The 144,179-nt window shown below is 40.3% G+C and overlaps 1 protein-coding gene across 1 annotated transcript; it reads right to left on the bottom strand.

Annotated features, from left to right (window-relative positions):
* Nucleotides 1-37,644: 37,644 nt before the first annotated feature.
* On the bottom strand, nucleotides 37,645-39,714 carry LOC126161934 (piggyBac transposable element-derived protein 4-like). The gene is made up of 2 exons (XM_049918111.1): nucleotides 39,616-39,714; nucleotides 37,645-39,335 (listed from the first exon to the last, which is right to left on the bottom strand). The coding sequence occupies exon 2, from the start codon at nucleotides 38,918-38,920 to the stop codon at nucleotides 38,180-38,182; it is 741 nt and encodes a 246-aa protein (XP_049774068.1). The 5' UTR covers nucleotides 38,921-39,335; nucleotides 39,616-39,714; the 3' UTR covers nucleotides 37,645-38,179.
* Between the last annotated feature and the right edge of the window lie 104,465 nt (nucleotides 39,715-144,179).

Genomic DNA, 144,179 nt, shown 5'->3' on the forward strand with positions numbered 1-144,179 from the left:
TGTTACTGAGTTAAATACCTTCCAGAAATCAAGAAATACTGCTCTACCTGACTGCCTTGATACAAAGCTTTCATTGTCTCACGTGAGAAAACTAACAGTTTGGTTTCACATTATGGATGTTACCAGAACTCATGCAAGTTGAGATGGAGGGGGTCATTCTGTTTGAGATACCTCTTTCTCTTTGAGCTCAGAATATGTTCTAAGATTCTACAACAAATCGACATCAAGGATATGGGACAATAGTTTTGTGGATCACTTCTACTACCCTTCTTGTAGACAAATGTGACTTATACTATTTTCCAAGAACTGGGCACAATTTTTTGTTTGAGAGATTTAAAACAGATTATAGTTAAAAGAGGGGCTAACTCAGCTGCTAATTCAGTAAAGAATATGACAGGGATTCCATCAGGTTCTGTAGCTTTGTTCTATTTTAATGATGTCATCTGTTTCTTATCATCACTAATACTTATTTCACTCATCTTTGTACTTACGTAACCATTGTTGCCACATCCATGTCATGGTCACTGATACCAGTTTCGATGTGGACATTCTCAATGAGGTCAGGTGCATTTGTTATCATTTTATCCAATATATTTCCATCATGAGTGGGGTTCCTAGCCAACTGTTCTAGTTGGTTTCCAGAGAAGGCAGTTAGTAATGTTCCACATGATGTCTTATCATGCTTACCACTAACAAAACTGTAATTTTCCCAACTGATTGTTGGCTGATTAAAGTCTCCATTGATGATAACAGTATGATTGCAGGAGGGAGGACTTATGTATAAGTAAACTGAGTCTTTCTCTAAAGTTTTCAGTTACATCAGATGAATCTGATGGGTGACAGAAGGATCCAATTATTATTTCTTGTTGGATTTGAGTTTTTTGTCTACTGTGATAAATTACATTGTTCATTAAGAAAATTAACTACTCTAAATGAGTTTTTCTTGGCACTAAAATCTGTTTCACAAATAGGACATGAAACAGTAGCAGAGTCTAGCAAGTACTGTAAGTACTAATATGACATAAGCAGTGCAGATATAGGCTTAAGTGGTTATGGCAATGAACTATAGCTCACTGACATATACTATATTCAAAGCAATACAATATGTATTTATTTATTTATATTATATTTATTTAGGTTTTTTGTGTCAAGCCACCAATATGAAGGCTTCTGCAAACATCAAGTACAGTTACAAACATAAACTGCACTTAGATCTTAGCCTTACAGGTAGTAATCAAACAGTAAATTGATGCTTGTCAAAATACATCTTACACATATTAATACAGCCAATTATTTTTTATACATTATTTCACAGCTCTTAAACTAAACCATTTAAAATTCACTGAGTGAATTTAACTTTTCTGTTAAGAATTCTTTTAGTTTTGATTTGAATTGCTTTTTATTACTGTTTTTCATGGACTCTGGCAATTTATTACACCAAATCAGTCCATTAGTATATGGACTCTGGTCCGTCATTTTTAATCTTGTTCTCCGTCGGTAGTAATTCTCTTGGAACCTGGTGTTGTGGTCATGTATATCACTACATTTAGTTATTCCAGTTTTCTATGAGACAAAAAAGTAATTAATTTATAAAGATACAAAGAGTATATGGTGAAGTAGTTGTGTTGTCTGAAAACATCATGGCAAGAGTCTTTATAGCCTAGTCCACGTATAGTCCATAACCATCTTTTTTGTAACAATAGTACCCTGTTAAGGTGAATGTCTGCAGCACAACCCCATATTTCTATACAGTACCTCAGATTGGGATATCTATGCTGCATACCTCATTTATGCATGAGTGATGTGAGCTGCCAGTTGTAAATATTAGCATCTGGGATTTATTTACATTGATCTTTAATCCTTGTGCATGAAAATAAGAACTTAATTCTAGTATCCCATTACTTGCTGAAAATTTCAGTTCCTTGTAATCTTCACCATGAAATAAAACTGAGGTGTCATCAGCATAATTTACAATGTGTGAGTTAACGGGGTGTACAACATCATTAATATATGCTAAAAATGGGAAAGGTCCAAGAATTGAGCCTTGAGGGAGTCCCTGTGTCAGTGTTCCACTTGTGGATTTAAAAGTTAAGATCTTATTGTAAGTTTGATGTATAGGTTTGGTACACTGTTTCTGATTCACCAGATTGGTGGATAGAAGTTTCATTGATGCATCACTGATATTGTACACCTTCAGTTTTTTTAAGAGAACCTCATGGTTTACTGAGTCAAAAGCTTTGATCAGGTCAGGGAATATTCCAGCTATGTGCATACCCCATTCAGTATTGCTATATACTTCATGGAAGAAACTGGTGACAGCAGTGACCATACTTAGGCCTTTTCTAAACCCATGCTGCGTATAAATTTGAATTCCACCAAACATAGCTGTTAGTTTCCATAGCACTGTAATTGAGATTGTGATGCCCTTTGTAATCCAATCACGGCTCATGTCACATGATCTTGCCAGCTGATGACTGCACATATTTGGAGCATAGGACAGGTGACGTTGTCAACCAATAGTGATATCATTTAAGTAGAGCAAACACACAAATAGGAAATGTTAACCATTTAAATTCATGTACATATTGTAGCTACAAGAAAAGCTAAGCTTTCACATATAATATTTATCTCAAAAATTAATAAGCTGCAATGAAAGCTAAGCTGTCACACGTAATATTGGTCTTTTTTTGAGCGTGTTACACTTTAAGATATATCACACAATTGTGCCAGCAAAATTTAAAATAATGACATAAGTGTCTAGTCTTCTGGGCTCGAAACTCTTATAAGTGACTGGTCCTCAAAGTGTTAAGTTTTAAATGAGAGTCAAACACTCTGTTATTTAAGAAATTCATTGCACATTCTCACATGTCACATAATTCATCTTGGGTAAAAGGAAATTTACTTTTAAAGTACTTAACGTTTTTCAAATCACCATTCACAATATTTTCCCAAGACCTGTTAGAAATAGGTTCGTTTTGGTAGCCACCACAGAGCACCAGAAAATAGGCATTAGTGGCATGTGCAGCTACGATGGCATAGAAAGCCTGTATGTTCATATGTATTAAGCATCAAGAGATCTTACATTACTTCATAAAAGAAACAGGACATCAGAGGATATTCCAAGAGCATCGGAATTTCATAAACCATATTAAAATGTATAATTTGGTTTGTAGTGCACATTTGTATGTCCAAATTCACAATGAAACAGGCCCCAACCTCATATTAAGTTTTACAGGGTGGTTTCCAGGATGCAAATTTCTTAAGAGTACCATAACTGTACTAGCTCACGTTGCATCTAGCTTCAAGTTGCCAGAAGCGGGAGAAGGTACTGCTCACATGCAACTGAACTGTGCATGCACATGAGCCTGCTGGCAACTGCTCAAACTAAACTAAACTAATGTAAACGGTTGTGACATTATGATCATTGGAAGTAGTTCGTTGTTATGAAGTATTGCATAGTCTTTGTCCTAAGACCTTTGACGCATTTTGCTGTTGGCAGATGCTTGAATGTGCACAGTGTTTCATTGTTGTAAATGGCACATTTCCTTTGCAACTAAAGCTATATTTTGTTTTTGCTTCCTCTCATTTATGTTTTATTGTAGCAGTATTATTTTGCAGCAGCATGATACTGTAATATTATTTGTTAGAGTCCCAGTTTTTACCAGTCAAAATTACAGAAATTTAACTGAAAACTAAAACAACAAAAAATTCCTGGAATTCCAAAAAATTTGAGGGTTTTTCCTGGTTTTCTCCCAAATGAAAAAATTCATGGGTTTTTCCTGGATTTCCTGGTTGTCCCAGGGTGTACACACCCTGAAGAATGAATCTATGTAATCAACAAAATGATTAAATTAAGGTGCTTGTTGTTCACATCTGAATCAAATTGATGCTTCATGCAAATAAATACAATACTAAACTTTTACTTGAGCTGAAGATGAAGGCTCTGGTTAACTTCTGTGGCTATAGGCATCATACATACTCTTGAAGTATAAGTGCTCTGAAAATTACCTTCTTGGTGCCAGATTTCTTACAATTCAGAGCCAACCAATAAATGTCATGAATCCAGTCAACTTCCACATCTGAGGCATTATCTGTCAATCTAGCTGCTTCTCTTGCTTCCTTCAGAATATGTGATTTGAACAGTTTGAATGCTAACCACCGCCTTTCTATGCCACAAAGATTCCTCATTGTTTTGCCTTCAAATCCCCTTTTCTATTCCCACCTATCGTTTTTTGTAGGATAGAGACATCCCACAATGTTTTTAAATTTGTGCAAACCTATATGCCCTATGCTTGATACAGTTCTACAAATACTATTTTGACATATAACCATTTTAACAGAGTACAGCTTTGAAAAATATATGCACAGATTAATTCTTGTCAGATAACTATACAGGAAATATGAACAAATATTTACATATGAGCTAAACCAAAGAACATAGTGACACAGATATCACATTTTGCATAAGAACACAGAAGTTACATGAAACAGGTACAACTGACATTGAACATAAGTGTTACAAAGAGGTCAACAGTATGATGGGTTGAAATGGAAGCTAACTCAACCATAAACTCTATGTGCAACTTGACAGGGATCCCATGGGTCCTGAAGTCTTGTTTAGTTTCAGCAGTTTGTCAATGTCACAACATCACACATACCTGATGTGGCATGAGAAATAAACTGGGTTAATGTGTCCATATCTTCTGATTCTGTATCTTCTGATTCCATCACATGGTAATTTGACATGAAATATACTTAAACATTTAGCACTGAAGAGTAAACACACACAAAAATATATACTATTCAGGAATAGTTGTGCTGGAAGAATTGTAAAAGTGAAAAACTGGAATGAGATGAAAGAGGTATATTGACACTTACAAGGTCAGAGACAGACAAGGAGATGGAAAGTGCTTATTAAGTGCATTATCTATCAAGTGATACTCAGAATGAATTTATTTCTAGTTGTTCCCATCATGTCAGGAGTCCACCTTGCTGTGGCCACTCGCTTCATACACTGAAGTGCCTAATACATTGGCATCCCACTTCACGTTGTAATATACCTAATATACAAAGACTTAATGAAAACTTTGATTCCCTGGCATCGTGTAGTACAATACCTTACTTTAAAATGATTGGTATTGTGGTGATTTGTGAATTTCATAAAAATTACACTAAATTGGAGACTAATTAGCAGACACTATTACAAAATAAAACAAACGACGATGTGTTTTACAAACTGTGGCATTCATTGTAGTAATGGGAAAGACTGGAATTAGTGAAAATGGTAGGAATAAAATATATGGTATTAAACACCAACTGTAATTATTTAGATAATTGGACTTTTATGAATGTAGTTTACTCATTCAAGAAGTTACTCTGTCACTTGCAAATGAAGGCACATATTGAAGACATAAATTTAGGATGAAAGGTGTAAAGACCATTCCGTCTTAATGACTTTATTAATTAAACTCGTATTGTTGTAACCAGATATATGCCTAATTATAAAATTCTAGGGATCTGTTACAAATTCTGTCAATCAAAACCTGTTTCATTTTACCCTCTTAGCTTCAATTATTGTTAGGAATGTGAGTCATTGTATAATTAGTGTGTATTAATTAATTTTGTGAAGTTCACTATTGTACACATATTTAGATGGAATTTTCACATTTAAAAATATTTTTACATTATAAATTTCACATATTATTCAATTCTGTAATTTTAGACGTATTATTCTGTGAAATAGCTTTGGAACTTTTAATTGTAAATACACTACTGGCCATTAAAATTGCTACACCAAGAAGAAATGCAGATGATAAACGGGTATTCATTGGACAAACATATTATACTAGAACTGACATGTGATTACATTTTCACGAAATTTGGGAGTATAGATCCTGAGAAATCAGTACCCAAAACAACCACCCCTGGCTGTAATAACGGCCTTGATATGCCTGGGCATTGAGTCAAACAGAGCTTGGATGGCGTGTACAGGTACAGCTGTCCATGCAGCTTCAACAAGATACCACAGTTCATCAAGAGTAGTGACTGGCGTATTGTGACGAGCTAGTTGCTCGGCCACCATTGACCAGACGTTTTCAATTGCTGAGAGATCTGGAGAATGTGCTGGCCAGGGCAGCAGTCGAACGGTTTCTGTATCCAGAAAGGCCCGTACAGGACCTGCAACATGCGGTTGCGCATTATCCTGTTGAAATGTAGGGTTTCGCAGAGATCGAATGAAGGGTAGAGCCACGGGTCATAACACATCTGAAATGTAACGTCCACTGTTCAAAGTGCCGTCAATATGAACAAGAGGTGACCGAGACGAGTAACCAATGGCACCCCATACCATCACGCCAGGTGATACGCCAGTATATCAATGATGAATACACGCTTCCAATGTGCGTTCACCGTGATGTCACCAAACATGGATGCGACCATCATGATGCTGTAAACAGAACCTGGATTCGTCCAAAAAAATGACGTTTTGCCATTCGTGCACCCAGTTTCGTCGTTGAGTACACCATCGCAGGCGCTCCTGTCTGTGATGCAGCGTCAAGGGTAACCGCAACCACGGTCTCTGAGCTGATAGTCCATGCTGCTGCAAATGTCGTCGAAATGTTCGTGCAGATGGTTGTTGTCTTGCAAACGACCACATCTGTTGACTCAGGGATCAAGACGTGGCTGCACAATCCGTTACAGCCATGCACATAAGATGCCTGTCATCTCGACTGCTAGTGATACGAGGCCATTGGGATCCATCACGGCATTCCATATTACCCTCCTGAACCAACCGATTCTATATTCTGCTAACAGTCATTTGATCTCGACCAAAGCGAGCAGCAATGTTGCGATACGATAAACCGCAATCGTGATAGGCTACAATCCGACCTTTATCAAAGTCGGAAACGTGGTGGTACACATTTCTCCTCCTTACACGAGGCATGATAACAACGTTTCATCAGGCAACGCTGGTCAACTGCTGTTTGTGTATGAGAAATCGGTTGAAAACTTTGCTCATGTCAGCACATTGTAGGTGTCGCCACCGGCGCCAAACTTGTGTGAATGCACCGAAAAGCTAATCATTTGCATATCACAGCATCTTCTCCCTGTCGGTTAAATTTCGCGTCTGTAGCACGTAATCTTCGTGGTGTAGCAATTTTAATGGCCAGCAGTGTATGATTAAAAATATGTTGTAATTATTAAGTAATAATGGTCCAAGTGACCATCCAACATTTAGAATATATAAATAGGGAATCAGCAAGGCTGCTGCAATGGCCAGTTTGAGCTGATATCTTGAAGTGTAATCTGTGTTAGTTACTTGAATATTATTTCACTAAGATTTAATGTTGTGAAAAAGCATGTTTCTTGATTTGTGAACCAGCCAGTTGTTTTATGAAGACGTACTGTACAACTTGGCCTCTTTGCAATGTGTCATGATGGATTTGATCAGCTGTTACAAACGGAAGAATAAATGTTTAAAAACTGGAACCAATCACTTTCACTGTAAACCACACACTTCATGAAGATCCAGGCAATGTATGAATACTTCACTTATGTGCAGAAAAATTTTGTTTTAACCTACTTATGATTCTAGATAACATCAGATGACATGCACTTTTGGTAAGTCAGTGCATCTGTCTTCAAAGTTTTGAGGATTATCTTACCAACAAGTAGATAATAATTAAGTAGAAGTGTTAAAACATCCAACCAACATGGGATGCCTGCATCACAGTGCATATATTCACCAGGCAAACCTACATCACCTCTGTTGTCAACATGAATATTTACGGTGGCCACAACACAGCACAACACCAGGTCTCCATCAACAGCTGCCAGGGACTGCTATCTGTTCATGGAGCCTGCAGAACAGCTTCACCTGAAGTCACAGCAAGCCCTGGAACTACTTTGATACACCAGGCACGTGATCACAAATAGTTCCAGCAGATACATCTGCCAAATAGGCTTTATAGGGTGGCATTTTGCCAGCAAAGGGCAGTTCAAAGCACCACATGGAAGTATACAGAGCTGCCACCCCAGCAGCCATGGCTAGACCCCTCTTCTAGCTGACTGATCTCTTGCAGTTGGAACTGGTATAGTCGACGAACATCTTGTCATTGTAGAATTGTTGTATTGTGATCTCTCCCCATGAAGAGTAAGATATTTTCTATTACTATTTGTTATTTTATATTTGTGATGTTCCACAGTTGGGATCAAGTCTGTTGTTCTTTTGAAGATTGTATTATTGTTTTGTTTTGGTGAATCCAATAAATTGTTTTCAGACTTATGTTTTCTGCATTTCAACTTTGCTAGTGCAGATACTTCACACCTTGTAACAGAGAGAAAACAATTAGTATTATTCAGTTATTTTTGATGCAAAATCCTGATTCAAATCAAGTTAAAGAGATAACATTCATCTTGCATTATGTTTACTTCAATATGGAAATTAATAATTTCTTTAGCAGAATCAAAATATGCAAAATTATCTCTGCATGCTTGTCACAGCCTTGTGTGGAGTATATGTAGCTGAGAGTTGTCATGAAGTAGATACTTTTTTTGGGAGTGATTCAGCTTCCTTACAACATGTTCAGTTGTGTCCACAACAAGTGGAAATTCTGAAAGGGTGTATCAGCAGTTCTTTACATGCCATGTCTAAAACTCACCGGGTTGCTCAGGCTGACACTATAAGGCCAATTGCAGCTCACATGGAAAAGATTACCATTGCCATAAAACCTCTCAGTAAGTTAAAATTGCTGACTGAAACATGTTTTATGGTTTGGAACATTTTGGATTATATGAGAACTGTCAAGAATTTAATCATGGCATCAATTTGATGAAAATTGTCGGTACCAATTGACTACAGAAGAAAATTACTACAAACTCAAAATACTACTACTGATGTTGAGGTAAGACACTTTACATAAAATATCTTCACATAAATTGGGAGACCGTTCTTCCAGAATCTAAAGTTGCTGCTAGTGCAATTAATATCAATCCCGAATTTCCAGAGGTGCATACTAAATATTTATGAAATTTCATAACAAAACCAGGAATGAAGTGACATATTCAGGCCATTTATTCAAGATAAATATTTGTTGTCTCACTTGAAAGCCTTATATGAAACAGTGAAGACTGTAGATGAAAGATTTTATGGAAATACTCAAAAATGACTTACGATCAGATCACTGAGGCATGCAAGTTGTTTATTGATGAATACCATAATGATACCACAACAGATTTAGAAGAGGAAATTAAATATTTTAAAACAATTTAAACTTCATATTTTGAACACATTACTTTGGAAACATTAGACCTACTGAATAAGATGCACAAGCTTAAAATTTAAAGATTATATCTTTATGTATGTGTAGCTTCACATATTTTTTACACTCGTCTAGTAATTGCAGCTGAAGCCAAGAGGTCATTAAGCATTCTGACATGTGTTAAAAACCATCTCATACCAACTATACATCAACACAGTCCCACAGACTTGATGTCCTTGGCAACTGAATGTAATTTGGTTAGGCAACTAGACTTTGAAGCTGTGATTCAAACATTTGCTGAACAAAACACTTGCAAAGCACTATTGATGGTGCTATAAGCAAACAGGTTATAATATGCTATCCCCTGCATGACAGATTGTGGTTAAAATGCAAGCATGCTGATTTCAGGTTAATGAAATGTATGGGAAAGCCAGGCACCGAGTGGGGACAGAACACTCCATATCATACCATTACTGTCACCATGACTTTCATCAATGTACAAATCAGTACAATATTTATCTGTTGGTTAAAAGTGAAGTGAAAATAAATTACGTCAATTTAAAAAATAAAATTAAATGGAGCATATGTCCCTTTTATAACAGTTCATTATTGAGTGGATCTGAAGTCAAAATTGTAAGTTTGTCGCTCATTTCAGTTTTCTCTCTTGTTGTGTAGGTCTTGGATGAGCTAGCAATCAGTTCCTTAACTATCATGTTCTTGAGTTCCTGAAAATGTCTCCATTACTACTTTACAAACCAATATTTATTACTCTTCATTCATAGAGCAGAGATGATGAGTCACCGATAGGCACAGACAAAAAACACTACCAGAAAAAAAGCTTTTGGCAAACAAGGCTTTCATCAGAAATAGGCAAAACACACACACACGCACACACACACACACACACACACACACACACACACATGACTACAGCCTTTGGATGCAGACTGAGAGCAGCAGTGCATGATGGGCTAGATTGGTAAAGACCATGACTAATTAAGGCTGAGCCCAGGAGGGTCACCATAACATAGAAAATAATACACAAAGAGTTCTCCGCTGTGAATTCAGAAAAGGTGGTGTTGGTGGGAAGACTGTGAAGCAGTCACTGAAATGAAGAACATTGTGTTGGATGGTGTATTCATCAACAGGATGGTCCAGCTGTTTCTTGGTCAGTTTTTTGGTAGCCATTCATGTGGACAGACAACTTGTTGGTTCTCATACCCACAGAGAATGCTGCACAGTGGTTGAAGCTTAGCTTGTAGATCACATGACTGGATTCACATGTTACCCTGCCTTTGATTGGATAGACGATGCTTGTGACCAAACTGGAGTACATGGTGGTGGGAGGATGTACAAGACAGGGCTTTAATCTAGGTCTGTTACAGGGATATGAGCCATGAAACAAGGTGTTGGGAACATGAGATATGTAGGGATACACAAGCATATTGTGTACATTCAGTCATTTCGATCGGGAGAATGAGAGAATGTCAAGTCCAACATAATTAAATTTGGGAGCAGCACTGAAGGTGAGGACTCTGGATAGAACTGAAACTTCCATGGTGCTGCAGATTTTTGTAGAAAGGTTAACAACGGTGTTCCAGTATTGTTTCAGCACTGGATTTAGTGGAGTGTTGGCAGAGAGTTTTGGGGAATACTGCAAGTTGGAAAGATAAGATAGCCATGGTCAGGGTGCTATAGGGGTTGCCAAGGAGGAACAATGTGGGTAGCATAGGGGTTGGATAGTGATGCCCCAAGGCAGCAGTAGGATATCAGCAGCTCGTATAACTTATGGAGATGGTATCTGAAATGCCCTCCAGGTGCTGGAGAGCAAGGAATTCAGTTTCAGAGATGTGACATATGTATCAGGGATGGCACAATTGGAGTACCTTGCAGGGGGAGCAAAAGTATTTCTAGGATGCCTGTGCCATGGAGATGTGTTTTTGCAATACAAGGTTTGTGAGACAGGGACTGGCAGAATCCGAAAATGTGAAGATCATTGTGAAAGGCAGTTGAGATCCAGAGAAAGGAATTTTTATGGTTGGACTCTTGAGTGGGTTTGGGTAGGGATTACATGGTTTGATCTAAACTTGTAAATACTTTGACATGCCCTCTATCCTTGTAAAAAGAGATCTATGGATGAATAAAGCTACTACTACAACTACTAGGCAGCATTTAAAGGACAGGATGTGGGAATGGGTTTTATCCAAGGGAAGGGATACTTTTCCGAACTGATCAGAAAGACGGAGCAGGGGTCCATTACAGCAGAGATGGTGATGGAGAAATGGTAAATGAGATAGGAAATGGGTGCATGAAGGCATCAGATAGTTGTGAAGGGAGCTGGATAACAGAAAAAGATGCATAAAAATGCATACAAACATGCAAAAATAAGTAAAATACGTACAAAATGTAAATAAATGCAAAAAATATGCACAAATATGAGAAAATATATAAAAAATGCACAAATACATAAAAAAATACAAAAATGTGGGAAAAATTGACAGAATGAATGAGGTATGGGAATATGCATGTGTTGGCTACCTGCTTTACCCACAACAGAGTCTATGTGATTGTTCCACTTCAAGTCCCTACTAAGTGTTATGTCCAAGTATTTGAATGAGTTTACAGATTCCAACTGTGACTCATTGATATTGTATTCTTAGGCTACTACATTGATTTCATTTTGTGAAGTGCACAATTTTACATTTTTGAACATTTAAAGCAAGTTGCCAAGCACTGCACCACTTTGAAATTTTATCAAGTTCTGACTGAATATTTGCACTGCTTCATTCAGGCAGTACTTCACTGTAGGTAACTGCTTCATTGAGGTTACCATTAATATTGTCCAAAAGATCATTAATGTGTAACATGAACATCAAGGGACCTAACATACTTGTCTGGGATACATCCAAAATTATGTGGGGAGATTGAGACAAAGAGAATCACTGACCTGAGTTGTGGAGTAGGGGTGTGGAGCTTCTGCACCCTGGACACCAGGTCACACCAGGTGACATTAGATGGTGGACACTTTCTATATTGATTGTATAATAAAATTTTCCTCAAGACATCTGAGTATCATCTTGATATATGACAATAATGAAATCTGAAGAAATGAATTAAAATTTGTGCCACGGCTTGGACTTAAACCCTGGTTCAAGTCCCAGCTGTGGCATAAATTTTAATTCATTTCTTCAGAGTCCATCACTTCCTGTATTGTTGTGAAGTTTAATAAATGTTTATGTAGACCTATTGGTGTTTGCATGTTACTTACATGTCACCTACTATGATATTACATGTCACCTACTACGATACTGAGCTATACTTCTACATTGGTGACCCCAACAACAGTGGATTCCACATTATTCCTGAAATATTATTGTGTACAATGCTATTGCACATTAACAATGGTCATTAAATTTGCTCCATTCACTGTTCCTTGCACATCTACAGCTACAAATTTACTGACACAGACTGCATTGCAGTGCTCCCATTGCCTTCACCAACATACTGTGTGGGATATGGAGCGACAAGTGTGCACAACTGTTGACTCACAAAATAGAGTTACTGTGACTCAACAATGGCCACCATCATAGGCTTTATTAGCTTTGTTAGTGAATTTGCATTCCAACCCCATGCCAACTTGTTTGTGTTTGGTTATTACACAATCAGATATGACCTTGTGTCCACCGCACCTGATTTGCTGACACTCAATTCGATCAACTCGTATGCACAACTTTTGTGCAATGTCAATGCCATGTTCCCAACTCCAACCATGCCATGATCAACAGACCCAGCAATGGTCAAGCCTTTCCATTCAGCTCAGACAATGCAACCATTATTGGTATTCATAAGATAGTGTAGACCTGACCACAACCAAACTCTCATCTTTCTCACCTGACCATTCAAAGTTTGTAATGTTAATCTGTGATCTCGCAGAACATGCAGAACTACTTACTGCTACTCAGTAAGTATGGCTCAGCAAAAAGAGTATTACTGCAATTGCTCACACTCCTGAACAACAGGTATGGCAAGTCATTTAGGATGAGTAGCTCACCAAGGGAACCCCTTGAAAATTATGGTGTCATCTATATTCACTAGTGGACCTCACACTAATGCCAGACGCAACCCTTTGGACGTTATGGATTTTCAAACTCCTGTGTCAGCTGCAGCTTGCAATGACTGCCCACAAGGTGGAACCTCTATATAGGAAGTTGGGTCTAGCAGATAGATTATATCCAGTGATTCAACACAGACAGAACATCAGTTTGGGTACCTCTGCCTCCTCCACTCAATCAGCCAGCACACACTCAAAATAACTGTGAAATTATCTGACTTCGTGTGAATTTGACCAAAGCAAACCACTGACTGAAGATGGCACTGCAATGACTGCCATGAACACTGCTCCAGCTAATCTTGTTTCCTCTTACCCACAACACGCTGGTATCATGTACAATACAGCACATTAGGACACAATTTCTGCCAGCATTGTTCATACCCAAATAACAACTGGGGCTGCATTAGGCACACCGTCCCACACCACAACTCCAAGTCACCTCTTTTTTACCACAATGACTTTGCACGAGGGGTACCTGTACATTTGAGACCACCCCACCTACCTCTACTTCCTCACTGACACAAGGGTCAGATGTACGCACAATGGCTCACCTACTTTTTGAACCACACACTGCAAACCTAAGACTGCAACTGCATGCAGCTAACAATGCAGGCATATATGTATAAGCATGTGCGATATGGCAGTGCAATTTCTCTAATGAGTTATGTTGCATATGGGCCTCCTACATCTTCAAACCAGTGATAGGAGTAGACTTCCTCCTCAAGTTGAATCTCTCACCTGATCTCTACCATGGTGCCTTATACCACATATCTCACAGCATCTCATCCCAGGGCTTTTTGCTTTGATGTCATCATGGCCCACGAATCACAGTTTGTCTTCACTGTGTAAGGTAACGGGCAATAATATGACCAAACAGCAGCTTTGCTGCCAATGGAAATATCAGCTATGGAAAATATGGATGGAATGTGAAAAGCACAAAGACAAGTCAATATATCTATAGTCTCACCTTTCCCTGATAAAGAGAAGGCAGCATTCAGCAGTTTCAGATGGTTTAAATTACTTGGTTATATAATTGCATATAATTACAGTACACGACTTTGCACCTAAGTAAATAATGTAGGGTGTGCTTGTAATGAGTCCTTGGATTTGCTGGATACATAATCATTAAAATAGAAATCATGTGAAAATGAGCTCTTCCAAGTAGTTTGTAATCTAAATTTAAAGCACAGCAGCAGAAATAATATGTTGGGCTGGTGTACTTCAATCAAAATGTTTCATAGCAGAATTAAGTTATAAAGATGTTTAGAACAACTGCAAAGTAAGTCATTATTTTATTAATATAATAGAGGGAAACATTCCACGTGGGAAAAATATATATAAAAACAAAGATGATGAGATTTACCAAACAAAAGTGCTGGCAGGTCAATAGACACACAAACAAACACAAACATACACACAAAATTCAAGCTTTCGCAACAAACGGTTGCTTCATCAGGAAAGAGGGAAGGAGAGGGAAAGACAAAAGGATGTGGGTTTTAAGGGAGAGGGTAAGGAGTCATTCCAATCCCGGGAGCAGAAAGACTTACCTTAGGGGGAAAAAAGGACAGGTATACACTCGCACACACACACATATCCATCCGCACATACACAGACACAAGCAGACATTTGTAAAGGCAAAGAATTTAGGCAGAGATGTCAGTCGAGGCGGAAGTACAGAGGCAAAGATGTTGTTGAAAGACAGGTGAGGTATGAGCGGCGGCAAATTGAAATTAGCGGAGATTGAGGCCTGGAGGATAGCGAGAAGAGAGGATATGCTGAAGGGCAAGTTCCCGTCCCCAGAGTTCTGACAGGTTGGTGTTAGTGGGAAGTATCCAGATAACCTGGATGGTGTAACACTGTGCCAAGATGTGCTGGCCGTGCACCAAGGCATGTTTAGCCACAGGGTGATCCTCATTACCAACAAACACTGTCTGCCTGTGTCCATTCATGCGAATGGACAGTTTGTTGCTGGTCATTCCCACATAGAAGGCTTCACAGTGTAGGCAGGTCAGTTGGTAAATCACGTGGGTGCTTTCACACGTGGTTCTGCCTTTGATCGTGTACACCTGACGCAGTCCCTCAGCCACATACTCCTGACGATCAAGTACCACGGTCGTGGAACCCTTGTCCGCCGGAAGAATGACGATGGATCGGTCAGCCTTCAGATCACGGATAGCCTGGGCTTCAGCAGTGGTGACGTTGGGAGTAGGATTAAGGTTTTTTAAGAAGGATTGAGAGGCAAGGCTGGAAGTCAGAAATTCCTGGAAGGTTTGGAGAGGGTGATTTTGAGGAAGAGAAGGAGGGTCCCGCTGTGACGGAGGACGGAACTGTTCCAGGCAGGGTTCAATATGGTTCCACGACCGTGGTACTTGATCGTCGGGAGTATGTGGCTGAGGGACTGCGTCAGCTTTCAGACAACACTACTTACAAAGTTTGCCGAGGTAATCCCACTCCTGATGTCCAGGTGGAGCTTCAAGGAATTCTCAGAACCTTAGGCCCCCTACAAAACCTTTCACCTGACTCCATCAACCTCCCGACCCCTACCTTCTACCTTCATCCTAAAATTCACAAACCCAGTCATCCCGGCCGTCCCATTGTAGCTGGTTACCAAGCCCCCACAGAACGCATCTCTGCCTACGTAGATCAACACCTTCAACCCATTACATGCAGTCTCCCATCCTTCATCAAAGACACCAACCACTTTCTCGAATGCCTGGAATCCCTACCCAGTCTGTTACCCCCGGAAACCATCCTTGTAGCCGGCCGTGGTGGCCAAGCGGTTAAAGGCGCTACAGTCTGGAACCGCGCGGCCGCTACGGTTGCAGGTTCAAATCCTGCCTCTGGCATGGATGTGTGTGATGTCCTTAGGTTAGTTAGGATTAAGTAGTTCTAAGTTCTACGGGACTGATGACCTTAGAAGTTAAGTCCCATAGTGCTCAGAACCATTTGAACCATTTTTTGAAACCATCCTTGTAACCATTGATGCCACTTCCTTATACACAAATATTCCGCATATCCAGGGCCTCGCTGCGATGGAGCACTTCCTTTCACGCCAATCACCTGCCACCCTACCTAAAACCTCTTTCCTCATTACCTTCAACCTGACCCACAACTTCTTCACTTTCGAAGGCCAGACATACCAACAATTAAAGGGAACAGCCATGGGTACCAGGATGGCCCCCTCGTACGCCAACCTATTCATGGGTCACTTAGAGGAAGCCTTCTTGGTTACCCAGGCCTGCCAACCCAAAGTTTGGTACAGATTTATTGATGACATTTTCATGATCTGGACTCACAGTGAAGAAGAACTCCAGAATTTCCTCTCCAACCTCAACTCCTTTGGTTCCATCAGATTCACCTGGTCCTACTCCAAATCCCATGCCACTTTCCTTGATGTTGACCTCCACCTGTCCAATGGCCAGCTTCACACGTCCGTCCACATCAAACCCACCAACAAGCAACAGTACCTCCATTATGACAGCTGCCACCCATTCCACATCAAACGGTCCCTTCCCTACAGCCTAGGTCTTCGTGGCAAATGAATCTGCTCCAGTCCGGTATCCTTGAACCATTACACCAACAACCTGAAAACAGCTTTCGCATCCCGCAACTACCCTCCCAACCTGGTACAGAAGCAAATAACCAGAGCCACTTCCTCATCTCCTCAAACCCAGAACATCCCACAGAAGAACCCCAAAAGTGCCCCACTTGTGACAGGATACTTTCCGGGACTGGATCAGATTCTGAATGTGGCTCTACAGCAGGGATACGACTTCCTCAAATCCTGCCCTGAAATGAGATCCATCCTTCATGAAATCCTCCCCACTCCATCAAGAGTGTCTTTCCGCCGTCCACCTAACCTTCGTAACCTCTTAGTTCATCCCTATGAAATCCCCAAACCACCTTCCCTACCCTCTGGCTCCTACCCTTGTAACCGCCCCCGGTGTAAAACCTGTCCCATACACCCTCCCACCACCACCTACTCCAGGCCTGTAACCCGGAAGGTGTACACGATCAAAGGCAGAGCCACGTGTGAAAGCACCCACGTGATTTACCAACTGACCTGCCTACACTGTGAAGCCTTCTATGTGGGAATGACCAGCAACAAACTGTCCATTCGCATGAATGGACACAGGCAGACAGTGTTTGTTGGTAATGAGGATCACCCTGTGGCTAAACATGCCTTGGTGCACAGCCAGCACATCTTGGCACAGTGTTACACCATCCAGGTTATCTGGATATTTCCCACTAACACCAACCTGTCAGAACTCCGGAGATGGGAACTTGCCCTTCAGCATATCCTCTCTTCTCGCTATCCGCCAGGCCTCAATCTCCGCCAATTTCAATTTGCCACCGCTCATACCTCACCTCTCTTTCAACAACATCTTTGCCTCTGTACTTCCGCCTCGACTGACATCTCTGCCCAAACTCTTTGCCTTTACAAATGTCTGCTTGTGTCTGTGTATGTGCGGATGGATATGTGTGTGTGTGCAAGTGTATACCTGTCCTTTTTTCCCCCTAAGGTAAGTCTTTCTGCTCCCGGGATTGGAACGACTCCTTATCCTCTCCCTTAAAACCCACATCCTTTCGTCTTTCCCTCTCCTTCCCTCTTTCCTGACGAAGCAACCGTTTGTTGTGAAAGCTTGAATTTTGTGTGTATGTTTGTGTTTGTTTGTGTGTCTATTGACCTGCCAGCGCTTTCGTTTGGTAAGTCTCATCATCTTTGTCATTATTTTATTATGAAGACACCATTCAGTTTTGATCTTTGTAGTGCCAGACAAGTATTTGTATGTCTTATATTTTACGCAAAGACCTCATTAAATGAAGGGAGAGGGTGAAACTGTGCCAAAACATGGGGTTATTCCTAATTATGTAAATCTGATGGAATGTCAGAAATTAGTTCTGATTTTAATTTTTCATGCTTACAAATAAGATTATATACTTGTTTTGTGATTTGATGAGCATTGTAGTTCCGTTGCATAGTGTTTTCTTTTTCTTTTTTTTTTTATTGCAACAAATTTTTAAATTATGTGGTGATAAATGTGTGTAAAATTATATAATGTATTTAGGTTTAAGTATTTAAATCTTATAAAAATTGTAAACGAATTGTGGCCATGTTTAGGAATTATTTTGATTAATGTATTGTCACGTGACCTGACTCAGGACTGGGGATATGAGCGGGAAAATGGGGTCTTTGGTCATTGTACGTTGTGGTGGTAAGTTCGGAGTGGCAAAGTGCCATGAGTGTAAGCATGGACACCAGTGTATGTGAATAAACTGTGAAGAAACAACATGAAAGTGTGTAGGTGTTAGACAATAAACCATGTATACAATTATTATTTATCCAGATCAGATTTATTTGTGAACTTTAATATGGATGGCCACAAAGTCAGAAGTGTTATTTTTTAAAATAAATGTTTCAATCTGATCTTGTATAGTGTACCTTATTTTGTGCAAGGTTGTGGTATAGACAATTGTGTATTCAATTCACTGCTGTTCAGAGGCTAGCCAATATACGACTCAGTATCAGGGGCGCAAATGCAATTGTTCACTACCAACCCCCTTTGCAGATTAGAGACGAGTAAAATAGGTAGTGAATGAGCCTGAGTACAGTTGCATCTGAAGAGCCACGCCACAGCTCATGGCCCATAATACAAGCAATCAACACAGTTCAAGAATTGTCCACATGTTGAATCACAATAATTCTCTGACAACAATGACCTGCACCAGTGGATATATGAAAGGTCTCTTGTAATCATGTGAGCAAATTGAATGTCTGTTACACAACATTGTGGCAGCAGCGCATGTGGACACAACTTTGCAAGAACATGACCAAGGTGATTGCTTCCAGCTCCTTTGTGTCATTCATGTGCTGATGACAGTGGATTTGTACTGGTGTCATCACTACTCACATTCACAGATGAACAAACAATCAGTCTTCCCACTAACAGCATGACCAACTTGTCAGTCACAAATATGCACTCCAACCACACCCTGGCCACTGATAATTCAGTACTGCTGTCAACAGTGGAACAGCCACCACCAGCCACTCCCACACCCCACTATGGACGGCCACATTGCCTTCCTCCACAGATTGCACCATACTTGATGTACATCATCACAGCAAACACCACCGATCAACACCTCATGTGCCTCACAGACGATGGATTTCCACCAACCACATTCTGGGTGGTTGGGGGGAGAGGGGGAGAGGGGGGGAGGGGGGAAGTGAGACAAAGAATCCCTGACCAGCCCTTCAGACTGGCTGTGTGGAGCCTCTGCACAATGCATGTCTGTCCACGCCAATCGATGTTACTTGGTGGATATCTCCAGTATTGCCAGAACTTTAATAAATATTGATTTAGATCTATCAGTGTTTGCACATTACTTATGTGTCACCTATTTTACTGTATGGAGGCACACTGATCAGCCAGAACATTATGACCACCTACGTAATACATGGTATGTCCACCTTTGCCACAGATAACAACAGCGACACAAGACATGGAAGCAATGAGGCTTGGTAGACCACTGGAGAGAGTTGGCACCACATCTGCACACACGTCACCTAATTCCCATAAAATCTGGGGAGGGGGCATGACCTCTGATGTCACATTCAATCACATCCAAGATCTGTTCGATTGGATTCAGATCTGGCAAGTTAGAGGCCAGCTCATAAACTGAAAGTCGCCACTGTGTTCCTTGAACCAGTCCATCACACTCCAGGTCTTGTGGCACATTTTCTTGCTGAAAAATGCCACTGCCGTCATTAAACATGATTGTCATGAAAGGGTGTAATCGGTCTGCGACCACTGTAAAATAGTCCTTGGCCATCATGGTGCCTTACATGAGTTCCACTGAATACAATGGATTCATGTCCTCCCATCAGCATGATGAAGACGGTATCATGATTCATCAGACCATGTAATGCTCTGCCACTGTGCCAACATCCAATGCTGATGGTCATGTGCACATTTCAGTCATAGTTGCTGATGTAATTTTAACATTGACATATGCATGGGTTGTTGGCTACAGAGTACCATTTTTAGGCGTATTTGGTGCACTGTGTGTTCAGACACATTTTTACTCTGCCCAGCATTCAAGTCTGTTGTTAATGTCACCACAGTTCATTACCTGTCCTGTTTTACCTGTATGCCCAGCCTATGATGTCCGATATCTGTAATGAGGGGTGGCCACCCAATCACACTAATTCTGGTCTAGTGTCACCTTCGTTTCACCACATGTTGAAGACACTCACCACAGCACTGCTTGAACATCTGACAAGTTGTGCAGTTTCTGAAATGCTTGTGCCAAGCCTCCGGGCCATCACAAATTACCCTCTGTCAAATTCATATCGCACACCTTCCCAATTCTACACATGGGCAGCATGCTCAGTGATACTACAGGCACTGTGCCTGTGTCTGACTAGTAGACATTCCTCACCAGGTGATGCTGCTATTGACTGCATAGGTTTATATCAATAGTAGGTCAGTGGTCATAATGTTCTGGCTGATCAGTGTAGTTACTTCTGCATCTGTCAATGATTCTCCATCCAAGATAACATGCTGCATTCTCTGCTCAAAGAAATCCTCAATCCAACCATAAATTTTTCATGATACCCCATATGATCATACTTTTGATAACAAACATAGATGTAGTACTGAGTCAAATAATTTCCAGAAATCGAGAACTAAGGCATCTATCTGACTGCCTTTATCTATGGAGTTTCAGGATGTGATGTGAGAAAAGTGTGAGTTGGGTTCCACATGGAGAGGTCTCCATCTATAAATCTATAAACTCAGCCAGAGTAATCCCATCCCAGAAATCCAACAGAACCCCCAATCCCTGATTAAAGCCTCTCTCTTCAATCCATTTCCCTCCTCACCCCTATGACACCCCACACATCCATCCCACATAATCCAAACTCCACAAACACAATAATCCTGGTTAATGTGCCCCAACAGAAAGAATTGCAGCCTCATTGACCAAAACCTTCAACAAATTGTCTGAAATGTAGCTTGCTATGTGAAAGATACAACAATTTCCTTTACTGACTCTTCACCACCCCACCCTTTATCTCATGGATCCCTACTTATCACTCTTGACAGCCCAACCTTATACACCAACATCCTTCATGCTATTTAACACTACCTCTCCCAACAACATCCTTCAGATTCAAAACCCACTCCCCCACCCCCGCTCCAGGGCCTTACAGCTCTTTCCTGAGTCCATGTATGTCACAGGTGGGACCCAGTGCTACTGCGGCCCTTTCTTCCTTCCCAGGCAGCAGTCCCTTCCCCATGTCCCCCTCCTTGGCCTTGTTCCTTTCCTTTGCCTGTCTCTTCCCCTCTCTGAGTGTCTTTGCATATTTTTACCCAGCTATATTCTTGATTTCTGCAACCTTTTACTGCTTTGTTCCTTTTGCTTTTTGTTTTCCACCTTTCCTTTCTGGTGACTTCTGCCCCCCTTTGAGTATTGATCTCCTCTTCTAAATTTTGTCTCTGTAGTGTCACTCAACTGGGGAAGAACACCTTACTTAGCTTCTTTGGCCTTTGGTCTTACTCCCTCTTTCATCTTTTCCTAAATGCTGTTGTCCTTTAATGCTATGTAGCCAGCATGGTAGCCAGTATGTGTGATGGAGTCTTTATGTACCCTTTTTGCTGGGCCCCCTGACAACACATGGATCACACTTTTGATACTCGAGCTGGCTGGTCCCCATGTATGCCTAGGCACAGTTGCCTGCCATTCTGGAGCATTGGAACTCATGGAAATGGGTGCCATGTGAGACAGCCCTAGCTGTGGTTGGGTGGCACCCACAGGGAAAGTCCCTGATTGAAGAGGGTGGAATCAAGGCAGACCTTTGAGTATGAAATGTATTAAGCTCCAAAAACTGGGCATTCTTCTATGACTCTCTTTAATTGGGAATGGATCCTTTAATTCTGCTTATGAACCTGTAGCCTTCCTTTCCTTGGCTACCCCCTGAGAGGAAGGCCAGGCTTGCTGGCTTAAGGTGAAACCCTCTTCCCATGACCTGGTCTGCATCAGGACTGACAGGGACACTTTCACCACCAACAAGCCTTTATTTTCCATGGAATCTATTGAAGGCAAATTTGATGAAGCAGGCTTTGTTGGATATCGTAAGTTTCACTATTGATCAAAACTTCTTCTTCCATCTAATCAGTGGCTCTTTGTGCCTGTGACCATCTTGGTGACATCCTAGTGTCCTTTACTCCTGACCAGTCTTTGAATCTGGTTCTGGGTGTCTTTTTTCATAAAGACATAATTCTTCAAACTGATGAGGAACTTTGTGTCAGTCTTGAATGGCAAGGTGTTAATCTTGTTCAGCACATTCAGAAAAGATGTAAGGAGAGTTGCACCAACATCAGTACCTTTATTCTGACATCTGTGAAGATACCTTCCCAGAGAAGGTCAATGTTTTGGTTTCAGTGTGATTTTAAGCTGTATGACCTGCCATCAAAGAGGTGTTTTCAATGTTTGCTTTTTGGGCTCATGTTTTTGCACTGTACAGTGGACCCTCCATGCAGTGAATGTGGACACCCACTCCACAAGGGAAGATCCTATGTTTCGACACCTATGTGCACTAACTGTCATGACCATCATTCTCCATGCTTGCCAGAGTGCCTGGTTTATAAGCAGGAAAAGAAGGTACAGGAATATATGTCTTCTGATTGTTTATCCTACACTGAGACTCATCAAAAATATGACCATCTTCACCCTGTGTCTTTGACGTCAAACTTTACCTCTGTTATGTCCTTTCCCCTCCTTCCTATCCCATCCCCATCCCATTTTCCTCTCCCTCTCCCATGAGGTTCCCACACCCTCCCCTTTGGGTGGTGCTCCCCCTATCTGGCTGGAGAAGTGTACCCCTTCTTTGGCAACTGCCAGTGATGGGGCTCTCTACCTGGACTTCTCCAACCTGGCATCACCCAGAGAGGAAGCTTGCTGACCCACAGTCCACGCACCCTCAGTTTTAGATCTCACTGCAGCCTGCTCTCTCTCTCTCTCCACATCCTGCCCTCCCTGACCAACAAAGAGAAGAAGAAGAAAGAAACGTCCCCGGTGCCAAGTGCCACTTTGCAAACTGAGTCTGACCTCCCATTTACGAATGTTGCTCCATCCGTGTTGGCGACAGATGGTGATAGAGCAGTGTGATATGCTTCAGTCCATTCACCATCCATTTGGATCTTGTTCTGTGCTAATTCAATGGAATTGTAACAGATACTCTCATCACCTTTCTGAGTTGTGATTCCTCATTTCCTTTTACTTTGTAGCCTGTGTTGTTCTACAGGAATGAGACTGCACTGATGGCCATCACTGACTCTTTGTGGATTCCATGCTATCAGAATTGGGTCGGCCCTCTGAGGGCTTTCAGTGTTAACTTAAAACTGGTCTGTACAGACATTGTTAGTACACGGATCCCCCTCTTACTGCATTGGAAGCAGTTGCCAGCTGTGTTCACTTAGATTCTAAAATCACAGTTTGGAAGCTCTATCTCCCTAGCTCCCTCCTAAATGGCCACTTAGGCCTGCTGCCCCTGCTGCCCCAGCTGCCTCCCCTCCCCCTTCCTCCATGTGGATTGCAATGTCCATCACCCTTGTGGGGCAGTGATTTTTTGTCTCGTTAGGGTCTCCTCATACATCAGTTTCTTGTGGATCATGACTTGTGTCGTCTTAATGATGGTGCTCCTACGCATTTTAGTGCTATTTATGGCATTTTCTTTGCCACAGATCTTTTCCTCGCTTACCCTCCACTTCTCCCTTCATTACACTGGTCACCACATAATGAAATCTGCAAGAGAGAGCACTTCCTGTTGATTTCCTATTCCCTTTCTGCCCCGAGGTGGCCAAGCCACTCTGCTGGGCTTTCATCTCACTAATTGGCTTCTATATACCTCTCAGGTCATCTTTATCTCCTCTTTGTCAGGTTATGTTGATGAACTTATCCATGACGTGTCCATTACGACTATTCACTTGACAAACCACTTTTGCTGCTGGCTGGTCCTGCAGTGGAGCACAACCATCGTCATCACCATCTGTGATCACCGTAGTGCCTTGCAATACCTTAAGTGGCACCTGTTCTCTATCGGCCTTTTTACCTTTAACTGCTTAAGAACCAAAGTCTGTCACTTAATGAAACAAAGCAAGTAAATGTGTTGGGAACGCATTGTCCCCACCCTAGGTTCTTCTGTCCATTTGCCACAGGTGTGGACTATGTTACACATCCACAAGGTTACCAGTGTCCATATTCCATGCTGGGCCTTGCCCTTGTGAGGAAGCAAGCTGGGATATTTTTACTTCCTCTCTTGTTTTGCCATCTTCCTCCTTAAAATTCATTTTTTCATGTCTAACTAATTAAATTTTAATGTTAAAACAGTGTCTGTTCCATACATACCTTGTTATTCTTCAAGAACTGTGTGGTTAGGTTTTTTGTGCTCATAGATGTTCAATAGTCAACTATTGAAGCAGTATATGGATGTTCGCCTGCAAACTATTAAGGAGGCTTATTGAAAGTTAAACCAATAGTGCACTGGCCATGTTTAACATGTATATGGGCGGGAGGGGGGGGGGGTGAACAGTGAAAGTAAACAACTGTGAGAAGCAAATGTGCACCTGTCCTGTTGCCCTTATCCTCCAGAAACAGTGGGCTGAAACTTCCCACTTTCAGTTTACACCTTGTCAGGTGGAATTTTACAATGAATATTTTATTGAATGGGAACCACTTCTGGCCCTTCCCATGATTTATTTCCTAGTCCCAGTTCAATTCATAACCTATGGCTCTGAAACTTCAATCCTCCACAATAACAATATCTCCTCTGGATGTTTAATCAAAGCATTTCCCCCACTCAATGGTAGGATAGTATTGTGGTTCTGTAAGGAACCATTGTTCCTCAATTTACTGGCTGATCTGTCTGACCAATGCCCCCCAAGTTACTCAATGTATGGCAGCTCATCAGCTCTGTTGGGTCCTTCAGTCTCAGGACCTTTCGTCTCATTACTAGTGCAGCTTTTCAGAGAGACAGTCTCTGACTGATCATCTCTTTCAGTCGGAAACTGCTGTTCAGCAGGTCTTCTCCCAGCACTGCCATCTTGTCCCCATTTTCTTTGATCTTCATAAGGCATACAACATGGCTTTGTGCCATCATATCTTTCTTACACTCCATGAGTCGAGTCTTTAGGGTCCCTTTCAATTTTTATTCAACAGTTCCTGTCCCACCAGCTGTTCCAAGTTCTGGTTGGCACCATTCTCAGCTCTTTGTGGGTTTAGGAGAACAGTATTCCATAGGGTTTTATATTAGAAAGACTAACAAACACCTGTCCACCAAGATGAATGGCCATTGCCAAATTGTGGCTCAGAGAAAAGTGGACCACTTTGTGGTACAACATTCAGTTGAACATAACATGCTTCATTTCAATGGCTGCTTCATAAGCTGAGCAACCTGGATCCTGCCCTCCACTGCCAGCTTTTCTGAACTGCAAAGACAGGAGTTATCTTTAAAACACATTCTCCACTCCTAAAATTATCTCAGCCTCATCCTATGGTACACCCCCACCCCCCTCCGCCGCATCACAATGCTGCACCTGGCAGTTGCGTTCTGGCTGGAAATAGTGGTCATGTGCACATGAGGTGTGATTGCTTTTGTGAACATGTGTGTGTTTTCTTTCCTGAAGAAAGCATTGACTGAAAACTCAATGTATAACAGTCTTTTCACTGTGTCTGTCTGCAACACCATGTGTCATCTTACAGCAAGTACAAATCTATCCTTTTCATAATATTGTCATCATTAAAATCTGGACTTTCCACTGCTTTATTTTTGACTAACAGCTTTTCTTCCACCACAAAGCCTAGTGATGTTTTTCTTTGTTACTATTCTCTAAAGCATTACCCTGATCAGTGCTCATTCTCTCTCTTCTTTCCTGTGGTTTTCATCATCTTCCAAACCACAAACACTCTGACATCTAAGTCACACTGTATCAACAGTCTCAGCTGTGTACAACACATACCTATGCAACCACATGGATTGTCAGGGCAGCATCTCAGGCCCCAAATTCATCCTGTTGATGATTATAATTATAGCTACTGATCAGATTTTTTCCCTCATTTGTGTGTATTTTTGCATGTTATTTTCCACATCTACCTGTGCCACATGAACTTGTGAATGTGAACCTAACCAATCCCCTTCTTCCCCTCTCTCTCTTATCTTATCCCAATAAGTACATATTCCCATACGTCATCCAATCCATCCTTTTTTTCCATGTTTTTCTGCATTTTCTACATGTTTTGACATCTTTGTGTGCGTTTTTATGTATTCTTGGGCACTTTGATGTCCTTGTGTACATTCATATTTTTGGGTGTCTGTATGTATTTTTTTCTGTTATCCAGCTTCCCTCACCACCACCTAATGCCTTCATTTTCTCATTTCCTTCATCATTTCCCATTTCCTCAACACCATTCCCACCAGAACAGACCCTGTCCATCTTACTGTGTCAGTTCAGCAAATTGTCACTTTCCCTGGCTAAATCCCTGTCCCACACCCTGTTCCTAAAATGCTGCCTAAACCATGGCATCCTCCCAAAATAACATAACCACAAAAATTCCTTTCTCAGGATCCCATGCCTCCTTTTACAGTTACCTACACATTTTCAGCTTCCACCAGTCAATGTTCCTCACAAACCTGGTACTCTAAAAATACATCTTGATGGCACAGGCACCCCAGAACCACCTCTGCTCCCTCTATAAGATACTGCTACTGTGTAGTCCCTACTACATACATCACATCTCTGAAATTGAATCCCCTTCTCTCCAACACATGGAAGAGAATTCCAGACACCATCTCCATAAGTTACACAATCTGCTGACAACCTACTGCTGTGTTGAAACACCACTATCCAACTCCTATCCTACACACATTGTGCCTCCATGTCAAACCCTCACAGTACTCTGATTCTGCCTAGCTGATCTTTTCAGCTTGCATCGCCCAAAAGTCCCTACAAACACCTCTCTAAATCCAGGGCCAAAACAATAGCAAAACACTGTTGTTAACCCTTCCACCAAAATCCTCAGCTCCACAGAAGTTTCAATCCTATCCAAAGTCCTCAGCTTCAGCCCTATAACGAAATTTTCCCATGTTGGACTTGTCAAAGACCTACTCTATCCCTGTAATGGAAACAAAGCCAACCTAATCCCCACAATGAACCCTGCCTCTTCCAGTTACTGCCACCATAGATCTATGACCCTCTCCCTTCCTCCCACTTAACAACCCTCTTGCCCCTTTCTAGAAATTCTTTATTCTCCAACTTGACCTCACATCCTCCCTCAGGTCCCTTCTTAAGAAGAAAGAACAGCCATACATGGTCTCAAAACAGATTCTAACCTAATAATCCTACTTGGACACAAAGGTATCACCAGTGTTATTATGAATCACAATGCCTACCTGGTGGAAGACTGCTGCCAGTTGTCTGACTCCTCCACCTATACACCTTGTCACTGAAAGAATTTCGGCCTTCACTGGCCAACACCTCTAACCTACTGCCTGAAATTTAGCCTCCTACATCAAAGTTACAAACCATTTCATACACCATCTCTCCACTGATCCACCTCTTTACCTTCTGTATCCCTAGTCATCACTGTTGATGCCCCTTCCCTACACAATAGATCCCTCAAGCCCATTGTCTTGCCACTACCTATCCCAATGTCCTTCAGACTCCAAACCCCCTAACTCCTTCCTCATACACCCTACTAACTTTATCCTAGCACACAACTACTTCTCCTTTGAAGGGAAAATATACAAACAAATTCACAGCACAACCATGGGGACCTGCTTGGCACCCTGCATGCCAGCCTGTTTATGGGACATCTAGAGGAAAACTTCATAGTGTCCCATAACCCCAAAACCATGGTCTGGTTCTTGATCACTGATGATATCTTCATGATCTGGAGTCAGTGCCAAGACACCCTGCCCTCATTCCAACACAATCTTAACCCTCTGTCTCCCATCCACTTCACCTGGTCCTCCTGAACCTAGTGTGTCACCTTCCTGGACATTGACCTGCTCCTCTCTGATAGGTCCATCCACACCTCTGTCCACATTAAATCCACCAACATTACCTGCATTTTGACTGCTACCATCCCTTAGGCATCAAAAATCCGTCTCATACAACCTGGTCACCCATGAATGATTTATCTGCATTGGCAAGAACTCCCTTGCTTAGTATACTGAGGGTCTCACAAAGTTACAACATTACAACCATACAACTAAAGAACTTTGTCAGTGACAGCCAACACAGTGTTTACTGTTGCTCTTAATATCCAGTGATTTATCTATGATGAACAAAAGATTTTTGAATCAAGTAATTGTAAATGTATAGCGCTCTCATTTTCTCAAAATATGTACTCACCCTGACAAGACCCTGCACAATCAGCTTTTCCAGCAATGGAACATATCGATGGGGCTTCTTGTTGCACATTTTTCTCATTTTGTAGCGACATCCATTGATAACATCCCAGACACACTCTTCTCTAGCCTTTAGATATTCTAAGCGCCATTTAGCTTTAGTAACCGCCTGAAAACTGTTAAGTATTCATAAGTCAGGATACATAAACAGTACAATTCCACAGGAAACTGTCAGATTTTAGAGATAGGTGTGACTGACTCTATATCACAATCAACTGAAAGGTGTGCTTGAAAAAATACATATGTATGTTGAAACTACTTGAGACATATTAAGTCCATGTCTTCTTTATTCCTTATTACCTTGCATTCCTTCTTTAGAGAGAACAGTTCTGCACAGTCAAAGCATTCCATTCTCCTTCTTATTATATTACTATTTGTCCCTAGCACACAAATAGTTACATCTGTTTTCGACACAAAAGCACAACAGCACATTTCCAGATTTCCTAAAAGGATTTGAGTCAGGACCACTTCTATGCTTTTTTGAAATTTGTGACTGCATTGAGGACTTTTTGGTAGAGAGGATGCAGCATGTTGTCTAGGATGGAGAGTCACCATCAGATGTAGAAGCAACTTTGGATCTGCTCCAGGGAAGCATGTTGGGACCGCTGCTGTTCATGTTGCATATTAATGACCTTGCAGACAATATTAATAGTACCCTCAGAATTTTTTCAGATGAATATAGTTATCCATAATGAAGTACTGTTTGAGAGAATCTGTATAAATATTTGGTTAGATCTTGTAAAAATTTCTACATCTACATCTATACTCTGTGAACCACCATGAACTGCAAGGTGGAGGGTATATCCCATTGTACTAGTTATTAGGGTTTTTTCCCATTCCATTCACATATGCAGCATGGGAAGAACGACTGTTTGATTGACTGTGCATGCTGTAATTTTTGTAATCTTATCCTCAAATCCCTGTTTGAGCCACAAGGAAGGGACTGTAGAATGTTCCTAGAGTCATCATTTAAAACCAGTTCTTGTAATTTTGTTAAGAGACTTTCTTGGGGTAGTTTATATCTATCTTCAAGAGTCTTCCAGTTTGGTTCCTTCAATATCTGTGTCACTCTCCAATGGATTAAACAAACCTGTGACCATTCATGCTGCCTTTCTCTGCATATGTTCAACATTCCCTGTCAGTCGTATCTGGTATGGGTCCCACATTCTAGGGCAATATTCTAGAACCATTCTCACAAGTCATTTGTAAACAATCTCCTTTGTAGACTGGTTGCACTTCTCCAGTATTCTACTAATAAACCAAAGTCTACCAACTACTTTACCAACAAATGAACCTATGTTATCATTCCGTTTCATATCCCATGAAAGTATTACACTCAAGTATTTGTTTGAGATGGCTGATTCCAGCAGTGCCTCATTGATATTAGACTCAAAGGATATTACGTTTTTTGGTTTGTGAAGTGCAAAATTTTACATTTCTGAACATTTAGAGCAAGTTGTCAATCTCTGTACAACTTGGAAATCTTATCAATATCTGACTGAATATTTATGCACCTACTTTTGGATAGTACTTCATTATATATAAATGCCTCATCACCAAAAAGTGTGTCGTTACTATTAACATTGTCTGCAATGTCATTAATTTACAATATGAAATGCAAGGATCCAAACACACTTCCCCAGGCACACCTGAAGTTGCTTCTACATCTGATGATGACTCTCCTTCCAAGATAACCTGCTGCATCCTCCCTACCAAAAAGGCCTCAGTCCAGTCACAAATTTTACTTGATGCCCCATATGACCATACTTTTCACAAGTAGTGTAGGTGTGGTACTAAGTAAAATGATTTTCAGAAATCAAAAAATACTGCATCTATCTCACTGCCTTGATCCAAAGCTTTCAGTATGTAATGTCAGAAAAGTGAGAGTCTGATGATGACTCTCCTTCCAAGATAACCTGCTGCATCCTCCCTACCAAAAAGGCCTCAGTCCAGTCACAAATTTTACTTGATGCCCTATATGACTGTACTTTTCACAAGTAGTGTAGGTGTGGTACTAAGTAAAATGATTTTCAGAAATCAAAAAATACTGCATCTATCTCACTGCCTTGATCCAAAGCTTTCAGTATGTAATGTCAGAAAAGTGAGAGCTAGGTTTCACATTATGTTCCTTCTTCCTAGAACTGGACTCAGGATCTATCATAGATTACATTTAGAAAAGGGGTTAACTCAACCACAAATTCAGTATAGTATCTGACAGGAATTCCATCGGGCCATGGATCTTGGTTCAATTTTAATGATTTCTGATGTTTCTCAGCACCACTGACACTAATACTTATGTCACTTATCTTTTCAGTGGTACAAGGATCAAACTGTGGCAATTCTCCTAGATTTTCCTTTGTAAAGGAACATTAAAAATCAGAGTTAAGCATTTCAGTTTTTGCTTTGCTACCCTCAATCTCAGTTCCTGTCTCATTTGCTAGGGTCTGGGCACTACTTTGGTGCCACTAACAGCCTTTACATATGGCCAGAATTTCTTTGGGTTTTGTGAAATATCATTTGACAATATTCTGCTGTGATAGTCATGGAACACTTCACACACTGCTCTCCTGAGAGCCAACTGCATTTCATTCAGCATCACTCTATCTATAGCCCTACCCTTTGTTTTACACCTATTATGTGGTGACCTCTGTTTCTGTAGAAGTCTCTTTACAGTGACTGTATATCATGGAGGGTCCCTCTCATTATAAACTGTTCTACTGAGTACATATCTAATCCAGTGCATGACACTCATTTTTTTATCTACTTTATTAAACATATATATCTTTCTGGTTGTTTTTGTTGTCCCTTGTACTATATATATCTTTCTGGATGTTTTAGTTGTCCCTTGTACTTTGGTAACAATTGTTGCCACATCCACGCCATGGTCACTGTTACCAGTTTTGATGTGGACATCTTCAAGGAAGCCAGGTCTATTTGTTACCATTATCTTAAATATATTTTCATCATGAGTGGAGTTCCTAACTATTTGTTCTAGGTAGTTTTCAGAGAAGACTTTAAGCAATTAATTGTTGGATGATTTAAGTCTCCACTGATGATTATAGTATGACTGAGAGACTTTTAAGTGGGCTGAGGTTGTCTCTAAAGTTTTTGGTTTCATCAGGAGATTAATCTGGTGGGTGACAGAAGGATCCAATTTTCATATTATGCCCACCCCTTATACTGTGTCTTGCCCAAAATATCTCACATGCAGCTTCTATTTTTATCTCAGTGGTTTTGAGTTTCTTGTCTACTGTGACAAATGCACCACCTCCATATTCCATTTGACTATCCTTTCAGTATACATTTAAATTTTCCCCAAAAATCACAATGCTATCAGTTTCAGGTTTCAACCACGTTTTGGTACCTCGTGTTATGTGAACTTCACTGCTTTTCAGGAGAATTTGAAACTCTGGCACTTTGTTTTAAATGATTTGCCAGTTAACCATTAAGATTTTAATACTCCCACCTGTGGTAGGCATTTCTTTTGATCTTACACTGATACTTCTTGGTTTTCTACATCTATCATTCCGGGTCATCTAATCTAGAAAACCCCGTGTTAACCCCACACACTATCATCTACTTGAGTAGCAGCTTCTGATATGTAGTGCTCACCTGACCCATTTAGAGGGACCCTTCAGTTCTCAACCCTATGGCGCAATCCAGGAAGTTGTAGCCTAGCTTTGTCACAGAACCTTCAAAGTCTGTGGCTCAATCCTTCTGTTCAACTTGTAACCAAAGGGTCATAATCAGTTACCAGGGTCAATGCAGCAAATTGTGAGTATCATTGAAACTCGAACACAAGGCTGGTCTTCTCAATCTTCTCTGCCTATCGCTGGAAAGACCATAGTATGACATCGGAGTCCATATGACAGGCATCATTTCTTCCAACTTTTGCCACAATCTGCAGCTGGTTGCTTTCTGATTCCTCAGTGGATGCTGGAATAACCTCTTCACTGTGTTGAATGAAGTTCCCAGGCATACACACTGAATGGGCCAAGTGTCCTTTTCTGCCCCTTACTACCATTTCCCTAAGGGGTACCATCATTCACTGTACATTTGAACTATTAATGATTAATAGACCCCTAGCCTTTTGAGTTTGCCTCCTCTTGAGACTGAACAAAACAGATTTCTCCAAAACATGTGAAGTGTCTTACTGGCTCAGTTTCAGGTTCAGCGAAAGATAGCCTATCAAACTTGGTGGCTAGGGGAATTGTTACAACACCCTGAATCCTTCCTGGTCCCCATCTGCCCTGTACGGAATGCCTAGATCTACCACTGACATGTCACTCACAGTCAAGTGGACAGGTAATGACAGATCCTGTACTTTCTGCAGAGGGGACAGAATTCACAGGTAAGGATAATACTTGAGGTACTGCTCGTACCAGTATCGTAGGTACACAATTCTCGGGACCTCTTCCAACATACCAATTTGCAGCAGCTGCCAATCATTTGACTTTAGTCAGGGCAATTTCCAGCTGCTTATGAATGTCAACCAACTCATCCTGTATTCAAGAACAGCATTCAGAGTGGGGCTGCATTTTAGTCAGTGCAATGTATTACAGGGCAGTGAACAAATAACTTTAAATTAAGCCCGATGGTTATCTTTTAATCATATATATAAGACAAGAAATAAAATAATTTTATGCTACCCACCCACCAGTTGAAATTATATGTACAGACTCCATAGTATATGAGAATGACAATATACAACAAATTAATGTGCAAAAACATATTTAAGCCGAAGCCAGAAATTTTAAAAATGATGCTACCAGAGATTCTGTGGGAGAAATGCTCCCATTCAATCGTAGAATTCATAGTGGATGAAATGATATTTTGAGCAAGGAGTAATTAAGTATTAGATTTTATTGTAAGTCTGTATAACAAAATTGTATTATTATTATGATGCTGTCTATTACCATCAGCTGCTCTTTATTTATGGTGAAATTTACCACAGTTTGACATGTCTCCTGTACCTGAATCAAATGATTTAGATTATGTACATGATGAGACAAATAAACTACAATTCACAAAGTTCTTGAAACTTATAAGTAGGCTTTGGCATTGTATCAGTGGTGCTGTAAGCACTCTCCTTTGCAGACTGATTGCATTTCCCCATTATTCTACCAATAAACCAAAGTATGCCTACATGCTTTACACTATCCCATGTGGACACCAACAAACCATGATCCCTTCCAGAATTCAACACCAAGATTCAGCTTGTAATTTCAGAAATAGAGAGGCAAGTACATAAAAAAGTTGAATAGAGTTTAATCAAAAGAATGAGAGTACACCTGCAGAGTAATGGAGGACATTTGAGTAATATGTCTCATACATAATCACAGAGAACATACACTGCAACAATATGCAAATTACTTAATTTGTTCAATATCTTTGTATGTCATTATGCACTCAAAAACCTGCATTTTGTATGGAAAACAATTGGCAGTTTCAATACTTTTCAAAAAATGGATTTCTGAGACTTAGCAATGACTTGTTGTTGATTTTTTAGATGTCCTTTTTTTAAACAAGTCAGGCTCAAAGCTCATCAGAGACAGGCAATTCACTCTTATTGGACCCATAATTGCCCTTCCTTGGTTCCTAATTACTTTTAATCCTGAAAAAGGCATTTGACACAGCATTTTGCAACCATAATAGTGAAAAAAATTCAGCACATCTTCCCATGGAAAAATAAGATCCAAATGAATTATTAACTACTGTAACTACAATTCACAAATGTTATGATGACATTTGGAAATTGTTTCAGTTAAATCTATTTTCAAATATTAATGGAGTAGATCAGCTCCTCTTTAAAATTATTTTTAATATCTTTGGGGTAGCTATTAATCACTTGATAACAATGGAAACAATAAATTATTGATAAAATTATTTAATTGTATAGATAAAAAATCTACTCACCTAGCAGTGAGTGCACTCACCTTTTATGTGTGCGTTCTGCTTGCCAAGCTTTCAGAGCCGGTGGCTCTTTCTTCAGGCAGAAGGGGTTCAAGGGGCAGGAAGAAGGGTGAAAGAAAAGGACTGGAGAGATCAAGGAAAATGGGTGGATTTTGGGAAAGTCACCCAGAACTGCAGGTCAAGGATGAGAAGGAAAGACTGATTGTTGGGGACTGCATCGGACGAGATTGAAAACCTGAGAGCTTAAACATGGAAGACAGGGTAATATGCAAGACAGAGATTACTACTACAACATTGTGCACAAGTTAATAAGAGTGTAAAGCTAGGTGCATTGTGTGTAACAGAGGTGGGAGCATGTGGTGAAAAATAGACGGGAAAGACAATGAAAGATGTAGAAAACTAAAACAGAGTGAAGCAAAGAGCAGTTAAGTGAAGAAATGCTGACACAGAAGAAATTAACATAAATAAATGCCAGATGGGTGGCGAGTACCAAGGACATGTTATAGTGTTAGTTTCCACCTGCAGAGTTCTGAGAAACTGGTGTCTGAGGGAAGAATCCAGATGGCACATGTGGTGAAACAGGCACTGAGGTCACGAATGTGATGTTGTAGAGCATGCTCTGCAACAGGATATTGCGAGTTGCCAGCATACACCCTCTGCCTATGCCCACTGATCCTAACTGATAATTTGGTAGTAGTCATGCCGATGTTGAAGGCTGAACAGTCTTTACGTAATAAGTGGTATATGACGTGTCATTTCGCAGGTGGCTCTCCCTTTGATTGTATATGTTTTGCCAGTTATAAGGCTATTATAGGTGGTGGTAGGAGAGTCCATAGGGAAAGTCTTGCAGTGAGGAGAGTCACAGGGGTAGGAGCCATAGGGTAGGGAGATGGGTGCAGAAGGAGCATATGGTCTGACAAGAATATTGCAGAGATTGGGAGGATGATGGAAAGCTATACTAGGAGTGGTGGACAAAATTTCAGACATAATGTATCTCCTTTCAGGGCATGATTTTAGGAAGTCATGGCCCTGTTGAAATAGTTGATTAACACATTCCAGACCAGGATAATACTGAGTCACCAATGGTGTGCTCCAAAGCAGTTTTGCGGAGGGATCACCAGTACCAGGATTGAATGTGATGGCAAGGAAATCTGCTTTTTAACTAGGCTGGTGGGGTAACTATGTGCAGTGAAGGCTGAGGTGAGAATAATGGTATATTACTGTAATGAGTCTGCATCCGAACAAATACATTTGCCTCGGATGCCAAGGCTGTATGGGAGGGAATGTTTGACATGGAAAGGATGGAAACTGTCAAAATGTAAGTACTGTTGTTTGTTGGCAAGTTTAATGTGGATGGAAGTGTGTAGCTCCTACCCCTATGCACCCTCCTCCCACCACCTAGAATAGCCCAGTAACTGGCAAAACATATACTATCAAAGGGAGAGCCACCTGCGAAATGACAAGTCATGTGCCAGCTATTCTGTAAAAACTGTTCAGCCTTCTACATCGGCATGACTACCACCAAATTATCAATTAGAATCAATAGGCACAGACAGAGGGTGTATACTGGCTACTCACAATATCCTGTCGCAGAGAATGCTCTACAGCATGACATTCGTGACCACAGTGCCTGCTTCACCACATGCATCATCTGGATTCTTCCCCCAGACACCAGTTTCCCACAACTCCACAAGTGGGAACTAGTGCTACAACACGTCCTTGGTTCTCACCACCAACCTGGCAGGAATTTATGTTAATTTCTTGCATCTCAGCTTTTCTTCACTGTAACTACTGTTTACTTCACTCGTTTTAGTTTTCTACATCTTTCATTGTCTTTTCCATCTATTTTTCACTGCCCCCCTCCCACCTCTGTTAAGTACAATGCACTTAGATTTTCACTCTTATTAACACGAGCAAGATGTTTTAGTAGTAATCTCTGTCTCGCATATTACGTTTAAGCTCTCAGGTTTTCAAATCTTGTCCGATGCAGCCCCCAACAATCCGTTTTTTTTTCTCATCCCATACGGTAAGTCTCCCCTGCTCCCCTGACCTGTAATTCTGGGTGACTTAACCAAAATCTACCCCTTTTACTAGACCTCTCCAGTCCTTTTGCTTCACCCTTCTTCCTTCCCCTTCAACCCTTCTGCCTGAAGGAGCCACTGGCTCCAAAAGCCTGCCAATCACAACAGTCTTTTATGTGTGTGTTCTGCCGCTGCTTGGTGAGTAGATCTTTTATCTATTAATCAATTTAGATGTATCAATTCTGGCTTTGATGTCTTTTTCATTGGCTGATGAAAGTGGTAGTGGATTTTAAAGAAATCCAAAAGCACCCTTCAGTTTTGTGTATACTATGTGTCTTTTTGCTGAAGGAGAAATGTGACTGTCAATAATTACATGAAAAGTTTTAACTTTTAATTTTTCAGGTGGCCTCATATATACAGCAGCACTATTATTTTCACCCTTTTGTGGTTTTTACTCATTTTTTAGAATTTTATTCAGCTGTTACAGAGTCTTATTTGGGTCAGAATTACAAATATGGCTTTGAATAATTTTTGACTTGAACCATTTTCTCAACAACAAAAAAGTGGGACCCATACGTCCCACTGATCATTTCTGGAACCGATTTTCCTCACAATGAAGTTACTACAAATTAGTATAAAATTTATGAACAAGGCTTATTTGCACCAGTATTTAACATTAATGTATTGGAAACTAAATGTAACTCATTTTTGCCAATATACAAACATGTGGTATACTTTATTATTTCCAACAAAAAATACATTTTGCTACTTAGTGAATATTACTTACATTGCGTGAAATTTTGGAAAGCAAGGTGAAATACAAAGTGGCACATTACAGGACAAACAAACATATTTTGTTTGTTTTTTCTGCAAAACCTACACCGCCTCCTGGTCTTTTGCTCCTTGGGAAAATGAGACCTGACATTCATAAGCCTTACTTCCTGTGGCCCTTTAGTGACACCTCTTTCGCTAGAACAGAAAGCAGGTGATGGGCCCTTCTTCATTTTTGATGAAAATCCATTTATCAATTGCCTTGCTAGTCTCATTCTAAATGACAGCTGGTTTGCGTTTCGTCTTGACAGTTGAAATAGTACATAAGAGTTGACGATGGCTAAGTCAACAAAAAACTAAAATAGTCGGTGCCACCATTTTACTGATCGCCTGCCAACTATATACCTTTCTCGTAGCTGGTCAAAATGATCTACTCCACCCATAGTACTATTATAAACATGTACTACTTCAGGACATGAAATCCTGATTGTGGATCCATCTTTCAATTTTCTTTTGATGAATACAACATCTTTAGGATTATGTGCAGTGGAAAGGAGGCAGACTGCTTTGCTATCTTGCCACTTAACAGCAGCAACACCAGATTTCACAGCAAATGTGAACTCTCCATGGATTAGACTTTGTAATTTACTTGCCAAAAATTGAGGTAGGCCTTTTCTGTTTCCTCTGATGGTACCACAGCTATAAAGACCCGTTTTCTCAGTTGCTTCATTAGTCTAAATGTTGAAAATAAATGATCAAAAACCACAGTTCTATTAGAATTAAAAAATGGTTTACAGAGTTCCAGCACTACTCTTTCACACATTTGGCAATCTTTGAATTCCCCTCTACTGGCAGCAGATTTACCTGTGTAGACATCAAAATTTGAAATAAAACCTGTGTTTACATCAGCAAGGCACCAAATTTTATAACCTCTTTTTACAGGTTTCATGGGCATGTACTGTTTCAGGCTTGTTCTTCCTTTGAATGCAACCACTGACTCATCAACTGCAAGTGAAGTAGATGGGTGATATACTTTCAAACAGTTTTTGTTTAGGGCTGAGATAAGTGGTCTGATTTTGTACAACTTGTCATAACCAGGATCATTTGTTGCTGGCTGAAACAAATTATCATTGCAGTGAAGGTTCTCCATTATTTTCTTATAGCGAGCAAGTGTCATAACATTCGATACTGCATTTACATTTAGATATGGGTCTGAGCTCCAGTAAATGGCTGCTTCAGGTAACTGATGAATACCCATTACTATGATCATACCCAGAAAAGCTTTTAGTTCCTGAACTGTGAGTTCCCTCCACTGTGCACTGTTCTTCAGTTTGGCATACAAATTTGTTTGAAAGCAGATCTGTTGCATCATCGAATCGTCAAATAATTTTTCAAAATACACAAGTTCATTGGCTGCCAAAGCAAAGTTTGCTGTTGGTTTTGGGTCGAACACTGCAGGGTAAATTTAATTCTTCAAAGTGAGTTACATCATCATCCCAGTGACAATCTGTAAATTCACCAGTTTCATCATCTTGCTCAAAATTCACTCCACTTCCACTCACAACACTGATGTCTTCATCTATCAACGAATCTAGTTGCACATTGTTGTTGGCAATCTGTTCCATATAATTGTGTGTCCATATTTCTAATGGTGTGCTTGGAGTAGACAAATGATCATGAGATGAAAAAACCTCCTCTAGATCATCATCATCAGCTTCAATGTCCGATTCTTCTGGATTATCTGGCAGTGAAAATAAAAAATCCAGGATCTCGTTGTCTCGCAGCTTCTGCAGAAACTAACAATAATATGTCTTAGTTCTAGGCCACATACCGTACTTTTACTAGCACAAAATGTTACAGAAAAGAGCTGTTTCTCTGAAATATAAGTCGTACAACATCCTAACATAAAGGAACTATAGGGTCACACAATGGTTACTGGGACACATGTGTCCCACTAATTGTAACTACACTAAAAAATATTTTAGAAGTAAGATACGTTTTAGAAAGAGTAGTTGTCATTTGTAAATATCTAAGAAATTGAAAATAGCAAAAATACTTCCTTCGGACATTTTTAGTAGTCAGAATACGCTGAAAACTGTCTCGAGACACAAGAAATTGAAGTTTTGGCACGCTAACTCACGCGACAACGCATTGCAACAGTCACAGCCTTCTATAGACTAAGAATTTCAGTGCCTCGATTTTTTTCCGAGTTCAGAAGAGCTGCCAACAGATGGCAGGACTGAGCAGAAATATGCAACTCACTTCCCAGTGTTTTAAATAAGGCCCAAAATTAGTGGGACATATGCGTCCCAGCAACCACGAAAGAGTTAAGTAATCTCTTGAAAAATCCTATAAATTTTGATTTCATTACGTTTGCCATGAAATCCACTCAAAATTGTAATGGCATTCAACATTGTCTTTCACTTTATTCTCAAATTAGCACACTTGGTCTCTTAGCTATGATGTATCAATGCAAACATTCATACAGTGCACATGCAGGTTTTGCATCTTGGTTGGATGACTGGCCTGGAACATTTGTTTTACCACAGCACCAACATAATTTCCATTCACAGTACTTTCATAGCATATAATCATCATGTAACATGTTGTCTAGTCTCTGGCTCGAAACTAGTATCGATTGAAATTTATTTTACAATGTCCATTATGTGATGATATCCCTACTTGTATTGTATCGTAGTGTATTTTTATTGATCCAGGCAATCATAATATTGTACAGCTGTACATATGATATTGGATAGGTCAAAAGAGCTATTTACAAGTAATTTTTACAAATTGATTTTTACATTATTTTGTAGCAAGGAAACTATCTATCTTAAACAAAACAGTTAATACAAATCATAGAATTGTAAGGTTGTACATACGATATTGGACAGGTCAAGGGAACATATTTGCAAGTAATATTTAATAAATTTATTTTACATTATTTTGCAATGAGGAAGTTAGCTATCTTTAACAAAACAGTAAATACAAATGTTGTATAGTAAAATACAAACAGCCAATACAAATGTAATAGTAAAGTAGTCCAGTGTATCTCATAGACATGCACAGTATATAATAATCCAGTATATTTCATAGACATGCACAGTATATAATTTTTAGACCTAATTGAACATTTATCACATTGTTTACATTTTCAACCCCTTTCAAAAAATGATCAACTGCATAAAAACAATGGTCCAAGAGAAATTTTTTTAACTTATGTGAGAAGGCTCTTGGGTTCTTTGTTGCTTTTATAACACTTTTTTGGTAGCAGGTAGTGCTGGACTGAATCATATGTAGGTCAGATTGCTGCCTTGTTGCATAGTTATGAATATCTCCATTGAATTTTAGTGTGCAGTCACTGTTTAACAGGTATGACTTGACAAATGAGACGATATTATAAATGTAAGCAGAGGGCAGTGTCATAATGCCATTTGTTTTGAAATGTTGTCTCCATGATTCGTTATGTCTTAGATTACATATTATGCGTATTGCCTGTTTTTGCATTTTGAAAATATATCTACCTCCAGGTGAGTTCCCCCAAATTATGATTCCATGCTGTAATGTAGAATGGAAGTAATCATAATATACATGTATGAGAACAGATTTTGTGAGTGATTTTTTGAGTATGCTTGTAACCTCCCCCTCACTTGCCGACCTTAATGACAGTGAAAAATGAAACCGCGTGTACCTAATGGGAGTTTTGGAAAAGCAATCGTCACCGAAGTTAACCTGTCGGTAAAGAGGGAGGAAAGGGTTACATCTAAATGAAAGGAAATGTGCTAATGAAACTGGTGGAAATTAATTTTGAAAAGGGGTAAAGTTAATAAAGAAAGTAAATGTGCAGCCGTTACGTTAACAATTAACTAGCGGTAATTAGGTATTTGAGATTTGGGGGAAATCACGGTCGCCAGTCCTAAGGACAATTACTATAGTAACTGAAAAAGAAAGGTTATTACACATATAATTAGCACTAGAAGCGTGGCAACTGAAGGTTGACACGTGTAGTGTGAAAACTGAAAGTTTGTCAGAAGTAATAAATTTCGCTACACCCTGACTTAATTTAGCAAAAGGATTAATAAAACCGGAAAATCGAAAGTTAATTTAGTGACTGAAGTTAATAGTGAGCTTTCTTTCTGAAGCACATCGAAATTCAGTAAAATACGGTTAGTCTTGGACTACCTCAACAATCATTTCAAAAACTACTTGAATCTACGCAATTTAGAAATAAGAGATTTAACTTTGAACTTGAATTAAATGATTCTGAACAATTAACAATAGTAAAATTTAGTACGTACCAAGCTGAGCTGCAGTCACAGGTAAGCTAAAATATGGTAACAAAACTTGCACTCTTAATTTGTGCTTGTGTAATCTGAATATTGTAGCCAGCTAACTGAACTTTGAAATTAAAGCAGTGAAATAGAATTAGCTATATTACTTTAGTGCTGGCGTTTAAATTTCAACGACACTTGGGTTCATTTCGGAAAAGGAAGGGACCCTGCTTGGTAATGCAATTGGGACAATGAGCAACAAAGGTTCATGCTAAGTTGCTGTAATTATAGTTACGAAAATGGTACAGTATGAAAGCTGAGGTCTGCCATACAGTTCTAAAACTTTACTTGCTTCCAGTCTTCCTTGTTGGTGGATTGAAGTTTTGAAGCCGTCGATCGAGGAGGTGGCGACAGTCACTCATTGTCGGCCGTCGCTGTTGCAGAAGCTGGATGTTGGCGAAACAAGCTCTTGATGTGCGCTAGTTAATGCTTCCCGTCCGCGACACCATGTCAGAAACTATCATCGCAAGTCGAGCGCAATTACATGCTGCCAAACCCCGAAAGCGCGGCAACTCGCGGGAGCGTCACACAACACACCTGCTCCACTCGCTACTCCCGCCACACTCCTTCTGCTCAGCCCGCGCTCCACGCGGCAGAGTTAACACTACCAAAGATCCTACACACTTTGATTCTTCACACGACCTATCGCCGTAATCGTTCGATAGCAGTTTTCCCTAGGCAAGACCCAGCGTAAAAATACAAATGATATTTACGAAACAAACCAATTATACATCGACATAAATGCATAAATATACAAATAGTAAAACAATTACAATATACAAAGAGACAGAAATGTCATATCTTGAGGTAACAAAGCAAGGAAAAAAATAGTACAATAGATGGAAATAGGAGGATATGCATTTCCGGCGTTACACGTGCCCCACATTGTCTGAGGATGTTCGTGTAACGTAAACAGACTCAGAAAATGTCCCAAAAAAGAAACAGCGGAAATGCATATGCTCAAAACATCAAAAAAAATTTAGCATTCGTCTAATTAACCATAACCCAATTTTTTTAGACAATAATAATTGAGTGGAGACACTCCTAATCTTATTCCACTCTGTCATCTTGCACAAAATAAAACAGGTTGACAACATATCAAAATTCATAGAAAACATAGAAAATGGTTTAACTATTCCAAAATCATTAAAATTCGTAACACTATAAGAAATGGAATACTATTTGCAAAATTGATCAGAGTACATGGTCATAAAAAACAGGTATATCAAAATACGCAAACTAATAATTAATTACATAGAATACACAATTTTATGTAACCTTTTCATAATTAATATTCTCGTCATGTCCAATTAACGCTAAACAAGAAAATAATATACAGCAGATAAAATAAAACATAAATATTGACAGTAGAATTCTTTCAGCTGTCCAGGAAGAAAAACAGTTCCGCCTTCCGTACCCGCAAGTACAGAGAATGCCGACAGCGGCACAAGAGCCGACAGCGGCTTCGCCTTGCAAGTATTGTTGCGCCCGCCTGTGCGGCACGCTTGATCTCACTCGCCTGCGTAACGGCATTTCCAGAACGTCCGTTTCACTGAATTCTTTCGGAAAAACTCACTCCCGAGTAATCTCAAGGAGTCCATAAACACTATCACAGTGGATAACTCAACACTGTCCATCATCACACGCATGTACTAGCCTGAAACTTAAAACAGCGTCTAAGTACATCGGCAATGACTAATAAAAACACACTTTCATGAAATATTACAGAAAGTTACAAAATCATATTTACATTCCTTAATCTACTGTGACTCAGCTGAAAACTTAAACTAGCAGCTTGGATTTTTCAGATGATTACTAATCAGTTACTCTTAAATCATTTAGTCAAAATTAATTACTTATTAATTACAACTTCTTTAATGACCTCTAGGTCAGGCAAAAGCATCGTAACATGGCACATCCTTAAATCTTACACTCTATATTTACATACTGTACAAATTACCCATTGTGTGGTATTAATCGATCCTAGGTTGGTACAATTTCAAGTCTACAATATTCCGTATACCTAACCGTTTTCCAGAGCTCGGATACTCTAAGCAATAAGCATTTGTGTGAGGTATACCAATGACTTTATATGGTCCATTATAAACAAACTTAAATTTAGAGATTTCATTGTCTATCTCGCTCGATTTCTCATGAGCTTTTACAAGTACTAAGTCTCCGATTGCAAACTTAGCCAAACGCGCTTTAGCGTCATGACGACGTAAGCGAGCATCGGCTTTTAGCTTCATTACTTCTCGCAAACGATCTTTTTTCACACCAATACTAATGTCAATCCGTGGAGGGAATTTGATTATCTCTTCCAATTCACTTTCTACACTTTTGTCACTGCCGAAATTCCTCACGTTACGGCAGTTCAAATTCATTCCTACGTAGCGTTTTGTATCATCTGGAAGCTTCTTGTAGAGTTCCCAGACTATTTCGGATTCCGTGCGGCGATCACGCAAATATTCCAACTTGCGGATCCAGCCCTCACAAAACTCCTTCATCGAGCCGCGCGAATTCGCATCGAAAGGCCTCGATACGACAAATTCGCGCCAGACACTTTGCTGTTTTTGCTCTGACCAGTATTCAGCCAGAAACAAATTTTTAAACTCGTCAAAAGTCAGGGTCGTAATGTTGAGGTTTAAGCCCCAACGCTTGGCATCACCAGCCACCACACCAATAACCGCATTAATTTTTCTCTCATTAGTCCATGATCTGGGTAAAACTCTTTCAAAATTTTTAATGAAATCCGTCGCGTGTATACCGCCTTTTTTCAAGGGGTCGAACAGCTACTCTTTCGTCAACAATTCCGAACTATGTGCACAGATTGGCACATAGCTCTGTTTTTCGTCAAGTTTCTTTTCTAATTCCGACACTCTCGTAATTACTTGGCAAGTGGTTGTCGCAAGCGTTTCCACTTCCCTCTTTTTCTCTTCGCAGGTATTAGCCTGCTCCCTCACTTTAGTGTCTACTTCGGACACTAAAGCCTTTAAAGTTTCCACCTTCTGTTGATCCTCTTTTTTCACTAATTGAATTTGTTCCGTCACCTTATTCTCGATGATCGGAGCAACTGCTTCTCCTACACTTTTCTCGATTCTGCTAATTTCGGAATCAAAACGAGTATTTATGCTCGCAATTTCCGCCTGAACGCCTATCATTTCCTGTTTAAGATTACCGATTTCGGTATTAATTACAACAATATCTTCTTTGATTTTATCAACTTTTGTATTAACAACTCCAACATTGTTGTTAACAACGTTAATAGCTTTGTTCTGATTGTCTAGCATCCGTTCAATTTTTTCAGACTGAGCTTCTTGCTTGGCAGCCTGAGCTTCTTGCTTGGCAGCCCGAGCCTCTTGCTTGACAGCCTGAGCTTCTTGCTTGGCAGCCTGAGCTTCTTGCTTGGCAGACAGAGCTTTAATTTCTGCCGATTGACTCTTGATTTCGTTAATCAAAACATTCAATAAATCAGTTAAATTCCCGGAAACTACCGGTTTTACTTCCGTAGCGGCTTCCTCTTTAATTGTTCCCCCATATTCGTCATTCAGATTTGATTTTCACTTCCGATTCCGAAACATTTTCTAAAGTTTGGAATTCCATTTCTGCTCTTTGTTGCGTTTCGGCGGTCGCGTCTTTCATGCTAGCCGCCTGCCCCTGAACAATGGGTACCGCGGTGCGCGTTTCCCACTGTTCCATATCCAAGTCTACCAAATTTTGGCAATTGTTGCCTTCACTCATTTTAATAATTTTCAATATAAATGCCAAACCTCAAATATAATTAGGATTACTCCCACTACTTATTCTCGCTGACGTAACGGCCTGTACGTAACCAATACTTTGTTACGAGATTTGCACAATGCAAAATTCGTGTCCAGAACAACCTCAAATCTGAAGATTGTCCTGTCACCAGGTCGCCACGTGTAACCTCCCCCTCACTTACCGACCTTAATGACAGTGAAAAATGAAACCGCGTGTACCTAATGGGAGTTTTGGAAAAGCAATCGTCACCGAAGTTAACCTGTCGGTAAAGAGGGAGGAAAGGGTTACATCTAAATGAAAGGAAATGTGCTAATGAAACTGGTGGAAATTAATTTTGAAAAGGGGTAAAGTTAATAAAGAAAGTAAATGTGCAGCCGTTACGTTAACAATTAACTAGCGGTAATTAGGTATTTGAGATTTGGGGGAAATCACGGTCGCCAGTCCTAAGGACAATTACTATAGTAACTGAAAAAGAAAGGTTATTACACATATAATTAGCACTAGAAGCGTGGCAACTGAAGGTTGACACGTGTAGTGTGAAAACTGAAAGTTTGTCAGAAGTAATAAATTTCGCTACACCCTGACTTAATTTAGCAAAAGGATTAATAAAACCGGAAAATCGAAAGTTAATTTAGTGACTGAAGTTAATAGTGAGCTTTCTTTCTGAAGCACATCGAAATTCAGTAAAATACGGTTAGTCATGGACTACCTCAACAATCATTTCAAAAACTACTTGAATCTACGCAATTTAGAAATAAGAGATTTAACTTTGAACTTGAATTAAATGATTCTGAACAATTAACAATAGTAAAATTTAGTACGTACCAAGCTGAGCTGCAGTCACAGGTAAGCTAAAATATGGTAACAAAACTCGCACTCTTAATTTGTGCTTGTGTAATCTGAATATTGTAGCCAGCTAACTGAACTTTGAAATTAAAGCAGTGAAATAGAATTAGCTATATTACTTTAGTGCTGGCGTTTAAATTTCAACGACACTCGGGTTCATTTCGGAAAAGGAAGGGACCCTGCTTGGTAATGCAATTGGGACAATGAGCAACAAAGGTTCATGCTAAGTTGCTGTAATTATAGTTACGAAAATGGTACAGTATGAAAGCTGAGGTCTGCCATACAGTTCTAAAACTTTACTTGCTTCCAGTCTTCCTTGTTGGTGGATTGAAGGTTTGAAGCCGTCGATCGAGGAGGTGGCGACAGTCACTCATTGTCGGCCGTCGCTGTTGCAGAAGCTGGATGTTGGCGCGCCTTCTTCTCGACACGGTCACCAGACGAAACGGGCTCTTGATGTGCGCTAGTTAATGCTTCCCGTCCGCGACACCATGTCAGAAACTATCATCGCAAGTCGAGCGCAATTACATGCTGCCAAACCCCGAAAGCGCGGCAACTCGCGGGAGCGTCACACAACACACCTGCTCCACTCGCTACTCCCGCCACACTCCTTCTGCTCAGCCCGCGCTCCACGCGGCAGAGTTAACACTACCAAAGATCCTACACACTTTGATTCTTCACACGACCTATCGCCGTAATCGTTCGATAGCAGTTTTCCCTAGGCAAGACCCAGCGTAAAAATACAAATGATATTTACGAAACAAACCAATTATACATCGACATAAATGCATAAATATACAAATAGTAAAACAATTACAATATACAAAGAGACAGAAATGTCATATCTTGAGGTAACAAAGCAAGGAAAAAAAAATAGTACAATAGATGGAAATAGGAGGATATGCATTTCCAGCGTTACATGCTTAAAATGTAACACACAGTTGAGAGCTTTTTTGAGATATAATTTGTCTGAGTCTCCCAATTAAGATTTCCTTCAAGCCATATGCCAAGAAACTTGACAGAGTCCACACACATAAGCTCTTGGTTATTTAGAATCACATCAGGCATTTCTTGTTTTTGGGATGAGAGTCTGAAGTTGATGTACGTTGTTTTCTGTATGTTTATAATCAGTTTGTTCTCGTTGAACCATTTGCTGAGTGATGACATAAGCGGTTTAATTTTTTGGTTGTGGTCCTCTGTATCAGTACCCATTATTAGTATACTTGTGTCATCGGCAAATAGTGTGGTATGTCCTGTAGCAAGCTTCGTGCTTATATCATCAATGTATAGCAGAAACAGTATGGGTTCCAGGACTGAGCCTTGTGGCACACCATATCTAATGGGCATTGTGTCAGAGGAGTGGACAGTAGATCAATGGGTGGTTGTATTCTTTTTTTTCAGAATTAATTTCAACTTTTTGAAATCTGTTTTACAGGTAAGATTCTAACCATTTGTTTGCAATTCCTCTTATACCTTTATTTGCTAACTTCTTAAGGAGTATGGTATGGTCAATTACATCAAAGGCTTTGGATAAATCTAAAAAGATACCAGTAGTGATTTCCTTATTATCCAGTGCTTTTAAGGTTTTGTTGAGATACTCATAAATAGCTGTGGTAGTTGTATTTTGTTTTCTAAAACCATGCTGGTGTTTTTTCAATAAGGATAGTTTATTAGTAAAGTCTTCCAATCTGGTGTAAAATAATTTTTCAAATATTTTTGAGAATGAGCTGAGTTGTGCTATGGGCCTGTAATTGGCTACATCATTTTTAGAGCCCTTTTTGTGAATTGGGGTAATTTTTGAAGTCTTTAGTAGGTCAGGGAAAACTCCATTTGTAAAGGATGCATTTATTATGTGGGTTAGGGGTTCTACAATGGATTCTCCACATTTCTTTACAATTAAATCATTAATGTTGTCACTACCACTGGAGTACTTATTCTTTAGTCCTTTTATAGCTGTAAGTACTTCAGTATTGGAGACTTTGTGAAGAAACATTGATGCCTGTACTGGTATGGTTTCTATTAGTGTTTGGTGTTGAGTATTTGGTCTGTGGCAGTTGTTCTTTATCAGGTTTTCTGCTATTTTGCTAAAATAGTCATTATAACCATTTACTATTTTTTGGGGATCTGATGTGACTTCATCATTTAGGTTTAGTTTTAATGTTTTGTTTATAACCTGCTGCTTACTGTTTGTTTCATTTTTTTATAACTGTCCACAAGTCTTTCATTTTATTGTTAGATTCCTTTATAAATTTATCATTGTATAATTTTTTTGCTTGTTGGATAACTTTTCTGTAGATTGCAAAATAGGTCTTACAATATGACGTAAACTGATCATCGACGTCATGGTGTTTCATGTGATTTTTTAAGTCACTCTTTTTTTGGCTGGAAATCCTTATCCCTTTTGTTACCCATGAGTTTGTGTGTTTGTTTCCGATTTTCCTGGATTTCAGTGGAAATGCAGTATTGAAGTGGTGGAGAACCGTTTCATGGAAGGAATTAAATATGTAGTTTACATCATTTTCTTTATAGACCTCTGCCCAGTTTTCAGCCGTTAACAGATAGTTAAAAAGCCTTATATTATCATCATTAAATTGCCTTTGCATTTTGGTTATTGTGGGATATTGTCCTATGTAATTTAAATTTGCTGTTAGTATTTGGGATTCATGGTCACTGTAACCTGTGCTGATGACTTCGATTGAGTGGCGTAGTTTGTCTGCGTTTATGAAAATCTGATCTAGAGCTGTTTTTTAATTTTTTGTGATCCTGGTTGGTGTGTTTACAGTTGGGGATAGGTTGGATGAATTTGTAATATTCAACAATTCATCTTTGTTTTTTCCAGGTGTGAGGAAGTCAATATTAAAGTCTCCACTTATTAATAGACTTTTGTTTAGTGAGTGAATTTTTGTGAGTAGTGCTTCGAGGGAGTGTTTGAAGGTTTGGATGTTCCCATCGGGCTCTATATACATTCAGTATCAATAGGTTATAGTCTGTTAAGATAATTAAGGAGAATTCAAAGTCTGTTTCTATTTGCATATTATTGTACTTTGTGAGGCTTTTGTATCTTAAATATTTTTTGACATAGATTGCTGTACCACTTCCCTTACTTTTGTTCCGACAAGAATAACCAGCTAGAGTAAATTCGCCAAGTGGCGTTTTATTAATTTTGTCTTCTGTTAACCAGTGTTTAGTAATACAGAGAACATCTAAGTGCGGCTTTGTTTTTAGGAAGAGATCTATTTCTAGTAACTTATTAAACATTGACTGCACATTATGGTGTAATATTTTAAAGGATAATAGTGACTGTTTCCCAATGGAATGATTTTTGACACCACTCACCGGGTTTTCGTGTAGTTTTGGTTCATGAAGATTTTGCTCTGCACCTGTTTTCCTTTGGTTTGCTTGCTAGCAGGGAGCTACTGGTGTTCTTGCCCATAAAAAATCCTGGCTGTAGGCTGGAGGTCTGCGTTTTCGTGTTGAAGATCTTGTCACAGTTTCCAGTGGTACTGATTTGTAGTGTGGCTGCACATTTTTTGCTGTTTCCACTTGGATGTCGTGGGCTGACTGATTTGTGGCACTTGACGAGATATTTGCATAGGATGTTGGTGGTGACTTAGTGCTGACTGTGGATACCTTCTTGTTTTCTAAAACTGTTTCTGGTGTTTTCCTTGATGACCCTGACTGCATATTCACTTTTGTTGTTGTTACTGATGGCTCTTCAGCTCCTGGTGTTGCTGTTGGTTCAGCTGCAGTATTGCTCATTCTTCTGAGATTGTCCACCAAATTAGCTTCATTGGACCACAAATATGTTTGATGTCCTGGTGTAACACGTTCTGTGGCACTTCTTGTTACCAGTGGGCTTTTGATGGCATTCAGCAGATTAACACACAGTTTCTTTTTCCCATTTTTATGTAAGTGAAAGCCATGCCTGGTGAAGTCTTTCCATTGGAGGAAGCTATTTACATCTAAAACTCTGATGTGTTCACTGTAAGATGCCTTCTGCATCAAGTAACTGTTCATTTGGTAGATTTTGCAGTTTTCATTTGGCATGTCATATCTATACGGTATTGTACATAGAATTAGTTGTGTGTGCCTAGTTTTTGCGATCGTTTCATCTAGTGATGTCATAAAACCACGTTTTGATCCATTAATATCGTTTGCACCAGCTAAGACGACAACATACTCATTTTGTCCTAGACTAGACGTTTTGTTTTGTATATTGCATGTTGTTTCTTTGAATATAGCTTTTGGCTTTATCAAAGATGTAAATTTATAGCTGGTTGATGAAATTTCGTTCAGTACTCTTGCACAGTTCCTACCGTGACTATCTGAAAGTAATAGTACCTGTTTTTTTGTTATTTGTAAGCTGACTCATGTTCGTGTTTGTTTTCAACTTACTGCAGTCATTTTTCTTAACCATTTTTAAATTACACGAGAAGTGTTCAGAAGCACTTTGTAGGTTACCTGTATATACTGTTTCACATTTTTCATGTTCGCTCTTACTTATGTTTACTGTTTGGTTGTGGCCTGGAGATGCTTTCAACCTAGTGCTCCATCTATAGTGAGACAAAAAGGAAGGCAATTTTCACAATTTTGCAGTTTGTTTGCCAGAAGTCTTTACAATAGGCTGAAATACATAAGAATATATAAAATATTTCAACTAAGATAAAAAAGACTGATTTTTAACAACATTCAACAGTGTACTTTCCTATCTGGTTCAAAGATTGTAGGGTACAGTCTTTCACATAAAACCTGAATGCTGACCAGCCCCTGCAGTTTGTTCACTTAAAGTGCCAACAAAACTGTCCACCTACCAGAATAATGAAATCAGCCATATGCATGATATGGTAACACTGTGTGATGCAGAAGTTTGTGAAAGAAGTGTTGTCTTCTGCTAGCGCTGTTGTAGTGCTAAATTTGTCTAGTGGTAAACATTATGCAGTGGAGACATGAAGTCACATGTTTGAGCCCACTCCTTCCTTTATTTTCTAAACTACACTTTATCTATCTGCTAAGAGTATCAGTCTTATGAAGCATCAAAGATAATATGCTTCACTTTCCAAGATATAAGTAATAGCAACACCCTCCAGAAATATTTCTGCAAAAGAGCTCATAGCTGCATCAAGATCAGAACGATTTGTGGTTGAGAGTTCCTTGCCAAACAGAAGCCATTGACCACTGGCTACCTGCTACATGAAAAGTTTGTAAATGTCTTTAACAACATATAATGTGTGTTTTATAATTGGGTGTTTATTCCTAGAGTTGGTGGCAGCAATTGACAAAACATGTGCTCTACAGTGAATGTATGGCAGCTTAAGGCCCTTCCTCTCTGAGAACCGAGTGCGGACTCCTGAGATAGAACCACTAGAATTAGCAGCACCGTCGAAAGAACAAGATAATAATCAGTCGTAAGAAAGTTTTCTTTTCTTTAATTCAGTATCAATTGCTGTAAATACGGATTCAGCTGAAGTGCTTTACAACTCAATGAGACATTAAAACCTTTCCTTCACTTCAAACGATGGAGACGGTGCAACAAATCTAACTAGTAACTACTAAGAACAGTTCACTTTTGTTGGAAACATTTGTAGATTCGTCTGCCATTAATGAAAAATATTTGTCATGGAGAAGTGTTTCACCTTGAAAGTCTTTAGACTCTCCCAAACAAGTCAACAATTCTGACGCAGTATACTTACTAAAATATGTGGCCCTTTCACTCTGAAATTTTAACCACTTTTCAAGATTAATGTCACTTTTCAGTACTACCTTACGAATTAGAGGTTCATATTTTGTTGTGTGGGGTATTTCTTCCTTACTAAGGAAGGGAGTGAGACAGGGTTATAGCCTCTCCCCGATGTTATTCAATCTGTATATTGAGCAAGCAGTAAAGGAAACAAAAGAAAAATTCGGAGTAGGTATTAAAATCCATGGAGAAGAAATAAAAACTTAGAGGTTCACCGACGACATTGTAATTCTGTCAGAGACAGCAAAGGACTTGGAAGAGCAGTTGAATGGAATGGATAGTGTCTTGAAAGGAGGGTATAAGATGAACATCAACAAAAGCAAAACGAGGATAATAGAATGTAGTCGAATTAAATCGGGTGATGCTGAGGGAAATAGATTAGGAAATGAGACACTTAAAGTAGTAAAGGAATTTTGCTATTTGGGGAGCAAAATAACTGATGATGTCGAAGTAGAGAGGATATAAAATGTAGACTGGCAATGGCAAGGAAAGCGTTTCTGAAGAAGAGAAATTTGTTAACATCGAGTATAGATTTAAGTGTCAAGAAGTCGTTTCTGAAAGTATTTGTATGGAGTGTAGCCATGTATGGAAGTGAAATATGGACGATAAATAGTTTGGACAAGAAGAGAATAGAAGCTTTCGAAATGTGGTGCTACAGAAGAATGCTGAAGATTAGATGGGTAGATCACATAACTAATGAGGAAGTATTGAATAGGATTGGGGAGAAGAGAAGTTTACGGCACAACTTGACTAGAAGAAGGGATCGGTTGGTAGGACATGTGTTGAGGCATCAAGGGTTCACCAATTTAGTATTTGAGTGCAGCGTGGAGCGTAAAAATCGTAGAAGGAGACCAAGAGATGAATACACTAAGCAGATTCAGAAGATGTAGGTTGCAGTAGGTACTGGGAGATGAAGAAGCTTGCACAGGATAGAGTAGCATGGAGAGCTGCATCAAACCAGGCTCAGGACTGAAGACCACAACAACAACAACAAGGAAATACAGACTTCGAATTAACGATAGCAATGCTTGGCGGTTTAAAGCTTTTTGATTTTCATTTTGTTTAAATATCTGTGTATGAACTGGAGCGTTTAATCCCTGTAATCTACTATTTTCAAGTGCAACGGATCTTGTATGTTTTTCTGAGTTGGTGTGCTTTTCTAAATATGGTAACTGGTACAGAAATTAACACTCCTTCTGTTTTCTGTAGAGCTTTGATATCGTTTTTTAAATGCATTTCACACAATTTGCAGAAAGCCCCACTCCACTCATGTCAAAGTACAACCAATTGTACGTACACTCCCATTTTTGCTGATACTTAATCTCACGTTCAATACTTTGTTTAGATTTGCAATTTACAGATGGGCCAGAAATAGTACATTTATCGTTTGAAAACTGTGGAAGGGAAACTAAAGATTTGGTAGACCTATTGCAATACACCGTGTTTTATTAGAAAAGAAAAAGTTAAAGTTTGTTGTTTCGACATTGTATTTCGGCACTAACACTTATTTTTATGTTATAAACGGACGAAGACTGCACATAGTACACTAAATAATCACACCGCACTTCCATAGTAACCTGTCGACTGACTGTTACAACCCTACAACTGTTTCAACAATCCATCGAGTTTTTATACAACAATGAAAGCTTAGATTATACTCGTAATGCAGCGTTGCCACACGTCCCACCTATGGTGGAACGTACCGCTTCTTTAGGCAAAAATTGTGTATCCCCACTGCCTCTGCGAAAATCATTGTCAAGTGTACACAAATATTTGGTTTGAGCTTTGGACTCATCGATTAGGAAAAATCTATATGGCCATTAAATCTTGGAAATATTCCCAGTAATGCAATAAAAAAATTAAAGCAATATTTTATAATGTCAGATGCTACTTCCAATTCCCTAGCAATACCCGGGGAAGTGTTTTGCGACATCAGGTTTATTCTAAGGGCAAATATAAAGTATAGATACGAGTGGCGGATAAGTTCACAGCGAGGGTGGGCTTTGTAGCTAAGGGATTAGCTTACACGTTAGACCGATTGGAGGTGCGGTGAGGGAAGACATGAGAGAGGAAAAGCTGACTTATTCCACAATCGGCGTTGCCAACACACCTTGCAACGCTTAGCTTTACCGCACACTTACTATACAGCAATTGCTAATTTGTTGGTGTTGGCAATAATTATAATAACAGAACAATCGACGCTAAGTGTTCCAAACAGAACCGGTAAGTAACGAAACCAAACTATAGGGACCCAGCCGCCACCTATTGTGTTACACATTCATTTTACTTGTAAAAACTGCATGTCATCACGACTTCTCCACAGTTGACTCCAAACTTCGTTAGCAACAGCAGCTGGCGTAGTTTAAATTTTGTCACAACGGTACAAGTTAAAAGATAAGGTGATAATTTTTATGTTTCACCTCAACTATAGATATGAATTACTCAGGGGGGAATTTCCAATTTCCGGGGGGGGGACTTCCCCCCCCCCCACCCACCCAACCCCCATGCCACCCCCTGAATTCATCATAGTATGTGGTAACTCTGGAGCTACTAATACTTCTAACTTTTCTAATTTACTGGATGCATACTATACATTCTGTTGCAAGATTCTTATATTATTAATATTTGCGTTGATGTTTTGATTTTCTATGACACCTTTCTTTTTACTTGCTGGTACAAAAAATCCTGCTCCTTGAGATGCTTTTCGTTCTTTGTTCTCGCCTGCGGGATCTCTGTCACAGTTTCTTCTTCTGCAGGTGACAACACAGCTTCTTCTGCTGATGAAGACACTGCTTTTCCCTCCTTTTCAGTGCAGAGTGTAGTTTCCTCTTCTGTTCTTTCATCTTGTGGTTGTTTCGAGTCTGATACTGGATACAGTATTGTATCTTGTATTTCTTCGTTCATTGACAGTGGTATATGTACCTGTTCATGTGTCCTGCCAATTTTTTTCTAATATTTCTTTGCACAGAATTTCTTTACCATAGTTCTTTCTGTGCAGGCCATGCTTTGTGAAGTGATGGAGCTTGTGGCTTCAATGAATGTAACATAAGAGAAATAGCTACATATCTTCCTGATTTTTCTGTTTGTTCTGACGAATTCTCTGTTTACACATGAAGCTTCTATCAGCTCATGCCTGTGTGGAATGCCTACGACATATACATAGGAATGTATAAGTTTTCCTAACGATTCACTTAGAGCCCTGGTTGCATTTACACTTTCGTTCTTATATACATCGTTTCCTCCCCCAATAATAACACATTTGGAACCATATATCACTGTTGTTTCACAATCTTTTAGAAATTCATTTAGAAGTGCACCTGGATGGGCAAAATCAGTTACTTTTGGTTTAGTTTGCATAGTGGCCATAATACCTGATAAGCCTTTTCTGTGGCTAGTTGAAAATATGTAAACTTCACCTTTCTTATCTTTCTCACTTGGCGCACGATTTCCCGAATCTTTAGTATTTTCTCGCATCTTCCAGGTACTTTCTTGAAGATGTGAAATCATTTTTATTTCCCTGGTTGAATGTATCTTCATTTTTATTATGCGGATCATATTTGTTTGTTGTTCTCAGTTCGAAAAGTTTTTCGTTTTGTTTCATACGCCAGTTTTTTTTAGGTCTAAAAAATGGCTCATTTTTCACTTTTTGTTCTTGTTTGAGTTCATTTTTCACTGTTTCCAGATTACTTATATATTGAAACTTACTGGCAGATTAAAAGTGTGTGCCGGACCGAGACTCGAACTTGGGACCTTTGACTTATGCGGACAAGTACTCTACCATCTGAGCTACCCAAACACGACTCACGCCCCATCCTCGCAGTTTTACTTCCATCAGTCCCTCGTCTCCTACTTCCCAAACTTCACAGAAGCTCTCCTGCGAACCATGCAGAACCAGCACTCCTAGAAGAAAGGATATTGTGGAGACATGGCTTAGCCTTTGCAACTTAAGTTTTATTTTACTTTGTTTTTACCTTTCGTTTATGTTTTATTGCTGCAGTATTATTTTCAGTAGCAGGCTAAAGTGAAGTTCTTTGTTAGAGTATCATTTCTTACCAGCCAGAACCACAAAAATTTTACTGAAAACTAAAACAATTGAAAGTCCCGGATTTCTAAAAAATTCCCGAATTTCCCGGTTGTCCTCGAGTGTATACACGCTGTAATAAAGAATTTATAAGGTGAGGAAGAGTTGTATAAACCAACACTATGGGGGACTGCCAATAAAATGATGGTTCCACTATGTTTGTTGTTGTCAGTTATTGCCCACCATGTTATGTCTATTATTCTACAGATATTGTGTGAGTTTTCTTTCAAGAAATACATGAGTACATAGTGTACAAACTACCAGTGATGGGCACAATTTTCTTCTTCTTATCGTACATAGTTTATAATATATAAACTACTTCTGAAGTGCCAAAATGTACCAGAATAAATTAAATGTCTATAAAATGCCCCACTCAGGGTGTACACTCGGACAAGACAAAAAAATCCCGGATTCCAAGTTAAAATTACATTTTCTCCTGGGTGAAAATACAGTTTTTCTGTGTTATGTGACACTAAACCAAACTCAGTAAAAAAAACATATTTTGGAAAGATCTCTGATATGTGGCAACAAGTGTGCTGCATATTTTCGTATTACAAAAGTATCAATTTGAATTCCACCAACCACCGCATGTTACTTTCTGAAGCATTGAAATCAAGATTCCGATGCACTTTTGTAAGCCAGCCATAGCTCATGTCATGTGATCTGATGAAGCGGATATTCAGAGCATAGTAGTAGTAGTAGTAGTAGTAGCAGCAGCAGCAGTAGTTTATTCATCTAGTGACAATATACATTGTATGGATTTCGCCAAAGAACATAGTATAACAAAAATAAGATAAGGGTGTACAGTTTCCTACATAATACAATTCACAATATTGTTGGGCAGTGAAACTTTGATTACTGTAATACATAAAATATATTACAAGTAAATAATTGATTTAACACTTTTGTTCAGAAAAATTAACACTGAGGCTGTGGCAAGCATTTGATTTATGGTACTATTAACATATGGTAAATGAATGTAGTTACTTGCTACAGGATTATTGCAGATGTTCATTTACACTATAATAGCAGTTGGTCATTAAGAATTTAAATATTGCTTCCTTGAATGTAGACAGCGTTTTTATTTCTTTTAGCTGAGTTGGAAGTTTGTTGTACAAAACAGTACCCTGGATGTTGATTTGTTTTTGGGTTAAAGCCTTTTTTACTCTTTTTATGTGCATGTCATTGCACATCCTTGTGTTGTAAGAATGAAGATCTGACGTGGTTTTGTAATTATCAATGTGCATTTTTACATTAACAACACTTTTTTATGTAGAGGCATGGTAATAGTATAATATTTAGGTGTTGAAATAACAGTTTAGAAGATATTAGCCTTGTACTATTTGAAATTATTCCAACAGCTGGTTTTTGTAAGGTGAAGATGGTTGCACGTTTGCCTTATTATGACACCAGAGGGCTAGGTCATAAGTGATAGCAGAATGGATGTAAGCAAAGTAGACAGTTCTGCTACAGTCTCTACTACACACAGTACTAATTATGCGTAATACAAAGCAAGCAGAGCTCAACTTGTTAGTTACAAAGAGAATGTGGGCTTCCCAGTCTAAATTTTCATCAATTTGCACACCTAAGAATTTTGTGGCAGCTACCCTTTCAGTTCGTTTATTTTGAATTTTGAGGTTCACACCATGATGAAACTTAGTTTTCCTGTAATGTATAAAATTAGTTTTTGAAATATTTAAGGTTAGCCTGTTCAGTTCAAACCAGTTTTGTATGTATTCCAAAACTCTGGTTGCAGATGTTGTCAATACCCTATTTATGTCTGTTACAACTATATTTGTGTCATCAGCAAACAAAGTTATGTGCATATGTACTACTGCTTGGCATCTTGATATCATTAATATATATAAGAAATAAGAGAGGTCCTAGAACGCTGCCCTGAGTTACTCTGATTGGTACAGTCTGCATGTCCGATCTGCACACAATGTTTTGGTTTTTATTGTTTGCTGAGTTAATTTCTACTACCTGTTTTCTGTTGTGGGGATATGACTGAAACCATTTTAATGCAACTCCTGTTCTAATTTGACTAGCAAGATATCATGATCAACACAATCGAATGCCTTCGATAAGTCCATGTTTATTCCTACTGTACTGTTATTTCTGTCAAGGCCTATTACAATGTTTTCGATTATTTGGGTAATTGCTGTTTCTGTACTCATGCCTTTGTGAAAACTATGTTGGTTTACAGACAAAAGACTGAATTTTTTGAGGTAATTTGTAATTATATTTTTCATGGCTGTCTCTATTATTTTAGAAAATACAGATAACAAAGCTACTGGTCTATAATATCCCATTTCATATATATTACCCTTTTTATACAATGGTTTTAGTTTTTAAATGTTTAATCTTTGTGAGAATGCCCCTTCTGTTAATGATATGTTTATGATATGTGAGAGTCGTTCTGCTATGACACTAGCACATTTAATTATGACTGAACCTGTTACCTCGTTAATTCCAGAGGACTTTTATTCTTCACTGTTTTTATTATCTTAAGAACTTCTAATTTATTTGTGCTACACAGCAATATTGAATTACCACTTTGCTCTCTTTCAAACGTGCTATTACTATTATTAGCAAAATTTTTCCTCAGATTGACTGGAGTGTTGTAATTTGCTAGAGTACCATTTCTGAGCAAGACACCACGATTATCTTTTAATACAACATCATCTTGCTTTTTAACACATTTGTTTGTTTCCTTTTTACTATATTCCATATTGCTTTCGACTTGTTTGCTGCCCCTATGATTACTTTGTCATTGTGCATTGTCTTGGCTGTTTAATTACTTTCTTATAAATTTTCTTATATGTCTTAACATATTCTGCAAATTGTTCATCTTGGTTGTCTTTCCTCAGTTGATTGAGAAGTTTTAGATTTGGCTGGATACTCTGATAGAAGGTGTTGTCCACTGACTGCTGTTTCTTGGCATATACGTGATGTAGTCAGCCAATAGCAATATCACTGTTAAGTAGCATGTATACAAAAATTGGAAAAGTTAATGGTTTAAATTAATATACATAGCGTTGCTATAAGAAAAGAAAAGCTTTCACATATAATACTGATCTTTTTTGCGCGTCTTACACTTTAAGATACATCACCCAAATGTGCCAGTAAAATTTTTAACTACGACCTAAATGTCTGATCTTCAGGGCTCGAAATTTTTCTAAATGGTCGTCCTCAAAGAGTTGATTTTCAAATGAGAGTCAAACGCTCTGTGATTTAACACATTCATCGCACATTCTTACACATAGTTCAGCTTGCATAAAAGGAAATTTTCTTTGAAAGTAACGCTTTTAAAACAACATTCACAATATTTTCCAGCGACCTGTTAGAAATACGTTCGTTTCAGCAGTTGCCAGAGAGCGCCAGGTAACCGGCCTCACTGCGTTTTGGCAACTACATTGACGCAGGAACCCTGTATGTTCGTATGTTTAAAACTTTAAAAGATCTTACATTACGTCATAAAAGAAACAAGACATCAGAGGATACTCCAAGAGCATCGGAATTTCGTGAACCATGCTAAAACGCATAATTCGACTTACAGTCCACATTCGTATGTCCAGATTCGCATGAAAATTTTCTTCGTGTGCCAGTATTGTATTATCTCCTGTTTGGTTCTTTAATATGGCATAATGCCATATGTGCTAAAAGATGAAAAAATGCACTTTTGAAATGCAGCGAACAGTTGAAACTAGGCAATAGTGTGGAATTAAACACTTCTTTTCAAATAAATTGACTGCCTCGGTGGAAAAGACTAATAAAAGCCAAATTTCTTTAGCAAACCGACAAACTAGCTTTATTTTTCTGCAAGGTGAGTAATGCTTGATTGTCAGAAAGGAGGAAATAAAATAAAATCTGAAACTAGTAACATATTTTCTCCTTCCATAATTCTGATAATGTATTTCAATTCACTTGATAGCTCCCAGCTACAGAAATCCGTTTTGTCTTCATTTGAGATAAGAGCAATAAACGAAGAGGAAACAGCAAAATCACTAAACATAAACATGTATCACGTGGAGACTACCCACGTCCCCACAACAACTCAGACTGCTCTGTGCATCAGCCTCGGATCAACGGTATTTCCGAAACGCGGAAATACTAGATAGTTGGTGCCCCCCTTCCTCCCGCGAGCGTTTGAGGTAGAACGCCAAAAATTTTTAAAAAATCTATTTTTCAAGAATATGTTCATTTTATAGCGCACATCTTTCTGAACAGTTGGATACATAAAACATGTGCTCAAGGTAATATAAGACATTTTATTTGGTCTTAAGTGTGCCAAAGTGCAGTGCCACGCTTCTTTACACAGCATTCTTCTATCGCACATTTATATATTACACTCTGTGGAATTCAAACGTATAATATTTTGTAATGGATGCCATCAAACTATAGTCAGGACAGTGGAAATTAAAATGTCCTGTGGTGCCTCTCCTGCTCCCAGTAGGCCAGTTTGACATCCAGCCCCTCCTTTTTATACACTCCTGGAAATTGAAATAAGAACACCGTGAATTCATTGTCCCAGGAAGGGGAAACTTTATTGACACATTCCTGGGGTCAGATACATCACATGATCACACTGACAGAACCACAGGCACATAGACACAGGCAACAGAGCATGCACAATGTCGGCACTAGTACAGTGTATATCCACCTTTCGCAGCAATGCAGGCTGCTATTCTCCCATGGAGACGATCGTAGAGATGCTGGATGTAGTCCTGTGGAACGGCTTGCCATGCCATTTCCACCTGGCGCCTCAGTTGGACCAGCGTTCGTGCTGGACGTGCAGACCGCATGAGACGACGCTTCATCCAGTCCCAAACATGCTCAATGGGGGACAGATCCGGAGACCTTGCTGGCCAGGGTAGTTGACTTACACCTTCTAGTGCACGTTGGGTGGCACGGGATACATCTGCTCTGCATAGTAACTAACAGTTCTTGATAAAACTTTACGTAGTTTTCGTGTTAGATTTCTTAGTGTTTTCTTGATCGTTTAGAACAGAAAGCGCTCTAAAACCGTCTTTGTTTGTTTCGCGGCCGTTAGCCACTAGTCACTTGAATCAGCAGTTGTCTTGTGACAGCCAGAGCGAGAGCACCAGCAGCAGCGAGTAGTGTTTGTATAAAGCGTTTCTGTACTTATTTGCTGCGCTTAGCTTTTAAATAGTTTTTCTGGGAAAACCTAGCGTAGTTTTCGAGTCTCGTATTTCAGTGAGTGTTTCTTGATTATCAGAGTAGCTCATCAGAAGATTATCTTGGGAATTTGTCACCGTATAGGGTAGGGTAAACATAGTCATGTGTAGGGACTGTGGTTGTTGTGAGCGGACGCAAGGAGAATTGGCCACTCTTCGGGGGCAGGTGGAGGCTTTGTCTGTTAGGCTCATCGAGCTCGAGGCGCAGGCGTCGGCTCGTAGTGGCGTTGGGGCAACTGTGGTGAGACCTATGCCTACTTCGGTGGCCTTGGAATCACATGGAGCCCCTGATGTCGCTGCGTCTTCCGGCAGTGAGCATCTTACCAGTCAGCCATCACTCCAGGGTGAATGGCGGACAGTGGTGGGCTCGCGCGTGCCTGGCCGAAAGGCGGAGGTGGGATCTGGCCGCGTGGCAGCTGCCTTACCCCTTTCCAACAGGTACGGGGTGCTTCCTAGTGGTGATGACATCGTTTCCGAGCCACCACAGGATGCCTCGCCTGTTGGGCCAGTGGCCGATTCTCTGGCAAGGTCCCGACAGTCACAGAGGGCGGGCCTATTAGTTATAGGGAGCTCCAACGTTAGGCGGGTTATGGAGCCCCTCAGGAAAATAGCGGGTAGGTCGGGGAAGAATGCCAGTGTGCACTCGGTGTGCTTGCCGGGGGGTCTCGTCCGTAATGTGGAGGAGGCCCTTCCGGCAGCTATTGAACGCACTGGGTGTGACCGGCTGCAGATAGTAGCACATGTCGGAACGAATGACGCCTGCCGCTTGGGTTCTGAGGCCATCCTTGGTTCCTTCCGGCGGCTGGCTGATTTGGTGAAGACAACCAGCATCGCACGCGGAGTGCAAGCTGAGCTTAATATCTGCAGCATAGTGCCCAGAGTCGATCGCGGTCCTCTGGTTTGGAGCCGTGTGGAGGGTCTAAACCAGAGGCTCAGACGACTCTGCGATTATAATGGTTGCAAATTCATCGACCTCCGTTATTGGGTGGAGAACTGTAGGGCCCCCCTAGACAGGTCAGGCGTGCACTACACACCAGAAGCAGCTACTAGGGTAGCAGAGTACGTGTGGCGTGCACACGGGGGTTTTTTAGGTTAGAGGGACCCCCCCTTGGGCGAAACGATAAAATACCTGACGGCTTACCAGAGAGGACATTATCATCGTTGATAAAGAACGTCCGTCCTCAGAGACCAAAAACAGGAAAAGTTAACGTAATATTGGTAAACTGCAGGAGTATCCAGGGCAAGGTTCCTGAATTAGTATCTCTTATTGAAGGAAATAGTGCGCATATAGTATTAGGAACGGAAAGTTGGTTAAAACCGGAAGTGAACAGTAACGAAATCCTAGACACAGAATGGAATATATACCGCAAGGATAGGATAAACGCCAATGGTGGAGGAGTATTTATAGCAGTAAAGAATTCAATAATATCCAGTGAAGTTATTAGCGAATGCGAATGTGAAATAATCTGGGTTAAGCTAAGTATCAAAGGTGGGTCAGATACGATAGTTGGATGCTTCTATAGACCACCTGCATCAGCAACCGTAGTAGTTGAGCGCCTCAGAGAGAACCTGCAGAACGTCGTGAAGAAGTTTCGTGATCATACTATTGTAATAGGGGGAGACTTCAATCTACCAGGTATAGAATGGGATAGTCACACAATCAGAACTGGAGCCAGGGACAGAGACTCTTGTGACATTATCCTGACTGCCTTGTCCGAGAATTACTTCGAGCAGATAGTTAGAGAACCAACTCGTGAAGCTAACGTTTTAGACCTCATAGCAACAAATAGACCGGAACTTTTCGACTCCGTGAATGTAGAAGAGGGTATCAGTGATCATAAGTCAGTGGTTGCATCAATGACTACAAGTGTAATAAGAAATGCCAAGAAAGGAAGGGAAATATATTTGCTTAACAAGAGTGATAGGGCACAAATCGCAGAATATCTGAGTGACCACCATCAAATGTTCATTTCTGAGGAAGAGGATGTGGAACAAAAATGGAAAAAATTCAGAAACATCGTCCAGTACGCCTTAGATAAGTTCGTACCGACTAAGGTCCAAAGCGAGGGGAAAGATCCACCGTGGTATAACAATCATGTACGAAAGGTACTACGGAAACAAAGAAAGCTTCATCATAGGTTTAAGAGTAGTCGAATCATAGCTGATAAGGAAAAGCTGAACGAAGCGAAAAAGAGCGTAAAGAGAGCAATGAGAGAAGCATTCAACGAATTCGAACATAAAACATTGGCAAACAATCTAAACAAGAACCCTAAAAAGTTTTGGTCATATGTAAAATCGGTAAGCGGATCTAAATCCCCTATTCAGTCACTCGTTGACCACGATGGCACCGAAACAGAGGACGACCGAAGAAAGGCAGAAATACTGAATTCAGTGTTCCGAAACTGTTTCACTGCGGAAAATCGTAACACGGTCCCTGACTTCAGCCGTCGCACGGACGCCAAAATGGAAAATATTGAAATAAACGATATCGGAATTGAAAAACAACTGCTATCACTTAGTAGCGGAAAAGCATCCGGACCAGACGAGATACCCTTAAGATTCTACAGTGATTATGCTAAAGAACTTGCCCCCTTTCTATCAGCAATTTATCGTAGATCGCTGGAAGAACGTAAAGTACCTAGCGACTGGAAGAAAGCGCAGGTCGTTCCCATTTTCAAGAAGGGTCATAAATCAGATGCGAATAATTATAGGCCTATTTCGCTTACGTCAATCTGTTGTAGAATAATGGAACATGTTTTGTGTTCTCGTATTATGACGTTCTTAGATAATACAAATCTCCTTCATCATAACCAACATGGATTCCGCAAACAGAGATCATGTGAAACTCAGCTCGCCCTATTTGCCCAAGAAATTCACAGTGCCGTAGACACTGGCGAGCAGATTGATGCCGTATTCCTGGACTTCAGGAAGGCATTTGATACGGTTCCGCACTTACGATTAGTGAAAAAAATACGAGCTTACGGAATATCGGACCAGGTTTGTGATTGGATTCAGGATTTCCTAGAAGAAAGAACACAACATGTCATTCTTAACGGTTCAAAATCTGCAGATGTAGAGGTAATTTCGGGAGTACCGCAAGGAAGCGTGATAGGACCTTTATTGTTTACAATATACATAAATGACTTAGTTGACAACATCGGTAGCTCCGTGAGGCTATTTGCAGATGACACGGTTGTCTACAAGAAAGTAGCAACATCAGAAGACTCGTACGTACTCCAGGAAGACCTGCAGAGGATTAATGCATGGTGCGACAGCTGGCAGCTTTCCCTAAACGTAGATAAATGTAATATAATGCGCATACATAGGGGCAGAAATCCATTCCAGTACGATTATGCCATAGGTGGTAAATCATTGGAAGCGGTAACGACTGTAAAATACTTAGGAGTTACTATCCGGAGCGATCTGAAGTGGAATGATCACATAAAACAAATAGTGGGAAAAGCAGGCGCCAGGTTGAGATTCATAGGAAGAATTCTAAGAAAATGTGACTCATCGACGAAAGAAGTAGCTTACAAAACGCTTGTTCGTCCGATTCTTGAGTATTGCTCATCAGTATGGGACCCTTACCAGGTTGGATTAATAGAAGAGATAGACATGATCCAGCGAAAAGCAGCGCGATTCGTCATGGGGACATTTAGTCAGCGCGAGAGCGTTACGGAGATGCTGAACAAGCTCCAGTGGCGGACACTTCAAGAAAGGCGTTACGCAATACGGAGAGGTTTATTATCGAAATTACGAGAGAGCACATTCCGGGAAGAGATGGGCAACATATTACTACCGCCCACATATATCTCGCGTAATGATCACAACGAAAAGATCCGAGAAATTAGAGCAAACACGGAGACTTACAAGCAGTCGTTCTTCCCACGCACAATTCGTGAATGGAACAGGGAAGGGGGGATCAGATAGTGGTACAATAAGTACCCTCCGCCACACACCGTAAGGTGGCTCGCGGAGTATAGATGTAGATGTAGATGTAGATGCGGACGTGCATTGTCCTGTTGGAACAGCAAGTTCCCTTGCCGGTCTAGGAATGGTAGAACGATGGGTTCGATGACGGTTTGGATGTACTGTGCACTATTCAGTGTCCCCTCGACGATCACCAGTGGTGTACGGCCAGTGTAGGAGATCGCTCCCCACACCATGATGCCGGGTGTTGGCCCTGTGTGCCTCGGTCGTATGCAGTCCTGATTGTGGCGCTCAACTGCACGGCGCCAAACACGCATACGACCATCATTGGCACCAAGGCAGAAGCGACTCTCATCGCTGAAGACGACACGTCTCCATTCGTCCCTCCATTCACGCCTGTAGCGACACCACTGGAGGCGGGCTGCACGATGTTGGGGCGTGAGCGGAAGACGGCCTAACGGTGTGCGGGACCGTAGCCCAGCTTCATGGAGACTGTTGCGAATGGTCCTCGCCGATACCCCCTGCAACAGTGTCCCTAATTTGCTGGGAAGTGGCGGTGCGGTCCCCTACGGCACTGCGTAGGATCCTACGGTCTTGGCGTGCATCCGTGCGTCGCTGCGGTCCGGTCCCAGGTCGACGGGCACGTGCACCTTCCGCCGACCACTGGCGACAACATCGATGTACTGTGGAGACCTCACGCCCCACGTGTTGAGCAATTCGGCGGTATGTCCACCCGGCCTCCCGCATGCCCACTATACGCCCTCGCTCAAAGTCCGTCAACTGCACATACGGTTCACGTCCACGCTGTCGCGGCATGCTACCAGTGTTAAAGACTGCGATGGAGCTCCGTATGCCACGGCAAACTGGCTGACACTGACGGCGGCGGTGCACAAATGCTGCGCAGCTAGCGCCATTCGACGGCCAACACCGCGGTTCCTGGTGTGTCCGCTGTGCCGTGCGTGTGATCATTGCTTGTACAGCCCTCTCGCAGTGTATGGTGGGTCTGACACACCGGTGTCAATGTGTTCTTTTTTCCATTTCCATATATATATACATATATACATATATATATATATATATATATATATATATATATATATATATATGTGTGTGTGTGTGTGTGTGTGTGTGTGTGTGTGTGTATGTATATATATATATAAAAAAGATCTCGCAATTAATATTGGATGGGATTATTTGTAACCAGGAGAACAAGAACTCCTCGGAAAATTTGCACTCTTTATTGCCTATTAGCTAATAACTTGCTTTTTGTGTAACATAAAATTAAACATAGGAAACATTAAACCAATAAAGACAAGTGTCAAGCAAGACAGCACACGTTTCTTCAATCCTTCAGTCATAGCGTTTTTTTCTCTCTAATATTTCTACAGCTTTACATGGCGTGCTTTCCTTTCTGCGAAAGAATCTATTACCTCATCAAACGTTTTGCTACATGAAAAAACGAAATGTCGTTGTCTAATACTGTAAAAGCTGTTAATACAAATAGTACCCAAGACTGGTGCGGTTTCCCAATCCGATTACGTGTATTTTGTCACTGTTTGCTAGATAAAACGAAGCAAGCCTGTCTAATATTGCAGCAGTTGTAACACACACCAAATAAACGAGACTGTTTTGGCACAAACTGTCATTTGATTTATAACATGGCAGAATATAATTCACGAAGTACCAATATCAAATGCCTATTAGGCCTACTACAAGCAAAAAGCTTTATGCACGGAAATAGTTTCACATTTCATCCATAAGCTCCAGCTTCTCAAGCATGAAATCGAAAAGCAGTAGTATAAAATTTTTATACAAATTTGGAATCGTCATATTCTTCCATAATTTGAGTGATGTCCCCGTTTCTTCTCCAAACAATCTTGTCATCACTAATTCAGTAACTATTTTCTGCAGGTTTCAGAACTTACTCTCCAGTAAACTTCACTAACCCTGTCACACTCAACGGCTTATTTATCCCGTGTTTATTCCCCAGTTAGACGTTACTAAGCGTTCGTACAATGCGTTTTCTGCGCTATTTCCAGAATAGAACTTAGGCAGTTGCTACCGGGGGCTGTACAACTGGCCGTTACTAGTGTAGCAGTCTGGCCAAAAATTTTCTATCAAAATTTCTTTTCCTTGGATACACCGAGAAGATAATACGTAGTCTTTCTTACCTGTTATTCCTGTTAGTTGTTTATTTCCACTCCGTTAGTCTGAATCTATGGATTTCGTTAGTAATTATAACGACACTGATCATTCGGAAACCCAGTCAACCACATAAACAAACAGCGATTGGCACTCACCCGTTCGGCTTTATTCCACTCAGCTCTTACAGCCCCGTCCCCTTCTGTCTGCAGGAAAGTTTACTTCTAGATGTGACGGGGACTCCCCTGGCAGAGACGCTACGTACACTATGCACGCATTCAAAAATCAACTTATGATTCATTCAGAAATAAACTTAGAATATGTTCAAAAATGGTCAAAAAGCAGCAGGGATGCGTTTCAAAATCAAATGAGTAATCGATAGATCAACGTGCGCTGGATACTAGACGCTTTGGAAAACAAGGATTTTTTCCTCAAGAATATGAATTTGGCGCCCTCCGCGCCCCCCTGGCATTGCCACCTGGGACAGATTCCCCGGTTTGTCCCCCAGTGAATTTCTCAGCTTGCGTGTGCCAGTAAAATTTTTCCAGGTAACATCTTGCTACTTGCTGTTACTGCTTATATAGCTAGCAGCCACACTTCTGTAGCCAGAAGCGGGCGAGTCAACTGCGCATGAGCAAGAGCCCACTCGCAACTGCTCAAATGAATCTAATGCAAATAGTTATGACGTCATGCTCATCGGAGGCAATTTGTTGATATGTAGCATTGCACAGTCTTCCTAAGGCCTTTGACACATTGTGCCGTTGGCAGACGATTGTATGAGCACTGTGTTTTGTTGTTGTATATGACGCATTTCCTTTGCAACTCAAGTTTTACTTTTGTTTTCTTTCTCTCGTTCATGTTTTATTGATGCAATATTATTCTGCAGTAGCGGGATACAGCAATACACTTTGTTAGAGTATTGTTTCTTACCAGTCAAAATTATAAAAATTTAACTTAAAACTGAAGCAAAAAAAATTCCTGAAAAAATTCCAGGGTCTTTCCTGGTTTCTCTTGGATGAAAAATTCGAGAGTTTTTTCCAGATCTCGTTGGATCAGTGAGACTAGGTCTGAGAAGCAGGGTCTGCACATTACAGGCAAATTATGGGCTTTAGATCGGCAGGCCCAAACAGTTAGAGATACTCACAGGAATGGCCTGCGGTTTTGCCCCGTCATGGAAGTCTACTTGTTTGGCCAGCTATTCATGTGTCACAGACACCATGCTGATGAAGTGAGACCACGGTGATCTTCAACACAACAGATAACCTGTGCAAATAATCAATGTTAATGAGGACAGGTAACACCTCACTGTCAAGATAATCACTGACCCACAGACAGGCACATAGAAAAGACAATCACACTCTCGCAACTAAAGTTTTGGCCATAGCCTTTTTCACAAAACGAGAGTGCACACACATTCACACAATCGCTAAGACACAATTCATGCACACATGACCATTGTCTCCGGGAGCTGCGTCAACGAACTCTGAGAATCAGATCCAAACAAACCCCTCCTCACACCTCCCTGCCTCTCATCAGCAGCTGCTAGGCTAGCAGCAGGTATTGGTGGCAGCACTGACTGCAAGCTGCGGGAATGGTTGGGAAGGGGAGAAGCAGTAAGAAAGAGAGAGTAGGAAAGCGTTGAACGTACTCAGCTGCGCCCAGCCAGTGACGAAGCGTGACATCTCAGTAAACAAACAATTTCATGCTGCTGAAACTAAAACGAGATTTTTCCAGTGTTTTTTCAAATTTCCGTGATATTTCCCTGATCATTTGAAATTCCCTGATTTCCAAAACTTGTGGCAACCCTTCAAGTAGTGGTCGTAAACTACTAGACTACTGCCTTCGACATTATTGAACAGAGACTACAAAATCTTTACACATATACTTTGTGCTCGCCTTCAAGCGGCGATAAAGGACAAACTACATTTAGATCAAATGTGTCCAGGTGAAAAGAGCAATATACACACAGCACTAGGGGCACACAGAGATGTCAAAGCATCAGCATGTAGATTATGAGGAGCCCTAATGGCACTGGATTTCAATCACACCTGCGACTGACTGGACCATGTGTCCCTATGAAGGGTCATGAAACGGATGGGAATCCCCCTGACGTTTGTGGACACGATCTTGAGACTTATTCATGGCGCGCAATCAAGAGTCTTGGTGAACGGTGCTGGCTCAGAACCTATCACGATCCAGCACTCAGTACAGCAAGGTTGTTGCCCCGTTTTGGCCATCTTATTTGCAGTCGCTTTTGAACTTGCACTGCACTGCCTCCAGCGACGCGTTGAAGGCGTCCAACTGTGGACTGCATCTTTCCAAAGCAGCACACATGCCAATGATAAAAATGGCTCTGAGCACCATGGGACTTAACATCTGAGGTCATCAGTCCCCTAGAACTTAGAACTACTTAAACCTAACTAAACTAAGGACATCACACACATCCATGCCCGAGGTAGGACTCGTACCTGCGACCGTAGCGGTCGCGCGGTTCCAGACTGAAGCGCCTAGAACCGCTCGGCCACACCGGCTGGCATGCCAACGATATCGTTTTTTTTGGTAGAGTCAGGAGACGAAATCCAGGTGATGCTGGAATGGCTGCAGTAGTATGGAGCGGTGGGGGTAGTGCCATCAAGATATGAAAGGTCTGAAGTATAGAAGTGGGCAGAGGGCTGCCACCAGAGACAGCAGTGCCCATCACTAAGGTCCCCACTCTCAAGTGTTTGGGAGTGGTATTCCATGGAAACATACAACTTACAGGAGCGGATAATTGTCGATAGCTACTGTGACAGATTCGCGCATTAGTACGATAACATGCACTGTGCGCTACAGGCATGTTCCAGCACACACATTTGGCACCAAAAATAAGTCGCTTGGCACACATACTACCGTTGCCAACCACGATCGTGTCAAAACTATAGCCGGCTTCCAGGTATTTCGTAACTCCCGAACTCCTCTTCAGAATCTGCTACGATACCTTGATGCTGCCACCGAAAGGAGGAGGAATCAGTCTTGCAAACGTAAGGAACACGGTACATGTGTTATTTCTCAGTACGATGCAATGTTATTGGAGAACCAAGAACGTCACCTTAATGGGAGCTATGATCAACAAAGTGGCCACCCATTCGTTCTGTCCACCAGTCAATGTTGGCCGCGTCACGGCACCGCTCGCACACTTTCGGGACTTCGTTGATTACAGTTACGTTCAGTTAAATAATGATATGCCTTCTAGTATTACAGGTGATTCAAAAATATTTCTGTTTGCTGATGACACCAGTTTGGTAGTGAAGGATCTTGTGTGTAATATTGAAACAATATCAAATAATGTAGTTCATGAAATAAAATCGTGGCTTGTGGAAAATAATTTGATGCTAAATCACAGTAAGTTTTTACAGTTTCTAACTCACAGTTCAACAAGAATTGATATTTTGATCAGACAGAATGGGCATATTATAAGCGAGACGGAAAGGTTCAAGTTCCTAGGCGTTCGGATAGATAGTAAGCTGTTGTGGAAAGCCCATGTCCAGGATCTTGTTCAGAAACTAAATGCTGCTTTATTTACCATTAGAACAGTATCTGAAATAAGTGACCGTTCAACACGAAAAGTAGTCTGCTTCGCATATTTTCATTCGCTTATGTCGTATGGTATTATTTTTTGGGGTAATTCTTCTGATTCAAAAAGGGTATTTTTGGCTCAAAAACGGGCTGTTCGAGCTATATGTGGTGTAAGTTCGAGAACCTCTTGTCGACCCCTATTCAATAGTCTGGGAATTCTGACATTGCCCTCACAGTATATATTTTCTTTAATGTCGTTTGTTGTTAGCCTATTCCCAAGAGTTAGCAGCTTTCACTCAGTTAATACTAGGCAGAAATCAAATCTGCATGTTGAATGCACTTCCTTGACTCTTGTGCAGAAAGGAGTGCAGTATTCTGTTGCATCCATTTTCAATAAGCTACCACAAGAACTCAAAAATCTTAGCAGTAGCCCAAACTCTTTTAAATCTAAACTGAAGAGTTTCCTCATGGCTCACTCCTTCTATTCTGTCGAGGAGCCCCTGGAAGAGCTAATAAATTAAGCAAATTCCAGTGTTACTTTGTTGATTTTCTTTATTTAAACTTACGACTTGTCGCCTGAATATGTTTTTTTATATTTCATTTTATCTGTTTCTACTATCGTGTTATAATTTCATGTATTGACTCGTTCCATGACCATGGAGACTTCTCCTTAATTTGGTCACACGGAACAATAAATAAATAAAAAAGGACAGTTTGCTGGAGACCAGGCTGCCCATAACAAAAGACGTACATCGAAGCTCCATTCAGCAACAATCTTGCAATATGGTTGAATAGAAGTACCCAGCAACACAGTGGCAGAAAATATGGAGAGCAGTTCATCTTCCCTCTCTCCCTAAAGAGGTACGTGTATTGTTGTATGTAGAGGTGAACGGCAAATTCCCTGTCAACGACTGCACTCTATTCGCTTGGTCGACACGCCGATATGCCGCCACTGCGCGGTCGTCGACTCCAATGAGCACTATTTGGTTTGTGGCAAGGCAATCAACTGCTGGCTTCTAACGAGGAAAATGCTGATTCTTATGGTGCACACGGCGATAAAAGCTGACGGCCTGGACAAAGTATACTTTCCCATCGCCAGGACGAAAACCATAATCTCGGTAAAGAGAACGATAACATATTATTTGTATCGCACCGATGACAAAAACGTCATAGACTTCTGGTACAGACTGCAAGATCAACATGTCATCTTGTGGAGCCACGTGAAATATAGAATATGTTTTTTCGGTTACTTGGGGTTTGTTATTCATGGACCCTCTGGCTAGCTGGGGTGTTCCGGGTATGAGAAGTGAAACGAGTAGATAGCTCAATGTTCAGGAACTTACGTTCATGCCTAAGGTATTCATGGGACGATATATCATTTTTTTTAAAATTTGTTAGTGAACTCTTTTAATCTAGAGGGTGTTGGAAGCCGTTTTTAAGTTTGGATGTGTTAAATGGCACTTTTAGTTTCTGTATGTCGTGTTTTGTATCTATAAAAGTAAAAAAAAAAAAAACTATAGCCACAAAAGCTCAAATAAAAATTTTAAGAAATAAAAAAAAAGACACTTCATATCTCGGACCACTCCCCAGAAATGGGAGGGAGGAGGTATTGTGGCCAGGCCTCGGGTTGCGACCGACGCCCACCCTGCCTCCGCCAGCCCCTGACCTGATCCCATAAAAAAAATTATATTAAATTAAATAAAAAAATAATAAAAAAGTGGTTAGTGTTCGAGCTTTGGAAGATGGAAGTATATGAGACTACAGTCTGACTCCCACTTACACTTAATTTTTAATCTCTATTTTTTTCATCACTGGTCACATTATTTAATTTATATGGCATTTGAGAGGTAATATAATTTTAAAAAGCCATATGTATTTGCATGAAGTTTTAGTGAATTTCATGTTATCTGACTACTTACTGTTTTTAATTAAATTTTACTATTAGAACAAACATATAACTATCGACAGGTAAATGAAGAAACACATAGTGTTTTCCTGAAAATGTATGCCTGTCATGATTTGCAAAAGCCGGCCGGAGTGGCCGTGAAGTTCTAGGCGCTACAGTCTGGAACCGAGCGACCGCTACGGTCGCAAGTTCGAATCCTGCCTCTGGCATCGATGTGTGTGATGTCCTTAGGTTAGTTAGGTTTAAGTAGTTCTAATTTCTAGGGGACTGATGACCTCAGATGTTAAGTCCCATAGTGCTCAGAGCCATTTCAACCATTTGATTTGAACAGTGTACCTGTAATTTTTTAAACATCAGAGATTTTACAATTGTATTACAAAAATGAAGGTTTGAACGGGAGTTGAACCATGACCTCATTTATGTTCTTCTTACGCTAACCACTTGACCACCATGAACTCTAATGTCTGACACCTACACAGAGATACATAAGTTACGGGTCAAACGTCTCTTGTGATTATCTTGGAATTGCCCAAATAGTGCAGCTTACTACTTGCACATTATGTTGTATTCATGGCCTACTGGAGGTGTACAAAGTTTGAATTAAACTGTGATACCAACGTTGTAGCCTCCCCTTGTCAGAAACCGCTTGGAGAAGTGCTGCGATCTATGAATTTATTGGAGAAATAGCATGCTCATCATCTTAGGCTGCGTTCACAGTAGCACCAACAATGGTCGTCAAGGCGTCGTCACCAGAGGTCGCCCGATAACATCAGCCGACAGCGTGGTCATAGTGTGTCTGATCTCGTTCGTCAGTTTCTGGCAGGGTCAAGGAGGCGAGGTTAGGTTAGGTTGGGTTGGAATACATTCTGTGCATGGAACAGGTTAGATTTTAGCCGCTTTGGGTGAGGTGGATACCATGACACCTCTGTGCTTGTATAAGAGTGTTGCAAATGCCAGTAAGCAGTAACAATAATATGTAGACAACTAATGACAGCCTACCAAAAAAAGATCCAATACAGTAGCTACTAGCGTATAAGATATGCTACCCTTTTCGAATAAAGGCTCTGCCTTTTTGAGGTTTCGAATACATCTGCAATTTCAGTCCATAGTTTAGATCCCGATTATGATATTTTCATCCTCACGATGCACAGACTCACTCTTCCTTGGACTAAATTTATCAGTTTCTCATGCTTCATATTTTGCGTGAGTGAACGTCAGTCAATTTGACTGAAGAAAGTAAACTTATTTTAATTTCACGAATTGTCATCCAAAGTGCATGCGTTTAGGAACAGATGGTCTAAGGAAATACACTCCTGGAAATTGAAATAAGAACACCGTGAATTCATTGTCCCAGGAAGGGGAAACTTTATTGACACATTCCTGGGGTCAGATACATCACATGATCACATTGACAGAACCACAGGCACATAGACACAGGCAACAGAGCATGCACAATGTTGGCACTAGTACAGTGTATATCCACCTTTCGCAGCAATGCAGACTGCTATTCTCCCATGGAGACGATCGTAGAGATGCTGGATGTAGTCCTGTGGAACGGCTTGCCATGCCATTTCCACCTGGCACCTCAGTTGGACCAGCGTTCGTGCTGGACGTGCAGACCGCGTGAGACGACGCTTCATCCAGTCCCAAACATGCTCAATGAGGGACAGATCCAGAGATCTTGCTGGCCAGGGTAGTTGACTTACACCTTCTAGAGCACGTTGGGTGGCACGGGGTACATGCGGACGTGCATTGTCCTGTTGGAACAGCAAGTTCCCTTGCCGGTCTAGGAATGGTAGAACGATGGGTTCGATGACGGTTTGGATGTACTGTGCACTATTCAGTGTCCCCTCGACGATCACCAGTGGTGTACGGCCAGTGTAGGACATCGCTCCCCACACCATGATGCCGGGTGTTGGCCCTGTGTGCCTCGGTCGTATGCAGTCCTGATTGTGGCGCTCACCTGCACGGCGCCAAACACGCATACGACCATCATTGGCACCAAGGCAGAAGCGACTCTCATCGCTGAAGACGACACGTCTCCATTCGTCCCTCCATTCACGCCTGTCGCGACACCAACGGAGGCGGGCTGCACGATGTTGGGGCGTCAGCAGAAGACGGCCTAACGGTGTGCGGGACCGTAGCCCAGCTTCATGGAGACGGTTGCGAATGGTCCTCGCCGATACCCCAGGAGCAACAGTGTCCCTAATTTGCTAGGAAGTGGCGGTGCGGTCCCCTACGGCACTGCGTAGGATCCTACGGTCTTGGCGTGCATCCGTGCGTCGCTGCGGTCCAGTCCCAGGTCGACGGGCACGTGCACCTTCCGCCGACCACTGGCGACAACATCGATGTACTGTGGAGACCTCACGCCCCACGTGTTGAGCAATTCGGCGGTACGTCCACCCGGCCTCCCGCATGCCCACTATACGCCCTCGCTCAAAGTCCGTCAACTGCACATACGGTTCACGTCCACGCTGTTGCGGCATGCTACCAGTGTTAAAGACTGCGATGGAGCTCCGTATGCCACGGCAAACTGGCTGACACTGACGGCGGCGGTGCACAAATGCTGCGCAGGTAGCGCCATTCGACGGCCAACACCGCGGTTCCTGGTGTGTCCGCTGTGCCGTGCGTGTGATCATTGCTTGTACAGCCCTCTCGCAGTGTCCGGAGCAAGTATGGTGGGTCTAACACACCGGTGTCAATGTGTTCTTTTTTCCATTTCCAGGAGTGTAGCAACTGCTCACAAAACATAGGAGACCCTATTTCAAATTCAGTGTCTATGTAACTAATGTAAATAGACACATGCTATTAGATTGAAATCAGTCAGCACTGTATTTGTGATGTATTGCATGTTCTTTTAAATAATGAAACAAACCACAGTTTTTACTCACATAATTCATAGTTCGAAAAATTTATTCAGGTTTGCTTTAATGTAAATTAGTCTCTCCATCAGAAGACTTAAATAAAACTTTTGGATCACTATTTACTTCAGTTGTGTATATGATGATCACGGTTTTCTCACTCTTGTTTTCAAATGGTTCAAATGGCTCTGAGCACTATGGGACTTAACTGCTACGGTCATCAGTCCCCTAGAACTTAGAACTACTTAAACCCAATTAACCTAAGGACAGCACACAACACCCAGCCGTCACGAGGCAGAGAAAATCCCTGACCCCGCCGGGAATCGAACCCGGGAACCCGGGCGTGGGAAGCGAGAACGCTACCGCACAACCGCGAGATGCCTCTTGTTTTTTCCAAGTGGGAAGAGTAATATGACCACTGTCCCAGGTATTTTCTTTTTTCTTTTTTTCATTTACTGACAAAACAGATTTGGCCTTTGCTAGTGTGGACTTGTACAGGCTACCTCGGAATTGATTAAAAATTATAACAGCTCATGTTATAAAGTAAAATGCATCGTATTATACTCTTAATTAAATATCCCATAAATAAAACCTTGCTGCCTAATCTCTGTTGTGCTTCGTGATGGAAGCCAGAAACTCAATATTCGGTGGGACAGGATGACCAAATTGGCTTATCTGACAAGATTGACCATTAAAGCACGTGTGAAAACCCAGAAACTTGTTGAAACACACTCTAATAATGATTGTACTCTAACATATATTGTGCCCGAACGGTACTGTACTGTACTGTACTGTACAAGAAAAACAAAATGAGATAGCACAAAGAGCAGAAGCAAATAAGTCAGTTGGGATGCCACTAACCTCAAATCAGATGAATAGCTGTCAAGCTTTGGAAGTATTCTCGTTGTCTTACTATTTATCTGTGCTGCCTACGTCTTTTGATATGAGAGTATTTAAAGAAACAATTGTTATACAATCTCTGTTAACAATATAACGCCAACAACTTGGTGCAAAAGTTGTTAATAAAATATCAGGCTTTTAAATTGACTCCAAGTTCATTGTCAGCACTGACGCTTATTTGTTCGTTGAAAAGGGGATTAACGAACAGTTGTTGTTTGCCAAGTACAGAAAATTAGCACAATACAGTTCACTGATGATGCAGCAGTGGTAGCTGAAAGTGAATAGGAATTGGGTTTTTTGTTAAATGTAATGGTACTTGTACTAAAGGCCGTGTCATGCAAGGAGGAGGCCCCAGTTTTCAGGTATTCTGCGCATCCCCCTCCACTAGCCACTAGCAGCCAATAATATTCATTCTCGTTCCGAGAGGCTAGCAGAGGGTTACAGCTAGAGAGCGAGAATCTCGCTCCTACATGCTGCACTGTTACCTTAATTCGCTACAACCGAGTTTTTCATTCAACTGTCAGTTCTGTTTGTTTCCTTTTCTTTTCCTTGCAGCAGTATAGCTGTGAATGTGTATCTGGTAAACGTTTAAGTGCGATTTTTTCAAAAAAAGCCAGGTGACGGCAATAAATGCGAAGTGCTTCACAAGCAGCCGATGGGGATTATTTACCTCATTTATAACTTTTTCAAACGTGAATTTAAAAGCAGGTCTCCTACTGTTGACATCTGAAAACACAAGAACACATGTGTCGGTAAGAGAACTATAAAGAGAACGAAAGCGTCAGAGCTGTACGAATCATAGAAAAAGCTAATTTCGTGTCGCCTGGAAAACATCGAAATTGCAAGGAACGTGTAGCATAAATTGATAGTTTTAACAATGATGTTTTAAAGTGCTCCGCGTGAATGATGAATGCCCGACATCACAAAAAAGTGTTGCAGTTCTGCAGGTTTAAATGGTAAGCGCTTCGTCAATGTAAGTAATTTTAAAAGACAGTAGCAGATATTTTAAGAAGAGGGTTTTTAGTTCAATGAAGTGACATACGTGCAGCACGAACTACATCCCTTATAAAGATTCATGATACAAGAGAAGGAGGTAGTTCGACAGTGTATTACCTTAATGATGTTTCCCAAAAAATTGCTACTGGGGTACCAGCCTTACGTCTTTCCTGGTTTTGACTTCTTATATGAATCTGTCAGTGTAGACTGTTCTAATTTGCTTTGAAGAAAGGGAAAGGCTTTCCATTTCCCCGACTAAAAAATTTCCCTTTCCATTTTTATAGCACCACAATAAGCTCCAAAATATGACCTCCTTTGCATTCTGAATGCGGTTCTCCACTCCATGTACACAACACACAATGGTTTCACAGCAGGTTTTTATGTGCCGCAAATTTAAGCTGCTTCAGCATGCTCTGCACTAGCACCTTAGTGAAGCTGAAAATGTATCAGGCCTCACTTTCCATTCAGACACGATACATTGAATAGGAAAATTTTAGCTGACAACCTAGCAATAGGGCCATACTCAAGAAGGATCTACACAGATGAGGCAAGACTAATCGAGAAGCCTCATTCAAGCTCCTTGAAATTCCTTTTGTACTCACTGTAGAACTTAAAGCGATTTTAGAGAGACTTAAACACTGGTACGCAAAAGAAGAACAAAAAGAAGCAAATCATAATATGGTTAGATCTACACTCAGAACTGACACTGTTAAAATTAGTAGGACGGCAAAGCCATATACGAGCACAGCTCTGATATCAAATTTATATGCAAATTAATTAACTGATCAGTTAATTACCCCCATCTCCACCCCAGGAAGACATTATCGGTTTTCTCCAGATGGCATGTGGGTATCCAGCCCCTCCCCCTCCTCTCTCCCCTCACCTGCCCTCTTGGCGAAAATTTCGAATTTTGGCGCAAGAAATAATGAGAATTTCAAAAATGGAGGGAATTTCTTTGTCCCAAGGCTGAGCTAACGCCTCACCCCCACCCCCCACCCTGGAATTGGCAGGAAATTCAAAATGGTGGGTGTCCTTTCTGGGACTCGAACCCTGGTCCTTCTGGGTGGAAAACTCAATTACACCCCTCCCCCTCCCCCCCCCCCACCCCATGTAGGGAAACGGTCAGTCTCTGTCCAGCTGCAGGAGAGGAAGGTAGCTTAGTGTACATTATTTTGGGTGGGAGACTGAAGTAAACATCAATCCTAATTACGTAATTAATCATAAAGATCAGGCCTAATTACACATCTGTATTCATAGCGCTACACAAGGAACATCTAAAATCGCAATACATTTCAAAACTTTACGAAGTCATACAACTGGTGTTATCCTTCTGGGAAAAAATTCACAACTGCGCTCGAAACTAGTGACAGACATATTCAAAATAAATAATTACTCTACGTAGGATGATCCTCTCACCTAAAAGTAGAAATAAATCTCTGTGCTCCACTGCCGTGGAAAAGGCTGGAGGCCGACCGTGGTGGCCGAGCGGTTCTAGGCGCTACTGTCTGGAACCGCGCGACCGCTATGATCGCAGGTTCGAATCCTGCCTCGGGCATGGATGTGTGTGATGTCCTTAGGTTAATTAGGTTTAAGTAGTTCTAAGTTCTAGGGGACTGATGACCTCAGCATTTAAGTCCCATAGTGCTCAGAGCCATGTGAACCGTTTTGAAAAGGCTGGACAGGAAAGTGTTATATTTTTGCTGGAAAATGTGCTTAACTGACGATATGTTGGTGTTGGAGAGAGAGGAGACTAATAAGTGTATTACCCGTAAGCATACAGCTGAGGACTGTGTCTATAGCCTCCTACATGAGGAATGGAAGGTGATAATTGCCTTGCATAAGGGGAATACTTCTCCCAAGTAATGGTGATTCAGCGGGATGGACTTAAGATGCCTTTGACAACTTATAGAGACTGCTGCCTGTGTTGGAGCTGTTCATGTTTCTAAAATGGTCAGTCAGCCATAAGTGCAGGAGACGATTTTGTGCACCCACAGCCATCCCTTTTTACCGTCCGCGTGCCTGATTCGCTGTTTGATGTCGGAGTTCGCTACAGATGCCTCCTATTTCATTGCTCAAAATTCAAGTAATTGGTGCTCTCTATATTTTTCGACAACTTCGTGGTATTCTGCTGTCACCTTGGTATAGCTGCTGTGTTACTTGTACACTGATACATAGTAAGAAGGGATAGGGCATCAATGAAGTGTAGGAAGGCCAAGACACGCTACCACAACTGATGGAAATGCTTCACTGTTATCATCATACATCGAAATTGTCATAAAAAAACCAGCACCAGCAAACAGGGTCATAATCTAACACATGTACTGGGAACTGAGAAAAATCATAGTAATAACACAACTATTACAAAAAGCGACCCCAAAAGATCACACCAGGAGAGAGTGGCGGCAGCTGCACCACTGTTCACATCAGTGTGCAGCCACAAACTAACCAGCTTAGTGCCAGTCTCACCTCCACTCCTGCCACACCTCATTCCAACCTCTCCTCACCAAGGCAGGGATACAGGCCTGTTCTGTACTGTCGCTGACGGTACACAGAGAGATCCATCTGGTGGCAGTGACATACTGTGTCCGGTCTGTGGAAATCAGTCACAGACAGACAAAAGACTCAAAAACAGGACACTTTCTGCAAGCCATTACACGTATTTCTTGGAAAGACTGGCCCTACTTGGATCAACAACAAAATTCCGGAGAACTCTCCAGAACGCTATTTCTAACGTCTGCTGGTTGGGAAATGGGCAGCTGCCACCGCCTCTGCTTGCCACAGCTCCTGCTACCCCTGCCCACTGCCACGTCTGGGAACAGTGATTATGTTAGCGTTCTTTCCAGGAAAATAGGTGCAGTCCATTTTCTTTTAGTTTTACTAGCAAAATCGGTGTAGTTGTTCACGTTTAACTGCAGGATACAGTTCAAATCTCTGTCCCCGTCTCCCGTTTTTTGTGACATCCAACAATGTGAAAAAAAAGCCGCAGCACTGTCACCGGTTACCGACGAGCAAACTGCAGAGGTCGGAGCCATATGGTGATACATATGACAAATGTATTAACTTATCTCACAGCTCCTGCACATGTTCACCCTGTGTAAAATTGAAAAAACATCTACTATTTTGCTGCAAAAACTACCAACCACTGCAGAATGTCCTCATTATTTCACAACTTCCATTGGAGTAAAGAAAAAGTGAGAATTTAACCTCCGAAGAAAAAAACATACAGCCTAATGCAATATCTATGTTAAGCGATTTATTTCAGTTTGTTGGACAAAATTACATGGTTTGAGAAAATCCCTGGTGTTCAGATCAGCATCTGTGAATAAATTGTTATCCATGTGTGTATTACAAACATTTCAGACGCCTGAAATAACATTACAGGATACTGTCTTTTATGCTATCTGTTCACATGTCGAGAAAAACACGATCATTTTACATTCAGCGACAAGCTATGATTCAAGAGGACTTTGTTGTTTTGTAGACTATGGCAGGTCCTATTTCACCAGTGCAACGGTATATCGCACTGACATCTACAAACCGTAAAAAAAGGTCGTGACAGCATGCCTTGTAATAAAGCCTAGAAGAGAATACTATAAGATTTCACCGGTACATCGAAAATAAATGCCGTCTGCATGCTGATATCTGACATATTTGCTCCATAACTCGCCTCTACCGACCTGTGTGTAAAGTTTGTCACCCATACTTGAAGAAGAAGACAACACACAGCAGACCATCATTCGCAATAGCGCCAGATTCATGAGTTGTAGTTTCATAAGCCATTTGGTCACCACAGAACAGCCTGTTTCATGCAGTCTACCCACATGTCGGGAAAATTTCTAGGTTCCACGATGACTTATAATTCAAGTGGTGGTTACTTTATCATTGGAGGTTAAGAAGTATGAAATAAAACACAACTTAGGGTAAGACATATTTTAAACACAAAATAATGACCATAATAATAAAACAGTCATGTTTCTATGAGAATGGATACAGCCGATTTCTATTAGTTTTGTGAGAAAAATTGATACAGTTTGAGAGCATTCCGCACGTTCAAATTACAAATGGTCATTCATGAGTACACTACATTCATTTTCTGTCCTCATCCTAACTTTAACCAGCCATACCTCTTCTTGCAATAGAATTTCCTAACATCACCCTGCAACATTTTACCACGTCTCTCATTATATTGGGGAAAGAAAATACCATCAGCGTGCCGACATCAGTCGTAATTAGCCTGCATCTACATTCCTGACTCTCTTTACAGCTAATGTGTACCTCTACACACACCTTTAGAGGGTGTCGCTGTTCGGGTATGGACACCTCAGGCTGTTACTGTCTGCAGTATCTATCTTCCACTGGAAGGTGATGTCCCACAGCATGTACTTACTCGCTGTGCCGATAGCCCAATTGCTGCCACCTTTTCTGTTACTGGGTGACTTTAACGCCCATAACCCTTTGTGGGGTGGTTTGGTGGCAACAGGCTGAGGCACTGTCGTTGAGCAAGTGCTGGCACAGCTCGACCTTTCCCTCTTAAATAGTGGTGCCTCCTCACAGTTCAGTGTGGGGCATGGCACATACTCAGCCATCGACCTTTCAGTCTGGAGCCCTAGCCTTCTACCATCTGTCCAATGGAATGTGCATGACAACTTGTGTGGTAGTGACCACTTTCTGATCTTTCTGTCACTGCCACAGCGCCACTCTCCTGGGTGCCTTCCAAGATGGGCTTTGAATAAGGCTGACTGAGACTTTTTCGCCTCCATTGACACTATTGAGCCTCTTTTTCATGACGCCATTGATGTGGTGGTTCACATGATCACCACCGGCATCATTTCTGCCACGGACTCTGCAATTCCCTGTTCTTCGGGGACCCCTTGGGGGAGGACTGTGTCTTGGTGGTCACCTGAGATCACTGAGGCGATAGGAGATCATAGGTGGGCCCTCCAACGTCATAAGTGGCACCAATTACTGGAATATGTACTTACCTTTAAGTGGCTCCGTGCCTGAGCAGGAGTGCTGGGAAAGGTATGTCTCCACCATTAGCATCTGTACCTCTCCATCGCAGGTTTGGGCCAAGATTAGGCAAGTCTATGGACATCAAACCCCTGTCAGCGTACCTGGGCTTTCCCTGAATGGAGCAGTCTGTACTGATTCCAACATGATTGCAGAACTCTTAGCAGAGCATAATGCTTAGAGTTCTGCTTCTACAAATTACCCACTGGCCTTCCGCTTCCTGAAAGAGCAGTTGGAATGTCAGAGCCCTTCATTCCATATGCTCCACCCCAAATCGTACAATGCTCCATTCAGTGAGTAGGAATTCCAAAGTTCTCTCGCCACTTGCCCTGATACAGCTCCCGGGCCATATCGCATCCACTATCAGATGCTCAAACTCCTCTCAGTGGACTGCCAGCGATGCCTCCTAGACCTTTTCAACAGTATCTGGGTTGAGGGTGAGTTCCCGTCTCAATGGCAGGAAAGCATTATCATAACAGTGTTGAAGCCTAGCAAGAACCCAGTGGAGGTGGGCAGCTACCGCCCCATTAGCCTCACCAACGTTGTCTGCAAGTTGCTTGAACATATGGTGAGCTGGAGGTTGAGTTGGTTACTTGAGTCTCGGGGTCTTCTGGTTCCATCTCAGGGTGGGTTTTGTAAGGGCCACTCTGCCATCGATAATCTGGTCTGCCTGGAGTCTGCCATCCGTACGGCCTTTGCCCGCCATCAGCATCTTGTTGCCGTCTTTATTGACATGCGGAAGGCATATGATACCACACAGCATCGCATCCTCACCACGCTTCATGGGTGGGGGTCTTAGGGGCCCGCTCCTGATTATTCAGAATTTTCTGTCATTTAATTCCTTCCACATACAAGTTGGTCCCTCCCAAGTCCGGGAGAATGGGGTCCTGCAAGGCCCTGTCTAGAGTGTCTGCCTGTTTTTAGTTGCTATCAATGGGCTAGCTGCAGCTGTGGAAACGTCCCTCTTGGCTTCTTTGTATGCTGATGACTTCTGCCTGTACTATAGCTTCACTGGTACTGCAGTTGCTGAATGGCAACTACAGGGCACTATCCGCGGGGCGCAGTCTTGGCCACCACACATGGCTTCCAGTTCTCAGCCTTCAAGACTTGCGTCATGCATTTCTGCTGGCATCACACTGTTCACCCTAAGCCAAGGCTTTATCTTGACGGCGAACTTATTGCTGTGGTGGAGATCAGTTTTGGGGTTGCTTTTTGATACCCAGTTGACTTGGCTCCCTCATATTCGGCAGCTTAAATGATTGTGCTGGCGCTATCTTAACGCTCTTCGTTCCTTGAGTCACACCAGCTGGGGTGCCAATCGGTCTACCCTTCTACAACTGTATCAGGTGTTGATTCAGTACCATCTCGATTATGGGAGCCTGGCTTACAGTTTGGCATTACCTTCCACATTGCGGTTGCTTAACCCCATACTTTACTGCAGGATCTGACTCAAAACTGGAGCTTTCTGCACAAGCCCTGTAAACAGTCTACTTGTGGAGGCTAGTCTCCCTCCATTGCAGATCCGGTGCCAACAACTACTGGCCACTTATGCTGCATATTGCTGCAATTACCATCTCCTGTTCCCCAACTCAGTCATCCATCTTCCCAAATAGCAGCCCTGGTCAGGGTGTACAATCGCGGTGCGCGTCCAGGCTTTTCTCTCTGGGCTTGATTTTTTTTCCCTCCCCCACCTCTTTTCTGGGCCCATTAATGTATACCCCCATGGTGTGTGACCCGCCCATGCCTTCGGCTGGATTTGGCACAGGACCTGAAGGACTCAGTCCCTCCTGATGCCCTCCGCCACCACTTTCTTTCCATACTTTCTGCATTTCACAGCTCTGACATGGACAATACCGATGGTTCGATGGTTGCTGGTCGAGTTGGTTATGCTATTACTCTTAGGGATCATTCTAAACAACGCTTATTGCCAGCGAGCTGCTCACTGCAGAGCTGGTTGCCATCTCTCGCGCCCTAGAGTATATCCACTTCTGCTCAGGTGAGTCCTTCGTTATCTGTAGTGACTCCCTGAGCCGTTTACAAGCTATTGGCAAGTATTTTCCTCGCTCTCGTATGGTGATGGCTATCCAGGAGTCCATCCATACTCTTGCCCATTGCGGCTGATCCGTTGTTTTTGTGTGGACCACGGGTCATGTCAGCATCCCAGGTAATGAACGTGTTGACAAGCTGTCAGTGCACTGGACCTGGAGATTGGCCTTCCGGAATGTGATCTCCAGTCAGTATTGCGACAAAAAGTCCTTGGTACTTGGGGTGATGAATGGCGCTCCCTGTCTTCCCCTAACAAAGTTAAGGTTGTCAAGGAGACTACTGGTGTGTGGGGCTCCTCCTTGCAGGCCTCTCACAAGGACTCCGTTGTACTCTGCTAGCTATGCATTGGCCACACCTGGCTGACACACGGTTATTCATTGCACCACGAGGACCCACCTCTCTGTCGCTGTGGCTCAGCGTTGACAGTGGTCCACATTTTGTTGGACTGTCCGCTTTTAACTGCACTCAGGCAGACGTTTGCGCTGCCTGATATGCTCCCTGCACTTTTAACAGATGACGTTGCCATGGCAGGCTTAGTTATGAGTTTTATTTACGCATGGGGTTTGGGCTTTTATCACTCAATCAGAGGGTTTATGTCCTTTTTTGTGCTGAATCTGGCCTTTGGCCTACGGTTTTAGACTCGGGTTTTTAGTGTGTCTCTTGGTGGTTGGCTTTTCCTTTTTTTGTTACCATGGTCGGCCAACCACTGTAGCACTCTGCGCGTCTTTTATCTCCTCTTTTCTGGTCTTTTTCTATGTCTTTCTTGTTCTGTGCCGTCCCTTGTCATCTGCGTTGCTGTTTTTTTTTTCTTCTTTGTGAGTGTTTCATGGTCGTGGAAAGAGGAACCGATGGCCTCTGTACTCTGCTCCCTTCAATCCCACAAACCAACCAATCAGCCTTATTATGCAACTGTTTCTGGAAAATTAGTGAAGGAAAAATTTGGTAATCCACCTAATACAACATACAAAGAACTTTCATCTATTGAAATAAATAATATATACATGTTCCTCAGTCCAATAGGCCCAACAGAGCTCCTAAATACCATTAACTCACTGAGGAGTAATTATTCAACTGGTATTGATGATATACCAGATTTTATTATAAAAACAACAGCAAGATAAATACTTTCACCTTTATTAGACATGTGCAGTTCATCCTTATCATGTGGTGGCTTCCCACAGCAACTGAAAATGGAAAAAGTAATACCTCCATATAAAAAAGGTAATCATCAATATATGGGAAACTATAGGCCTGTGTCTCTAGTGTCAGGGTTTTCGAAAATTATTGAAATAGTGTTCCTTTCAAAAGTAATTACATTCTTCGACAATAATGATATTATTTCTGGATGTTAACATGGTTTCACACCACAGGGATAAATTGAAACAGCCACTTTCAATCTGAAGAAAAGATGTCTTAAATGCAGTGGACAACCACAGTAGTATCTCAGGTTTATTCTTGCACCTAACAAAAGCTTTTGATGTGATTGATCATTCTGTGCTCCTGAGGAAGCCTGAACAGTATGTTGTAAGAGGTGTGTCAAATCAGTGGATTATATCATATTTGGAATATCGCTCTCAGGTAACTGAAATTAAGTACATGGAAGGAAATGAACTCCAGGTACACCTTTTGGAAATATGTGGACTGAGTCATGGTGTTCCACAGGGCTCCACTTGAGGTCTCTTTCTTTATTCCATAGACAGTAATGATTTCCCATCACATGTAGGTATTCTGAACCAGTACTGTTTGCAGATTGAAGGGAATAAAGAAGAAAATCTTACTGCATCTGCAAAAGATTTTACAAAAGGAGTGTCCGAATGGTTTACCAGAAACATACTAACAGTTCATCCCAAAAAAATGGTACTCATGAATTTCCCCAGTGATCAAAATAAAAATGTGGCACAAACTGTAATATGTATAGATAACCAAAACATTACTGCTGTCAATAAAACTAAATTGCTTGGGATTCTTATGCAGGAAAATCTTAAATGGAACACTCATCTCACACCCCTAAATTATAAACTAGCAAAAGTGAGCTATGTAGTAAGAATTCTTTGCAACAATACTAGTGCAGAAACAATTGGGCTGTATACTTTGCTCGTGTACATTCAATACTGAAGTATGGTATCATTTTCTGGGGAAATGTACACTAGGTCCTAAAATTTTTCTGGAAACCAAAGGCAATTATAACGATAAGGAAACAGTGAGCAGCAGAAAACTATGCAAACCTTTCTTTAGGGATCTAAAGATTCAACCACTTCCCTGCATTTATACACTGAAAGTATTCATGCATGTCAAAATAATTATGTGGAGAAAAGAAAACCTTTTCCCTCAAAACAAAAGTGTCGATAATTACAGTACCAGGTTAGACAGTGACATACATGATAATCATTTTAACACCACACTATGCCAAAAAGGTGTATATCATGCAGGAATAAAACTATACAACAGATTACCAAGACATATAAAATCTCTTCCTTAACTACAGAGCTTTAAAACGTCTGCAACAACTTACCTTCTCAAAAACTGCTACTATTCAATCTCACTGTATCTAAAGTAAGAAAAAATGTAATATGTATCTTTAACTGTAGAAATAATTTAGAAGTATACAGTATTTTAAAAAATTGTAAATATTAGCTGTATAAATCCAATTTGTTACAAAAATACGATAGTAACTGTTTTACAGCTATTTCCTACTACAATGAAGTTTCTTTTGTATGATATGCAGTTGACATTTTGTGTGATTTCTGTACAACCTTGGATACACCAGGTAATTTTTTTCTTTTCTCTATGAGAGCAACACAACAGGCTACAACAATGCTACATCTTACTTTAGTGTACATTTCTGGTCCAATTACTACTATATACTATGACATTTTTTACTCTTACCAAATAATAATCTACTGTATTATCTTGACTATTTGTTCTTGTGGAAGCTATGATTTTCTCATGTGTACTGAATGAATTAGGAAAGACATACACAGCTTTAGAAACAACATACTCACACAAATGATACAACTACATCTAATTTGTGTCTTATCATTTCCCATACTCATGCTTTGTCTTTTCAAGAATGTTGTATGTAAGTCATACTATGCTTTACTTGGCTAATATTTATGGATAGATTGTAGAGTGCTGTGCAATTTGTTTATTACCTATATACAGTAGTATTATGGATAAGGCTTATATTTTCTTTGATGTTTATGGTGAAGCTTTGTCTTACAGTTTTTTACCACTGGCACATTTTAATCCTATGTACTTAACTGTTACAGGCTCAAAAAGAAGAATAAGAACTCAAGCTCAAGGTGTGAGAATACCAACAGGTGGAACACGGCAGTCAACCCAAAGAAAGAAACCACAACCAGGACACCAGGATTTTTGGTAGGATCAATGGTGGTTTCACAGAAGGAAGCAGTTAACAAAGTGAATCATGAAGTAGATGAACAGATATATGAATATCATAACACAAGTGATCACAGTGCACCAAGATTAAAGACATTAACTGAACCTGCAACTACAAATATAGAGTCATATTACTCTCAGAGGAATACAGACAAACTACTTACTTCTCTACAAGTTAACATAGGATATATTAGAAATAAGATTTAGAATTAGAACATTTATGTAACACTGTAGATGTTATATGTGTATCTGGGCACTGGTTAACCCAAGAACAAGTAAATTTATTTGTTCCCCAATGGTATGTTGTGGGAAACATGATATGTAGAAAACAGAGAAAGCTGGGTGGGGCTGGAATTTTTGTCAAAGAAGGAATAAAGTTTTCCTGAATTGATGTATTCCTCAGAACTAGATGGGGAGGCTAGTTGTGTAAAACGAATGAGTGAAAAATGTAGTAGTAGTTAGTCTATATAGTTCTCCAGATAGTGATGTAAATTTGTTAATTGAAAACATAAGTTAATTGTTAAAAATATATTGAAGAGTAAGACGAAAATTGTTGTCTGTGGTGATTTCAACATAGAAATGGCAAACACACAGAGGCTAGTTACTAGGACATTCTTGAATATGCTAAGATCATTAGGTTTCTATTGTACAAATAACCATGCCCCACATAAGAATGCCTGCATGGACAATATTGTTGTGAATTTCCATAGAAAAGATTTTACAATCAGACTTGCAGGAAGTGGACTTGCAGCCACTACTCCTTACACTCTGTAAGAGGAAACCAGTTAAAATTGAAGAACCTAAAGTAGTAACAGTATAAGGGCAAAAGGAAGAGTACGTAAGTATGTTTGTTGATAGATTAGGAAGTGCAGATTGGGACTTTATATATAATTGTCAATATGGGAAAAGGGGAGCTGAAATTACCTTTGATAACTTCTTTAAAAAAATGTATACAAATTTGTGGGATTCTAGCTCACCAGCAAAAAAAATTAGATATCCAAATGAAATGCAAAAGAAAATTCTCAACTGGTTTACAGAAGAGCTAGCAGAAATTAGACAAAACATGCATATGCTGTACCAGATGCATAAGGAAGCTGCTAACCAAGGGGCAGAACAGAGTGCGAACATTCATAGGTCATATCTGAAATGCAAAAAACTCTACGAAGCTATACTTCTTCTGGCAAAAAAAGCAAGCAGTGGAAAGCTATATAGAAAGTGCTCCCAATAAATGCAAGGCAACATGGCAAATAATAAAGCAAGAGAATTCACCAAAATGTACAGAAACAGCTCCGCTCGAACCCAAGGAATTAAATCAGTACTTTTTAAACTTAGTTAAATAAATAAGTAACAATATTAAAGCAACAAATTCATCTGCAATGGACCTTGTTGGAACACCACTGCCTGTTAACCTGGTATTTTAATGGAGGGCTGTCACACCTGCTGATGTTATAAAAGCTGTCTCCAAATTTTCAGCTTCTAAAGGTAGGGACTGTTACTGGCTATCGAATAATATAATTAAAAAGACAATACACTCAAATCACCAAACCATCAGCTTTTATTTTTAAAAAATGTGTGGACTTTGGAGTTCTTCCAAATGCACTTACGGTATCAAAAGTTGTCCCAGTTTTTAAAAAAAGGGAACAAACATCTTCCCCAAAGCTACAGACCAATCTCCATTGTTCCAATATTCTCAAAGATATTTGAGACACTGATACACACACAAATAAGCAGCTTCTTTGAAAAACACAATATTCTATGTAGCAATCAGTTTGGTTTTTACAAGGGGAAAAACACAACACGCGCCATTTTGGAAATCATTGATTAAACCTTAACAGCGTTTGAAAACAATAACATGGTATCAGTAGTATTATGTTACTTAAGCATAGCTTTCGATTGCATTCCTGTTGACGTGCTACTAGGGAAACTGGAGTTATATTAGGTGAGAGCGAGCACTTCAGCTGTGATAAATTCTTATTCAAGCAACCGAAAATTCAGTCAGAAATGTAAATTCTTCCATGGTGGAAATCAGCACAGGTGTACCACAAGGGTCTATCCTTGGACCCTTCTAATTCATTGTTGCTATTAATGATTTGCCTAAAAACATAGCCCATTCTGTGGTATGTTATGCTGACGATACAACACTACTTGCCACACATCAGAACATTTCAGATCTGAATAGCCTAACAAAAGAAACACTTGAAAGGCCCTGGATTTGTTAGCAGCCAATAAGCTCCTCTGCAATGCTGAAAAAACCCAACAACTTTTAATGGGAATATCAAATTAACTAGGCAATAAGTCAGCAAAACTCTTAGGTATTCACATTGACTTGTAACTCTATTGAGAGGAACATGCCAATCACGTACGTTAAAAAAATATATCAGGTGGCATACCTTATCTTGAAACTAAGGGAGGTAGTGAACTTGGAGTACCTTAGGGTGACATACTTTGTGCTATTCCAGTCACATATTTCATATGGTCTCATTATATGGGGGCACTCCCCTCACATCAAGAACATCATGAAATTACAAAAAAAAAAGTGTTACACATAATATGTAAAAGAGACCATAGGGAGCACTGTCGACCTCTTTTTTTGCAGACTTAGAATACTCACAATTACAAATTTATACATCTGTGTGTCTGTACTCTATATTAAAAATAATATTTCAGTATTTATTGCCAGACGGGAAATACATGAACACAACACCAGGGCTAAGGGTAATTTAGACATACCGCGCCGCAGATTAGCAAGAACAGGAAATTCCCACAAAGTAAATCCACTCAAAATGTTCAATAAACTGCCAATTCATATTCAATCCATCGATATATATTTTTTTTTAAATTAAGTGGTACAGCTGGCTGTGAGATCATCCATTCTATGATGTCAAAGAATTCTTTGAGATTCCTGGGTAGGAATTTAGCATTTACAAGTTGTCTATAGTTGTGTGCTGTGGTTAATCATGTGTAATTACATAATGTATACAATACAGAATACAATAGTATATTATACGAGGTGTGACTGAAAAGTTTTAAGAATGGATGCACTACTGCTTACTGGTTTGGCGGGCAGGTACACAAAGGGTGAGGAATGAGTCATTGCCTTGTCCTTGAACGCCCTCTGACAGGAAACTGCGTTTCCTTATTCAGTTCGTTGTGGCAACTGGTTGAGTGCAAATCTGTTAGGGCTTATTGCCAGATTCTGTCTGTGTGAAAATGGACGGAAAACCGGAGCAACGAGTTTGTGTGAAATTTTGTTTTAAATCCGGGAATGCAGCTTTTGAGACTTATGAACTATTAAAAAGAGCTTTTGGAGATAATTGTATGACCCAGTCAAATGTTTGTGTCTGATTCAACAGATTTAAAAGTGGCCACGATCATCTGAAGACGAACAACGGTCTGGTCGTACTTCCACCTCAAAATTGAATGAAAATGTTGTGAAAGTTCGCGACTTAGTGCGCTCTGATCGTAGACTTACAACTAGGGAGATTGCTTATGAACGTAATTTTAGTATTGACGCAGTTCAGTCAATTTTAACCGAAGATCTGAACATGCATCGAGTGTCCACAAAATTCATTCCACAAGTGTTGTCAAGTGACTAGAGACAATACCGACTTTAAGCGTGCCAAGAACTGATTAATCAGACTAAAAACGACCCAGATTTGTTAAATAGGGTAATTATAGATGCCCAATCGTGGGTATGTGGATATGATTCTTAAACCAAATTGTAGTCTTCGCAGTGGAAAGCTCCAGGTTCACCACGACCGAAAAAAGCACAGGAAAGTCGGTCGACAGTGAAGACAATGTTGGTGACTTTTTTCGATTGTACCGGTATTGTGAATCATGAATTTATCCCTAGAGGACAGACAATTAACCAAGAACACTACAAATTTGTCCTTGAGCGTTTGCGCGAAAAGGTGCGGAAGAAAAGGCCTGCATTGTGGAAAGACAATTCTCCAGATCATCGTGCCTTATCGATCGTTGAATTTTTGACCAAATTAAAAATTCCTGTGCTTTCACAACCGCCACATCCCCATGATTTGGTCCCTGTGGACTTCTACCTTTTTCCTAAACTGAAGTTTTCACTGAAAGGGATGAATTTGAGTCGATTGAAGATATCCAGCAAATACGGAGTGTGTCTTAACACACTTCAGGAAAAAAATTTCCAGGAATGTTTCCAAAACTGGAAACATCGTTGGAATCGGTTTGTTCCGTCAGAAAGGGGCTATTTTGAAGAAGATGCGCCACAGTAGCATGTAAGTACTACCATTGTACTATTACAATACCATTCTTAAAACCTTCCAATCACACCTCATATTATAGTATAGCTTATTGCATTAACTTTTAGAAACCAGCCAGATGTCATTTGGTACACTGCCATGCTTAAAATGTATTCTATAATGTACTAACACTAGTTTATTTTATTATTAGGTATGTACTACTACATCCTGTATGACGAAGCCAATATCATTGTAAAGTGATTCTTGAAATGTTTCGTTTTCCCATTGTCTTACCATAACTTTGTCAAGGAGTGACAGATCTATATACTTCAGCAGCTTAATACAGACAGTTTGGTACATACAGAAGTGAATGGTAAGTGTTTAGGTAATGGTCATGTAGTAGACACCTTGGCAGAACATATATTGTGGTTTTGCACCTGATGAATTTTCAAATTTAGTACTAATCAATTTTTAACAGGTCTTACCGGGTTGAGAATAGGACAGGCTCTGCCTTTGTCAGCAAATTGTATGATGTTTGTAGTATTCTGTACGTGTTTTCTTCCCCACAGGTTTACATTTTCGATTTGCTTCTTATGTAAGTTTACTCATTATTTTGGCCAAACTTTTGTTGTTGCGACATTGACTGACACACGACGAATGACTATCAATTATTTCTTTCCATAAGTACTTTAGGCTTAGTGCACTATACAAACTTTCCTTTTACTCATGTCCTATTTGCTCCCATAGTTAGTGGAGCTCTTATTTTTCCCTTGTGTGTTCACTCGGCAGAGACAGTTAGCCTAGATATTAATATAAAAATCTCTTACAGTAACACAGAGATGTACTTGCAATAATGTGGCAAATATTTTCATAAGCTATTTTACAGTACTGTGTTACTCTTGTTACCGAATGTGACGTACTTTGCATTCGACATTACACTGAATGAAACAGGATGTTCCCACGCCATTTGTATGTGCCATGACATGCTGGACTTTGTAAATGCTTTTGAATAAGTGATTTAGTATTTAGATGTACTGTATTCTCGCATTTTTACTCTTTAACGTAATATCCCTCTCATGTTGTTTCTCAATGTAATATGTATATTTGTTTCTCATTGTATTTCATTGTCTGGACACACCTTGTTTTATGAGCAGTGTTGTACTTTACTTGCACTCTGAGCAGATATTGCAATATTTTCAAATTTAGAGTAGCTGTTAGCCCTTACAACTGTGTTTGTCAGAGACTTTACATTTTTTACATTAGGCTTGTGATTACCGAGTAATGCACATAAGGTTATACGTATGTGGATGCTCTTGTGGAGACATGTTTGTAATAAGCTCAGTTTGGATGGACTACCTCTTTACCTGATTCTGAGCTTGCTACCTACTCATTACTGGCAATACTAATATTTTTATGATTACTATGCAGTGGGTTTGCAAGATGATGCTGCACTGCTCAATTATACCAAACAATTCTCATGTTGGTGGCAGTGGGACTGCAAGATTGTCCTGCACTGGTCAATTATACCATTTATTTCTGATGACTGTGCCTGTGGGACTGCAAAATTGTTTCATTTTGCTTTTCTAATAAAATATATGTCATTGTCTGTGGGACTGGAAGATTTTCCTGCAATGTGTTGTATATACTTCCTACTCAGTTATGGTAGGCAGAGGACACTTTTTGTGGCATTTAATCACGTGCATGTTGCAACCTATGAAGGTGATAAACATTTTCTTTGTATTTAGGACACTACAATGTGCTTTACATACATGTATGCTATCACTTCTATTTTTCTCTCTACGCTAACAGTCCACACATCTAATGCAGTGTGCACTATTGTGAATGTGCCCTAATATTCAACAAATACTGAACTTGTAACAAGATGTTCATGTCCATCAATAATTTCTACTTTTTTCTGTGATGTATACGGTTATTATTATCTGTATACTCATCTACTATATCTTTTAACTTTTTTACTCACTTTTCGACACATTTTTATCCGAATATTGTTTTTGTAAAGTAAAATTTAGTTGTCTCAGCAATGTCACTGACATCACCTTACCTGTGAAATTTTGGTCAGCCAGAGCGAGGGGTAATGACAGGTGTTATTTGAGTATAAATCAATTGTACAATAATGTCAATGCTTTGCTCTAGAGCTGTTACATGTGGGAGAACAGCGACGTTGTAAGCTGTATGCAGTGTTAGGTTATCATCTTTGTGGTGCACGTAAGCACAGTAGCAGATAGTGGATAGCTGTGTTGAAGTGAGGAAGCAGGTGTAAAATTATGTTTCAAATGTAAAGTCTCACTTTATCGATGTATTTAATGATGATGATTATGTATTGATAACTGATCTGAGAAGGAGCAAGTGTAATGGAATCTTTTATTTACGTGAAGAGGAATTATAAGGTAATTTTTTGAAGTCACTCTTTTGTTACTGCGCCATTTTTGACCTAACTTTCTCTTACAATTTTTAATTGATCTCGGTTTTTTTTCCAAAAGTAGAAAAGGAACCAAGTGTGTACCGAAAATACTTCGAGTTGCAATTAAAACAGTGCATCTTATGAGTGTCTCTGTGTAGATATAGTAATTTGCAGCTTAGCATAGCGGCAAACAACACGGCAGTACTGCAACAGGTTTGCGCAGAATAGAGGTAAGGACTAAATTTTTTGATGGCATTCTCATAATGACAGGTCAATTCTCTATTATGATTCATTAATACTTCTGCACAGCTCTTATTATTCACAACAAATTATATCAGTCATATTGTTATTATTTAAAGAGAACTTTCACTTGGCGACATCCTGGTACAGTGCAATGATTAAATCTTTCAACCTAAAACAAGTAAATGTAACGAACAACAGTCCACTCAGTGAAGGCAACTACAAAAATGAATTACTGACACTCAAACAAATAGCACAGAATGATAATACAACTATTATAGAGAAACTGAATCACAAAATTAAAACACAAATAAAGGGGACACCAAGCACGCAAAAACGAACAACCTGTTGCCAAATTACAAACACAGACAGACAAAACATAAAGAGACATAAGGGAAATCCACAGAACACACACACAAGCACACATTAACAAGAAACACCCATATCAACAAGCAAATGGTACACTCTCACTTACAGCAACAAAACAACGCATAGAATAGGCATCATATTCAAAAAAACAAGTGTCAAAGCAGCCTACAGGACAGACAGGGGAAACTAACGGCAACCAGCACAAGCGCAGACAAACGGAACACATCTGGTATTTACCAACTGACATGCCAGGACTGCAAATCAATTTATATAGGACACACAGCCAGAAGCTTTAAACCAGACACGCAGAACATGGAAAAACATTCTACTGAACACTTTGTGGACAGGACACAAGGTCCAAAAATTATCAACAATGACTTGAAAATTCTCAAATGCCCCTGACAAAATCTAATAACTGAAGAAACCTATAAGAGCCATAACTAAAGGAAAACAAATAATAAACATACACACACACAAAGAAGGCAGGCAAGTACACCCCAAATTCCTGCCCAGAAAACATTCAACCGTTCAGCTGTTCGCCTTCTTCCTTCTGTAGTTTGCAAACAGACAGTGAAAGTTACTTATTGCAGACCTTCATAGTGAAGATAATGGGGAAACCATAAGAATTAAGTGAAACATGGTGCAAACACACACACATATGCTGTGGACTTCCTGGGTTTTGTTATTTAACATGGTAAATATACAAAACTTTTTGTGCTTTTCAAATATACAAAGAGGTAAACAGCATTTTTTTATTTTTATAGACAAATCATAAAAAACCATTGACAATGATGATACTTCAGCGAAACGTCTTCAGGAAATAAAAATAGAAACAAAAATTATGTTTTGCTCAAGACAGATCCTCTTTGAAAACAAATCTGTTTGTAAGCAAACGTGGATAGAGGAGATTCAATGTCAAGAACACACGTTTGTTTGACTCACAACAGAGCTGAAAAACTTAAGCTTGTTTGCCTCTAGAAGACAGACGCCAATTATCTCGTGAAAACCTACTTACAGAACTAGTATGAAGTGAGGAATCTTGGAATTGAGCCTCGTATGTATCACTTCAATATGAAATGCCGAGGACATGAAACATATTACTGTGTGCATACAGGCATTCTTCCTGCGCTCCATACGGAAGCAAACACTAATATGTGGTACAATGCTGAAGCACCCTCTGTCATGCACTTGTCAAGGATTTTCAGATTGTGTACGTAGATATAGATGATATTTAATCCGTGTATGTGACAGTAGTCTTCGTAATATTTATTCACTTCCATGGGCGGTAGGGGAGAAACGTTTATATTTTGTCTCGTTAACACAGAGGACGTTATAGACATTACATTAGTACTGATTAGAATAAGGTGAGATAGGCAACGAGCTGTGGCCTTAAGAAACCATCCAGTCATTCATCTGATTCAGATTTCAGGAAGCTATGAATAACCTAAATCAGGATGGCCAGATGAGGATTTTTTTTTTCATGTTTCACCAGAATACAAGTCCAGTTCTGTCTACACTTACGGGCGAATAGGAGAAGCGACTAAATACACTCATTTAAACGGTTCATCATCTGGGCATTCCTTATTTCCAATGAAAAGCTTCTCAATGATATGAATACACAGGTAGAATGCTCCTGAAAAGCAATGGATTGTCAGACCTTGAAATGTCAGAGTACAACAGAAAGAGACATAATAGTCGACACCTCATTTAATGAAAACTGAAGTAGTGTTTTACACTGACGCTACCTTCAATTACAACACAGGTGTCTTCCAACTCTGTAGCATCATAACCGTGAGATTTCGGAACTGTGATCTTGCTGCAGAGTCCTCCCACTGATCGAGGAGCTCTATCCCAAATCCGTTGAATAAACTGCGGAATGGAATACAGAAACGAGAAAACATATCGTCACTGAAGAACCCAACAAAATGTCGCAAAAATTTGTAAGAAGCTAGGAGGGCGAGGCAGGATAAATAGCATCTTCTACGGAGAGCTACAGCTCCTATATAGGTTATAGGAGTCTTAGGGAGAGCGGTGAACTTTAATCTACGCAAAATAGTTCAGAAAGTGTGTATAAACATAACAAAGTGCAGCTGATATTTACTTACGCTTTGCTTTGAGCCAAGAGCCTTTCTTCTTTAGCCTTAAAATGCGCTTGTATCTTCGCGATTCCCGCATTTAATTCGTAAGCCTTTTCTTTTGTGAACTCCTCCTCTACTCTGTGTTGAATCATTGCTATCTTAATATCCGTTTCCACTTCAATGTGCCGAAGCATTAAGTTCATCTGTAAAAAGACGATGAAGTAATAAACCCGCATTCTGTTTAATGCCGCAAACACAAAAAGTCTTTATTCCGAGTGAAAGTATGTACCCGTCTCTGTGCTTCAAATCTTGTTAGTGGCATATCTGGAACTCTTACAAAGTACTGTAGGGTTTCATACTTCCCGAAAATTAAAGAAACGATAATTGCACAGCAAAGATAAAATGCTATATTCAATCAGTTTCTCTGTGCTGAGGCTGTTTACAGTTTTTGAGGATTTAATACAAATAGTTCATGGAAAAGTTCCCATGAATTTTAATGCTACGGTATTTCAGTGAAACAACAGTGTAATAGTTGCTATGACTTTGTATTATAAACTTCTTTGAAAAATTTAACGAGTTTAGGAACATTAACAAATCGAAATGTATATGAAATAGATGTTCTCTGTAAGAGGGTCATTGTGCTCTAAATTTGCTCTTCGTTTCTAAAACTGACTTGATGTAACTAAAAAATAAGGGGGGCATGTCAGTTCTAGTGTTCGATTCCACCCGTCCGCTGTGACCAATGAGGTAATGTGTGATGTTTTTTTGTTTGTGCCGCAGATTTCTGTCAATGAACCTTCGACCATAAATTTTATCTATGGTCGAAGCAATGAACGTTAAATAATTTCTCTGGATTTCCTCGTTACGCGCGTATATTAAAACTTCGATATTGATTGTTTTGTTTTGATATCGTAATTTGTTTTCGGCATCTTTTGTTAATGAAAGTAGTCGTGATTTATAAGATCTTGATTTCTCACACAATTGCTGTTCGTTATGGAAGAGTCAGTTGTGTTTACAGCGAAAATTCTCCTTCAGAAAATGACTGACCGTAAATCAACTATTAGATTTTTGCAATCATTCGTCGTTATTGCAGAATTTTGCAAGTGCAGTACTTGTGGAAATTATATGGTATTTAGAAGTAATAGTCATGCTAACCTACTATTTTTGCGATCAATATTCTTGCAAATCTGTCCACGAATCAGGGGTTTCGTGTGGCACTGTAGTTGACTAGTTATCATTTTGTAGAGAAGCCTGCAGGGAATTTGTAAAGTACAGTGGAATCTCGATTAACCGTCATCTTCGGACTGTGGTCGTGACGGTTGAGCGAATAGACGGATAACAGAAACACTGTATTCCTCCAAAACATAACCTCAATCAATTATTTCATGTATAGACACATACCACCCTCACAGTAATATAATAATATTTCGGAGCGAAAACAAATAAACACGATTGTAATAGCAAATAAAACTATTTATTACATGATAAAAACATCCGTACAGTAGCTACAAAAACTGCAAAATACATAATGTACAGTACTGTAATGTACTATAAACTTACAGGTGAAATAGTTTATGTAGCTTGGAAATAGTCAATTTGTTCTGCTTTTTTGATGTTCGATCTTTCACCGTGGCAATATTTCGTATTTTTCGGAGCAGTAGTGCCTTGCGTTGCATTGGCCTCTTCTTGACTTTCAAACCATTCTATACACTTGGTCAGCATTGTTTCGTCCTCTGAGTGGCTAATAGTTTGTTTTTCTTCATGGTTTGAACACTCGTCTTCATCAGCCCCTTCTTCTTCTTCTTTGGTGGCACTTACACTGGCAACAATTTCGTCATCACTCAAAATTTGAAAACCCCCGTCCACTTTGTCACATTCTAACCACTCTGATACTTCTTCTGACGTCAGATTTGTGCTGGTTTGTAAATTATTGCACAAATTGACCATCTCGTCAACTGTCATACGCTCAGGTTCCTCCGATTCTTCACGTCTAGGTTGAGGCCAAAGTTTATTCCAGCCGTTCTTGAGATTTGATACTGACAAATCACTCCATGCACTGGCAACATTGAAAATGGTATCTTTAATACTGTAAGACCTCCAAAACTGTTTTACAGATGTTGATTCATCAGATGAGAGCAAACTTTCGATAAATATTTTTCTATAACGACGTTTCATGTTTTCGATGATTCCTGATCCATGGGCTGTATAAGTGAAGTTGTGTTTGCTGGAAGGAAGACACATGCTATGTTGCCGTCATCACTTTTCATTTCACAAGTAGGGTGCGTTGGGGCATTGTCTAATAGCAATAGCACTTTCTGTGGCAACTTTTTTTCAGCCAAACGTGCTCTAACTAACAATTACAGTCTTCCCGCCACAACTGGAAACTGATCCAGTGGTGATTGTTGACTCACAAGTGAGACAAAGACAAGAAAAGGGGGAGATGGGTTAGCACGTCTACTGAAGGTCATATTTTATGTACCATTCTACGGCGGGCGGGTACTTTCACTTCCCACTAAAATAGAGTAAATAAACAAAGCGAACGCGTCATTGCACCTTATAGCATTCTGTTATTACAGTATTATTATGCTGTTACAGCAGTGACGGATAACAGAAACTGACGGTTTAAAGAGTGACAGTTAATCGAGTTTTTACTGTATAGGGAATCATTGGACGGTTACAGTTGAAGTAGATGAGTCACATTTTGGAAAGAGAAAGTACGAAAGGGGGCATGAGGTTGTTGGGCATTGGGTTTTTGGAGTAGTTTCTGGAGGGGATTGTGATGATGTATTTAGGGTCATACCAACTCACACAAAGAAAGTGTTGACATCTTTAGTAGAAGAATATGTGGGAGAAGGTTCCGTAGTCATATCAGATGGGTTTGCTTTGTACAAGGGGTTGGGTGATAGGGGTTATCATCATTTGGTCATGAATCACAATATTCAGTTTAAAGATTACAAAATGGGGGCATGTACCAATACTATCGAGCTGTGAAATCTGTTGGGGCAGGGAAGGAGAAGGATTTCAATTTTGAAAGGCCATTTAGATGAATATTGTTGGAGGAAGAGTATTCCTAAATGTTATTGTCTATTTCTTGGATTTATGAAAGCAGTTAGCAAAATGTACATGCCTCATTTTGTTTTTTATGTGTTGGTGGGTCTGATACTTTTTTCTTGTGTTATGTTGTGTTTTTTTTATGTTACTATACTGTGTGATTGCCACTTTTTTTGGTTTCTCTGGCGGGAGGTTTTTCTGTCGTTTTAATATTTTCTGGTTACAATGGTGGGTCGAGGGGGATTGCTGTGTCTTTGCAAAGGGTTTAAGTGATTGCCTCGTGGTATCATTTTTTAAATTATTATTTTAAAATTTTGCGTCTGGCTGAGGGCAGGTGGTAGGGAAGAGCTGGTTTGCGTGGTACCTCTTTCATGCCTGGCAATTTGTGTTTCTTATTAATTTCTTCATTTTGCGTATTTCGTTATAGTTTGGCTTCCTAACATTATGATTTCTTGTTATGTCCTTACTTTGTTCTTCTTGTCAGCCTCGATCTTTCACTCCTTTGGAAGTTCATAAGTGGTGAGTTCCTTTTCATGTAGCCACTGTTATGTTTTCCGTTTCGATGTTTTTGCTATACTTCTCTTAATTTCACTTTCAATCTATTGAGTGTTATTTTGGAGCTACTGTAGTTGGTTTCACTTTCATCGGTTATCGGTTCCAAGGTTTGGTTTTTTTTTGTGTTTTACTTTTTTGAGGGTGCAGTAATGTGTGCAAGGATTTTCATTTTTTGAAAGTCTAGTCGTATCCTGCTGTTCACTAACAAGATCGTTTTTAAGCACATTTCTTATATGTTATAAGATTTTTGCAACTGTGATTGCTCTTTTTACTACTGTGTAACAGTAATGTTGGAATCGGTAACTAGAAATGACCTCCTATATAGGTTGTATTGTATTGTATTGTATGTTAACCAGGGACCTAGAAACGACGGAGAGGCTCCGTCCCCGCCACAGCCGCAGTTGTCTGCAACCCCATGACGACTACCGCAGTCCACTTCACCCCTCCGCCGCCCCACGCCGAATTCAGGTTTATTGTGTGGTTTGGCCCCCAGTGGACCCACCAGGGAACATCTCACACCAGACAAGTGTAACCCCAATGTTAGCAAGGTAGAGTAATGGTGGTGTACGCATACATGGAGAACTTGTTTGTCCAGCGATCGCTGCTTAGTGTAACTGAGGCGGAATAAGGGGAACCAGCTGGCATTCGCCGAAGCAGATGGAAAACCCCCTGAAAGCCATCCACAGACTGCCTGGTTCACCAGACCTCGACACAAATCCGCCGTGCATTAGACCGCACAGCCAATTGGACAGGCTCCTATATAGGTTACTTCTAGTTACAAATTCCAAATATTTGACGATTCATTACTTGCCTCGTTTTTGCAGTATGTTTGGAATACCTAATACAATACCTGCACTCGTAATTCCTCTCTGAAGTTTCACGAAACAGTCAGTAATTTTGGAATCAGTGACTAGAATTGACCTATGAATGAGGTCTTTGTTGTACCACGTAACAGTAATATTGGGATCCTCCTATGCAGGGCGTTACAAAATGGTAGGGCCAAACTTTCAGGAAACATTCCTCACACACAAAGAAAGAAAATATGTTATGTGGACATTTGTCCGGAAACGATTACTTTCCATGTTAGAGCTCATTTTATTACTTCTCTTCAAATCACATTAATCATGGAATGGAAACACACAGCAACAGAACGTACCAGCGTGACTTCAAACACTTTGTTACTGGAAATGTTCAATATGTCTTCCGTTAGCGAGGATACATGCATCCACCCTCCGTCGCATGGAATCCCTGATGCGCTGATACAGCCCTGGAGAATGGCGTATTGTATCACAGCTGTCCACAATATGAGCACGAAGAGTCTCTACATTTGGTACCGGTGATGCGTAGACAAGAGCTTTCAAATGCCCCCATAAATGAAAGTCAAGGGGGTTGAAGTCAGGAGAGAGTGGAGGCCATGGAATTAGTCCGCCTCTACCAATCCATCGGTCACCGAATCTGTTGTTGAGAAGTGTACGAACACTTCGACTGAAATGTGCAGGAGCTCCATCGTGCATGAACCACATGTTGTGTCGTACTTGTAAAGGCACATGTCTAGCAGCACGCATCCGTATGAAATATTGATAACGTGCCCCATTGAGCGTAGGTGGACGACGAAACTAAAATGAGCTGTAAAATGGAAATTAAGCGTTTTCGGACACATGTCCACATAACATCTTTTCTTTATTTGTGTGTGAGGAATGTTTCCTGAAAGTTTGGCCGTACCTTTTTGTAATACCCTGTATAGGTTACTTCTAGTTACCGATTCCAAATATTCGATAGTTCATGTATATGAGGTGAATTCCAGTTACCGATTCCATCTATTCGAAAGTTTATCTCTTGAATCTTTATTTTTCCAGTAGTTATCTCACACATAATAACATTTTTCTGCTCGTCATTGCTCTCTCAATTACCACGAAACAGCTACAGGCATTGGAATTGGTAACTCGAATTGACATCTTATATAGGTCAAGTCTAGTTATCGATTCCACTATTTGTTAATTTTTAATGGACTTCATTTACTTGAGTTCCTGCTTTGTTCAGGATTTATGGTGTTCCTTTCTCCATATTTTACATTAGTAACTCTTATTTATTATAATTCGCTTTATTTTTCCGTTGTTCTGTTCTAATTTAATTTCTCCCCGCCCAAAACTGCAACTGTCCTGGGTTTATCCCGTTTGAATCAATAATACAATTAACGTAATTTTGCAATAGGACGATTTCATCGTGCGCTATACTGCAATACAGTTTATGATCCTCTGTTCCCCTCCACTCGCATAATTTACGATAATAATTCTAATTGGACACAATTTTTTATTCTCGTTTTCTTAATTATTTCGGTTATCATCAATTCGTTTACATGTAATTCGCGCTTAAATAATAATCGTGTTAAATGTATTATTTGATCACATGCTATATTCGTTTGTTTACGAGTATGATCCGTTCCCTTCAACGTGCGTCTCGCGGGCCCCGAGGAATCGCTTCACGGCGTCATCCGAAAGCGTCACAGCGCTGCTTGGTGACTAGACCTGTAAGCTGCTCTGTTGACGGATGTGGCGTTACATGTTGGGCTCCCACAGCTATTATACAGAGTTGCCTTCAGCAGTTCAGCTGTTGCTGTGGAACGTCGTCAATCCAGATTGTTTGAATGAAGCTTCTGTTAAGAGAATTAAATGTAGAATCAACGTTCGAATGCGAATAATCTCGATTAAGGTGACATAGTAATCCGCAGCGTAGTCAGAGTTACAGATTAGAGTCTTACGTGATCGATTTATTAGTTGAACGGCATAACACATAGTACGCATTCAGGACAATGTGTCTAAATGTTTTTAACGCATTAACTGCAGCTTACTAATGTAACTACCATTCAGACATTTGCAGCACGAATATGTCTCTGAGGTAATACGAGCAGTAACAAAAGCGGAAAAACGGATCAAATATGGTAAAGGATACGTAATGGAACGCCCATTGCATTTTTCCAGTTTGTGTACGATATCTGTATGTAATGTGCATCGAAACACGTCGGATGCTTGTTCATTTTCTAATATATGTTTTTGGAGATGACGTCGTAGTTTTATTTTGTATTATGAAAAATGCGTTAAATATGGAGAAGTGCATTGAAATATGCCGCAAACAAAATATTAGGCAAAGTCACAGGTCTGTTACCACAACCGTTATTTCTCATTCGCTGTGTCCCACAACTGTCAACAAAATTATCGCTTTTCAACCTAATGTAGACCTCAGACTGTTACAAATAAACTTGTTACTCCAGCCAAGATTTCTAGGGAAAAGGGGGCGAAATCCAGTATAGTACTCTAGCTCAGATATGTGCTCCTGCCCAATGTGTGTTACCGATGTACTTAAATTCTGATCGTTGTTGTTCTGTAAACAAACATCTATACGCCAATCACATCTTCCTGTATGTAGTTTCTCAAAATCCAGTTTATTTTTATGTGATCTTTTGATGAAAAGTACTGAATGAGCTAAGAAATACTGGGATCTCCAAATTGTAACACTGCTATAGATGTAAGTCAGTAATTATCAGTGTGTATCAGGTACAGCTGAATGTGAAACAAAACATTTGAAATAAATCAAAGAGTTTTAGGTTAGTTTCAACTACATTTTTGAATGCAGCAGGCTGCCACAATTTTCTTCCGTATTTTAATACATATACATACCACACAAGCAACAAAATGGTGCATGGCGGAGGGTACCTTGTACCACTACAAATCATTTTCTTTCTCATTCCACTCCACTCCAGAAAGGCTATCAATATGCCTCCGTGCGAGCCCTGATTTCTCATGCCTTCTAAATTTTCTCAACAGTGTTCTACGAAAAGAACATTGTCTTCCCTGCAGGGATTCTCACAAGAGTTTGCCTAGCATCTTCATAACACTCACACACAGTTTGAACCCACTGGTAAACTATCTAGCAGCCCACCTCTGAGCCACTTCAATGTGTTTGTTTAATCTGACCTGCATATCTCAAACACTGGAGAAGTGCTCATGAATGAGTCACACAAGTGTTCTACATGGTGGTCCACCCAATCTTCCCCTCATTACCTATCTTGCAAAAAATATCCATCTTCGGAGAGGAAGGAACTAATGATCCTGAAAGCTAGAAATAGTCTTTTTATTCAAGTGCTGTTTTTCACTCATACATCATACAAAGCATTTCATAACTTTACAATGCGTACTGTCGGCCTTACATAAACAGTAACATTACAATCCTGTTTCATATGAACCTTAGTGTTACCCGGCTTATGCATCCTTGAGTTGAAACATTATGCTTAATTATAATTAATTATAGAAGGAGAGGCTAATAAAATAATTTTTTACTTTGTATTTTTTTTATATCTTAGGATTTCCAGTTTTCTGCCTGGTGTCTAGCAGCAACCTGTTACAGACTTTTGTATCAGAATGTAAAATTCCATTCTGAATCATAGGCAGGAATGCATAGTCTACATGGACATTATCTTTACTTCCTGTATTTTCCTAGTTCATTTCACTGAACAGAGTAAAATTACCCCTATTATGAACAACAAATACTATTAGAGAGTAAATGTGTTGACATGTAAGTGAAAGACTCCCAAGGACCCTGGAGAGACTTCTGTAAGAGGCTGAGTTATTGATTTTACACAATAATTTTACTCGCATGGATAAAAAGTTCTGTTAACTCGCCATATCAAATTTGTATAAAATCGCAAGATTTTCATAACAGCCTCCATCACCATCACCAGTAATGGTACCAGTATGTAGTGATATGATGTACTGTACCAGCACATTAAAAGTGTTTCAATTGAATTGATTCTGCATTTTTTTCTCTTCCCCATGTCCTTGGCATTAATGCTGCCAAGTTATGTTCCTGTATGGTAATTAGTTTCCATGCTATAACATGTTAAATACAGAAAGTTTAATTATAACCAACTGGTAGTTTTCCTTGATGACAATATCAGTTCCAGTGCACAACTGAATCTCAAAATCTGTCTTGTGGGGTTAAAATCCATCACTGCTGTTATCTTCTTTTGCTGAGTTATGAATTATTTCATTTGTAATACAGTTTCACAGTATTTGTAGCTGCTCATGATCTCTATGCTTGTGCACAATAGATGTAGCACTTGCATATGGAACTGTCTTTAAATTTGGGGAGCAGTATTTTACATCATTTACCTAAAACAAGAAAAGAAGGCATCCCACTACAGAGCCCTGGCTACCCTGTATTACATATCAGTAATGTTAGATCTGTGTGTGTCACTCACCATTCTTAACAGTAAAAATTGATTCGTGTTAGATAAGATTGTATAAGACCATGAACAATTATCAGCCTATTTACCCAGACATTTTCTCAGAGTATTTACCATCTGTCTCTACAAGCATGTAATGGAGATCAACTAGAAAAATACCTATACTTGCAGATGGAGGACTGTCCATACACACAATTATGTGTTTCCTTTTTCATCTATAGTTCATCACAGAAAGTACAATGACATATTCGACAGGTAAAGAGCTTACAATATGGGGCAGTAATTCTTCCAACTTTTTGCAAACTTTGAAACATCATCATAAGGCCTGAGCTTCCTACTGAAAGATGAGGAGAGATTCTTTGTCAATGGATGCATAATAAGGTCCTTCTTTGGTATACCAGTGCTCACTAGCAACTGAAACATCTCATTTATTAACATATGTTATGATGTCCTAATCATTGCGCTTACTTCCAAGGGTTGTAAAATTTTGGTTGATTAGCTTGAAACTGTATTTGATTTGTGGATCATATCTGCAGATTTAACTCCAAACCGTGTATTAACTAAGTTTACAGGCTGCATTGTCACTACCCTTTTCTTTGCTTTGTTTGAAGCCATAAGTATCCTCATTAAGCAAAGCTGATGTACTTAAACTGGTCAGAGGCCACACATGTAACAAGATGACGATGATAATAATAATTATAATAATGAGATTTCAAAAGCAGTTCCTGACAGCTGAACGTAAAACTTTGTTTTAGGAGATAATAAGTAATATCTAAGAATTCTGTTAGTTTTGTGTCTTCAAGGCATAATGCTGCTTCGCTGATCATAGCAACAAACAAGCCTGAGATAACAGTACTGTGATATTACCTAAGAAGAAATCAATGCACTGGGTGTGAAGTGCACAATTTACTCTACCAGCAGGTATTTCAGAAGGTGTCCTCACACAGTTCTATACCATCATGAATATCTTTGTAGTAAATACATTAGTGATATATTCATCATTAACAGAAAATTGAGTCACATTTTTGCTTAAAGTCCCTATAATGGCAGTTGATCAGACCATATCTGAAGTGGCAGCTATCAACCTCCACTTTCCACAGGAGGTAGAACTACTGATTACTAGAATTCTGAAATGTGGAGCTTGTGAACCTAGAGTTGAGCTAGCAATACAAGTAAGAGGTGGCATGTGTTTTCCATCACAGATGGGGAAAAGAAAAGGTTGGTGTATTGGTTATAGCACACAAATACACGGTGACTAGGAAGTGTCTCTAATGGCTGTTCAAAGCTATGTAGATTTAATTCCTGGTTTAAGTAATTTACATTATTTCATTGTTATGGTTCATACTGTTATCCATTAATATCAGAATGTCAACAACTACTTTGTTACCTTAAAATCTTCACCAAGTTCACTGTGGTCAACACGAACCACCATCCCTGTGCTTTCAAGTGTCACCTGCAATGAACTGTGGAGAGAGGGGGGAGGGGGGAAGTTGCAATTTATTGGGAAGTCCTAATTCAGCTTCCTTTTCAGGTATGTTCATTTTGAAATATTAAAACTAAGAAGAGTTTCATTCCCAGGCCCCTAATTTTGAAATCTGAACCACCTCACCATGCCAGCAGTGGAACAAAAAGTATACCATACAGGACAGGTTCAATGTAAGCTCTCATCTCCCAGAAATTCGCACTACAGACGTGTTGCGAACACAAGAAACTGCACCAAATATGTAGATATAATTTCACAGTTCATTTTCCAAATATTTGAGCAAAACCAGTTCTGGCATGCCCAAATTTATATCATCTATGCACTGCATCTTTTCCTTAACTACAGTATGCTTTACAATAAAATTTGTATGAAGAGTTCTCTGAATATCCTGTACCTACAGCCAATGAGTGCATAACCTAGTGTGCCACTCGGATGGATTTGCTTGTGTATCAATACAACTGTCATGTTTGACTCTGGAGGGTTTCATAAAATGTATTCCCACATCAGTTTTTAAGTTCTATTCTCAGTTGCAAAATATATTATGCACTTGTCAATGCTACTTCAGTGTTAATGTTTTAGATCATGCTGCAGAATATACCAATAACAGTTCGAACATACCTCAGAAATTTTATTTTCTTCAACCACAGAACTAGGGACCAAATTCTGTGTAATAACTGGGTGGCTGACACAAGGTGCTGGTGGTCACAGCGCATAGCTCTGCTGTTACCGGCAGTGGTCTCATGGTAACAACCAGTTATCAGCATTTTTACGCTCTAATTGTATTGAGCAAAAATATTTGTATCTGACATTCGTTATCATTTCCACAAGACTTTTGGGTCTGCAGTATTTTTATTTCAGTATGTTACAAAATCAAATGATTAAACAATTAGAAAGGTGTCCATAAATTCAGTTTTAGATACATATTTCAACACAGAAAAATACCTGACTGTGTAAAGGGCAATCCCTCAGACGGTATTATAGATGCATATACTTCATGCTCCAGGTTACTAGGAGCTTGGTTAACATACTGACTGCCATCCTGCTGCCACCGACAATGGCAGAACCACACTGCCCACTCTGGCAGTGTAGCATCTGTCACTAACCAAGTCAATCAACATGTTAAATATATAAAATTAAGGTCAGAAATTACTATAATCTAAAAAAAGTAAAATTACAACTGAAGGCAATTTACAATTGTGTCACCCAACTAAATTTTGCTTTGTGTCAGTGATTTCTTTTGCCACAACTGACTAGTAAACATGCATACTCTAGGACCGGTGAATATTCATACTTTACCTGTGAAAAATAAGCGAAGCCATTAGGAACAGCTATGCATATAGTCCAATTTATGTTGAAATTATTACCTGGGTATTTCAATTAAATTTGGGAACTATAGGTAACAAGATAAAAAACAAAAGAAACAGACGAACACAGAATTAATTTCTTTATTGGGTTTCATAGAGGTACCAAGCTTGATGCGTTACTCATTATTTTACATGGCGAGGCCTACAAAACCATGAAACACTCACAAATCAAGGGAAGATGAAGTTAGATCTTACAGTATGTGTGATCGAAACCAGTATGTACAGTCAACACCTCAGATTCAGGTTGTTTCAGTGCACTAGCAATGTTCAACTTCTCGTCAATGGTTGGTTTGGCAAATGTGCTCTTTGGACAGATGTTATGCTAATTAGGTATTCATTGCACTTTCACCTTTTCATTGTTGGTACAATGTCAACCTATCCTACTGCAGCAAGAGTTAACGAGTAGTAGCAAACTGTCAATTTCTTTTTCCACAGTACCTACTGTTTCTGTATCCAATTGATCTACTTGGCTTAACAGAACGTTCAATTTGGCTTTTAACTGTGTTCCATGAGAAGCAATTTCATCGTTATCACTTTGTTTTTTCATCAAGGGAAAAATGGCAGAAGCCTCTTTGATCGAAGTAGTTTCCATCTGCTTGCCTGTTTTAATGGAATGTAATCCATACATCACAGAGACAGCGTGAATATGTTTACATATATTCAAGTTGATTAAATTGTCCGGGAAACAGCAAGAAAAACTGTGCACACACATCTCACATACAGAGCACAACAGTTTGCACTTCAGGTCAAATTCCAGGGTTTGTAGGACAACAGTGTAAGTGATACCACTTATTGCCTGAGATTTCACCTGAAAATGCTTCCCATCATTACTGACCGTAATCTGTCCCCTGTCTTTTTTTTTTTACTCTGTATGTCGTCGAATCTACTGCAGTCTATGGGAATGCCCACCCTTAAAGAGTTTCACAATTCTCTCAAAAAATTTATCTCTAGTTAACTTCATAAATATCAGCAGCAACTTGTCTAGTCTGCTATTAGTCTTTCCGCCCAGATAACAATACTTCAATACTCTATGCATGACTTCGAGGTGAATATTAGTATTGATATTTAAACTGCAGCAATGGTAGTGTTGAGGCCTGAATCCATAAGTATTTGAGAAATATATTCCAAAGTCTTCTGTGCTTTCATCTTCTTGAAGTTCCCTCTCAAACAATTCTAACAGCTCACCGAACTTGTCTACATCAGGTTCTTCATAATGCCGCTTCCAAATTTGTGTATCATCTGACATGAAAACAGCTGGTTTTATTAGACCTGCTTTCTCTTTGACAAATGTAAAAAAATTGTGTCATTACAGCAGTGTTCTCTTTATTGGAAACACAGAAGTCAACTGGAATGCCGCTTCCAAATTATCCATAACTAATAGTGTTGTTACTAGTAACTTGTACACATTTGTACAATGCGTTGAATCTACACACACAATTTTTGAGTCAAACTTTTGAAGCATTTGACACTGTAGATTTGTCAACAACACAATCATCACATCTTTGTCTGATGACTAGTCCATATTACCAATGACATTTTTGTTCATTAGAACGCAGTCTTTTATTCGTTCTAAAAATATGCTGACACTTGTATCATTGGCATGGAACTGGTGAGTATTAATTCCAAAGTCCATCTTTATATTATGGAGAATCTTTCAAGTTAAAAGGTGGAGTCTTTCTACCTCTTCGGAACAGATAGACATCATCCAAAATTATCTGGAAGGTCACGCATTTGGCTATTTTACCTGTAACATTTCTACAATTAATAAAGCTAGAAACATCATTAACCACATACTACTAGCAATACCTAATGTTTCACTGTTTACTTAATTCTACCAGGACAAATCTGTGGGGAGGGGTAATAAATGCCCTCAACAGTTAACACAGTGCACAATTGCCATAATTTATAAAGCTTGCTATAATTCATAAAGGACCACAGAAACAGTAATTTCAATTCAAATGTACAGGAATTTTATCTTTCCACTGATGTAAACTTTATTTGTATTTTTACTTTACATTTGTAAGGGATCCAGATGGCACTAATATGTTTGGGTATATATTATGTGTCACATGAATTTTGAGGCGATACACTGGTAAAACAACACTATGTAGTAAGGCAAATATAATGAAAATATATCAGACTTTAGCAGCATATTTAATTTTGGCCTTTGTTAGTGTTGCTGCTGTGACTAACACTTTTATGAAAGATCAAAACAAATCATTGTAAAACTGTGATAAATAAGCCTTCGTATATATAGTTTGCTATAGTAAAGCATGGAAGAGAGGCACAACAGGCAGGGCAAAACCGAGGTGGCAGTAACATCTAATTACTACATGGTAGCCAAATGAAAAATGTCCTGAAGAACTTTACTGAGAAGGATGAAAAATATCAACATCTTTTCAGATGAAAGAGTAAGACCATTACTTGCTACAGAATGGTGAGGATACCGATGTGCTAGACATACAGGTAAACCACAAAAACTGCAAAATAAAGGAATAACAAGGATAGTAAAGAATGAAATATGAGAAAGGACACACAGTGAACCAGGGAGTATCAATCTGGAGATTTTGAAACATTGTACCAAGATAGTAAAATCAGTAACAGTTATTCAACAAAATTGAATGTGCAAATTTAATGTGTGAAGAAATGTCAGTTACATTACTACCAAATGGAGATCACTAAATTTGTTTGAACTATATAGAAATTTGTGTTACATATCATGGGTCAACAGAAACCTTCGATCTTACTCGTCGGCTTTGACCCGTGACGTAAGCGTGTTGTGGTGTGTGACGTCATTACGGCGCGGAGTTTGTTTTGCGATTGTGGCGTGTTTGTAGATGTCTTGTTTTTGTTTGTGGTGCTCTCTGGTGGTGTGTTCATGGTTTTCGTTTGTTTTAATTTAATGCTCATTGCTGTACTTCGGGTGAGTTTGTTATTGAGTGTATTTGGTTGTGGTTTTTTGTTTAGGAATGGATATGAAAGACCGCCTTAATAGTGTTCGGTTGAGGGCGATGATGGGCGACACAGCGTTAGAACTTATCAAGTTCTTACAACTATTCGGTTTAATCGCCGAAGTTGTTAAGTGTTCTCTTTGCCTTGAGGCGATGAAATTGGTTAAAGTTCCGGCCTCTCGGACCAGCGACGGATACATGTGGTGTTGCCGGAAAGATGGCGTTCCATAAGGCGTGGTACCTGGTTCGAGAAGTCTAGATTGGGCATGCGTGAGATTGTGCTTATTACATATTATTTTTGTTATAGATGCCCACAGAGTTTTTGCGCGTTTGAGACTGGTGTGAGTGAGAGGACTGTTTTAGACTGGTATTCCTTTTGTCATGAAGTGTGTTCGGAATTTATTAAGTACAGGGGTAAGTTGGGTGGGCATGGGGTGCTCGTGGAGGTGGACGAGTCGCAGTTTGGTAAAAGGAAGTATGGGAGGGGGAAGTCTGTGGCTGGTCTTTGGGTGTGGGGGGCTGTTGTTCACGGGGGTGGGGGTACTGAATGTGTTTTTAGGGTTGTGGAGGGGAGGTCGAAGGCTGAATTAGTGGGGTTAATTGAGGAGTATGTAGAGCCCGGGTCCACAATAGTTTCTGATGCTTTTTCTTCTTATAGGGGGTTGGGTGACAGGGGATTTAATCATTTAGTAGTGAACCACAGTCTAGAATTTAAGAATTATGATACTGGGGCTTGCACTAACACAATTGAGGGGATGTGGGGGGCGGTTAAGTCAGTTCTTGGGAGGGGGAAGAGGCGCTCTTCCAACCTTCAGTCTCATTTAGATGAGTACTGTTGGCGGAAGAGTGTCCCAGAGGACTATTGCATTTTTCGGGTTTTTTTAAGGGCTGTGGGTAAAATGTATAGGCCGAAAGTGGTTAGTTAGGGTGCATTTGTGTGTGATTGTGGTGGCCAATCTAGTTTCTGGGGCTGCAACTTTTATGAGGTAAGTTCCGTTTTTTTTTGTTTTTGATGTATGTGGTTTTGTGTCAACAGAAATATCTGATCTCACGCGTCGGCTTTGACCCGTGACGTTAGGGACCTACACATTGATCTGTAGCGTAGCACTGAATACGAGGTTAGGTTGGGAGATTTTTTTTTGGCGGGGGGGGGGTCAGGGGGGGGGGCGCAGCCCCCCCCCTGCCTGGCCTCGAGTACCACTTGTTTATTATTATCTTTGTTTGCTATCAATGTTAGCAGATTGTTCTTGTGAAACCTTTGTGTCGTTTATGGTCAGGTCAACGGAATTGTTCGATCGTAATTTATGTGATCGCAAGCTGTTGTAGATGTATGTAGGTGTAAGGGAACTGTTGGTTTTTTAGGTTGGTGTTGGGGGATGTGATCGGTAGGTTCTGTTGAGCTATATAGGACAAGGGAAGTGTCCGATTCTGGATAGGAATGTGTTTTTTTGTATTTGGTCAGTTTTGTAATGTTGATTTATTTCGTTGTATTGCGTGGTTTTGTATGGCGGTCGGTGGCTACATTTGTGTATATTTAGTTTGTCCCCACCCAAAAACCCCTAATTTCCCACGCTTGTCCCGTTAGAGTCATTAGGCTTTTTGTGAAACTTGTGTATTTCAGTGTTTATAATACGTATGCGATGTTTTTATATCCGCCATATTGGAATTGTTGTTTATGGTCGTTTCCGCTACATTTGTGACGTCATGGGTCAAAGCCGACGGGTAAGATCGGACGCTTCTGTATTTCCCATATCATTAACAAGAATTTAAAGGTAAGAAAGAAAAGGCAGGGCTGAACCTAATTTTAGGACTTTACCACATTTTCACACTGTAACACTGAACAAAAATGGACACCAACTAAAAGAAAATTGGATAAGTTTTCATAGATTTAGATAATGCTTATGATAATATTCCAAGAAACCTCCTTTAGAAAGCATTACATATGGCAGGCAGAGAGGACCTCTCAATAAAAATAACATAGTTATAATTACTCCAAACTAGAACTACACACAGCCCCAAGAACATGACATTATGAACACACTTTAGTTAATTTATTCTTTAAGATACACTATCTACATTCCCCATGTAAGAACCTCATAACCAGGAATGCCAATCAATGTGATACACATCAGTCTGCTATGTTTCCACCAGCACATTTGTTGCATATGTTATGCAGAATTTCTGGTCCAACTATGCACACACAACCTGATACAAATACCCTTTCTGTAAGTAATACAACACTTTCCCTGAGTTACAGCAGATTCCATACAGCAAGTCAACTTACTTTAATACCGTAGCCTTACATAAGGCTGTATAAAATTTTTATAACTAATATTAAATATATCTGTATAAAAGCACTATTTAATACTGTTGCATCTATTCTATGGTTAAGGTGACACTCACCAGCAATGACTTCCCTTTCAGATCTAGGGAGGTGTTGAAACACAATATTCTTTTCATGTCCAAAATGTGTTTTGAAATAAACAACAGTACAAATACCATTTGTCTCTTGGCTAACCTCTATGGTAGCAGTGCAATGACCTCCCATTTTGTCACTGCCTTGCGACTTCAGCTGCCTCTGGCCTTTTGATTGAGATTTGAATACCCCAGATCTATGACACATGTAAATGGTCTTAGTGGTACCTTTCATAGGCTTAGCACCACCATGTGTTACAAAGCTACTTCTTGCTTCCTTCTCTTCTCTGGACTTCCACTTCAGAAAATCTGAAATACCCATTACAAAGAAATATTACACTACTCTCAAATCTGCTTTCTGTCGTGCAATTCATAGCTATTTTACTGCCAAAAAGAATTACTACGATTACTCATGTAAGTTTGAACCTCAGAAGGGGGATACAACCCGTCGGCTTTGACCTATGAAGTCAGAATTCGCCAGAGAGCATGTATTACAAAGATGAAAGAGCTGAGAAGAATGTACAGAAACAAAGGAATGCGAGAGAGAAAAACTGTACTTCACATATATAAGGGCCAGTAGTATTTTCACGTTAACGATATCGGGTATTTATATCTTAGTATTTCTCCGCAAAATACAATGGAAAGAAATGAATGAAATATATTACTAGCAAAGAGTACATCACGTTACATGTATGTCAGTTGTATCTCGAAACTCTTTCGAACTATATTGCTTCAGTGCAGTACGGGATACAAGTTTAGCGTAGGTCGATTTCTTAGTTTTAAGTAGCATTGCTGTCCTGCTGTTCACTTGAACTATGTATCGCCTGTTTCACTAAACCGTACATGAAACACCCGATACAAATTAAAAGCTCATTCGAAGTGTGTTGCCTAAGTACAGTACGGAAAACGAGTGTGTCGTAAGTCGATTTCTTCGTTTTCACTAGCATTACTGTTGTGTTCTTCACTTGAACGATGTATCCTCCGCTTCAGTAAACCCTAAATGAAACACGGCATACAAAGTTTAGTTGTGTTGGGGGTTTCGCAAGTACACATTCGAAAATGTCGTACTGATACTAGAGCTGGAAAACGAAACAAGATCGACAGCTGTCAAATTTCTGTTACGTACTTCACAACACGAAAATACACATATTGGTGGAATAAAATAGAGAAATATGGCAATATAGTGAAAGAAGCAAATGGAAAAGTGAACTTACCACACGGAAATATCGAGGAATAACGGAAGCTCGCCTAGACAGACAGTAACGAAAATCACATACCCACATTCACAACAAACACGACATTACGAAACCTCTCTCTCCCATCCTCCATCTCTTCCTCACACACACACACACACACACACACACACACAACCCCCCTTCCCTCCCTCCCCCTCTCTGAATTAACTGAGATGTTTGGGACGGTACATTTTGCCAACGTGTTTAGTAAAACATTTAAACAGGCAATATGTCCGCGGAATACTTTGTCTCCACGAATACTCATCTACGTGGCTTTCAAGAGTCGAAATCTGACGTTTCCCTTTCCCTATAAGAGATTTTACCGCTGACCAGTACCCCTCTATGCTGTTAGTGCAGGCGCCTGGCGATAGAGATCTAAATTCAATGTTGTGGTTTACTGCTAGATGTTGATAACCCCTATCCCCTATATGAAGAAAACCCGTCTCAAATAACAATAGAACACTCTGCAACCTGATCTTCAATTAACCTAACCAAAACTTCCTTACTTCTATTTGGTACTACTCTGAACACAACATCGTCACAATGCTGACCTGAAACTACTGCCCCCACACCCATAATCCCACCGGAGGTAAACCCTTCCTTTTCCCAAAATGCGATTCGTCAATTTCGACCATAACACCCCCCCCCCCTTCCAGCACCCAACGGCCCGCTATGTCTCATCTATTCCCCACAAACTTCCCTATAAAATGGGTACCAGTCTACTACCGTACGCTACTCATACGACATTCATGCAAACAGAGCCACACAGGATATCTTAAACACCAACCGTTAGTGATTTTCATTATGTCTCTCAGGGCGAGCTTAGATTTCTCGAACCACGTTCCCCTCGTAATAGATCGCCATAACCGGTCTCTGCTGCACCTCCATACAAATAAGTCGTGAGTACGGCGACTTGATACACTGGTGAGGTGCATATGTTCGCCGCACTCACGACATCGGACGTATTCAGCAAGGAGACCCATTTGCAAGAAGCAAATTGTGGGCAACATGTCTTCGCCCATGGCTTCTCTTAAATCGCCAAGATTCATTGGGATAGACAAATCTATTCCTATAAAAGAAAATAAGACACTAAAAATTGTTCTACAGTAAAAAACTAATGCTCCAAATTACCTCAATATCACTACGAAAAATATTAAGTACCGTCTGAATAAGAAACAAACAATTAACTTAATTAAATCACACGATTAATAATTTAACGAATACGAAGCGATCGCTTTTAGATTCACATTCAATTATTTTAATGATAGCGCTTATTGGAACACAGAACTGTTTTATTATACGTGCGTCTCGCGGGCCCCGAGGAATCGCTTCATGACTGAAAGCGTGACAGCGCTGCGTGGTGACTAGACCTGTAAACAACTCTGTTGACGTAAGTGACGTAACACGTTGGCCACAGCGTTTATAAAGACTTGCCTTCAGATGTTGTTTTGGAACGTCAAATCAATCCAGATTGTTTGAATGAAGCTTCCGTTAACAGAATTAAATGTAGAAAGAAGGTTTGAATGCGAATAATCTGGATTATGGTGACATGATAATCTGCAGCGTAGTCAAAGTTACATATTAGAGTCTTGCAGCAGTAGCAAATGCGGAAAAACGGATCAAATTTGGTAAAGGATACGTAGTGGAACGCCCATTGCATTTTTCCAGTTTGTGTATGATGTCTGTACGTAATATGCATCAAAACACGTCGGATGATTGTTCATTTTCTAATATATGTTTTTTGGGGATGACCTAGTAGTTTTATTTTAAATGCGTTAAATGTGGGAAAGTGCATTTAAATACGCCGCAAACAAATATTAGGCAAAGTCACACGTCTGTCTGTTACCACAACCTATATTTCTTATTCGCTGTGTTCCACAACTGTCGCCGAAATTATCGCTTTTCAACCTAATGTAGACCTCAGACTATTCTACAAATAAAGTTATTACTCTAGCCAAAGTTTCTAGGGAAAAGGGGGGGGGGGGAGGCGGCGAAATCCAGTATAGTGCTCTAGCCCAGATATGTACTCTTGCCCAGTGTGTGTTACCGATATGCCTAAATTTTGATCGTTGGTTTTCTGTAAACAAACAGCTATATACCAATCACATCGTCCTGTATGTAGTTTCTCAAAAATCCAGTTTATGTGATCTTAAGACAAAAAGAGCTCAATGAGGGAATATTACTAGATCCAAGCAATACTGACATCTCCAAATTGTAAGACTGCTATAGATGCAAGTCACTGATTGTCAGAGTGTATCAGTGGGACAAAACATTTGATGTAAGCTTTAAGTTAGTTCAACTATTACTTCTTAATGTAGTAGGCAGTCACCGGTGGAGGGTACCTTGTACCACTACAAATCATTTTCTTTCCTGTTCCACTCGCAAACAGAGATAGGGAAGAAAGGCTATCTACCATCAGAGCCCTGATTTCTCATGCCTTCTAAATTTTCTCAATAGTGTTATACAAAAAGAACATTGTTTCATTGTTTTCCTTCCAGGGATTCTCACATGAGTTTGCCAAGCATCTTCATTATACTCGCACATAGTTTGAAACTACTGGTAACCTATCTAGCATCCAGACTCTGAGTTGCTTCAATGTGTTGCTTAAATCTGACCTGGATCTCAAACATTGGAGCTGTACTCATGAATGTGTCACATAAGTGTTCTATACAGGTGGTGTAAGTGATGTTCCCCTCATTTCCAGTCACAAAACATATTCATCTTCCCAGAGGAAGGAAGTAATGACCCTGAAAGCTAGAAATGGTTTTTTATTCAAGTGGTGTTTTTCTGTCATACTTCGTACAAAGCATTTCATAATTTACAATGAGTACTGTCAGCCGTACATATAATGCTAACATTAAAATCCTGTTAATTTGAACCTTAGTGTTAACTAGCATATGCATCCGTGAGTCGAAACATTATGTTTAATTATAATTATAGAAGGAGAGGCTAATAAAATAATTTTTTTACTTTGTATTTTTTTAATACCTTAGGATTTTCAGTTTTCTGCCTGATGTCTAGCAACAACCTGTTAAAGACTTTCGATCAGAATGTTAAATTCCATTCTGAATTGTAGGAAGGGATGTATAGTCTATATGGACATTGTTTTTACTTCCAGTATTTTGCAAGTTCATTTCACTGAACAGATTACATCACTCACAAATCTGGATTCGGTCACTGCAATTCATACCTATTTTACTGTAAAAAATACTGATTATGATGAATGATGTAATTTTGAACATTCAAAAGTTTTCAAATGTACATGTTACTGACGTTAGAATACAGTTACTACACAATTTTTGATCAGAAAAAAGTTACGATGATTGCAACTTAAATACCGAAGCCATTTGTTATGAGAATACGCCGTTACTACAAATAATCCACATAGAAGCATTGAAAGAAACTTTACTGGGTAACATAATGCATTAGAACACTACAGGCACAAAGAATGAAATTTCGGGTCTAGTGCAGCAGGGGATACAACCCGTCGGCTTTGAACAATGACGTCATTCCTTAGTCATAGATAGTAATGTCTTCACTTCGAGGCATAGATAATAAAGCAGTTCTGTGTTCTTATAAGCGCTATCATTAAAATAATTGAATGTGAATCTAAAAGCGATCGCTTGATATTAGATACAGATGCTTCAGTAGCTGATAAATGTTTTTTGGCTTAAAAAAAAAAATCTCACGAGATAGAATGAACTGATCCTAAGATACAGATGCTTCAATAGCTGATAAGTGTTTTTTGGCTTTTTAAAAAAGAATCTCACGAGATAGAATAAACTGATCCTACTTTATTAAGCAATCAATAAAAAAACTAAACTAAAACATAACAGCAAAAGACAGGTGAAAGACAAAGGTTAAATAAACAATCAAAACATATAAAATGAAACAGGTTGCAAATGTAACGTACGTGTATTTCCACCTATTCATAAGTAGGATCAGTTTATTCTATCTCGTGAGATTTTTTTTTAAAAAGTCAAAAAACACTTATCAGCTACTGAAGCATCTGTATCTTAGGATCAGTTTATTCTATCTCGTGAGATTTTTTTTTAAAAGCCAAAAAACGCTTATCAGCTACTGAAGCATCTGTATCTTCTAACGGGTGCGGGAGTTCCGACTCCTGGGGAGGTGGGTGGGAGCTGGCGATCTTTTTTCGTTTTCCAGCTCTAGTACCAGCATGACATTTTCGAATGTGTACTTCCGAAACCCCCATCACAACAACATCCTTCACTTCGCCTTTACACCGACGACACAACTATAATTTGTATCCCGTACTTCGCTTTGCCTTCACATTGACACTATATATGTCAATTCGCGAGCAAGATAAAAACGTTGAGTATAGCTATACAGCTCAAGTAACGAATGGGATACTATTAGCGTCCAAGGCAGAGTAGCTGATAAGTGTTTTTTGGCTTTAAAAAAAACACTTATCAGCTACTGAAGGGAGCTACAACACTAAGAAGAATCGCTTCTCGGCTTTTGACAAGATATTGCTTAATAAAGTAGGATCAGTTTATTCTATCTCGTGAGATTTTTTTTTTAAAGCCAAAAAACACAATTGCATAATAAAGTAGGATCAGTTTATTCTATCTCGTGAGATTTTTTTTTAAAAAAGCCAAAAAACACTTATTAGCTACTGAAGGGAGCTACAACACTAAGAAGAATCGCTTCTCGGCTTTTGACAAGATCAATGTTTATCTCTCTCGCATTCCTTTGTTTCTCAACATTCTCCTCAGGTCTTTCATCTTTCTAATACATGGTCTCTGGCGACTTGTGACGTCATTGTTCAAAGCCGACGGGTTGTATCCCCTGCTGCATTAGACCCGAAATTTCTGTAGATTTACCATACACTTTACTTTTCTTGAGCATTATAAGATTACTAACGGAAGTTACTTACCGTCCATTATCTGGAATATAAACTATCCTTTCTCCTCTGCAAACATCTGCTTTTGCAGCAAGTATTATCAATTTTTTTCCGTGACTGAAAAGCTTTAACGCACACAAATCACAAAACCCGCCATTATACTCACACACCCGCAAGGCATTAGCATGTCATTTTCATTTTCAAAGAATATCCACGTTTCGAAAACTACCAGCGATATTGGCTAGCGTGAGAGACGACGTCATGTCATGATGTGACGTCATGATTCATCGGGGCCCGCGAGACGCTTCTGTTTTATTATCTACGTCTCGAAGTGAAGACATGACTAAGGTATGACGTCATTGGTCAAAGCCGACGGGTTGTATCCCCTGCTTCACTAGACCCGAAGTTTTCATGTCTGTACAAACATGTTATTGAACACTATTGGGGGGACACTAAACTTACAATGCAGTTACTACACAATTTCTGACTACCAAATAAGGCAACATTAAAGTTGAATACGTTCGCTAGACGTTTTATTTTTCTTGCATATCATAAAATTATTATATGACGATACTTACAGTACATTGACTGAAATATAAGATTTTCTTTCTCTGTTGGAACCATGTGCTTTTCCTGTACATGTGCTCTCAAATTAGCCGAAACGTTAAACGTTAAACGAAAAACTACAATCTTCATGTGGGCATTTCACTGTACCATCCGTATTCGGCTCTATATCATGCACTTTCCTTATGGGTGCATATTAAGTTTTTCGTAACTGAAATGTTTTATCGCAAACAAAACACGTATTGAAATTCGCCATTTTACACAATGTATCAGCAAAGAATGCCTTGGTTGTGAGAATATCCACGGTTCGAAAACTACCAGCGATATTGCCTAGCATGAGAGATGACGTCATGTGTCATGATATGACGTAATGATTCCTCGGGGCACGCGAGACGCTTCTCACTAGAATTTATCCAAAAACAATTACGTATATGGTACTGTAATTCTGGATCGTATAATACAACTGAAAATGTTGTCACATCTTCATTGACTATATTTCTTTACAGTATTCGAGATATTATTTTGTGTAATCGTCTATTTTTCCTCGGTTACCTTAGGAAACAAAAGTATCGTGGGGTGTACGGCGAAAGAAGTGTGATATTATCGTTACGATTTGCTAAATGACCTGGTTGTTGATACATAATGACGGAAACTCTTTCTAACTGTTTTGGGAGATCGTGCCATTAGGAAGCTGTTGTGAAATGTAGACAATTGATGCAAAGACTGGCATCTAATCCTCTAGATGAACATCATTTAAATAACATCATTCACCAACATAGGGGAAATGACATCATATTTTGATATGCTACCGCCAAGGGCTCACTGGATTCTTTTACAACTGTGAAACTTGTAGGAGTATTCCTCTGGAGAGAAATGTGATGAAACAGGAACATAAATTAAATTGAGGGGAACGGACTTGCCAAATTCAAATTCTTCCACAAGGGAAGTTGCTTTCAAAACATTCGCCTGACTTATTCTTGGGATGATTCTTTTTTATGTTTTCGTGATGCCTTCAGTTGCCATTCTGTTTATTTCATGTAGGACTGTACAGTTTCGGTCTTGGACCATTTTCAAATACGGTATTTTTTGGATGATTCTATAATAGTATTAGAAGAACTGCAAAACGACTTAAGCAAAGCCAGACAATATGCCGAATTGCTGAGAAGTTTGATTCAGTATGTGGGCATTCCCAATGAGACGCAAAGCTGTGAACAAGAGTGTTTGCATTATTAGTCTACTGTATATAGGGCCTAAGAAATTCTCCCGCCCTTTGTTAAATACGAACGCGTTTCGTGTTCCATTAACAAAAAATACGATGTGTTTAATACTGACTGTTCAAAAACGCCGTAAAATTTCAGTGCTGCGGGAAATTACTCAGAAAGAACTATTGACAAAAAAAAAAGGTCAGGGAAAACTCGTTACCGCCAAGTAATGTTAAACGCAAAAATCATCTTAGAACAACATGTGAAGACACGGAACACAAGACAGACCCAGCTAGCACTCAAGCTTATTTCAAGGTGGATATTGAGTTTAGGTTCAGTTGAAAATTCGAGATTGAAAAATCAACCCGTTACACAGTTCACATCAAGCTGTAAAAATTTAGCTTGAATTAAAATAATTTTCCCAAGCTTGAAATAAACTGTAATTTCCCTGGAAGGCTGTACAGCAGATGCGCGCGCAGCATAGCTTCCATAGACGTCCACGGGAAGCGCCACAAGCGTTTATAAGCCTTGCACTGACTCTGCTAGGTTTACGGCCATTTTACCTTTGTGACGCGCGTCAATGATTGTTGACTGTTGTGAAGTTTGTTTTATACACCCATTTTTTTTATTACAGATTCAGGTTCTCCATAAAAAAGTAATCAAGTTTTGTCTGAAACCTTTTTTAAACCATTGACAGATGGCACTGAAATCGAGGAAAAAGTAAAATTGGGGAAGAACTCTGATTTATTTAGAATTCCAAGAAACATGCATCAAATCGATAAAAAATGTGCACCAATTCTTTCGTTACGCCAAATTAAGCTATTTTTGTACAAAATGTACTGTATCCTACTTTTAGCGTTACCCAGGACCAATGACATGGACATAGTAGAATGATGTTCCCTTGGGGTGCTTCATTAGTGTGAGTCCCCTTGCCTCTCACATGTTGGGGTGCTTCACTAGTGTGAGTCCCCTTGCCTCTCACAATTTGGGGTGCTTACTTAATGCAATTAGCCATGAAGAAATTGTTCAAAATTATCCTCATTTGCCTCAATGCGTAAAGTCAATCGCCCGCAAAAGTTGTCCACAGTTTTGAGCAGCACATCTCGTGGTGTGGCTGCACACGCTCTTCGAATGCGTTACTCCATATCGTTTCGGGTTGTGGGCTGTCTTTCATAAACAATATTTTTTAAATAACCCCACAAGAAAAAAATCAGGAGATGTTAGGTGTGGTGAACGTGGAGGCCAGTGAATTGGTCCACTGTGTTCTATCCACTGACCAGGATACCATAAATTTAAAATGTTCCACACATTTTTAGCATAATGGGTAGCTGCTCCGTCCTGTTGGAACCACATTCGTGGCCTAGTTTCTAAATCAACATCTTCCATTAGCTCCAACAAATCATTGTGGAGAAGTTGTAAATAAGATTCTCCAGTAACGTTTCAGTCAAAAAAATATGGTCCTATCAAGAAACTGTTTAAAATTCCACACCAGACCATTAATGACCATTTGTGTTGATTGTCAACGGGTCTGTGCCAGTGTGGATTGACAGGGAACCAATAATGACAATCATGACGATTTAATTCACCATTGTTTTTGAATGTGACTTCATCGGTTAACATAATGTACCTAAGAAAATCATTTTCACCTCTTATCGTTTCCAAGGCACATTGGCAGAAATGCACGCGTATTTGCATATCTTTCGGTGTTAATGCTTGTGTCAGTGTGATACGATACACATGATATTTATGTGCCTTAAAAATCCTCAAAACAGTTGATTTCAGTATTCCTGTTTGTTTCTGAATTGCACGACTACTCATTTCAGGATCCAGTTGAACACAGGTGAGAACGGTAAGGGTATGAGCATCATTATCATCATATTCGCGATGATGAGGTGGACAGTGCATGCATCCATTTCGAGCTTGTTGAGTGCAATTTTGAATAATATTTTTGCTTGGATGTCATCTGTTTGGGAAACAATCCGCATACAATTGCTCAGCTGCAGCATAATTGTTATGGCATTCACCTAAAATTAACATCATATCAACAATCTCTGTATGAGGGTAGTGAGCCATGTTTCGCTAAAGTATAATATACTTTCGTCAGCTGATGTTCATGGTTGACAATGTGAAAGTGAAGTGAAGTCTGATCGCACTGCGCTGACCTTTATACTAAGCCATAGTTTGCAGTTTGGCCACAGTAGCGCCACAGTCGAGTGAGTAATGCAGTTGTGAAGACTTTGAGTGACAAATTTGGCAGGGAGGATCTGATAACGCCACTTTACTAACTCTGAGTACGAAATTTGGTGAGCTGGTTGAGTCAGTCTACGAGGTGCACCATGTCTCTGTCGGGAGGGAGAGGATGAACTTGACATAGGTGGGGGCATGTGACATTGATGTAGATTAGCAAGATTGTGTCTTGCAATCCTGGAGTGCGGCAGTGTCTGTGGCAATACTCGAGCACAGTTCACGTATACAAGCGTTGAAGCGACATATGTTAAAATATTCAGTCTGGAGTGGTTGAATCTCATTGAGAGGCATGGGTTGAGGGGTTCATGTGAATTGATGGCGAGAGGGCTAGCAGAGACTGACACAGATCTTCAGCTGGGTGAAGGAGTTTGTCACTGGCAATACCGATGATGGGTTGACTACGATCTTGCTGAAATAAAACAATGTGAGCCAAGTCCGGTAGCAGCAGGTGGTGTCATAAGAAGTCTGTTCCGTGACAATGGCAATGAGGAAGGTCCATGGTAGTGGGTCGTTAGAAGGCAGATGGCATCAATGGTGGTCTAGTTGTATACAGCGATTGTAGTGCTGTTTACTATATGACACTGAATGTGCAACATTACAACAGGCAGGGGTATGCTGGTCAGTGGCACGGTGCTGGTGTTGGCAAGTATATTGACAAGCAGGTAGTTTTGTATTGTACAGTCAGAAACATAGAGGCAAGAGCCGGAGGGAGGGAGGGTGGGAGGGTCGGAGGGAGGAAGAGGAATTTGGCATTGTCACCTATTATTTATTCTATGTGTGGCCATCATGCACTCACTGATGGTGAACTGTATGGCGGGGTGATCAGTGGGGAACAGTGGAAGTCTGAATGTCGAGTGAAAAGTAGACGAGCAGTCCCAAGGCTATTAAGCATGGTGTAAGCCAGAGCGCAAGGGAGCTTGCCTATTGAAACCCAGCACACTAGGTGCAGCAGAACTGTCATTAGGTACATGTTCACTTGGCTGTATTATTTGTTAAAATGTGGGCAGTGGATTTGTAGAAACACACAATGCAGTAGGTGTGGCATACACAGGTGAGAAAAACAGATCGGGACATTGCAACTAACAAAATGTCTGACATCACTGCTCGGGTGGGAGTGTAAACACATGCCATGTGGTGGGTGCGACATACTCAAGTGAGGAAAGCAGATCAGAGCATTGCACAGGCCGAGGCATGGAAAATGCCAAATATGTCAGGTCTATGATAGATACATTGTGCAGAGAGTTTGTTTGGTGTCACTGTTGAGGTAGGAGGTTGACATTGTTCATTATCGGCACATAGCTCTGTTGCATCACATCCTTGGTTTTAGGCACAGTCGGATGAGATGCACTCTGTTGCACGGCATGTAACATGACAGAAAAGTCACTCTCTCTGGCAGTAACTGCAGAACTCTGGAGTCTAAAAATGGCTGCTTTACTACTGCGTAGTGACTGACGCAGTTGTAAGGCGAGAAAATGCAGCCAGTCATGGTCATCACAGGGTCATCAACATAGTTCTTAGGTACGGTGGTGGGTAACCAACATAATTAACACATGAACGACTGGTATAAATGATGATTTATTACCAAACATTTGAGCTTACATGAAGTGCAACCATGAAGTTACAAGCCAGAAAACAGGCAGTCATATCAAAGAGAGTCCGCATATACACTGCTTCTGGGAACTAAAAGTATTTTTCCCTCAAAGAAGCAGTGTTATTGGTTGAGCCTCCACATATTCTTCATAAAGTTGATGGAATGCAAATAGTGTGAAATATGATGAAACAAACAATTCATGCAATGCGTTTTTGTTCCTTCAGCTCCAAAATAAGGTTTGATAGGTTTTTTCTGTAATATCTGAAACATTAATATCAATTGATTATCATTTCAATATCAAGAAAAAAGAGAATGAGGGTAAACTTAAAAAAAATTACAGACAAAAGGAGAGAAAATTAATTTTGAGGACAATAAGAGGATGAGCAATGTAAACGGTAGTAATGCCAGGTACAGAGGAGAGGGAGGGGTGGACAAAGGATATCGTTCTCTCTTTCTGTGTGTAAATATCCCCTGATAGCAACATCTGGACACAGAGTGCTTGATATGGGAAGCTGGATAATTTTCTACCATGGTCCAGAGACCATGCATTTGGTACAGGTTTCGCACTACAAGAAAAATTTAAACATATAGTGGGTGGATTTTCTGGAATACCACTAGAATTTCACAAAGGAGAGTGAAGGTCAATTCACAAACTATTCATTGATCAATGTGTATGCACCTGCAGATGACCAGGATAAAGATGCCTTCTGTGAGAACCTTGATGGAGCCCATGATGGATGCCCTGTGTATGATGATAAAATAATTATTGGAGACCTCAATGCACAGATTGTCCAGCAATAGGAAAGGATAGCCTCCATGAATACACATATTATAATGGACACAAGAGTTGTTCAGTTTGCACTAGCACATAACATCACTGTAGGTCACACTATGTTCCCACACAAAAATATCCATAAAGCAACATGGTGTAGCCTAATTAGCACACCTTCAACCAAAATGATCATGTAATTATTGACATCAGGCATGTCTCAAATTTAATAGATGTACACACCTACAGAGGAGTGAATGTGGATTCAGATCACCACCTTGTAATTGCGAAACGAAAAGGTTGAATATCTAATGCAAGAAAAGTGAAAGGAACATATCAAAGAAAGTATATGGTATCAAAGCTAAAAAAAATAAAAGATTGATAAAACACTCTGAGAAGGTTACTGAGAATCTCACACTATACACTCCTAGTGTAAGTGATACTCTGGGTCAGGAATGGAATGCTTGCAGGGGTGCAGTCATTAAGACAGCAGAAGTAGTGCTAGGGAAAGAAGGAAACCAACCAAGGAATTCGTGGTTTGATGAAGACAGTAAGAGAGTAAGTTACGAAAAAAACCTGGCTTATAAGAAAGAGCTTGAGAAATCATATACACATTTAGTGATAAGAAGTTATCAAGATAAAAGGAAAGAAGAGAAGAAACTGCATTGGAAGAAAAGGGAATGGGAAAGAAAGCAGACTGAAGAATTGGAGAGAATTGGAAAAACATTTGATCACAGAAAGTTCTCTCAGAAAATTGATATTGAAAGAACATATAAGCAGTGCCGTAATATATGTAAAAGTAAAAATGTGGGATTATTAACTGATGACCAAGAGATATTGGAATGTTGGGAAGAATATTTTAGTGAATTGTTGGATTCTCCAGAGCTCCCTATTGAAGAGATTCTAATCCACCCAGAAGAAGATAATGAGGTTATAGGAAACGGGAATACAGATAACTGTATATGCAACAAACTGTTCCCATAAATGTCTATACATACGTATATTTCAGCACAAAGCAAGATACACGTGTACACTGTACAAGTTACAAAGGCTGACTGAAACATTAACATGGCAGCTCATCAGAGCAGTTAGAGTTCAACAAAGATCATGCTTTACATGGTTGATGTGACCTAACGACGCCACACAGGGCCCCCCCCCCCCCCCCCCCCTCCGCATTATGGAGTACGGCCTGTGAGGCCTGAGGGAAGGTCGTGTGAGTGTCGGCGTTGAAGTGAGTAGTGCGAGACGGCACGAGACGGCAGGCACACGACTGGAAGCTCCATCTCAGTCAGGGCAGCGTGTGAAGGTGCGGTGACAGGCTGCAGGTCCACATCGTAGTCCATCATAATCAGACAGCCAGCGGGGGCGGACGATGCGTCGGCTGGCCTGGGAGTAGAGTTGTGGGGAGGGGTGTGATGTGTGAGTGTGCCTGCCCCTAATGCAGATCGAGCCATCCGAGGAGATGAATGCATGAATTCTTGATGGATCGCACTCTCGGGAGAGGGACAGGCTATGCACTATCTTGACAACTAGTTCCTTGTTGAGTGTCGCATCTGCAGTGTCTGTAAGGAGCACAAGCACACGGTCGTCAAAAGCGACAATCGACATGTTGTCAATGCGCTTAGATGGTACATTGCAGTGCAAGTTGAAAGTCAAGGAGCAAGTCTCTCCAGTAGATGAAATGTCATCAAAACCTGCATACGGGGTTGATGACGACATGCTTGGGAAACCCACGAACTGTGGTGACGAATCATCAGGAGAAGATCCTACCATGGGATGAGCTAACTCATTACTGGGCTCGGCAATAGAAAATTCATCCGGATGGTGCAACTGGGACGGCAGAGGGGCATCGGAGTCCACGAAAGCAGGCTTGAGCCTGTGTAGTGAAACGGTCTGCGGGCAATCTTTAACCGTACTGTCGAACGTCGTCTCACCCCTCCAGAGTACTTCAAAGGGGCCGAGGTATGGGGGTTGCAGGGGTTGTCTAATGGAATTGTCCCTGAGCAAATGTGGGAGCATGTGTTGAGTGTGGTTGGCATGTAAGTATCCGGCGGGGAATGACTGACAGGCAGGTGTAGCCATGCGTGTGCATTCTACTAATAAAGTCTGGGGAGGTGGGGAAATCCGCAGGTGCTTGAGGCAGGATAAGTTATCTAGGTAGAACTGGGTTCTCGCCGAAAACGAATTCAGAGCTGGTTCCCTGTAAGTCAGGTTTAAAGGTTGAATGGAGACCGAGTAACACCCAAGGAAGTGCCTCAGACCAGAGGCAGTCATGGCACCTGAGTGAGTTTTAAAGGTGCAGTGCCATTGTTCCACTAAACTGTTGCTTTGCGGGTGGTAGGCTGCTGTATGAATTTTTTTGATACCGCAAAGGTTACATAGAATCGTGAAAAGTGCAGACTCGAATTGTCAACCATATTCAGTGGTGATGGTGGATGGACAACCGAATCTATCGATCCATGATGAGACGAATGTCTTGGCCATGGTTTCTGCTGTGATGTTGGGTAAAGGAACAGCTTCCAACCAACGAGACATGCGGTTCGATTGTGGAGAGGATATATCTGTGGCCCTCTGACAGTGGCAGAGGGCCAATAAGGTAGATATGCACATGACAAAAACGTCCTTGCAGAATGTCAAACTTGCCAAAGGGGGGGGGGGGGGGAGGGGGGTGGCGTCCAATTTTATGGCGTTGGCAGGAAATGCAACTGCGTGCCCAGGTTTGACAGTCCTGCTTAACATTTTTCCAAACAAAACGCTCGGTGATGAGGCATGTGATGGCGAAGATCCAGGGTGGACAAGGTTATGCAAGGCGTCGAAGGCTTGTCGGCGTAAGAGGGAGCAACAGCCATAGAGTGCCGGTGGAAGAATCACACCACACTTCGTCCGAAACACCAGGGAACTTGGCTTTGGTAAACACAAGTGATGTCTGAGGATCTGTGAGGCGGCTTGAGATTCCTCGTCAGAGGCCTGGAAAGCAGCGAGGTCGGATAAATCAATGATGCACGAGACAGTATTGATCTGCGAAAAGAGCCGGCCGCAGTGGCCAAGCGGTTCTAGGCGCTTCAGTCCGGAACTGTGCGACTGCTACGGTTGCAGGTTCAAATCCTGTCTCGGGCATGGATATGTGTGATGTCCTTAGGTTAGTTAGGTTTAAGTAGTTCTAAGTCTAGGGGACTGATGACCTCAGATGTTAAGTCCCATAGTGCTCAGAGACACTTGAACCAATTTGATCAGCGAAATGAAATCAGCAGGAATGTTTTCCGAGTAGTAAATTGAGAGACCAGGTCAAAGTGGAAGAAACGTTGTGGGGTTGGGTCCTTGGGAGGGTTGCAGAAGGTGTCCACCAGTGGTCTGTGGTCAGTAAGGATAAAGGTAGAACGGCCCTCGATGTCAGGGTGAAAGTGTTTGATGGCTTCATAGATCACCAGAAGTTCTCTATCAAAAGTGGAAGATTTCTTCTGTGCTGTAGACAGTTTTTTAGAGAAGAAATGAAGGGGTGAAACCAATTCGCCTTTGCGGTGCCCGACCGCGATGTCGCTGGCGTCCGTAGTGATGAACAACTGGGCAGACAGATTGGGGTGGGTGAGTACGACAACGTGAGCTAATACTGTCTTTAGAGCCCTGAAGGCCTCTAGCATAGGTTCAGCCCAACGGACTGGCTTAATGCCTAAAGTCTGTTTGCCGTACAGTGAGTCCGTCAGCGGGGTCTGCACGGTGGCAGCAGAAGGTAGATGTCAGTGGTAGAAATTTATAGTACCCAGGAAACGTCGGTGTTCTTTGTACGTAGCTGGGGTTGGCAATGACGTGATAGCCTGCACGCAGCATTTGGGAGGCTGTATTCCATCTGCAGAGAAGGTGTAACCCAAAAATGTCAAGAAGACTGGCGCAATTGGAATTTATCTTTGTTGACCTCGACACTGTTGGAGTTTAAGGTCTGGAGGACCAGGGATAAATGACCTTTGAGGTACTCAGTCGACTTGCTGAAAATGAGGATGTCATCCAGGTATGCAAAACAGAACTCGAACTGTTGTAAGATTGAGTCAATGAAACGTTGCCACATTTGTGCCGCATTCTTTAAGCCGAATGGCATGAAGTTGTATTGAAACAAACCAAGCGGCATGATGATAGCAGTCTTTGGAATGTCTTCCGGCACTACGGGAATCTGGTGATAGGCACGTTTACAGTCAATCACACTGAAGATTGTGGTACCCGACAACATATGGGTGAAATCGTTTATGTTCAGCACTGGGGAATTGTCCATGACAGTACGAACGTTTCAGCGTCTATAATCACCATACATTCGAAAAGAACCATCATGTTTGGTGACAAGGTTAATCGGTGTAGACCAATTGCTGTCCGATGGATATAGAATGCCTGCCTCCAAAAGTTCGTTAATTTGCTACCGGGCCCCGCGCAACTTAATGGGGTTGAGGCATCTAACTTTGTACCTAATAGGAGGGCTGGGAGTGGTAATTATCTTGTGTGTCATTCCGTCAGTGATGGAAGAGACTGAGAACTGCGCACAAGGCTGAGTAACGTCCTGACTTGCTACGTAACGTTGCCAATAAGAAAACATAAACAGCCTACTTACATAAAGAAAACATAAACAGCCGAAGTTTTGGGATGAATGGGGCGCGATGAGGCATAGCCATTATCATGAGTGGGAAAAGGCAGCACGAAAGTCACATGCCTATTACGTGAGCATGGTGTGTGCTTGTTTGGAGAGGTCGGCTGCACACCCAGTATGAAGCAGATCGGGGCACGCAGCTTCGGTGTATCTTGGAAGGCCTGCTGTCCCATGTTGGGATAGGCTGTCCTGTAACACGGCACTACTTGCATAAGCATGTTACTAGCAAACACATCCCAAACAATGCCCGGTTGCAATGTCCCTGATGAGACACAGAAGCACGACGTGGCAGGCACGGTCGGTGCTGTGGGAACGAACGGATGAGCGGTGCTTCAGGTAGGCCCGTAAACTGGACCGGAGGTTAAAGGCACAGTACTTAAATTGCCCACCTCAGAAACGATGCGGAAAGCCGGCGTGGCAGGCGCAGATGGTACTGCAGAAGGAGTGAGGGGCTGTATGGTCAGAATTGGGCCCTCCTTTGAGTCAGGGGGAGTGTGGAGTGTGGGGCGGGAGGGGGGGAGGGGTTGGTATTTGGTGTGGCAACAGCAAGAGTTCTCTGTGCACATCAGAAATGCACCCTGTGTGGTAGGACCATAAATCACTGGTGAAACATGCTGGCGGTCACGTTGTCATGGTTGAACGTTCCTGGATGGCGAAGTACTGTCAGGTGTGCTCGAACCCAAGTGGTCGAGAAACTGTTCGACAGATCTGGTGGTTGAGCCTGGCGAACTTGATTTATAAAAATGTCCATTATTAAATTGTGAGGAAGGCAAAACTGGCATAGTTTGATAGCAGTTGACATAGTGTGCATTTTGTATGAATGGCGGCGTTGCACCTGGCACTACTGTAACCGATGTTGCGGCGCGTAAAGGATCAAAGCACGTGTGCGAATTTGGGTCTCTTTGAACACTACATGAGTGATTGATCGTTACATGATTCTGGCAATCGTCCACTTCACCTTTCACATGTTGGCGTGCACAGTCTGGCAACATGAAACCTGAGGCCATTGTTTGAGGTAATGGCATAACACTCGGCCATTGTAGAGCTGCAAAGTTTGAGGTTAACTTCATTGGAGATCGCGAATTGCTGTCCGTTAGCGGCAAAACAACCGTTGGCAGGTGATTGGAGTAGCCTGGTAGTAGTAGCTGAGCCTCCAAATCCTCGTATAAAACGTTGGGTGAGGCAGTCATTGCATCAAACGTAAAACCTGTTGATTCCACACAGCCGGCGCGGAAGATGTAGAAACTTCAGGGTCACCAATATGGGAAACGAGAATACGGATAACTGTATATGCAACAAACTATTCCCATAAATGCCTATACGTACATATATTTCAGCACAAAGCAAGATACACGTGTAAACTGTACAAGGTACAAAGGCTGACTGAAACATTAACATGGTGGCTCATCAGAGCAGTTAGAGTTCGAAGATCATGCTTTATGTGGTCGACGTGACCTATGATGCCACAAGGTCATAGTCCCTCCCTTCTCACAGAGAAGCAAACAAAGCAATTGCCTGACTGAAGGACAATAAAGCACCAGGCACTGATAATATAAAATCAGAACTACTGAAACCTGAGGAGTACACAATATTTTGTGCCTCTCTGGGAAAAGGAAGAGTTATCAAAAGATTGGAATGTAGGGATAGTGTGTTGATACAAAGAAAGGAGATATATTTAAATGCAGCAACTACAGAGGCATAACACTCCTAAATATTGCATTTAAAAGTATTGCCAAACATCTTGTTTAGCAGACTCTCACCCATAGTAAAAAACATTATTGGAAGTTATCAATGTGGATTCAGACCAGGAAAGTTGGCTGTGAACCAGATATTTACTCTCCGGCAAATAGAAGAAAAGAGCAACAAATTTAATGTTCGTGTGCAGCACCTTTTCACCGATTTCATGTCTACATATGACACAATAAATTGAACTAAACTTTATGAGGCACTGCGGGAATTTTGGGTGCCTGGGAAGTTGATGTGTTTGATAGAGGTCACCCTAAGGCAGCCCCAGTGTATCATGCGAGTTCGGTCTCGACTATCACTCCAGTTTCCCCACATGAACTAGGTTAAGACAGGGGAATGGTGCATCATTTTAAATCCAAGTTTCTATCATGAAGGGATCAGTGCTGACTCTATAAAATGCTGATACGCCAAATACTTACCTATGACTCAGAAACATGGACAATTACAAAGCATGATGATAGCAGACTGGCATCACACGCTCACGTTAACACGTCTAGAGCAGTTAAAGGGCTAAACAGTCTCTCCCGGAAGTATCATTTTACATGTCAACCTCAACTGTAAACAATTGCATGTAGAATCTTTAGCGCATGACGTCTTAATTCGTTACTGTCCTGACTGGGAAGCTGCGTCACAAGCTTTGAAATTAGAGAACCCCATGCTACAAGAAGCTCTTGCAATCCCCAACACTTACAAAATCTCTGTCAGCACGCCATTAGCACTGGGTCTAAACCTTTCCACTTCAACAAAACTGACCGAGATTGGAATTTGATAGATTGTAATTCAGACAGTAATTTCTGTCCATGTAAGATTTCACATAGCTGCAAATCAGAGAGTTCGTCAATGTATAATGATGAAACATCTTTCTGTTAATAGAAACTCTTATGAATGCACAGCACATACTTTGCTGCATCATTCAATACCCATGCAGTGAGCTGCACACATTTGTTTGGGTTGCCGTTGCAGTTTCACTAAGTGTTCTCTTCCCAGGTGTCATTTCTGGCATGAGAAAGGTGATCGTTGTGTCAAAGTCTGACACACAGCTGACAATTGTCATAGCACCTCTTAGAGGTCAGTGGAGCACTGGTCGCCACTGCCAGCTCACACTTGGCGGGAACAACACAGTGTAAACAGAACAGCAGGTGTTTACTTAGCTTGACCCATTCATGAAAGGATCTAAGTGGACATTTCTCCAGCTTACCATTGATAGGACTGCCATTCAATTTCAGTTCGATGTGAGTGCCACACTGTCTCAATCAATGAAATTACATCCAAAAAACTGGGAGCACCACACATCAAACATGGAGTCGTTGCTATAGCAAGCAACATATTCTGCTATGGAGGGTTTGTGAATGAGACGATGTACGAAAAAGCCTCATGCCTTCTCTCCTCCTTTCTTTGCATTTCTGCCTGAGAACAGAACATTTTCGGCTTAGATGCCTTTCAGGTCTTCAGCTTTCAGACTGGTGACAAACTCCATATTTCACAATCCATTCTCTTGGACTCTTTAGGGGCATTCTGTGATGAACATTCTTCTGTCTTTGATGCAAGACTGGATTGCGCAAAAGACTATATTGCACACATTCAAATCCACAGTGACACCTAAGTTCTACCACACTCATCCTATTCAAGTTACTCTCAGCATTGCTACTGCAGATGTGGTCTGGTCACTTAAGACATGTATACACATCTGAAGGAATGGACAGTTTTGACAATTACAGCTGTTGTTATTGCAAAATACCATCATTGCGTCGGGGGGAGGGGGGGGGGGGGGAGGAACTTCCTCCTATGAAGAAAGTTCATATCATACCCCTTTCTCAGCAAAAAGTATTGCTTCATTATATACATCCATTCATGATTATGTTTTCATAAATTGTGTTGCTTAAATTGTACCTAATTAATTTTACTTATCAAATTTATTAATTTTTCTTAAATTTTAATTTTGCATTTTGTCTTCTTCTAATAAAAAAATTTCAACTTGGTTTTCATTGTTTATTCTAACTTCAGTACTAAGTTTGGTGTGATGGATGTTTGAATGTTGTATTGGGATGGAAAAGTCGCAAAAGTATTACATGAGGGGTCATAACAAAACAAAAATTGTTTTAGAAAGGTGACAAACAATTAAGTAATAATTTACCGGGTAACACCTCACATTCGACAAGAACACAATTATATGTCCATATTACTCTTGTAGAGAATATAATGGAATTTACTTCCAAAAATACGGACTTGAAATTTAAAGGAATCTCATACTATTTCAATAAACGGTTTTACAGAATTGTTTAACTCAGTTTTTCCTCAGTATTGAATTTTGAGTTCTGTCACTGTTCTTGCTGGAGTGCGATATGTTGATGTGTCTCATTCAGTTAATAGGCTATGCCTCTAGTTGTAACAAAGAAATCTAACAGCTAACTTTGCCTCTGCAGAGATTTCAAATCCACTATCAATGTCCACTGTGGTCCATTCATACCAAATCCCTCACACAGAACACCTCCTGACCAAACTCTTAGGCAGCTGCTGTTTTTGCAAAAATGATCTGATCAATACATATTTCCAGTTCCCACTAGGCAAACAATCCCACTTGCTTATGGTCATCAACATGCCTTTTGATCTGCTGTCACTACTTGCCTTGTGGTGCTACTAGCACTCAGGCAATTTTCCAGCACTACCTCAAATTAATTTATTTTTTGATATAACCAGTTGTGGCAATTACTTGGATAATATAACTGTTGCAGGCTTTATGGGACCTGAACAGCTCCACTGTCTGAGCTTGTTCTTCACTAAACTCAAGCAGAATGTTCTAAAGAGCAGTTGAGAGAAATGTGAATGCTTCACAAACCTCAAGTGGAATCCCTAATCCACACCCTTACCAACAGAGGCTTAGAGCCAATCAGTAGCTTGTTTGCAAGAATGCTTTTAACTAAGTATCTGTAAGTAGCACCTGTATGATGGGCTGGGAGAACATTCCTCTATAATTCCTGCCTACACAACCTTCAGTTGTTAGTGGTGTCTAACGTAGAGATGTATCGTCAGGATACTCATCCCCCTCCCCTCCCCCCAGTAAAAAAGTAAAAATTTGCTATTGTATCCCTTCTAAATGTTGTCTCATTTGTAAAAAACCTGAATGTACAAAATATGGATTGGCAGTCTGAGCAAAATAAACACCAGCAAAAGTTCTATTATGGTAGGATGTCAGCGAAGTACCATTCAAGTTTTCAGAAATGTGTCATGCTACAGCGAAGTGTGTTTTCCTTATACCTGGATCATCTTTGACAGGCTATAGAATTTATTCTTCTGTGTCTGGCATATGACAGTCTTTGTCTACCAAGATCCATGATTTGAGCCCTTAGAATAGCAGAGACATACGTGCCGAAAGCTAGTTTTGAGAGAAATGTGATTAACATTTCCCTAAGGGATGTATGCACTAAAAGCCAGTTTTGGAGAACAATGCAATTATAGGTTTACTGCACTAGACATTAAGAAGTGTTCAGATGTGAACATACAATGACAGCTATTGAACAGATATTCAAGGTTTCTGAATGCTAATTTATTTAAATAAGGTAAATGCTTGTGATAGCTGAAACTGTTTTTTTGTAATGTTAACACTTTGCAAGAACTGATCTCATATTTCATTAATACAAATAATAAGCAACACATTATTTAACAGACTAATGAATATAAAGAAATACATAGCTATAAAGCATATAGTGCAGTGCACAAAAGATGACAAAGCTGGTCCATGTTGGGTTGTGCTGTGAAGAACCACGAGTATGTCAGAAATGTCAAGTGTCACAATCTACAGCTGCCTCCTCTCCTCCCTCTAGTGTGTGGTACATGTTTTCTCGACCAATAAATATACTTGTGAAGCACGCATTATGGTTGCCAGGAATGTACTGAAGAAGTGACTAAAGATCTGCAAGTTTTTCTGGTGAAATAACTACAGGTTTTGTGTACTTATTCGATAGACTGACTGCCGAAAGAATGAAATGGTGATTGTAGCTCTTCACACATCCTTTTTGCACATGCACTTGATAAGGTTCTCCACTATACGCAGGTTTAATGCCAAATCTCATTTTGTACTTGCTGAGGAAAACAAAAACTCATCCCTCTGAAAACTTGGCGTCCAGAACTTGCCGCTTCATTATGTGCCATTGCATAATTCCAGCATCTTTCAACTGGTCTCTTGTTACCATAATGGCATCAAAAGGGTTCTTCCTTCTGCAAATTGTTATTTGTTGGCCATACTGAATCCCTGTATACACTTCAATTCTCCTAAGGTACAATTCTATAATACCAGCATCACGACCACATGGGAGATAAAGGGTGCCCAGAAGCCATGATGAAGTGTTCCATTGTTGAGAAATGGTCTGCATGGATGCATCTGAGACAGGTCAGACCCATGTTCATGTTTTTATTCTGTCCTCTACAGTTATCACTGAAAATATATGCCGCCTTCACTTCTACTGATACTTTACTTTCAATACAGTGCACGGGGTAACTTGTAATTTCAGCAGAGCCTCGTTTTCCAGAACTTCCATTCCAAAGATACATAGAAGCTGTTCTGTCATTTAAAATTCCTCGCAGATTAAAACTGTGTGCTGGACTGAGACTCAAACTGGGGACCTTTGCCTTTCATGGGCAAATGTTCTACCATTGAAGCTACCCAAGCACAACTCATGATCGATCCTTACAGTTTTAATTCTGCCAGTTCCTCATTTCCTACCTTCTAAACTTCACAGAAACTCTACGCAGACCTTGCAGATCTAGCACTGCTGGAAGAAAGGATATTGCAGAGACATGACTTAGTCACAGTCTGAAATTTTCACTCTGTAGGAGTGCTAGTTTTGCAAGGTCTGCAGGAGAACTTCTGTGAAGTTTGGAAGGTAGGACACGAGGTACTGGCAGGTCATAAGTCATGCTTGGGTGCTCAGATGATAGAGCACTTGCCCACGGAAGGGCAAAAGGTCCTGAGTTCAAGTCTTGGTCCAGCACACAGTTTAAATCTGCCAAGGAGTTTCATATTAGTGCACAATCCACTGCAGAGTGAAAATTTCATTCTGGAACATCCCCCAGGCTGTGACTAAGCCAAGTCTACGCAATATCCTTTCTGCCAGAAGTGCAAGGTCTGCAGGAGAGCTTCTGTGAAGTTTGAAAGGTAGGAGCTGAGGTGCTGGTGGAATTAAAGCTGTGAGGATGGGTTGTGAATCGTAGTTGGGCAGTTCAGATGGTGAGCACTTGCCTGCTAAAGGGCATAGATCCTAAGTTCAAGACTTCGTCTGGCACACAGTTTTACTCTGCCAGGAAGTTTCATATTAGTGCTCACTTTGCTACAGAGTGAACATTTCATTCTGTTCTGTCATTTATAATGTGGATTTCAAAATTATATGTCCATTATTTTCTGTTGTAAACCTGGATTCCAGGATTTATTTTGGGTATGGAAGCACCTGTTGCAGGTGTATGGCAACAGCAGTAACTGTTGAATCCTTGTTATCAGCCATTTGTTTGAACAATGTTTATGCCATCATAGCTCTGCGTTCATGCAAACTCATTTCCTATTTTAATTCTATTATTTATTAGGAATCAATGTCTTTTCTCATTGTCTCCCATTGTCATTTTGTTTTGCCACAATAGTTGCAGGTTTCAGACATAGGAGTAAATCCAAAATTAAATTCTGTGTTAAAGATGTGATGGTAAAATGACTCCGAAACTGGATGACCTTCAGCATGGTTTTCAAGAATCGAGTCACAATAAGTCTCATATGCTTTGGATGTATTTAAATCGGAGGCTAAGTATTTCCTGTGTGGACTTTTAACTCTGCTACAGTGGTTGGATAAGGCAGGGAAACTTAATACATGCATTTACTTCGTCTCTATCTGAATCACGTGTTCATGTCTTTTCCTGATGTCCACAATGATCTATATCAATGATTCCAGTTCCTGTAACCTTATCATGAGCAGTACACAGTCACTTTTCTCTCAAACCATGTACGTTGAAAAAAGCAACTGTGCAGAAGTTGTAACATTTATTTCCATGAGTCGCTTTTTAATCCACCGTGTGCAATCCACTCTTGTCATTAGTTTATTTAAAAAGCTATTCTTGTAGGTTGTGATTCCCTATGTTCCAAAACGTTTGAAACATTTCATGCACTTTATCTTGATCCAGTTTCCCGAAACAAATGCACCCATGAGCAAGCCCTACTTCTTTCTTTGGCCTTTACAACATTGTTTGTTGTCTCACTTACATTGTCTTTACCTGTATCTCTCTCTCTCTCTTCTTAGTCACATTCATTTTCAATTGGTGTTGCTGCACAAAGAATTTTCTAGGATGAGATGTTAAATCATAGTCTGTATCACTCATTGTGCTTAATAAATGTGCAGCATTACAATAAATGCACTAAAGGTTTGTTGAGTTGTATCATCATTAGACAACACTACTTGCACTCAATAAACCTTAATCTGTGAGCTACAAACCACTAGATTGCATGTTACAACTATCTTCACACACAGCAGACTGAAATAGACAGATAACCAGACCTGGGCACAATGTTTCATACGCCTGGTCTATTCTCGCGATTCAACTGCAGACCCGGCGGTCAGGCTGTAGTCAAATGGCGAGTTCATACACATCCAAGGTGTATCGTCCATTCGTACTTAGGAGGCATAAAATAGTTTGTTTCATACACTATGTTGCATGAAAAAACCAAGTGTGTGTGTGTGTGTGTGTGTGTGTGTGTGTGTGTGTGTGTGTGTGTGTGTGTGTGTGTGAACCTGATGGGCACCCAACGGCGAGGTCATCAGCACCCTTACACTTACGAAAGCAAATGAATATGGAGATGAACTGGAAGTGTTCTACACACATGCACTTGAAATGACCACAGTCACCCTGTATCACATGAACTCTCACAGGCACCAAAACCAAATAGAAGGGAAGAGCGCTAATCAAGAAATTATAACACAGAAGAACTAAAAGAGAAGCACAATTAATGTGACTGGCTGACCGCTTACAAAAATCTAGGATTAGCTAGCCACCCCTTGACACATTAACAACATCTCCCCAAAATGTTGTTAAAAATGTTGGACAATACACAAAACTTTTAAAACTCTACCAACATGTTTTTGATCATTACATAAAATAGATGGCATATTCGCTGGCAAATCCGCTGCAATCTGCTGGTCGGCAAATAAAATGCAGTCCGATAAAATGTCGCGTACCGTTATCTGCACACCACAAGCACCACACATTGGAGAGTACTTTCGCCAGAGTAAAAATCCATGTGTCATAGGGCTGTGGCCTTTGCGGAGATGACTAAGAAGGACCTCGTCTTGCCGACATGGCTGGAAGGAAGTACTCCATGTCCGAGTTGTGGGCTTGATGAGATGGAGCTTGTTATCGGTCACTGCCAGCCACTCTTCTTCCTTCACATGGAAATGGAAATGAGCGTTTGGTGTCGTTGACCAGGACGCCCCTTATTCCCATCGACCCATGACTTTGTATCTGAACAGTGAGGTGATAGCATGCAGGGGGATAGCACACTGAAATACCTGATGCAACACACTTCCTTGACTGCACGATCCACCCTTAGCTGCACGATCTGCCCTTTAATTCTCCGCAATTCCAATGAGCCCAGGTACCCAGTGGAAAGATGCCTCCGTCCCCAGTCATTGCAGTTTTAGGAGGGCATCCTAGACATTCTGGGTTACTGTATCTGCTGGGTAAAAATGTTGGAGAGAGTCAAGTGCACTCAGAGAATCTGAGCAGATGAGAAATCTAACACTGGGAGAACATCTTGTCTGCTCTAGTGCTTGTAATGCTATTGTAAAAATAATACTGCCATTAATCGGGATATTTTAAAATTTTTTTTGTTCCATAATAATTTTGAAAAATTAAGAAAATACTATAACGAGAGTAAGCTTTTGTTAAGTGTAGTTTATCTGTTTAAAATAACCTCTTTGACGTAGGAGGAATAAATGTATTGAAACATATTTTGTAAATAATTATGTAATATTTCAAGTACAACTATAATTAATTATGTCTATTTTGTATGTATATGCTGTCATGCAATTGTAGATGGTTCATACTTAGGGTTTTTGTAAGCAGAAGTGTAAACTGAAAAAGTGTAGGGATCATAGGTAGAATGGAACTCCGTTCTATGGTGGAATGGAAAAGGTGGTGGGGAGCGCGCGTGAGATTTGGCGCGCAAGTGGCTCATATAGTCAGTAGCTGACCTGCAAGTGGTGAACATGCATTACGTTGGTCACGCACTAGAGGCTCCAAATTTACCTGCAAGACAGTTTTTTGCCTCCGACGTGTTCTACATGATTGGCGCAGTACGACAATAAATTAATAGCTGAGAAATTTGTAATTTTATCATCGCCATCAAGAGGAAGACAAAGCTATGTACATCAAGAGCCGTACCTGCGCAATGTTACTACGCAGCACCACCTCACGCCACCTTCGACATCAGTAACAGACAAAGTACTTTATTTAGAAGTGTATCACAGTGTGAACCATCCATCTTCAATCAGTGGAATATAAGTGTTAAATGTACCTTTGTGTATAACCGTGATTTTCCTATGTCATTTACCTCAGTAGAGTCCTTACCTAAACGAATTTATTCTGAGTATCCTAATGTTCATTGAAGCTTGAATAATAGTAAATTACTGGCAAGAGTACTGTTTTGGTAGTAAATTCTGAAAACCATTATTAAATACTAAAGTTTGCACGTATCAGTTTAAGGGCCACCGCTTTGCATAGCCATGAGGATAAGTTTTCAATAGTATTTCTGACAGTAAAGTAACATAATTGTTTAACTGCAACAATCTTAACAGTAATTGTTCGTGTTGCTTCTCCATGTCAAAGAAAGCCAGACAAATGTTGGTGTTAGTAAAACATTAACAAATAACAGTCCTAAAGAAATGAAACTTAGTCGTGTTAAATAATAGTTTTGGCCATATGAATGATAGCTATAAGTTTAATATTTTTTGGATCCTTGTTGAAACATGTGAGTGTCTTCTTTAAATAATTACTGAAGTATAGTGATAAATTCCATAAGTAACAGAAAGTGGGATTAATAGTACTTACTGCCAAGTGACCGTAGTAAGTGAAAGTAGTTATTTATTGTGTCGAAAATTGACTTCATCTTTTTGTGTAGACACTGTGCCCGATTTGGGCTGGCGGGCGTTTTAATAAGCGAAACAGTTTACTGTTATAACAGGCTTTGTCTGATAAAAGGTTTCCAAAAGTAAATATTCTCACTGCTTTTCCCCCAAACTGTACGATTCGGAGAAAAATAGTTCGATACTTTACCACTGGGTTGAACACGGTTAAAATCTCTCTCAGAGAGTCGATGGTTTGGAGTGTTAGTGCTGCGTAATTTTGTGGTGGTGTTCCTGCCGCTACTTACTTCCAGAGGTGGATGAGCAATAGTACGATGTGTAGGTGAAGTTGGGGCTACAAGGAACTTACACACCTTACACCCTGAGGAGCTGGTGCTGGTTGCTAAGCAAGGCTCTCTCAGCACAGCACAGTTGCTAGGTATGGGACTGGTTCAATAAGCACTCATGGCCAGCTGAATTCCCTAATGATGGACAGTGTCAATGATATGCAAGTCAGAGGGCCTTACTGACCCATACACCGTGCAACCATAGTCCAGCCGCAAACGCACAAAAGCTCAGTAAAACTGAATGAGAGATACTCTGTCTGCTCCCCAAGATGTGTGGCTAGGGAACTTTATGATGATCAGTGCCTTCACAGTTCTGGCTTTTGGGTCTCGCAGGTGTGGTAACCACAACAATTGGGAGTCAAACATGAGGCCCAGAAACTGCACTGTGTCTCTAAAATGTAGGACGGTGTCCCCCATATTCAAGGCAGGCAAATTCAAGAGACGATGAGAATGATTAAAATTCGCGTGCGCGCCCACACACACACACACACACACACACACACACACACACACACACACACACACACACACACACCTGCAGAAAATTGAAAACCCATTTTTGCAGCCAACTCCTCTAACCGCTGCACTATAAGTTGCAACTGATGGCTTAACGTTGCAACACTGGAGAAGGAACAGAAAACAGCAAAATCATCTACAAATAAGGAGCACTGTACAGTGTGCAGGTACATGATGAAAGCCCCCCCAGGATATTGTAAAGTTAATATTTATTAAAAAACAAAAAACGAAACACCAATCAACCAGAAGAGTTGGCAAAGACATTCACTATGAATGTGCGGCAAGGCGCAGACAAACAACAAAAACACTCATTCAATTATTTGTACAGTTTTTGTCTTTTACACATTCTGTCTTGTATGTAGGAGGACAATGAAGATGTGCTATTTTAAATATGAAGTATTACGAGTTCTATATATCATGTGTGCATGAATAATAGTATACTAAACAACAGTATCAAGTAATTTTTATTTATTGAAGTGAAGAGTATTTTCTTGATTATGACAAGCGCCAGTGTTCTTGCAGACCACTGCCTGAAACTACAATTGAAATGTAAGCGAAGTCCGATAGCAAAGAAAAATTTAAATAAGTACACAACATTTCTAATAACGCAATCATATTATATCCCACAAAAATATGTCTTCATAGGAATATTCAATAATACTTAGTAATATTTATTTATTTATTTATTCTTTTATTATTAAAACACATTGACCTATGTGCCAGGACTTCAGGGCACTGGTTGTGAGTAGT

The sequence above is a fragment of the Schistocerca cancellata genome, chromosome 1 (genome assembly GCF_023864275.1).
Source record: "Schistocerca cancellata isolate TAMUIC-IGC-003103 chromosome 1, iqSchCanc2.1, whole genome shotgun sequence".
NCBI classification, from domain to species: Eukaryota; Metazoa; Arthropoda; class Insecta; order Orthoptera; family Acrididae; genus Schistocerca; species Schistocerca cancellata.

Excerpts from the sequence above, each read along its gene's own strand:
- LOC126161934 (XM_049918111.1), bottom strand. The coding sequence starts at position 38,920 with ATGATGCAACAGATCTGCTTTCAAACAAATTTGTATGCCAAACTGAAG.